General features: G+C 44.0%; 4 protein-coding genes across 7 annotated transcripts in view; 2 read left to right on the top strand and 2 right to left on the bottom strand.

Annotated features, from left to right (window-relative positions):
- AMOTL1 (angiomotin like 1) overlaps positions 1-21414 on the top strand; it is a 54669-nt gene extending 33255 nt beyond the window's left edge. Inside the window, exons 7-13 of the mRNA XM_071432754.1 lie at positions 3905-4050; positions 9870-10019; positions 13463-13653; positions 14961-15086; positions 16343-16569; positions 17270-17539; positions 18468-21414. Of these exons, the coding sequence (XP_071288855.1) occupies positions 3905-4050; positions 9870-10019; positions 13463-13653; positions 14961-15086; positions 16343-16569; positions 17270-17539; positions 18468-18571 (1214 nt within the window). The 3' untranslated portion in view covers positions 18572-21414. The remainder of the gene's footprint in view (positions 1-3904; positions 4051-9869; positions 10020-13462; positions 13654-14960; positions 15087-16342; positions 16570-17269; positions 17540-18467) is intronic.
- Positions 21415-33967: 12553 nt separating this feature from the next.
- On the bottom strand, positions 33968-48966 carry CWC15 (CWC15 spliceosome associated protein homolog). 3 transcript variants are annotated; one of them, XM_071432750.1, is made up of 7 exons: positions 48828-48966; positions 46834-46972; positions 44730-44842; positions 43685-43773; positions 42819-42929; positions 34701-34819; positions 33968-34415 (listed from the first exon to the last, which is right to left on the bottom strand). In XM_071432750.1, the coding sequence occupies exons 2-7, from the start codon at positions 46962-46964 to the stop codon at positions 34286-34288; spliced, it is 693 nt and encodes a 230-aa protein (XP_071288851.1). In that variant the 5' UTR covers positions 46965-46972; positions 48828-48966; the 3' UTR covers positions 33968-34285. The 3 variants fall into 3 exon arrangements, with proteins under 3 accessions (XP_071288851.1, XP_071288852.1, XP_071288854.1); XM_071432751.1 differs by having other exon boundaries at positions 48809-48938; XM_071432753.1 differs by lacking the exon at positions 48828-48966 and adding an exon at positions 48781-48799.
- Positions 48967-63072: 14106 nt separating this feature from the next.
- Positions 63073-72535, top strand: ENDOD1 (endonuclease domain containing 1). Its single transcript, XM_071432749.1, has 2 exons — positions 63073-64081; positions 69866-72535. Exons 1-2 carry the CDS (start codon positions 63392-63394, stop codon positions 70997-70999), a joined length of 1824 nt encoding a protein of 607 aa, XP_071288850.1. The 5' UTR covers positions 63073-63391; the 3' UTR covers positions 71000-72535.
- Positions 72536-80493: 7958 nt separating this feature from the next.
- SESN3 (sestrin 3) lies at positions 80494-126019 on the bottom strand. Of its 2 annotated transcripts, none has more exons than XM_071432740.1 (10): positions 125754-126019; positions 101950-102015; positions 99425-99622; positions 98564-98746; positions 97918-98154; positions 96225-96372; positions 93868-93983; positions 91304-91494; positions 89855-89999; positions 80494-89039 (listed from the first exon to the last, which is right to left on the bottom strand). In XM_071432740.1, the coding sequence occupies exons 1-10, from the start codon at positions 125898-125900 to the stop codon at positions 88953-88955; spliced, it is 1518 nt and encodes a 505-aa protein (XP_071288841.1). In that variant the 5' UTR covers positions 125901-126019; the 3' UTR covers positions 80494-88952. The 2 variants fall into 2 exon arrangements, with proteins under 2 accessions (XP_071288841.1, XP_071288842.1); XM_071432741.1 differs by having other exon boundaries at positions 125799-126019.
- Positions 126020-143620: the final 17601 nt, after the last annotated feature.

Genomic DNA, 143620 nt, shown 5'->3' with positions numbered 1-143620 from the left:
GCTCCACATCTGTTAGTGGGGATACATGGACAGTTTTAGCAGTGTGTTGATAAAGCCTTTTGCTTTGTGGGAATGTTCAGTTCATGTGCCATGAATCTGTGCATATAGCTCTGTCCCAAATATCCCAGGCAAAGAAATGTTCCCATTTCCAGACCGGAAATAATCAGGAAATAATCAGCATTGCTGCTCCAGGCCTCCTTTGGCCCAGCTTTGTCAGCATCAAACCAGAGCTGCAGAGGACTGAGTGAGGCTTGGGCAGATGGACAGATGGACAGTAGTTCTGCTGCTCTTCTGCAGGGACATGTCTGGGCCTGGCAACCTGAGTCTATTTAATTTGTAGAGAATGTAGTAAAGCTGTGGAAAACCTTCTCCTGTTTGGCTGCTTGGTATAAATACTGATTGATTTCTTTTACTTATTATTATGGGGTGGATACCAGCTGCTGAGAGGTCTTTGGAGAGGCAACAAAGTCCTGTCCTCATTTCAGGTTCCTTCTGACAGTCAGTCTGGGGAGGCTGTTGGAGCATGAGGGCCCATCCTCCTCTTGATCCCCTGTCTCACAGCCATGGCTGTTTGGGAAGGTTGGGCCACTGGGGTTGGCTGGGACACAGCTTGATCTAGGTGAGCAGGAGAGGTGACTCTTGTGCCCCATCCTGGTACATCAGCTGGTCCAAGGGTGACTGGCAGCAGCTGCCATGGTGTACACCTGTGACCAGGGATGGCAGATGACAGAGCCCCTCCACACACTTGCCATGTCAGGAGCTGCAAGAGTGACGAGAGGCTAAAGAAATCCCTCAGGTTTCACTGAGGAAAGGCATGGTCACTGGAAGGCATCTGTGGAATTAACAGCTGTGAGTGAAGAGCCACCACTGGGAAATGAAAACCTGCATAAGAGAAATTATTGGGAGCGCTGCAAGGGTTATGCTATGGGAACCACTTTTGTTTGCAGGAAGTCTTCTGCAGCCAAATTAGTCTCCAGCTGCTGTAACTTGATATATTTTCTTCTGCCAGCAGTGGTCATTTTGTAGTAGCAAGGACTGTTGCCACTCTGCAGCATCAGAGTAAGGCAAAAATCAGCTTGGGATGTATTGAGATGGTCAAATAAGTTGATACTCAGATGTAATGTGTGCTAAGGTGGGAGTCACATCTGAGTTACACTGAGTCTGTGTCATCTCATGATACCTGCCTGTATCTTTTGTCTAAAGTTTCCATTTCAAAGCAGATTCAAGACTTGTCTACTTTTGATGCACTTGCCCAGCCTGACAAGTGAGAAAGCCTGTTTGAGAAGTACTGAAGCAGCCTTCTTGCTTCATCCTCTTTCCTCTACCCAGCTGAAATACAAGTGTAATATCCATGGTGTGTGGAGGTACAACAGTCAGAGGCAGTCTGTAGAAAACTGTGAGATTACAACTGTGAGCTGCAACAGTGAAGCCTTTTGGGAGCTGTTCTGTAATGGGGTATGGCAGTGACATAGCAGAACACAGAAATAGTTATTAATTAGAGTCCTTTAGTTGAAAAGGTGTATGCAAGGGTAGTGTAGTAAAACAGTGTTTTTAGACCTTAAGGATACTTTGTTTGCACTTGAAGAGAATTTAAGGTATGTTCAACTAAGTCCTTCATCACTAAAAATTAATGCAAGTAAAGAACTTATAAAATGTGTGTCTAGAATTTTACAGGATGAAGCTGACACGGAGAAATGTTGAGAGCTGTTCAGGAAATTGTTCTTGCCAGCTTTCTAGTGGTGATTATTTTGTGTATTTGTGTATAATTAGTCCTCTTGGCAGTATAGAAAGCACAATGCAACAGGGTAGGCTGAGGACTTCAACTTCCATGAATGGAAATTGAAAATGAAGATCCCAAGTCCTGTTTTGCTATGTTATCCCCATGTGTAATGTGAAACACGGGTTTCAAATCCAGAGCAGAGCATGTGTGGTCCCAGCATGAGGTGGTGGAGTGGAGGGCTGAAATAGCATTTGTCTTCCAGCTTCCTCACCCTCTAATGACATTAGCTCACTGATAATTTGCCCAGATTTACACTTTTCTACAATAGATACTAATGTTCCTACTGGCTAATCTGATTGAAGTAAATATTTTTGCATTGAAGGAAGAGATCTGCATGTCTGATATAAAATCCCATGCCAACAAGGGAAGAGGAAGGCCACCATCATCCCAAGATGGCTCATGGTGGCAGTCAGTGGTGCAGTGTCCACAGCACTCACTGGGCTTTGCCTGTGGGCTTTGCAGTGACCAGCATGATGCTATTGCTGCCAGCAGTTTTTATGAGGTGCTGAGTTCCTCCTGGTAGGATAAATGAGAAGACAGGTGGGTGGGTTTGGGCTCACCTCGTCCACTTTTGCCTTGTACACATGGCTCAGCTTGTGTCCATCTCACCTCACTGCAGGCACCTGCTGATGGTGTGTGAATTAAACTTGTTCTCATCCCACCTCACACTAAGGAAGAATGTGGCCCTGCTGGGGGTAGTTCAGGTCTAAAATGGAATGGCTTTGGCCATGAGAAGTTTTCTGACCCTGCTTGGGGGAAGGTGGATGGTTGGGCTTCCAGCTTGAGTGGCCACATTTGGGTGGCGTGGGCTGGGTGTTTGGGGCAGGTTTCCCATGTTTCAGTGTTTTTGAAACAACTTTTCACTTCAGTTAAAAAATAATAAATTATGTAATGCTATGTTTTAAAAATCAGAAATCAAAACAACATTTAATTGGTGCCAAATAAATTTTTGGAGGAAAATTGCCTTCCTGAAGGTTTTCCAAGTATCTATTTTTGTTGTCATTCAGAACAAAGGCCAAATTTTGAAATTTCAGATGTCACTGAAAGAAACCTTGATCCCCTGCTCACTTCAGTCATTAACTGTTTGTGTTCTGACATCAGGATCCAGTGATTGGCCTGTGACTCTTGTGTTCCCAGAAATGGCTTCTCAGCACTGTCAGGGCAGAAGCAGATGGAGCCAAGCATTTCCCCACACAGCTTGCCAGCAAAGTCAATGGTGGGCCTGCAATTTGTTGCTGAAGACAAAGACGTGAGCAGAGCAGACTGAATTTAGCCAGTTGTTTATTTTTTTAATGTTGTTTTAAATCTTACCCAAAAAGGGATGATTTTTCAGCAGAGAGGTTATCTGCATGCTTTAGTCTCATAATGCTTAACAGAAGGGGAGCACTGGTCACTGGATCCTTAAATCCTACAGGTCTGGAAGGTCACCCAGGGCCCCCATAGGCCTGAAATGGCTCCCACAGCCTCTCTTTTCTTTGCATGGGCAGAGGAAGTGGGTACAGAGGCCTCCTATCATATTCTTTGTTACTTTTTCCCCTCTTTCAATTTTCAGGCTGTCCAGCACAGATTTGTGTTTACTATTTGGCTTCTTCAATTTTCTGTGTGTCATGATCTCCATCTTTGCAAATAAAAAGCTTGAGGCACAGCACAGCCCACATCCATGGAGCTGAGGTTTCTTGCCCATTACAGAAGGCAGCAGAATTGAAGCTGGCAGCTCTCAGCAGCTCTTGATGTAGGGTGTTGTGTAAAAAAGGGGTACCTGGTGCAAACCAACATGTTTCTGGGGGATGTTCTAGCAGTTCAGCAGAATGGAATGTTCTGGGGGATGTTCTAGCAGTTCAGCAGTTCAGTGAGGCAGTCCTGGGGGCCACAAGCTCTGCTGGTGCAGGTGCAGCCCAAGCTGCCCCTGGTCTCTGCTGCTGGTGTAAGGCTGGGCACTGAGGGGCTGAGCCCTGGCAGTAGAAGCTCCTTGCCCGCTGTGTCTCAGCACTGTGTTGTAAAGGCCCTGCTCACTGCTCTTTTCATAATTTCTGTTCTAGGGAGGTGACAGCTTTCCTCTAGTGTGTGGTCTGGGGCCTGTGAGCTGTCCTCATGGCGTGGCTCTTGTTCTTGTCTTTCTTTCAGACAAAGAGAACTTGAAGGAGAAGGAAAAGTTGGAGATGGAGCTGGCAGCTGTGCGTTCAGCCAATGAGGACCAGCGGAGGCACATTGAAATCCTTGACCAGGCCCTAAACAATGCACAAGCCAAGGTTATTAAGCTGGAAGAGGAGGTGAGGCATGGACAATATTTCTGTGCTCTGAGGATACACATGGCTCATGGTTAGACCTTTCTCCATCCAAATCCTGATTCTCTTCTACCCACAGAGTGCTAGGTCTTCCTGTTTCTCTTGCACTTGCCCTTTTATAGAGAAAATGTGTAGTTACACAATACTGAGCCAAACAAGCAAGCAAAGGAGACCATAGTTGTGTCTAGAGCAAAGCCTTCAACATCCAACCAGGAACAAGATTAAATTCAACTAGCTGGTGGCTGAGGTAATGGTAGGATTTAACAGAAAAATTGAATAAAAAACTGACTACTCACTGGCCTGGGACTGTGATAGAGACATATGGTGTTAGTGCATCCCATTTCTCACCAAAGAGTACCAGGAAGCTTTTGAGATGCACACAGCAGTGCAGGACTTGGTGACTTCACATCTTAAAATATCTGGCTGATCTGGCTGGAAGCAGACTGACTGACCAGGATTTAGAGCTGCAGGTTTTATTTGAGAGCTGAAGAGAACCTATCATACTGTGAGACCCAAGAAGTGCAAAAATCCCAATAAGTAATCATATAAGCCTGATAGTGAAAATAGGTATTCAGAGAGGAAGCGAAATCCTAGGCACAGGCGCTCTTTAAACTGACAGACAGAGCAGTACCTAGTAGTTGGAAGCTGAAACTAGACAAATTCATAGTGGAAATAATGTTCAGTTTTAACTATATCTAAGAATGACATTGTCAGTTCTCCATTACTGGTGAAGAAAATCTCAATTTATTGAATTCCTTAAGGACCTTCAAATCAGGAGGTGTGGATCTAGTAACTGGTTGAAAGTCAATGCATGGTAGCAGATTGGGTAAAACTGTCAAAACAGGCCCTTTTGACCTTTCAGACCCCTAAAATGTCTGTCCCTGGGACCAACAGAGGGAGAATGTTTTATGGGAAGTAAAAGGAACCTGATCTTTACTGCCTAAGTGGCCAGGTCGTTGGTGACAGGAAGGCTTGATGACCCTCTGCCCTAGCAGATTAGGTAGAGGTTCAGACTCTGGCACAGACTGTTGGCAGGATCTTGGGCAGCTCTGCTCCACTTCACAGCCTCATTTTCCACCTCCTCCCTCCCCAGGGCTGGCCAGGGGAGCGGGGATGCAAGGGGTCTTGTGGGGAGCAGAGAAAGCCTTTCTCAAATACTTGCAATTAACTTAAGTGCCATTCATTGTCTTGGAAAGATGAAGGGAGAATTGACCTCTGTGATTTTTGAATGTTTTTTATTGACAGTAAAATGACAATGACAGACTCCCTGTCAGGCTAAAGCAATGGGTACTTTGAGTCTGGCAGATTTGAAGTGCTATATGTGAGTGCTGAAGACATTGCTGGTTTGTACCTGACCAAAATAGCCTATTCAGACTCCCTGTTTAGAAATATTTTAAAAACTCCATTTCCTTGGATGGATGCACTCAGCAGCAAGAAGAGGATCACATTAAGTTAACTGCTCCTTTGTTAGTTAGACTAAAGCCTGCTCACCATCTGGGTGTATTTGGGGCAGTCCCTTTGGGGTAGCTGCAGGAGCCAGCATATCTTTAATCTGTACATAATTCACTTGACACTCTTTGGCTGAAAGGCAACCTGAGGTTTTCTATTTGCATTTCATTACAAAAGGCTGAATAAAGGAATGGTTCAGGTGCCTGCTTCTACACTCATGGCATCATGCAGGGGATGGGAAGAAGTAGTGTTTACCTTGTGTCTGGTCCACAGACTGTCAATGTGGTACTGGCAGGTAACATTGACTTGCTGAGTAGAGACTAGTGAAGGCAGAAGCATTTATACAGTGATCTCCAGGCAGGTGGTTCAAGAACCTACCTTGTGCCTGCTGTGTTGTATGTTTGCAGCCTTAGGGCTCTAAGAGCTTGGCAGTAGTCAGGTTTTAGTCTAGTCATTCAACAGAAATGTAAATGTGCCTCTGCTGGATCCTGGATTGTGGACTGGTAGAGCTGAGCAGAGGTTAGATATTCCCTTCTAGGGAGCTCCTCACCTGCCTAGGGCATGGCAGGAGTTATGGGGGTGGTAAATTCCTGCCTGGGGCACAGTAGGTGTTACAGAGGTGGTAAACTCCTGCCCTGGGCATGGTAGGTCTTAGAGGTGACATATGAAAGTGATGCCTTGGTATTTGCCAGAGTATATCAGAGTCCTTAGCCTGACAAACCCATGTTGATCTGGTACCTTTTAACTTCTTTGTTCTGTCTAGGGGCAGTTCAAATGAATTTTAGTCCAGCTGTGTGTTTTAATAGTTCAAGGCAGTGTCAGGCAGCTTGGGTGAAGTGCAGTTAATCTGAGGCTGCCAGCACGTGCCCAAGCTCCAGCACTCACTTTCCCTTTTGTCCTCTTTTCATGGCTGAATCCGAGCACCTTTTCAACAGTCTCCAGTGTTTCTGGATCTTATTTAGACACATGCAGAAGATAAGCTGCCATGTTTAACCTTCATTTTAAGCCAGGGATTTTTACTATAGTTTGGAATATATTGAGGAAAACACAAATTCAGTCAAATCAAAATGACTGTTATTATTGTTAACAGAGCTCTAGCTCATACACTGCTTTGTAAATCTGCCCAGATTTCTTCTACCAGCAGCATGTAATTAACAGCATTTTAAATCAAGCCTTGAGAAATAAGCAGTAGCGAGTAAGTTGAATTAACATAAGATAGTGTTCTATATAAATCTGCATTATCCTTGAGTGCCTGCTAGTAGAAGGATTTAATTCAAAATGTGTAGGTGGTATTATTACCACATGTCATTTAGCAGACTGCTACTGGAATCATGTGTCTGTTCCATGCTTTGAATAGAAAACTGAATAATTGGAGAGGGCTCAGAAAGCAGCTGTACAATTTATTTGGGGTCCAGAAGCTGTTCTTTGCTGGGAAGAATTAAAGGGAAAAGTTGTTTGAGCTTCAGTCTGTGCACATGAACATGAATCACTGAATGGTTATGATTAGAAGGGACTACAGTGGGTCTTCTGGTCCACCCTCCCTGCTCAAGCAGTGCCATCCCTAGAGCACATTGCACAGAATTGTGTCCAGATGGTTCTTGATTATCTGCAGTGAGGGAGGTTCCACAGCCTCTCTAGTCAATCTGTTCCAGTGCTCGGTCACCCACATAGTAAAGAACCCTCAGGTCCTTCTCTGCAGAGCTGGTTTCCAGCAGGTCAGCCCCCATCCTGTACTGGAGTATGGGCTTATTTCTCCCCAGGTGCAGGGCTCTGCATTTTCCCTTGTTGAATTTCAGAAGGTTCCTCTGTGCCCATCTCTCCAGCCTGTTGAGGTCCTTCTGGAGGGCTGCACAGTCCTCTGGGCTATCAGCAGCTCCTCCCAGCTTTGTGTCTGCAGGCAACTTGCTGAGGAGGCACCTGTGCCTTCACTCAAATCATTGATTCATAGGTCTACAAAGCTGGGCCCAGTACTGAACCTTGGGGGACACCACTAGTGCCAAACCTCCAACCAGACTGTGTGCCACCTGGGATCTGCTGTTCAGCCAGTTCTTAATCCTCCTCACTGTCCACTCATCCATGGTTCCTGAGTTTACCCATGAGGATGTTGTGAGAGACAGTATGGTGAGCCCTGCTGAAGTCAAAGTAGACAATATCCACTGCTCTCCCTTTATCCATCCAGGGATGGATGAAGAAGTGATTGCTGAAGAGAGATTAAACATTTCTATTTAACATAAGAGGAAATAATGAGATGCAGTGTTTGGAGGCTGAAACTGAGCAAATCAAGCTGAATATAAAGAGTTAAGACTAATTAACACTGAAACAATCTACTTAGAGTGATAGTGGATTCTCCATCCCTTACAGTCTTTCATTCAAATCTCATATCTGTAGAATGCAATTGTTCAAACTGGAGTTACATTTCTAGCACAGATATTTTTCCAAGACCCACTCATCTTTACTCAGATTTATTTGCTTGGATGATCTCCTTTTAGCCTTAGCTCTTCTTCATCTTTATTTTCCTAATCCCCGGGACAAGGGCAGTGTTCAGGCAAGTTTGCTGATCTGGTGAAGAAGTGAATTGTTTAATTAAATGCTTATTGCTCTGGTAGATCACAGTTTGGAAACAGAACAAGAAGTAATTTGCTTAAATTGCATAAGAGAAAGCCAGATTAGGCATTAGGGTAAAAGTTTTCTGGCAGTAAAGGAAAATAAACTGTGAAGTAGTTTGCAGGGATAGGTCGTGTAATTCCTACCCCTGAGTGATTTTGTAAACAGCTTATAGAGATATGTGCCAGGTTTTATGTACAGTTGATCCTACCATGTAGCAGGAGGATGGATTGGTACCTCTCCAGTTGCCATCCAGTTTTGGGGTTTTTTTGAGTCTGTGTGTCTGTAAGGTGTTGGAACTTAGCATCACATGTCTCTGATTTTAGCCATCCTTCCCTTATGGATCCATGCTTCACTGGCAACCCAAATTAATTTGGATTACAACATTTTATACTTTGTGTTTTAAATGCATTGGTGATTTTTTTTTTTTTTTTTGTTTATCAATCTACATGCAGACTAGAAAAGTCAGAATTGGCTTGAGAACCTCCCTATAAACTTATGAATGTTTATGAGAACTGTCTTGTTGCATATCTCATGCAAAATTGTTTTTGAAGGCAGTGGTGGGCACGTGAGCATTGCCTCAGCCACAAGGGCAGAGGTGTGTGAGTGTGAACCCTGGGGTCTAGAGGGTGCTCCAAAGCCAAGTTGTGGCTGCTGTGATACAGATGGACCCTGCAGCATTTGGCAGGACATGGGAGAGCAAAGGAGGTCTGCTGCCAAAGAGAGACCCTGGGGGAGCTCCCTATCCCTCTCTGGGATGCTGGTGTGGCTGGAGGTGACACAAACACCTTCCTACTGCCAAAATAGCACTTTCAGCAAGAAGCCTCTGCTGTGTGGATCTTGCCAAGTTGTGAGCTCCTAAGGAATGCAGTCTTCATACTGCTGCCAGAGACTAGTGGGGTTTATAATCTCATTAATTTTCAGGGAAAGCCCAGGGAGCTGTAAGCATTACCCTAGATTGCAGCAGGGCTAAGGAGGTCACTCTGCCAGTTGTTGGTGCCAGGCATAAGGGAGGTTTGTTTAGACCAAACTATGCTTTTACTGTGAGCAAGCCTGTATTTCACTTCCCCTGTGACATGGATGGATTTAGGGTGACAGAAGAGGAATTTTTACCCCTTTTGGGGTATGCTGCTTGAGCAATCTCTGGCTGTAAAACTCTGCATTGCAAAACCCTTGTGTCATGTTTAGCCCTTCAGTAATTGCATTATAAATGTAAAGAGGGCCTGGCTTTAGCTGCCAGGACATCCCATCTACAGATCACCATGGACAAGCCTGTGAGCACAATAGAGTAGGTGGGAGTGCTTCTGGCTGCTGGCACGCTACTTGTTCCACCTGTGCTGAGCAAATATGCAGGAGTGAAGAAAGAACCTCTCTGTCTGGGTGCGGGCAGTGTGCTGAGTGTCAGCAGTCAATAAAACCCACGGGGACTCCTCTTAACTGGGTTTGTCCTGCGTATTTGCCCAAAGAGTGTCCACCAACATCAGAGCTCTTGCTTAGAAATGGCCTGGGGGGTTCATGGTTAGCAGATCCCCAGTGGGTGGAAGATCTGGGGCAGCATTCCTTCCAAAAAGGGTAGCTGTGTCCCAGCAATGCCTGCTGTGCATATTCCCTGCCCATCAAAGACACCATCCTTTCCCTAGAGGAACTCTTGGAAGCAAATGACCAAAGCCATGCTCAAGCTGAGTGTGTGCCTGAAGAGGCCCGGGGTGGGGTACAGTGCCCTGCAGCCTGCTGACCCCTGTGCCCCACAGCTGCGCAGGAAGCAGGCCTACGTGGAGAAGGTGGAGAAGCTGCAGCAGGCGCTGACACAGCTGCAGGCAGCCTGTGAGAAGAGGGAGCAGATGGAGCGGCGCCTGCGCACACGCCTGGAGAGAGAGCTGGACTCGCTGAGGATGCAGCAGGTGAGCACAGGGTGATATGGGCAGGACCTCAGCACTTTGGTGTTGATTTGAACTGAGGCGGTCACTTGCAGCCCTGCCAGGTGATACCTTGTCTTTGGATTGGGTTGTTGGGCTTTCCTCCTAAACCACTCCTTTGGATCATTGATCACTGGAAGCGTTAAAGATAATGTTGGATGGGCCTTTGAACTCATGAAGTTTTCCCTGCCCATGACAGGAGGGATGGATTTAGATGATATCTGAAGGTCCCTTGCAACCCAAATCATTCTATGATTCTTATTCCTGATCTTCAGCAGAGGGTGGGGCCATTCTGCTATGGGGCTCTGGATACAGTTGAACCCTGCCTGCTGCTGAGCTGAGATGTCCTGGCTCCCTTGCCCAAGGGCAGGCAGGGGAAAATGTCCTTCCATATTTCCCTCTCTAGCAATTGTGCAAAAACCGGCTCCACACAGAAGGAGGAGAGGAAAGGTGCGGTACATGTGAGATTCACCCCAAAAATTTTAGCTGATGTTTCATTGAAAAGGCCAAGTGGGATGATGTGGGATCTGGTAGGAGCAAGATTTAGGCCCGTATTTGTTCTGTGCAAAGCTTGATGTGTGTGGTTCACAGAAACTTCAACCCATGACAGATCTGGAGCCAAGTGATATCATCTTCAGACAATAAATTATTTATATATCAGTCCAGTCCAGAATGGGCTAGGAGTATAGTTTTGAATTTCTGTATGTGTCCCCTTGTTTTTTGGCAGTCTTGTGTCCTTAGAGGGGTATTGCTATGCTTGTATTTTATGCAGTTATAACACCTTTGTTATAACACCTTCATCCCTACGTCACAAAGGCCAGTCATCTTGGAAAGGAAAAAAAAAGAGGAGGTTGCAGGGAGAATTTCCAGGCTGCAGCCTACACCAAATGCCAAATACATGGGCATTGGCCCTGGAGGAGAGTGAGCAGATATGCTACATGTATCAAACTGCGGCCTGGGGAAAAAGCAGCAACATAAGCAAAGCATGATGCTCCTGGAACTCTTGAAACTCTTGAAGCGCTCACCCATATCTGTCATCGCACGCATCTGCTACTATAACCTTTCCTTGTTTATAAGCCATTAGTGGACACCAAAGCAGCTGTTACACAGAGCTTGTGCTGCCAGAAAGCAGAGGGGCTGATCCTGCTGGCAGGATGCCATTGGGAAATAGCTCTACGGTCAGGGTCAGTGTCAGGAGTTTGCAGAGTCATGAAGCAGCCAGACCTGAGAGCATCCCTTTCCTTCTGGCAGTCCCAGGGCAGGGCAGGTCCCCCAGCACCCTGCCCAAGGTATCACTCTGCTGCTGCTCCCTGCAGACCCTTCTCATTCATCTCTACTCTTTCTTGCTGCCATAGAAGTGTTTTAAGTCTTTCTTGCCCAGTCCACCACGGGCTTGGTGTTCAAATCTTCTCAGTTCCCCCTCAGCCAGCTCTCTTCCAGTTTAACAAAGGAATTACATAGAACATAATATGCTAATGCCATTTGAGAAAAGAACATCTGAGAAAAATTAAAATTCAAGTGAATGTAAAACTAGAACCAAGGCTGAGACAGATTGATATATTAAGTAACAGGGATGGACTATTGCTGAAATCCTTGTCTTGAGAGTTCAGGCTATGTCTGTTCGTTTTGGCAGAAAATTCTTCTGTAATTTACAGATTGTTTATTTTTAAATTTTTTTTTGGTACTGTAATTAGCAATTGGTTGTTGGGTTGGCATAATTTTCGAATGCCTGCACCCATTCCATCTAGTCAGTTTTAAGAGGAAAAATACTCTTAACTTCTTGTCTCACCTACAAGCTTTGCGAGAAAGCTTTGGGGTATTTTTACTATTTTTATCTATACTATTTGTTTTTGAGCCACAATGTTGCAGAGACTCACTTTACTTCAAAATACCCCAGCTTTTTGCTTCAGAGCTGTTTTCTCTGAGTAATCAAAGTTATAGCTATTGAAACATTTTCTCATTGCAGAGAAAAAAAGGTGATTTTCTTTTCTCATTTTTACCAGAGTGAGCAGAAGGGACCCAGCACACAAAGAGACAGTGAACCAGAATCTCTTCTGTCCCTGGCTTGCTGGTAGCTGAATCCAAATGGCAAATCTTCCTTATCATTGACACACTAATTGGGAACAATAAACAAGCCCTTCCAGTCAGCACTGCAGGCTCAGTGTGCAGGGCTGGCAGATGTTTTGACTCAGAAGATTACAAGCTCCTGTGATGTCCCAGGATACCATTTGTAAATCAGGACCACACTTCCAAAATACTACCTTCCTGACAGAGGTATGACAATATTTTTGCAGGAGCAGAGTCACAGCCATTGTTCCCAAGGGCTGCTCCATACTGCATTTCCAGAAAGCATCTTCCAAACATGTTGTTACTGCACCAGAGGCAAAGGCTGCAGCCCTTTCCTGGTATCTCTAGTTTCAGTGGTACAGCTGTGCCAGTGGAACCTCAAGGTGCAGCATGAATGAGAAGCCAGTGCTCCTGAGACATAGTTTCCTCTTTAGCACAATACCATTCACCATGGAGTATAACAAATCTCTTGCATTTTTTAAATTAATTTATTTCTACTGTGTTCTCCCAGAGCTTCATGCCTCTCCCCTCATTGTGCACTCATCCCTCTGTTGAGCCAAGGACTGGATCTCCCTCTGCCTCCCTATCAGCAGTGAGAGGAGCTCAGGGTAGCTCCCCATGCTGCTGAGGTGACTTAAATGAAAGTGCTGTAACTGGGTGGAATAAATCCTGCCTGGACAAGCACTTTTCTTGCAGCATAGATGGAAAGAGTTGTGCACCCATTGCTGCTTGTCAGCATCCCATGGGAGCCACCCCACAGGTGCCTGGGAATCTTCTGCCCCTCTAGTTAGAACGTTAGCTGTTACACCATGAAAAGCATCCCCTGAGGGCACAAGAGAACTAATGTGCCAGAAGGAACAAGCTTAAATGCATGGCTGGGATATTTTCCCAGCTGCTGTTTTAAACAGGGTACATGTAACTAGGTCACAAGGTGCTTTTTTTCAGCTTTAATATATAAACCCTCTGGTAATAACTGCCTGTTCATACTTAGCACTGCCCAGCCATGGGCATGAAGTCCCAGCAAGAAGAATGTATTTTAAAGCTTCATTGCTTCTTTTCCTATCAACTTTTTTTTTCTACTTTTTCCCTTGGCTTGGGTTATCCCAGGAAATCTCTACACATCCAGGGTAGCTGCAATATCCCTGCTTCTGTCAGCATGGTCTGGGGAAGTCTGTGCTAGGGTTGCACATATGGTCAATGTGCCAGTTCTCCTGCAAGCTAAGGGATTTAGCCTGGGATTTCCACCTGCCCCTGTCAAAAGACTTGGAGGTGTCTTTGAATGTGCCAGAAAACTGAGGAAAAAAGGGTCAGCATGCCATGCTTGGTGGGGCATGAATATCTGTCACTGTTTCCACTGGCAGAGGCAGGGCAGCTACCAGGCAAGCAGCCTTCCAGAGCATAATGCCCCGGCCCTCATGGAGCTGGTGCGGGAGAAGGAGGAGAGGATCCTGGCCTTGGAAGCTGACATGACCAAGTGGGAGCAGAAGTACCTGGAGGAGAGTACGATCCGACACTTTGCCATGAACGCTGCAGCCACAGCTGCCACAGAGAGGTAAGATGGCCTTGCTGCAAGCAGGCAGCTCTGTTCACATGGACAGCATGGCAAAATAGTACAGAATGGGTGCTCTCTTAAGGCTGGATGTTGCTTGCCTTGCCCTGCTGAGTCACACTGCCTGGGTTAATGCACTTCTTCTGGGTGTCATGCCAGTGAGATAGAATAGTTGCTTGAGACAGGATTTGTCCTTCTGACTGGGTCCAAAGGCTTATCAAATCTAGGCATCAGATGGAAGCAATGGCCTCTGGGAGTCTGAAGGTGCCAAATTACACAGCACAGGTAAGGCAGCTCCTCCCAGTACCCTGGCGGAGGGAGCAGGGACGTGGTATATAGCTGCACCCATCCCATGGCCTGCAACAAGATTGTTTAACCTCGTTTTAAAAACATGTAGTAAGGGAAATTTTATTGCCTAAATAACCCTTTTCACCACTTCACTAATCTTCCAACTAAAATGTTTTTCCTGATAGCTAAGCTAAACTTCTTCACTGCCAATTATCTGCATTGATTCTTGTCCTTCCCAGGCATACAGGATGAACAAATGACCACTGTTGATGTTTAAACAGTCTTGTAAATATAGGAAGACAGATATTCCCTGTTCTATTTTCCCTGGTCTGAACTAGCTTCCTCCTCTCAGCCATTCCTGACATGCCCTCGTGTAAACCCTTTCCCTTTCACATTGTGTATGTCTGGATATCTGTCTCCAGTTTGTCTGTGTCAAAGCTTGGTGGCCAAAAGTACAAAAGGCAGTGACACTTCCCAGTGATCAGGAGGATGGGATACTTAACTTCTCAACCCAGTTTCTTAGGAACCAAATCCCCAGGAAACATCCTAAAGTGAGTTTTCCCTTTGAAATGTGTTTAGATATGTGACTCAGGATGGACGTTCCTTTTGCACTCCAGTCTAGGCAGCAATTACTGCGCTGTTTTTCAACTTCCAAAGCGTAGAGCTTTGTTACTGGTTCATGATGTAGTCTTGTTGACTGGGAACCTTGGTGCGTGGGTCCCTCTGATGTCTGACCCTGTCCTTCTGGGTGGCTGTTATCCCTGTGTGGGTCACCCATGATTCCAGCATGCTCTCTGTTCCTTTAACCCAGTTAAATAAATGGCATTAATGACCCAGCCCAAGCTGAGAGTAGCCTGCTCCAGGATGTCCCGATGCCAGGTAGCCATCTGCTTGATGGACAGCATTCCTGGCTTGCTCTTTGAACATGGGTTTGGGGTTTTCTTTGCAAGTTTCAATGTCACTTGCAAAAGGCAGCTTCACAGTGTCAGGAGCCTGACTGACCGTGGTGAATCCTTTGCCAGGGATGCCTCGGCCCCGAGCCACTCGCACAACGGCAGCTACGGCGAGACGGCGCTGGAGGTGCGGGGCTGGCAGGAGGAGGAGGAGATCGTGCAAGCCAACCGCCGCTGCCAGGACATGGAGTACACGTAAGGGATATGCCTTGCCATTCCTGCTTCTTGGGGGGTTGGGGCTGGGTGCAGATAAACCAGGATGCCCTTCTGTTCCTTCCGACATGCCTGGAAAGGATGGGCTTGGCTTCACTTTGACTTAGTTTTGCTCTTCAGCATTCAAACAGGGATTAAAGAATTGTTGTCATAACTTCCTCCCTACCTTCCTGTTAAGCCTTCTGTGGCAAACCCAACATTTTTACAAAGCAGAGGCTGTTCCACTATTAAAAGTAGTCTGGCATGCAAGGACACAAATTTGCAGACACTTTTATAAAAAAGGTGTATTTGTTGCTGTGGAAAATACCAGTGATTGTTTTTACTGGGTTTGGGTTTTGTTTTTCACTCACAGATGTAAGCTAATCCTGCTTCCAAGGAAGTAGTGGAGTTTTGCCACTGCCTTCATTAATATAAATTAACATCTTGTGTTTAAATTGCTCATTAAACGTGTGATGATGAAAACTAATGCTTTCACTGCTTCACAAAATGCACGTGCATTGTATTATATATTGTATGGCACAGTCAGGCTAGTAGTTTGACTGTCAAAGTGTACATGTGTACAGTACACAAAGTGTACAAAGATTTTTGAAAAACATAGTTTTGTAGTTGTTCAGTATGATTTGGTGCTAATCATTCCTGGAGAAGAGTTCAGATAATCTCATTTTTTTAGTGATTTGAGAGTCTTTAGGGTCTGTAGTAAGCTTTACCCAGCTCTGAACACCATTGTGCTGATTGTTTTTGCAGCAGTGAGGGAGAAGGAAGAGCCCAGACCACCTCTTAGAGAAACCAAAAGGAACTCACTTCAGCAGGTCTTTTTACTCCAGCTGACAACAGACCTGAATCCTGCGGTTAACCCAGTCTGCCAAAGCATAGTTTCCAGATTTGGCCCCAGTGCATTACAGGGGTGAAAATTGCCTATGTGTTTGTATTGTAAATGTAGCAATGTGCAGCCTGGTCAGGATACTGCTCCTGCTGGGTTAGTCAAACCATAGCATAGATGGGTGCAGTTAACCTTGCAGAAAGGTTTTGGCTTAATAGCTAGAAATGCTGTCTGTTTTGAAGTGCATGGTTGTTCTTGGAGGAACTGCCGGGAGCTGTCTTGCCCAAGTATCCAAAAGCAGAGAGGACAGAGCAGCAGGGCATCTGCCTGGGGACCTTCCTGCTGCCTCTAGGTGTAGAGACCTGCCTATATGAATGTTTTTTCCATTCCTGTAAGCAGAGCATTCATATTTTGGCAGAATAAAGAATCTCCACGCCAAAATAATTGAGAAGGATGCCATGATCAAGGTCCTTCAGCAGCGGTCGCGGAAGGACCCTGGCAAAGCTGACAGCGCCAGCCTGCGGCCGGCTCGCTCCGTGCCCTCCATCGCCGCCGCTGCTGGTGCGCACTCGCGCCAGACCTCGCTCACCAGCAACCAGATAGCTGAGGAGAGGAAGGAGGAAAAGCTCTGGAAGGGAAGCATAGGTGAGTTCTGCTTTTGCTTTAGTTCATCCATCACTTCATGCTAATCCTTCTGCTTGAGCTTAGCCAAAGTGCCTTGGCACACATTGCCCTGACAGCTCATTTCCAGAGCACTTTCTGTGGGCAGGATGTGTGTCATTGTGCTTGAGTAAAAAAAAACAGTAATTCTTTAACCTTGCACTGTATCTTAATTACATTTTAAATCATATTAAATCATTCTGCACTGATTATAGAAAGCTATAGTTGAGGGAAGGCCTCCTAGATACAAGCACAAATGTTTGTAACTTTATGGGAGTAAATAACAAATTTGGGCTAGAAATAAAGCCTGAATAAAGTTAATCAAGAGGGCGAGAATCCCTTTGGATAGGGCAGCATGATGTGATGTGGCAGATAAATGGGAAAATCAGGGCTGGACTGCCTGTTGTTTGGGTCCACATAGGATGGGGGTGTGGAGGTGTGCAAGGCAGTGTTGGGAGGAAGTGCCACTGGGATGGGTGTGGAGGAGGCAGGGAGGGGAAGCTGCTTTCAAAAAGCTGATTTGTAGGAAAGTACCATGTGGATGCCAGAAAAAGCAGCATCAAGGGGAAAAGCTAAGCCAAACAAAATGACTGGAGCCATACCCAGCATCTTGTAGCTCTGGGGTGGGATGGGGGACAGCACATGCATTTGAGCCAGGATGTGACTGACCTCTCTGTGTTTTCAGGGCTGCTCTTGGGAAAGGAGCACCATGACCACCCATCAGGCCCCTCTCTGCCTCCTCCTTTGCCCTCCTTGTCCTGCATGCCCGTCCCAGTGCCCGCAGCCTCCCACGCAAAGACGGGCAGCAAAGACAGCAGCACCCAGACGGACAAAACCGCGGAGCTCTTCTGGCCCGCCACTGCCTCCTTCCCCGGCCGGGGACGCCTGGGTGCCACCCCGTCACACAGCCCAGCCCCACGGCCCCTGGGGACACGAGTGGCCAGCGAGAAACTGGGTGAGCTCTGCCAGATCCCTGTCAGTGCAAAATGTCAGCATCCCCCCCCCCCCGGGAGTATCAGCAATCCCCAGAGACACATCAGTATTAATGGGGGCAAGGTGTGGGTATGTAATGCTGCCACAGTTTGTAAGGTATGGTGGAGGTTTCTTCAGGGAAACTAAAATTATAGAGAGAGAACTTTCTAGGGCTGCTAGGGTGGCTTTGCAGAGCTTTGTGCTCAGCAGCTTCTGTAAAGCTCCGTTCGTCTGTGGCAGGCTAGATATTTATGCTGCTAGATATAAAATTTAGAATTTCACACCTTGAAAACTCTCCCCACCTGCTCAAAATCTCCTCTTTTTTTTCAACTGAAACCATGGTTGGTTAAACCACCATTTTCTCCCTAATTTTTAAAGAAAAGCTGGGGGCAATAGTAAGGAGAAAGTGGAGATCTTTTTTATTTAGGAGCGGTGAAGAAGTACAATTTTAGTTATTTTTGAAGGGTGGAAACTGCTGGTTTGCAGTCCTAGCAGAGGAGACATTTATTTTATGCATGTTATTTTGAAAGAGTCTGTTTCTTATACATTCATCTCCTCTCAAAAGCATCTCCTCTCAGAAACATGCTATGTATCATTAAAAGGGCTGACTATCACAGACCTATATGGTCTTTAGCATCCCTTCCAACCCAGACTATTCTATGGTTTTAGCTAAAGAGATTCTTTGATGTGTATCTCTTAAATACCACCTCGGGGTCTGTGCACACCGACACACCTGCTGTCGTTGTGTGGGGAATTCAGCATCACACGTTCTTAGTGTCCTAAACAAATATGGCTTTCAGTATGTAGGGTGTACAGGTAATACATGCCCCACCCTCAAGGAATGGGTTGGTATTTGCTTTGAACAACTTGAATTTGGACTGAAGACCAACTTCCCCTTCTTTCCATTGCAGAGAACTCCAGCCACGGGAAGCTGCCTGACAGCAAAGGCAGAGTGAGCAGCCTGCTCCACAAGCCTGAGTTTCCAGACACAGACATGATGGAAGTCCTCATCTGAGCAGAGGACAGCATCTCTGGGGTTTTGTGTGTGTACAGCCAGGCCCAAGATGGTCCTCGGTGTGCCAACCTTGAAAACTAACCCTGAGAGTGTGAAAAAAGACAAAGTTTATTCCCAAATTGAAGCTAGAGTCTGACACGTTGAGACTTTTCACCAGGCGAGAAGTCAAGAGCACTGAAGAGGAGTGATGAAATGAACGTCTGACGTTTTCTGAACAGAAGGGGTCATTGAAAATGGAAAGTGGTGTGAGAAGGGGAGTGTTGAGGAAAAAGTAAACTGTGTTTTCTGGCATAAAGAGAAAGTAGTGAAGTTACAGACTGGTTGCACGCTGCTGCTCTGTTTTCCTGCCTCAGCAACCAGGACAGGGAGTGAAATCCTGTCTCTTTGGAGGCCAGAGAAAGTTTCTGAATAATCCAGGAAAAACTTGCATCTTCTCCATATCAATGCATTTCTCAAAGGTTTCAGTCTCAAAAATTTCACTTCTTAATTTTTGTGAATAATTGGTCTGTAGATGTACACGGCAGGTTCTTGTAAGTATTTGTTTGAAGTAGCATTGGTGTGGCTTTCCTGGGCAGGCAGGTCAGGTGCCTCTTTCCTGGCTGGACAAGTGTTTCTCTTGGAGCTGAATTTACAGTACAAATATTCATGTCTTGCAACCTCAGAGCTTGCTGAGACTTCTTTTTTTGATAGGAGCAGTTGTTGGCTGGAATTCTCCTGGTGGATGAATGCAGAAGGGGGAGGGGGGACCCTGCTGAAGCAAACCCTGTTGTAACCATAGGAAAGTTTCAGGAGGGAAAGTTAGGGGAGGATCCCAGCAGCTCCCTAAAGGCCTGTGAGTTATAGAGTTCCCTCAGAGGGGAGCTGCATGGGTTTGTTTTTAGAGGAGTTAAGCTGGGTTGCCATGTGAGATCAGAAGATACCTTTTTCTGGGCACTGGTTCATCGTATTTGAAGAATCAGTGTATTTGTGGTAAGAACAAGATTTTTCCTTACTTTCAATTCTTATAGCCAAATCCTAGCTTCTTTGAGCATACCAACCTGCTGTTTAAGCTGTTGTGGGACTAGACATTAAGGAGTGCAGGAGCAGGCGGGGAAGGGTTTAACTGCAAAGCAGTACGTGAGCATCATGGGTTTTCTGTGCTGAGCTGCGGTTTCTTTTCACCTTATTTTACCCAGGGTGGAACATTTCTTATTTTCAGCCTTGAATTCAGTCCCTGAATTCAGTAGGAGGCAGCCAGCTCACCCACTGTGTTACTCGTGGCTTCGTGCGCTGCACATGCCGATGGGGAAATTTTCCTCTGCGAGGCATTTCTGTATTGGCTTTGCAGTTCCTGCTTGTGGTGCACTTTAAGGAGAGCTTGACTTTGGGAAAAGGAGCAATGGGATTTAATGTGAAGCTACCCAGAGTGGAAAAGTGATGGGTGCTAGAAGTAATCGTGCACTCAGGGCTGGCTCGAGGTCACCTCTTCCCGTAGGCGACAAATCAGAGCCCTTGACTGTTGAGAACACCAGACATTTTAAACTCTGCTTTTGCCAAAAACTGAAGCCCTTGTGAACTCAAAGCCTTCACAGGCCAGAGCCTTGTGCTCAGTACTGCCTGGCTGATACCTATTGTTTTTAAAAAGAACAAAATTGCTATGGTAAAGCTATGCACTTATTTTTGCGTGTACTTAGAATTAGACGTATGTTGTTGTCACCCTCTTTCTGAGTTTCACACTTGTTAAACAAAGTAGTGGTAGGTAGGTTGTGCAGGAAGCAAACTGTGTGTTTCAAGTATTAGCAGCTTTGCATTGTGAAACCAAAGGTGTAAAACCCTTGGAAGATGTTATGCAGCTTAATATATGCCTTGTAAGATAATTTTTTCCCCTCTAAAGTTAATTTAAACGTTGTAATTGTTTGCATAAAAGCCGGGACCGTGTGTGACATCACCACTGACCCACTTTCGTGGCTCTTCCTCAAGCATCTGGAGTAGGAATGGGGCAAGAGAAAGACAAATCAAGGGAATACAAGTAAAATGTTGGTGCATTTTTAATGGCATCACTTTTTATCCAAGAAATAAGGATACCCAGGTGCTTGGAAGTCCCTAAACATTTTGTTACCAGCTGTAATATTTCTTTTGCTGAAACTCTTCAGTAAATTGTGTGCAGGCAGACAGTGAGGTGTCCAGGAGAAACAGTGCTGGATCAGCATGGATCAGCTCTCAGTTATGTTTGGTAGTGGTTCAGCTCGATTTCTCCAAGTCAGCTAGAGTACAGCACTCCTCCTTGGGGAGACCACAGTCTCTCCAGGTGCTGCTATCCAAAGCTGGCTTTACAGTTGATGCTGCCCCAGATATAGGAAACTGTTAGAGACTGTGTATGCAACAGCTGAAATAAACCAAATTCTCACCAATTCTGTTGAGCTCAAGAGATGTTAGTTTTCCTGGAGGGAAGGTCTGGAGGAGTGGTGTGTCTCCCTCCAGCCCAAGCACTAGCAGGACTTGGATGGAGTACTACTGCCATATGTCAGCCCCGCTGAGCAGAGCGGCCCAGCTCCATTTGTGCTGGCTTTCCCAGCTCTTTGAACTGTTTTGTGTTTTTGGGAAACTGTGCTGTAGCCATTCCAGGTGATGTCAGTGGTAACTAGTTGTAAAATACCGTCATTCTTTATTGCTGTTGGTTGTATAGAGAAGTTTGTGTACAGTGTTTTACAGCTGGAGGGTTATTTGTACATAGGGGGGGAAATGAAGGATGTTATGTGTCACCCCCAGCAAATGTTGATATTGTTGGTCAGCCAAAGATTTCTTATTCTTTGCTGTTTAAATTTGTGCCTTACTATTGTAGATAATAAATGTATAAACATGTTTATTTTCTCACTTTTCCAGTGTGAATACATTCAGTCCTCCAGAAGAAAGAAGTTTAAAAAAATTCTTGAGGCTTTGCAAACAATGTGTTAGGACTAAGAGGGGATGCCTCAGGGACTTTTAAGGTTGCATCTTCTCCATTTTTCATAGGTGTTAATGAAAGGCCCCACAGCAGCTGACACCAGTAGGTGTATGTGGGCATGAAATCTGTGGGTCTCCAAGGCAGAGGATCAAACTGGGAGCTTGCCCAAGCAAGAAGAGCATGATTTTAGAGATGATCAAGAAGAGATATGATTTTAGTGAGATTGTCTTCACTGGAAGGAAATGAGAGGGGAAACTTAATGAGATACTTTGATGAAGATATTAATATTTTTTAGGCCTATGTTCCTGCTAAGCATAGAACTCACACTGATTTTTTTTAAATTTTATTTTTTCTTGAGGATCTGGGGCTTCTTTATTTGACAGATGTTGGATCAGTGTGAGTGAGGTACCTAAATATTTTTTATATCTAGATGTTCTTGAATTATACACTGTGCTCAGTAAGGAATAAGGATCAGATCCCATTTCATGCTGTAGTGCTGGCAAGGGGAATGCTCCAGCCTGGTGGAAATATTGTTCCTATGTTTGTTTATGCAACTGAAATAAATGGGGGGAAGGGAGCAAAAGTGAGCCAAGTGTCTGGCTCTGAGTTAGGGAGGTTTGCTCAGCAGGCTCTCACATGCTCTTGAAAGTGTCTGTTAAAAAATTCCTGAATCAGGTCCCAGCGAGCTGCAGGCATGAAAGGCATGAATGCCACTAAGGGCCTCTCTCTCCTATGAGTTCTCTGCCTGTCCCAACCTTCTCTCCCCAGATCCTTGCACAATTGAAAAGAAACAACCTGTCCAGAGCAGGAGTGTGTTAGCAAAGATCCAGGAGGGTTGCAGAAGCTTGAGGAGAAGTTTGCTTGACCCAGATCCCAGCACCCTGTGCTCCTCATGCAAGCACAGGTCGGCCTGACCCATCTGATCACTCCATCTTCAAGATATGGCAGCTGGCAGTATTTTTTGTGCCAAGAACAAAAGTTTGGTGATTGCTGAGAGTGTGGCTTTTTGACTTCCTTCAAGTCAAGATTTGACAGTTAAATTTCGCATGTATCTTGTTTTTCAAGATACATGCCAAAAAGATGGAAGAAAAGGAAACTAACAGAGGCCAAACCAATATAAGGATGGGAAAAGCCTCATGGCCAGCTGTGTTCAGGTACAACAAGGAGGGGGCTTATTCCATTTTTGGGTTGTGTCTTCACCAGAGATGCTCTGGCCAAAAACCAGAATGTCAGTGTAACACTGTCTGCAAGTTAAATATATTTTGCATATTAATGTCAGGAATAAACATGCAAAGAAGCAAACTTCCAGAGTCAGTTTGATTAAACATTAAAGTTCATTATTCCAAAAGTAAGTAACAGACCTGCATTGTGTAAAGAAAGAGCTCAGAAGAGCTAAAAATATTAGCAAGATTGCCATTAAGAAGCATTCAAAAATCTAGTCCTATCCAAAATGACAGGACCTTTACAGGATTCACTTGGATTCCGTGCACTGTGCAGCTGTGTCATCTCTTCTGTGCTGGTTTGTTACCATTTTCAGGGCTTTTCTCCTCCCAAAGTTTGAGAGGGGCAAACATACAAACAGCAGTGAGGTGCATTCTTGGGAAAAAGCTGTGATTTCACACATCTTTAAATACCCTCTGGGTCTTGACTTATAATACATTGCAGTGAAACATAAAAAGTTCAGATCTCATTCCCTGGCAGGAAGGATGCTGCCACGATCCTGCTTGTCATCAGGATCCCCTGTCTGGGGCCTGGATGCAGTCCAACAAACCGGGCTGGTCTTGAGCACCCCACTGTGTTCCTCGACCACTGTGGGTCAGGTAAGTCAGCCTGAAGGTGGTGACCCCCCTCTCTGCAAACCAAAGCAAGTGGGGAAAGCAGGGCACAGTGTCCACAGCGCAGTCCCACCTGAGGGAGGGGCAAAAACACGAGCAGCTGCCGTCGTGCCGCTGTGATTAATGTTCATCCAGACCTTAAGCTGCAGCCTCGAAGCCTCGTAAAACCAAACACGAGTGCCCAGCATTCCTGAGCTATAAAAGGCCCAGGAATTCATTGACTCGAGGTATGAAGACCACAAGCTATTTTCTTTCATACCGACCACTTCAGCTTTAGATGAACAAAGTATCAGTGTGCATATTTTCCAGAGTAACCCTGCATGGCCCTGCTGCAGTCCAGAACCCAGTCCTGTGCCAGTACCCTCCAGTCTGACACAAAGCAGGGCAGCAACTAAGAGATGAGCCCCAGGTCTGTGTTGGCCCCCATCCTGTGAGAGACTGAAGACCTGCAGCAAAGTTTAGTGCTGAAAGGGAACTTTTTTCCTCAGTACCACATGATGAGGCAGCGATGGAGCTTTTGGCAAGCTAAACAGGATGACAGTGCTACAACCTTTGAGGAAGTCATACTCACACCTGACCTGACCATTGTGGTGGCTTCTCCAGCTGCTTGGTGGACTCTTTGACTCCTTGTTCATGGCTCCCCTGGTGCCTGTGTGCCCTGTGTCTGTGGAGAGCCCGTGACCCTCCAGGCATGTGAAGCTTCCTCCAGGACAGCTGGGCTCAGAATGAGAAGAGGGGATTGTGATGGCAGCTGACATCCCTCTGCTGGTCCCTGGTTTGGGCCTTGAGCAGCCCAGGTAGGGAAATACTGCTGGGAGGAAGCTCCAGAAGGAAGAAAGGTATTGTAAGGTGTGAAGAGGTGGAGGCCCTCTTGCTTGGCCAGTTACTTGGAGCATTTTTAAGATGACCCTTTCTGGTAGGCTTGCTATTAAAACTGCAATGCAATTTGGTGTGCAAAAAAATTGTTTCTTGGTGTAAATCCCATCTGAATTCATAGAAGGAGCCTTAAAAACCACATGTAGTTCCAACACCCCTGCCCTGGGCAGTGACACCTTCTGTGAGACCGAGTTGCTCAAAGCCCCATCCAACCTGGCCTTGAAGGTTTCCAGGAATAGAGCATCCATAACTTCTCTGGGCAGCCTGTGCCACTGTCTCACCATCCTCACAATGCAGAATTTCTTCCTTATGTCCAATCTAAACTTTTCTTCTCTAAAGCCATTACCCCTTGTCCCATCACTACATGCCCTTGTAAAAGCTCCCTTTCTGGCTTTCTTGTAGCATCCCTCTTGTAGCTCTGGCTCTCATCCTCTCAGTGCGCATCCTTCCCTGCTCTGCTGCACCCTTTCACCCTGCTGCCTCCCACATCTTTTTCCAGCTCAACCCTGCCAGAAACAGGCAGTGAAAGCCCAGGCAGTCAGGTTCTCATGTGTCACCAGTTTTACTGTTCAGTTTTAAGACTGAACAGCTTAAGAAGTATGAGCTACCCTCATCTAGGTGCTTGCACAGTGCCTTGCACAGTGGGGCCATGTGTGGTAGCCCCAAATCATACTCTCAAGCTGTAAATAAGGATATTTGTTGATGATCATTATTATCTGCATGCCAGCTCTGTGCACCTCTGCTTTTAAAATGAAATCATTGTACACATTCCTCAAGCCTAAATCTGGTGCACAGGTCAGAGCCCTTTCAGTTAAGGTGTTAAATAATGCCTTATCCCCACCATAGGGCTTTTTTTAGATGGCTGAGCCTTTCTTTTCAGATGCCATGAGTGCCTTATCGTGTTACCCAGATGGCTGTGTGTGCTGGCTCTTCTGCCTGCAGCGCTCTGAAGCCTCACCCGACCCCGAACAGGACTGCAGCACCAGCCTTCATTATCCCTGTCCCCATCCACCACTCCTGTGCCATTCCCCGGAGCCATGGGCCAACTCCTGGGCAAAGCCAGCTGGCACACGGCGTCTGCGTGGGAACCACTCCCTCTGCTGGCTCATCCCGCCTGCTCTTACCTTGGCACTTAAACTGGGAGGGCTCTGGGATGGGGGTTTTGGTCTGCAGGGTGAGTCCAGCATGTGATGATGATGCTAATACCAGTAGTACAATAGTTACAGCAATTATAGTAGCAGCAGTCGTAGATGAAGAGAGAGCAAGAGGGATAAAACTAAGCCAGACTAGGAGGAACCTGATCTAGTTGAAGATGTCCACTGTCATTGCATGGGGGTTGGACTAGATGGCCTTCAAAAATCCATTGCAATCCAAACCATCCTATGATAAAGCTACAAATAAAACATAAGAATAGGAATCAGAAAAACAAAATAAGAAAAACAGGAATAGGAATAAGCACAATAAAAATTTGGTTCATTATAGGGAGCAATAAAATTAAGAAGAGAAGAAGGAGAAGAAGGAGAAAAATAAATCTGATCACCTCTAGTGGCAGAAGAAAGTTTGAATAAAAATAATTTGATTCTAGAGTGAGCAAGACTTTCATGTTAAGGGAAATTTTTCTGTTATCCCCCAGTGACCCCTGGCTGTGACCAGGTCTGTTCAAATGTAGAACTTTCCAGGTAAAAAAGCTTGACCTAAGCACGGTGCTTTGAGCTTGCAGCAAGAAAATGGGATTGTGTGATCGTGGGAACTGGGCCTGCATTTGAACACTAATTTATTTCACAGCCCCTGGGTGTGACAGTTCTCTGTGCATCATCCAGTTGAACTGTTCAGACCCAAAACAGCTACCACAGACCAGGCTTATTTCCGTTTTAGAGAGGAATTTCATACACCCCTTTAGAGCAAACATTTCCTAGCACTCCACAGCCTGCACCCCACCCATGTCAGCTTTCTCCCTGGATCTTTCACCAGCAGCAAGATTTTTCCCATGTGAAAAACATGCTTGAAGTTGGGCTTGAAGTAGAAGAGACTTTTCTCTCAACCCTGTCCCTAACCCTAGGCCTAAGCCTAACCCTAATGGCAGCTTGGCACTGAGGCAGAGGTTCTCACTGCCACAGGTGTACAGATTAAAAAGTGTTGAGCTGGCAATGCAGCACACTGCCCTGATGCCCTTGCACTGCTTTTCCCAGTGCCAGTGTCCCTGGAGCTGCAGGCTCTGCAGCAATCTGAACCCTAACCCAAGCACTAATGGCAGCAAGATTTCAATGAAAATTATTTCATTATTTTAGCTTCACTTTGATGCACTTCCTTTCTTCCAATCCCATTCCATTGTTTTCACTTAATTCCTTCATGAAAATTCTTCATTTATTGAAATTATTTATTTGAAATGTCAAGATTTCATTTCATGAAATAAGTGAAATGAGGAATCAAGAAATGACATGAAATAAAAAGATAGCAAAGGAAATAAAATGCCACAAAATGAAATTGAAAAAAATGTGTTCTGGCCTACTGAATGCTGGATGAAAAAACCTCAAAAAGACCAAGCCCTGGACTCACTCCCCCATTTCCAGAAGCTGGTTTTGCTGAAGACCCACTGCTTGTCCCACTGTGTCCTTCATGCTCCCACTCCACTGTCCCCAGAGTGTCTCCAATCTGTTTCTGCTGCATTGGCCAAGAAAACTTGTGGGGAGTTTTCAGCTTCCTGACAAATCTCTTTTCTTAGGAAGAGCAGCTTCTGGGTTTGTCTGTAATTATGCCATTCAGCATCAAACCACCCCTCCTATGCCCAGCCAACACCTTGGGTTTGGAGATGATTTCTCAGACACTCAGTTATTCACTGTCCCTGCAGCTGCCAGGGGCAGCTTATCCTACCAGACTCTCTGCACTTGGCAGGAAAATACATAGCTGACTCTTAGGATGTCCAGGACATAAAAAAAACTCTTTGGTTTATTGATATTTTCACTCTAGAGATTGTATTTCACTTAAAAAAAAAACAAACCCAAAAAAGAATTCCAGGTATTTAGAAACATCTTGGTCTTGCTCTCCCATTTACAACAGCAAGGACCAAGACTAACTCCACCACAGGCAGCAGTAAAACACTGGGATAAAACCAGAGCCATGCCAGTCATAGGACTGACATGTCAGAGCACTGGTTTTTTGAGCATTCTAGGACAGAAATTAGAGCTTTAAAATCTTCCAGCTCCCTGTCAGAGGGCTCGTAACTGACCACAATCTCAGATGTTGCTCAGCATTTCCCACAGACACCGAGTCCTTTGGAAAGCCTGGCTGAAAGACAGGCCCCTGAACTGGTTCTCTAAGGAGCACCTGTCTGTGCTGACTCTGGAACTCATTCTTTGCAGCTGAAAGAAGTGCTGCTGAGCCCTGGAGAGCACACAAAGAGTCCACCTGGGCCCACTTAGTGAGCTATCACCTCTTTGCCTAAAGCACATTGCAGGAGTGGGAAGAGTTTCTTTCTGTCCTTGTTACTCCCCTCATCTTTCCTGCTTACCCCTCACACTCCTTCTGATCTATTTCCTATAGATCTCAAGATCTATTCCCTTTACTTAATTTCACCATTTTATTATCTTTTTTCTGCATCTGCCAGTTCTGCACTGTGTTTCCCTCCAGCTGAGTGCAGTCCAAACACCCTCCAGGTCTTCTGTGAAATCCTGCCTCACATTCCCTTGTACCAAGGCACTTTGTGGCATCTCTCCATTTTCTTGCAACACACTCACTCCAGTTCTCAGATTTGATACTCTTGGCAAGGAGTAATTACTGGGGGGAAAAAAAGGGATGAAATTAAGGAACAAATCCACTCCAAACCAACAACTGCTGAAGAGGAGCCAGCAAGGCTACAGCGGTAAGGAATGGAGAAACTTTATCCATGCATGCTCCCATTTGCAATCAGCAATTGCCAGTAGCTTTCTATTAAAAGGAAGAGTAAAATCAAAAATATTTCTGATACATATCACTGCTAATTGATGAAAAATACTGACTTTGAAAATGTGGAATTTTAATGAAATCTTCATGCCAAAGGCATTCTCCCTCTGGATCCAGACATGCTCTCATGCTCTGAAGCTACAGCTGAGCTAAGAGACACCTCAGCAGCCAAAGCAATGTCCCAAGCTCCATCCTCCTGCAGGAGTCTGACCTGGCAAGTGTCAACTTCCCCAAGTGACCAATGCTGAGCACTTCTCCTGCTATCCCCTGCCTTGAGCAACATTAACTCTGAGCTTCTGCATCTCTTGTGACCACCTTATGCTCTAAGGAGGGTCCTTGTCTTGCTCCAAGTGGTTCAGCACCACAAGGGTAAACTACACCCACTTCCACCAGGATCAGAGCTGGGATGCCAGCACCCTGTTCTCTCCTAAGATCCAGGATTGAGACTGGAAGAGTTACATGCCTAGGCCACTCCTGTAAATTCACAAAAGCTGAAGTAGAGCCAAAACCTGAACCCTGCTTCCCTCCCATCTCAGAGCAGGGCTAAAATCATTGCCTCATCCCTTTGCTTCATGCCCAACTCCATGAATATAACAAGTTTTGCAACACAAGTCCATCAAGAGCAATAAAATCCAGGCCCACCATCTTGGCTGCAAAGAGACTCCAGAGCCCTGGTTACAATCCCCTGCTCTAAAGCCCACATAACACCAATCTGGCTTTTATTCTATATTGGAACAAATGGTAGAAAGGTATATTACATAAAGAAGGAGTTTTATTTGCTTTTTTTTTTTTAAATTATTTGGCCCCAGAATTTTCTAAAATTATTCATTCTCTCACCTGAAAAGAGGATGCATTGAAAGAGAGAATATACATTTTTAAAAGCATGCAAAAATTAAAATATGAGGTGGGCATAAAACAGCTAGAGATTTCAACATCTATGAATAATTTCTATAGTTCTCAGAAAACATGATTTATTGTTGTTACCATGAGCTTACCTATGCTCCAAATGAAATGAATTCAGCAAAGTTTCAAACTGCAAAGAAGTTCCAATGAAGTACTACCTTCTAAAATAAATCATAATGCTGCACTACCCAAAAAAAATGTTGCAGTGAGAAATGTGATGAATCCATCTATTGCTAGAAGGAGTAATTGGGGAAGTTGGTTTAAGACAGTCCTTTCAGGGGTGCAAGTGATAGTTCTTATCACCAGAAGAAAGAAACCCAATTTCTTGCCAAAGAAACCCAACTTATTCCCAAAAGACTCCAATTTCTTCCACTCTGTGTTTGATGTTGACAACCTTTGTTGCTGCCTGGTTTCACCACCAATCCCAATCACCCATGTGCCACCAACTTCAATTTGGCAGCCCCAAAAAAGATACCAGCCACAAGGGACCCCATCTGAAAGTAAGCAGACTAACTGGCAGATGTATCCTTCACCTCATCCAACTCAAACTCAGCTTGTTCTCCCAGTGCAGGAAAACATAACCATTTTTCACTGGAGAGAGCCCAACTGCTTGAAATCCCATCCACTAAAACAACTCAGAAAAAAACAGAAATAGCCCAATTTCTTAACAGGAGTATTTCTGAGACAAGAGCTGGTTGAAGTAGTAGATTTGTAAGTAACGCAGCACCAAAGGGATAAGAGCTCAATACTCAGCATCCAAATACAGCTTTTTGTGGGACTGAACACCCTGTTTTCATTCTGCCCTTCACCCTGAGTGCTGAGCATTTAAGCTCTTCAGAATACAGCCTGCTTTACAGCCTCCATTTCTACAAAAATTATCATAACAGATACCCATTGTGGTCTTTCAAATGATACTCTCGTATGCAATTTAGAAATAATCTTTTCCTATGCAGCTGATACTGATTTCAACAGAGAGCAATCAGATTTCTCTGTTCCATTCTTTCACTCTTTCATTCTGTACAGCACTTCTTACCTCTACTTCAGAATGTGTTTCTTAGGCTTGGTGGCAAACTGGGATTTGGATTAGGAGACATAATTTTAGATATATATGACCCTTTCTTCTCATTAGAGCTGGACTAGGCACATTAGAATTCCAAGCAATTTTGTGCTTGTTTTTTTTGTCCGGTTTTGTTTTATAATGAAAGTTCCTCACTTGAAATTACAAGTTTTGGTAAAATCAGTGACTTAAAGGTTCTGGTCCTGAGCTACTGGTCAGATGCTACAAAGGGGAAAGAAAACTACTACACAACCTTCGGTATATTCCAACTCTGAACTAAAGCAATTTAAAACTAGACAGTCACTATTTAATTTTTCCCCATCAGACACAGTATTATTGTCATTCTTGAGTTGCATCCCATGATACACCCATCTATGCCAAGAAAACAAAGTCAAGTCTGAGATACAGAAAAGCCAACCTGTCTGACCTCAGTCCAAGGAGGAAAGCAGCACAAAGGTAATATCTATCTGTGATTGAACAACATAAGAATTCAATGTGTTGGGGTTTTTTGTTTGCTTTTTTTTTAAATTTACTTCAAATGAGTGACTGGGGCATGTACAGAAGTATTACTTTTTTTTCTGCTTATCCACAATTCAAACAGAGAGCTCAGAGAAGCCTTTCTTAGGGAATGTGAATTTTCCAGATGTGTCCATTTATGCTCTGCTTGCACTGCAGCTTGGGACATACAGTGTGGTAGCAAGGCTGTATTTGCTTCTATCACTAGATATGATGTTTCAGTCTGCCTTGGTAAGGAAGATACAGCTGAACTCACAACGAAACTCACAACAAGACTTTGTTTCCTTGGAAGAAGCTTCCCAAAATTTTTCTTCCAAACAGGCATGACAAAATCAGACAGGGAGTTTTGGTTTTGAATAACAACTAATTAAACTCCCTTCTAGAAGCTGACAGGAGATGGAATGAGGATGGAATGAAAACATGGATGAAAACATTTCTGCGGGTACTTCCTTTCTCTCCTCCTTAATCTGTATCGAAGAGCACTATGCCATGAGAAAGAAAGAAAATCAAAGAAGCACCTACATGTGATTCTGACTTTCCTTACAAAAACAAAAGAGCTTCACACTCCAACTAGCCCTGGCTGCAGATATGAATAAACACTTGAGTCTGAAGCACTTTCTGAGCATCAGCACATCTCTTCAAGGCTTGAATCCTAGATTTCTTTGAAGTGAAACACTTGAGGGCAACAACCCCCATGCATTAGATGCTTTGACCTTGTGTTCAGATCTCTCCTCCAGCATGAAAGACTTTCAGGTATTTGTATTGTAGAGAGCAATTTCAGCACCTCAGTGGGAATTGACACCTGCCTGGCTGAAAAGAGACACTGGGCTGTCACCACAGCAGGCACCAGCTGGGCTGCCCATGAGACACTCCAAGGGAAACAGAGCAAGTACCAGATCACCCCTGCCCCAGGATTTTACTTCAAACAAAATACAAGTGAACAGAGAAACTGGAACTCACCAAAAAAGGTTTGGATGTTTTTTTTTTTAGAAAAGAACTCCTTCCAAGCATTCATAGGATGCTTACCTGGTACCTGTAACAGTGAGAAATCCTGAAAAATGCAGATGGCAATCCTGCTGGTTGTAGTGGGAAGCTGTAATTTGAAAGACAAGGCTTTGTAAAAAACCTTAGAAGTTTAACTGTTAGCCCCCATGGAAAACAGATCCTAGTTTTCAGTTGCAATGCTATTCCAAAGGTAGCCATAAACAATAGGGAAACTGTTTATAAAGCAGACAGGCTTTGTCTATACCTACCAGTCACATAAATTCAGGTGTTTCTTACAAAAACACAGGATTGAACAATCCTGATTGCTGGGAACTGCAAAATAATCCCTTCCTTGAAATACTGAACATTAACTTTCTTCCACTTCACCTCCTGGAACAAGTTGTCTTTGCCAGGTCCACTGTCCTTGTTGAAAGCTATTTGTCATACTGAACAGGGGCTCCTGGAAAAAAAACTCTGCTGAGAGCAGAGGTGTAGAATGTCAATCTGATTTTTTTTTAAGAACTCACAGTCACACTACAGTTTTACAAAAACAAATGACCTGCTTACTTTTCCTGGATGCATGCAAGAAGGACAGTAGAAAATTAAACATCAATATTGAAATCACTTTCCTGACAAAAAAATCAAAGAGCACTTCAGATTTTCCAGTACTAGTAAAGAAAGTTCCATAATTAATGATACAAAACCCACCAAAAGGTAAGATTTGAGATTCCTTAATTAGCATATTGTGTTGGTGTACTGCTAAGTCCTCAGATTGTGGGTCAGCCTACACTCCAAGAGGCTGAAATACAAAAGCTTTGCGGGAGAACATCACAGGTAGGATCTGCAAATTCTGTGATGGAGCTGAAAAAAAATGCCAACAAAAACCCTCAAATGAAGCTGCAGCCTGGAGCTCTACATTCCCTACAGATCTTTCTCTAGAACCTGTGAGGGAGGGAACTACTGGGAGAAATGACCCAGCACATCTTTGAGTCATGCCTCAATTTAAGGAAGGGATGCTCCTGCAGGTGTGCAGAACAGCTGCCTGCATGCCTGTGGAAGACCTCATTCAACCCCAGCCATCTGACTTCTCTAAAGTTATTTTTTCCAAGAAAAATTACATTACTCCAGGAACACAAATGATGGTCACTTTTGCACATGTGATTTTCCATGAGGGCATTGAACTGGCATTCCATCTGCCTCCCCATCCAATAAGACTGTGCTCACTCACTTTGGCACAGCAATTATATTTCAGAATACTGTGAGACCAATGTATTTTTTTGCTGTTGCCATGACAACTATGTTGCTAGGTTGGACCTGAAGCAGCAGCTGGATTCTCCACCACCAGGCCCTGACAAGTACAGCCCTTAACTTTTTTTCTTCCCACCTTCTAAACATGTTGCCTATCTACCAAGATGTTAGTCACTTTATTTTAAGAGACTTAGAAACTACACCCATTTTTCTGCTTCCCAAGAATAATTTCTACCGTGAGGCAGGCAGCAGAAATAACACAAACACACATTCCTCCAGTAGCTCACATGACCCCAAGCATGCTGAAAACCTCATTTCCAAGTAAAGGCGGGTATGAGCTGCTGGCATTAGTAAGCTATGCATAGCTTAGTGAAAGGGTGGCAAATACAGCTAAAGCTAAGGAAAGCTTTTACAGGACACCAGTCAAACAAAAATCTGGAATGTTGAGCTCTACATTTACTCTCTTAAGAAAATCAGGCTAGTTTTCAAATTAAGAAATTGAAAATAATACTAAGAAACAGCATCTGTGACAATAACTCAACTGAGCATAACACAGGCAAGGAAAAGGGCAAGAATTTTACATAAATACATCTGAGTTCTGCCACTGTGATCTCCTAGGCAGGGAGGTAACTAATCCATTTTGAAAATGTTATGTTCCTATCCAGTGCATTCACTTGGCTAAAATTTCATATGCAACTGAGATGACAGGAGAACAGAAAAAAAATAAACCTTTCACATTTTAGCTTTTTTTGCAGTCATTGCTATTTTTTACCATCCTAAGTGTTACACGGACATTAGAGGAGTAAACAAAGTGAACTATGGGATCTTGGTATCACTTGTTTGATAAAAGCACTTGCAAGTTTCTGACAATTCTATTACCACCATTAAAGGGCACACACACAGACTGAAAAAAGAAACTAAAAAACGATGATTGACTAAGTTCCTAACTAGCTTTTATGAGGAAGTCCAGTTTGCTACAGAAAATATAGTTCTTTTCAGCTCACACTGCTTCCCATACTCAGCTCTTCCTCACCTTTGATTAATACTGACATCTATCTAAGTTGTGTAAGTTACAAACCATCATCACTACAAATACAGGGCATTTTGGAAAGCAATTTAAATGATCAGCAGTATTTATTGCAAATCAGCTTCTCTCTTTTACCATTTACAGGTGGACAGCAAAACTAAACAAACATGAAGAAAAAAAAAAACATCCATGAGACAAAACTGGTTTAATTAAAACTGTAAAGGAAAACAATACGCAGGAATAAAAAACTCCAGATACATAGCACTTATTAATTATGAAGCTGTTGCTGATCTTGGAAAAGCATTTGCAAATCCATGACCAAACATTCAGCCTTAAATTCTGAGGGCAAGGGAGGGAACAGCCATGACCTACCAAGTCCTTCTTCACTACTGCACATAAAACTGTACTACTTGATATATTTTTCCATGAACTTTTTGTGAAACTCTGATCGTAGAGTATCATTGACGAATCTTTTGTCCTTTTTTGTTTCGTCTATCCCCTTGGCACAGTTCTTGAAGACAACATCATCATCCCACCTGAAAACAGAAGTTTTTAATTTCAGTAAGCTTGTATGAAAATTAGGTGAAATATACAAAAACATATAAATGGAGTTTGACCCTCTTACAGAACAATTAGTCTTTAGGATTAGATTTTAGTCTTTCAGAAAAGATGATCTATTTTTCTACCCCAAGCCATCTCCTACACACTTGTGACAAGATCTGAGGAAGGAAACAGAAACCAGCTACAGTGCTAACACTTTCTGACTCTGAACAGTGAGAGTCAGCAAGGGGATGGGTGTCACTGAACAGACTGCACAGTACCTCCTTTTAACTTTGAAGTTTGCCTGAGGCTGTGCTGGCCCAGTGAGGTTCAGCAGTGGGTTACCACTCAGGATGTTCTCCATCCGAATCCTCTCTTCTTCGGCCTTCTGCTCTTGTTCCTGAGAACCAGAAATGGATATATTATTTTTCTAGGCCACTTTTCTCCTCTAGTTGGTAGAGATACACATTATTTAGCTTTGAACATTCACACAGATGGAGCTTTAATTCTTAGCTCAGATTTTTCAGAGTGTTTGGCACTTGCATATGAGGAGATTAAGGACAGAAGCAGAGATACTCTACAGAGCTTGACTTTGCTACTAAACTGTCAAACTAGCAACACTCATATCGGCTCTACTTAGCTCTGATGCGCCATCAAATATTCAGGTAAATTCTAGCTTTACCACATACATATTTATTATATTAAAAACTCTTTATCCTCATGAGAAAAGACAACACATCATAAAATATTCAGCAGGCAGAAGAAAACATACAGCATATTGAAACTTCTTTATTTTCAGCAGCTGTTTGGATTTTACAACTACAACTTCCCTAGAGACCAATTAAAAAGAATATTGAGAGCCTCACCACTGTGAAATGAACAGAGGATGTCATAAGACTATTTAAGAGTTTCAATATTAAGAAGCAGACAAATTTTCTTGTCCTTGTACTGTCAAATGCATATAACTCAAGCCTAAGTGAAGCAATGCACTACAAGTAACACAAAGTAATTTCACTGCCCACACTTTCAAGCTCTATTAGCACATCTAGTGACTTAAATGTTTTCAGACTTCAAAATTAATGTTTAATATTAATTTTACATATTTTTCCACAAGCTTCCACAAATGTTGCAGGGAGTGTTCTTTGATGAAAGAACTAGCAGGGAAAGAAAGTAATTCTATAAATTAGGATGACTAAGTAGGTTTCCTACTCTGAATTATGGTGTGAAGACACTGGTTAAAAAATTAACTGAAACCTCATTAGCACTGCAGGAGAATCAAACCATGGCTTTTAAAAATTATATAAATTAAAAACAAAGAGATTATGAGGTCAGGGTTTTTCCCCAGGCTGGGGAAAAAAAAAAAAAACTGAAGAAAATTAATTGCTGAGAACTTCTACAGGATGTCAAGAGAGGAAGCAGTTTTCCTTGCTGCTGGAATTTACAAGGTTTAAATGCGAAACTTGAAGCTGACGCTAGCCAGAGTTCCCTAGCTTCAAACATTTAATCAATACTAAGTTATTCATTATTACCTTAGATTTACTATATTTTTCCATTAAATTGATCAGATATGTGAAATTTTGGATGCGTGCCCTATCTCTTGAAGCGTTTAGGGCTGGACAGAGTTAGGCTGTTAAGTGTTAGGCTGGACTAAGCTCTGAGCAATCTGGTCTAGTGGAAGGTGTCCATGCCCACAGCAAGCGGGTTGGAAGGAGATGACCTTTAAGGTCCCTTCCAACCCAAATCATTCTGTGATTCTATGAAATTTTCTTTTAAAATACCTCAGCTTTCTTAAGAACGTGGATTTAATGCACACACAAATAGCAGATGATGCAGGATCACTGGTAAAGATTTTACTTTTCAAAATCTACTCAAGTTTTAGTTATGAAAAAACACCTACCATTACACTGCTTCTCACAAAATCTAGAACCAGCTGCAATTAATTGCTAGTGGGATGGGAAAAGCTCCCCAGATGGGAGTAAATCCCATTCACTGCAGTCTGTTGCCATGTGTTCCCACCAGAAGTCCAGCAGCCCTCAGATGGGTACATTGCTCAAAAGCAAAGCACAGCTTCAGGACAAGCCCTGTAATGCCCTTATTAAAATATATGCCTTGGAAAAACTTGCTCTTTCCTGCTACTGTATCCATGGAGCTTTAACACAAACCACAACAATTAGAAGTTATTAACACAAATCAATTGAGGTTTTGAATTTTCAAACAGCTCTAAATCTAACATTTGCAGTCCAACTTCTGTTATTATCACCCCAGTAAGTAAGGAAACATGAAGAACAAAAATATTTGATATGGAACAGCAATTTCCTCCCATGTTAGAAATATAAACTCAAATTATACTTTTCACTGTGGATCAGAGACAAGAAATGTATGCAGCTGCTTAAGCACAGAATGCCAGCCTTTGATTTACCATCTTCTTTCCACATAACATGGAACAGCCAAGAGCCATGAAATCCCATTTACTGCAGTCTGTTGCCATGTGTTCCCACCAGAAGTCCAGCAGCCCTCAGATTGTTGTACAGCACATGCATGCAAAGCACTGCTCTGAAACCAAGCAAAATCCTGGATACTGGAACAAGCAAAAACCCAGTACTGATCTTCAGGTACCTCCCAGGAGGTGATCAGGTACTGCTTATGACCATTAGCAAATTTACAGCTGGATGCAAGCCTGTGAAGTTTTCTCTATGTTGTCCAAAATGAGGTGGGCTCTGCACCACTAACTTTAATCTTCAGTGCTCCATTAAAAGTGAGGCTTTGAAAACACAACAGGCCAGGAAAAAACACTGAGAGCAAATGAAAAGGCTACAAACCAAAAATTCCTAATCAAGAGAAGGCAGCACTACTAAGACCATTGTAAGAAATTAATAGTCCTCTGTTGAAAAATGGCTCTGTGGAGAGAACTTGTTCCAAGCTTCTATATGCAAACAGATGCAGCAGTTTCTCTTTTTGGTGCTGGAGTCCAGGTGAACTCTTCTGAAGGTGGCAGGTACAGCATGGCACAGTCTTATCCTCCAAGACATTAACTTCAGCCACAATCCAAAGTCACTGAACCTGTGCATCATGCATTACCTTATCTGAGGCAGACATTACTAATTTGGTTTGGGTTTTTACGATGCATGAAAATGCATCCACACACCGCTGACATGCAGAGAACTACAATGCATTTCACATACAATGTTTTTAGTGGTCAAAAATCAAGTGGAGTCAGCCAGCACCTCTTCAGGAGGAACTGCAGTTCCTCCTGCCTCCCTTTCCCCATTTCAGATTTAATCTCATCAATTCCTACAAAGTTGACAATTCCAGCACTCTCCACCATGCATGAAGAGAAGCAAAAAGCACTCAGTCATTTGAATGGGAAATATTCAGAATCATGAGAGAAAGATAAAGCCAATTATTAAGAATCATAAAAAATAGGCATACAGTACTCTCATGTACTTCCTACACACAGATGCACATTCTAATTTCCTATATTAAGATTTCAAAAAAGGCATGTTACACATCACCCTAACCTTTATCTGCTTTGACATAACCCAAATGATATCCTTCGGCCTCAATCAGTCTGACATAGTTCAATTTCCAATAACAAAGAAAAGCATTAAGCGACAAAATGTGATAGAAAAAAAAAATCAAAGCTGAAATAACACTTTCAAGAAGTGTTATACTACAAGCACTAGTGTAAGACTAAAAGAGGGATTTAGCTCTGGATTAAGAGACCAACAGCTAGACATGGTCCCATAGCCACCTGAGCTCACATCTTGGCAGATGTGAGTGCACAGGATACAAGAGGGAGCCAAGACTGCTTTTAGAACTCACATTAAATTACTGCTCACACTAAATTATGACACAGGAGACCAACTACACTCTAGGCTCTACTGACTGCATCTCCCCTGCACCACCATGCAGGCTACGAGACACAGCTTTTACATTGGCCCCAACAACTTGGCTTTTTGTGCTCAGCTGAATTCTGTCTACAGCTGATTATTGCTAGCAAAAAACCTGCATTGACTTAAGTCAACTACAGTTGCAGGGGACTGGGAAGTGGCAGATAAAACAAGTGGTAGAGGCAATCTTGGGAATTTCTTTCCTTGGCATATCTGTTTCTGACTGCAAAGGAAAGAAAAACATCGTTACCATGTTTATTTTGAGCATAGTTCCTACCCTTAGCACAGAGCAAGATTGCTTTTACAGAAAGTGCTGAAATTCCCCAAATGACTCCATTGTATAAAAGTTAGTTATCCTACTCGGTTTTTATAGATGTCGAGCAGCTGAAAGAAAACCTGAAATACCCAATCTCACCAAAGGCTGAAAAAAAGTTTAAAAATATAAATTGCATAACCTGATTTAAATGCTAATTTTTGAATAACAAACTATGACAGCACTGCCTTTAGCAGCAGGGAATGAAATTCAAGAATGCATAGACACATCCTGTTATCTGACCCTGTGCAAGTTACTAACTGTGCAACACAGAGATTCAAATAATTAATTGGAACTTCAAAAACAAAGAGCACCAAGTAATCACAATGGCAGTGTCCACACGCAGCTTTATTGTGATTTTGTCCACAAGGAAAGGGATGTTATCACCAGTTCTTGTCAAGGTTTAAGTGCTCCTGGTATGTCTCAAACACTGAATGAAGAAACATACTCTGCCATGTGCTTTTGCCTCTTGACTGAAATTTTCTTAATCACTGATTTGATCTTCTAGTTTTAGTCAGACCCTTGAGATTTAAAGTGAAAATGTTAACAGCTATCAAGACTCATTTTCTGATGTTTTATTTGAAACCCTGTGACATGGCTAAAACAGGGGGCAGAGCTAAGATTTACTCTGACCACCAGTAAAGTAATATATTCAGTTACAGAGAAACTTGGTGAAATAAAACTGTTAGAAAACAAACTGAAAACTTTTTCTGCTCTCAGCTAAGCAAAGAACGACTGGATATTAAAACAGGTTTGCCAGAACTGCACACATACATTCAGCTGCTCACTGGTTTGAAGTTTCTTTTTATTACTTCAACTTACTTTCTAAGGAAGCACTTGAAAACTGAAAAACAAGAGCATTGTAAAGCTTAATTTAGAATATTGAAATGTTTCCTGAAACCTATCCGTGGATGGTTAACACAGACACCAATTTAGTGTTTGTACAGTATTATACAGACCTAGAATAATTCCACAGAAAGGGCATTCAAAACTAGAATTTCCTGGTCAGCTTAGTGTCTACTAGAAAAAATCTGAGATTACAATTGTAGAGGAAACAAGAGGACGCCCATGCTCAAACAATTTTTAAAAAACATTCATCGTATTTATTTAATAATTCTACATAACTTCAGGGAATAAAGCATTTTGAGAAGTTAACAAGCTTTGAGAGGAACTGGTTATTTGACTGACAAGCTATTAGTATCTCTTAATATTAATATTGTCACAGTAGTTTACCCACTTAACCTTGTTAAGACCCTGGGATGTTCCGAGAAGATGACAAGAAGAGACACATTAATCTGTCTGTGTAACAATGGGGTTAGAGAATGATGATCAGTGTGAAGAGAGAACAGGTACTCACTCCACAGTTTCTCTTTGCCTGGCCACTGGCTTATCCACGTTGTCTACTGTGGACAGCAGCATTTCAGCAGGTAAAGCATTTCTGTACATGGATTTCGATTAACAGCAACTGCACAGCTAAGACTTTACATGAGATGCTATCCTGAAGTCATCTGAATTATTAATACAAGGTTACTTACAAAATTAGGTCTAAATTATGGCTTGCAGTATATAGTAACATGAAATAACATGCACCTTAATGGAAAAGGATTTTATGTAAAATAACTCTAAAAAGCTTAGCCAGCAACACCTTATTCCAAAGCTGCAGAAAACAAGGCATAACCTAAACGGATTGCACACTAAAGTGAACAAACAGAAGACTTCTTTCCAAAGATGACCCTTACTCCTAAAGACTCTTTCCAAGGCTGTGGCCCACTCTGGCTTTTACTTTTTCCATCAAAATAGTCTTAGTTTCCTTTTCCCCAAAAAAACCACAAGAAAATAAAATTCCAGGTACCTGTAGAGCACCCTCTATTTATTGAAGATGCCAATTTTAAAGAGAGACTAGCTGGGAACACTGTAGGTCTAGATTCTGACTGTGCAATAGTGGGCACTATTGCAAATAAATAACACAATTTTATTCACTATGCATGCAGCACAGGACATTACAAGCCCTGCTGCTGGGTGAGAGAACATCCATGAAAGTAACATACAATACCTGTAAGAGACAGCAAAACAAAACAAGAGCTATCCCAAATACTTTGTGGCTTTTAGCACCATCTAGTGACAAAATGAGAATTTCAGAGAGATTATGGTATTCCTACTTTCCAGGCATGATAAAAGAAGCAAGCACTTAGTTATCTGAGCTGCAATTTACTATTATTTTCCTAATGCAAGTTTTCTACACTGAAATGCGACAAGTTAAGCTGCCTAATCTTGATGCATAACTCCAACTATCAAGCAAAGTGGAAAATCCACACAGACCTACAATTTCATTTTAAGCACTGTGCAAGGACAAGTGAAGTCAAAATCATTCCTACACATGGCTAAACTTAATTTGTAGTTTAGTACATTTTGCATAGAAATACATGGTCGAATTGTTGACAGTGTTTTTAAGTAATTTTTACCATGCTGTTACTACAAAAGACAAATTCATTGCTTCATGCTGTACCTCAAATGCCTAGATAAAGACACAAGAGATGCTTTCAGACATCCTTTAATGCAGAAAACCTCTCACAGGCCAGATGGGCAATCAAGTAGCAACTCTCTCGTACAGCACAATTTCTGCAATGAAGCAGCATGGTACAGCTTTTAGCCTTGCATACTATTTAAGTGCAAAACTGCAGAGGTCACTTGTTTTACAGGCCTTCTGGATTCTAAAGGTAAATTTTTATATTGTTAGGCAAGAACAGGCTCACAACTACAATGCTGCCAACAGCAGTTACAACATTATCCTCTCCTAGCTGTTCCTAGTGTCTGCTGGAAGTTCAGCCCTGTTCACTGCCAGCTAAGCATTCATGAAAAACACTAACCTATGAATGTGTATGTTAACCTATAGGAAAGCTTACAAGTACAGAGGCACTAAAACATGACATTGTCATAGCAGACCTTGATTAGTCTCCTGATGAGCATCTAATGTGTTTATTTAGCATGTTCTAAAAAAATACCTCAGATAAGTTTATACACAGGTGACAGGTGGGTTGGTTTTCTGACAGACTTTTTGATGGCTTGGGGTATTTGTTTTGTTTTACACTAATGGAGAGTATACTATAAAAACATAAAAAACCACTCCAGGTGAAGGAACCAAAGTTTCACAAAAGCACTAAAATTATTTAAGCCCTACTCAAAAACAGAAAGTGCTTAGTAAAAGAAGATGAGGGAATGCTGCACATACCCACTACTTCTGTTGCACCACCAGAGGAGAGTGTTTCAGCAGTGCAGATGAAATACCTGGACTCTAAACTCTGCTGCAATACAATGTTAGAACCAGTACCCAATACAAACCTAAAACCTGGTAAGTTTGACAACACAAACCACCCCCAGAAACTAGTCCAAACTCCAAAGTCCAATCAATAGTTAGGAATCTTGCTAATGCACTCCACACCAACAATCCCTCTTACACCAAGGACCACTAGCATAGGATTGAGTCTCACTCACAGGAAAACATCTGTAACTACAGGGACTTTCCTCCCCTTTCAAGGGCAGAACATCTTGTAGGGACAGAGATTATAGAGAGGTATGAAAGCTACATGTGAATGGAGTCTCCCAGTTCTGAAAAGACTACTGTAGTTTCTGTTTTGCAGAGACAATTTTCAAATTAATTTGCCTGTGTATAATCACATGAAAAGTGATGGTCTTACAGTTCAAACTGGAGCTCCTTGCAGCACCAAAGCTGTAAAAGGACAACTACTGTATAAAACCTGCAGCCATAAGAAGCAGCACCAAAAAGCACACATTTTTATTTCATAAATTAAAATAGTATTTCTTGTTTCGTAAAAGCTAGTTAACAAACTAAATTACAATGGATTGCATGCAGCTCACTAATGCCACTATATCCTTTGGTATGATAGCTGAGTGCAGAGGACTTACACATGAAACCAAGATTATCTTGACTCGCTGCCTGTACAAAGTGTCGGAAAAGGAAATAAAATGTTTCAGTGAGTAAAACACTCAGTATGTCTTATATAGAAAACAAATTCTTAATAATTATTAGACAGAAGAACAAATCCATCATATCTGAGAGGAGGTTTGAACAGCACTTTGTTTACCAGTTCTCACTCATCCCAACTACTTAAGGCACATCAGTTTTAATAGACATCAGTTCACAAAAAAAAAGCACTTTTAAATATGTGAGATTTTACCTTTCGAGCTTGTTCTTCAGCTCGTTCTTTCTTGATTTTTTCCAGTTCAGCCAGAAGGGCTGCAGTGTCATCATCATCACTGTCTTCCAAGTCCTCATCTTCATCATCTTCCTAATAGTAACGAATGGAAAGCAAGAATCAGCTTGCTCATTTCATTTAATAAAAAATGGCACCGGGCTGCCCAACTAAGGCTACAATTTGCTGCTGGCTGATTTCTGAAATACTTGGGTAGCAACAAATACAACACAAATAGGGTTTTTGCTCTTTTATAGTAAAGTCAAGAGAAAAATATGTTTATGCTTTTGGGATGACTGCAGTTAAAAATGCTATGTAACTGACAGACTCTAGAGACTAGGTGTCCTCAGTCACTCTCCAATCATTGTGATACAAGTCATTATGTGTGCCTGATTAACCTGTCCAGTACTGTTGGGACCAAAACCCACAGGATTAAAAAACCCAGAGCTTATTGTCAAGCCTTTGAGTTAACTCCTAGATGTCAGCAATAAGAAGCACAGTCAAAGGCAAGCACGGGTGCTTCCTGCAGACAGTCATTCGCAGCTATCTGAACAGTTCTACCCTTGGGGAATTCTTACTAACCACTTACAAACCAGTGGTAATTCCCCATACTGTAAGTGGTATTTTCAGTTTCATGGATTTTTTGTGCTTTCCAGGAATACCATTACAGCATGGACCAGAATCCTCTGAACCACTCTGGACTTTCACCACAGTACAGAAGCTGTAAAAGGAAAATACGTTGGAAAATACTGTCTGAAATCTTTAGACAACCTAGAAGTATATATAGTATTAACAGCAAATCCTTGAGGCCGGGTAACAAAAGGAAAGAAGACAGAAAAGAAGATACATACATCAGTAAGAGGATCATCTGCATCAAGATTTGCAGCAGGAATCTGGTCTAGCCGAGGCTTCTTAGACACAGAAGATGATGTTGTATGTTCTATGGTGCAAAAGTAAAAACAAAAAGTGTCTAAGTCATGTCATTTAACAGCATCTAGTGTCAGAAAGCAAAAATCTTCACAATTTGTCTTGCATTAGAGTAAGGGAAACAAGCTTATGCTTACTTTCCCCTCACTTCTCAGTTTTAATGTCCATGTTAATTCCTCCCACTAGGAAGCCTCAAGAGCAGCAATAACATCCCACACTTATAGTTTGGCCTCCAGAAGTTTTTTTAAGTCATTATTATTGACATTATTATTAATCAGAAAAAAAAATCCATAAAAAACAGAAGTGGAGGAATATTCTTATTACATATATCCAGCTGGATATATGTAATATATGGAGGATATGGATATGGATATGGAGGGTTCCCATTTAGGATGATCCCAAAGCATTAGTGTTGGCTAGTTTGGTCCAAACCACATCTACTTTTTTCTGTGAATTCGAAAGCCATGCAATAGCTTCACAGCTAAACCCAAAGTACAAGAGGCTGGACTTAAATACTAAAAATGAGTATTTCTCAAAAGGCTCTTCGATTTTATTATTACTTCACCATATGTGAAAAGAATGGCATACTTTCAAACAGATTTATTATTACACTGGTGCTGTAACAGCAGAAAATGAGTCATTACTCTTTCTCCTTCCTGTCTTGCTTATCCAAGTACAAAAAAAAAGCCCTTTATTAGCTGTACACACTTGTTGCCAATTCATTACAATTAAACTGTATCAGCTGGGCATGCTTTTCTACGGGCTGGCCTAGATTTCTGCTAGCATGAAGCCAGCATGAAAGCCAGTGGACATTCCCTTGCAGGTCAACAGCTCTGAACTATCAGGCCAATACCTTAAATTCTACTCTCATGACATGCTGTCTGCAACTGCAAACTTCTTACAACACCACATTTCATGCAAGAGCAATGTTTCACAAAGGAGTTAAGATTTTTGTTTCTTAGTTTTTACCTCTGGTTGGTCTGTCTCTGTTCTTTTCTCTGGCAGCAACTCGTTCTCTCTCCTCCAGCTCCCTTCGGAAATCACGGTTACGCACCTCTTCAGGAGCATCCTGAGTGGTCTGTCTAAAACAACAAAGAGGAAGAAAGCCTGGAGTTTGACACTCTGCAGCTGGGGACAAGTTTTTTCATGGAGGTCCCTAAATCCTGGGCTGAACAGGTAAGGACAGGAACAAGAACTGGGTTCCATGTACACGTATGTTTATTCTCTCTTCAGCAGAGCCCTCCTGTGTGTGTATGCATTGCACACACAGACCTGCCATGCCACACACCCCTGCTCCTCCTGGTGGCTCTTGAATGGATGAAAAGACCCTGCTTAAACTCCTACAAAACTGGATGGTAACATCTGTCTGTATTTCACTAGGTTGAAATATTCTGTTCTCCAGCAGTCCAATCCCAGTGTCCTAGGAGACATCTACAAACATCATGGTCACCTTTCTTCATTGTTTTACCACCCAAAGTTGCTGCTGGAAACCCAATCTCTAAGGCTTACAGGTAAGACCAAGACTAGAACATCCTTTTCATGAACCTTTTCTTCTCCATGAGCACAGACCATGATCAATAATAAAAAGTTCGGACAACAGGCAAAACACCTTGTAAATACATGTGACCCCTCTTTTATACAACAACACACCAGTGAACTACACATATCTGAGCCAGATTAAATTCCACCTAGAAGCTGCTGAAATTTTTGTGGATATCTTGAAAAGAACTAGTGAATAAAAACAAGCACCTCTCTCTAAACCCAGTGCTGGAAGTAAGAGTGCCTGGAAGAAACCCAGACGTGAGCCATTATAAACGCATTGTGTGCACAGCCTGTCTTTATGATGAAGCCTTTAATTTGCTTTTGTAATTAAAAAACTGAATTTGGAATCCCTGTTAGAGCTGCAAAATCTCCCCAAACTCTGTGTCGTGCAAACAAGCATGAGTGAATTGAAACACTGGACTTTTCCTGCAGTGATGCAGTCCTGGCAATTTAACACAGACAACTTTTTATTACGTATTTGGGAGGAAGAAGAGAAGACACTTGATGCTCCCTCCATCTCTCCCTCTCACATAAAAGGAGGGATTTAAAACATGTATTGTATATTCCTGTCCCCACAGACTACTTCCAAATCTACAGACTGGTGCTCCAAGCCCCACTTTTTTCTACAAAACAAACCACCAGAAATTTTCCCCATAACAACCAAACACATTTGGCAGCACTTTTTGTGTTGTTTGTTTTGGTATTCTCCAAAACACTCAGCTCCCTTATGAATCCATATTCTTGAAAATAAAAGGGGCAGGAGGGAAGAGGTGGCAGGGTAAATATCTATACAAAAAAGAGCAAAAGTAAAACCTTACCAGATATTTCATTGACAAGTGTAACATCGATTAGATAAAATGAGCATTTTTATATTGACACATTTAATTTAAATTCTATCATACTGACTCTAGGTTTTATTTACTCTTTCAAAAAGAAAAAAAAAATTATTATGTATTTCAGATATAGGAAAATATTCCTGAGATCACATTATCTTTCTCACTGTCTTCTCACAGGACCTGCAGCTTAACATCAGCTCTTCCAACACATCCCACTACCTGAGTGCTATTCCATGGCTCCCCTGCCTCCTCTCAATGTCCTTACACATTTGTCAAATACATGATGTGGTTTTCCAGCTTTCAAAATGTGCTCAAATTCATTTCTCTCATCCCAACCTGCTCTGCAAGTGACAGTTACTCCATGTGGCTCAGCCACAATACCAACTTAGTTTCCACTTCACTGCCCAAGAAGTTCAGTCTCCAATGCTCATCTTCCAATAATTCATGTACATAAACAGCAACAAATTATCACTAAAATTAAACCTCCCCAAATCACCTGCAATGCATTTGAACTCCCAGCTCTGCTTTTGAGACTTTCACTTTTAGCCCACTTGTTCAGCACTCCTGCACAATCTCTGGACCTTGCTCAGTGTCAAGCACATCAATACGTATTGAGAAAATTTTAAGACTACCACTCATAACAAAACAGTCATTCCCAGCCTGCTTTGCCCTGACACTCAAAAAATGATACTAACCTGTATTTGATTTTAGTATGAGAAGGAAGATCTCTGCTAGAATATTGTTTGGATAGCTGGCTTAAGTCTCCTTCACCTTTTCCTCTTCCTCCTCTTGCAGGTTCAAACGTCGGCCTGGCTGCTGTCGTCATCTTCACTCCTACAGAATCAAGGGATGAAACAAGTTGTTACTACAATTCACAGGGTAAGACACTCATTAGGACCTACTCTGCTCCTGGAACTGTAGAAGCAGTGACAAGGCCCAGTGGTAATACATAGCTGGTATCCCAGCTGTCACTCAGCTCATGATCCTCAAAGTTTAAGTAGCATTTCATTGAGAGAATCTATTCAGGTTTCGCAACAGAGTCTGGTCCAATATGCTTGGGAAATGATACATGGACTCTAATTCAGTATGAAGCTACATTTGTAAAGTAAGTAACACCAGCCAGGAACTGATCTCCCATCCTCAAAGCAAGCAGTACAGTCTGGTAACTAAACTCCTTCCCCTCCTGAAAAACCACCCTCAAGAAAGACTGCCTACTGGGCTGAGCCCTTCATCACTCCCCAGAGCACTCCTGGCTCAGAGAGACCACAGCATGCCTAGGATGATGCTGATCATTAACCACTCATGAACACCAGGCAACACAAACAAAGTGCAAAGAAAAAAAGCTTGGATAATGGGAAAAATTGTCACCAACTCTCCCCCAGAAACTGCAGGAACCCAGCACATCATAAAAACCAAACCGGCGGATGCCCAAATTTCTACTATCAGCTCTTCTGTGCATGAGAGTGAAACAGGCTCCAACCAGCCACAGGCACCCTGGGAGCACACACTGTGTTCAGCACTGCCTGACAGGACCTGGAGACCCTGCAAGCCCAAACCATGCTTATTTTGTTAGTTTGTCACTCTGAATGAGACCACAAAATACCCAACTTCAGCATCAAAATGATAATATAATGTGTGGCTCAAAGTAACATCCCATCAGCCGGAACAGTTACTGCCACTGAACTACTACTCAAAAAACAAAATTAACAGAGGAAAACATCTTTAAAAAGAAGTAAGATGGTAACTAGCCTTGGCTTGTTTAATCAAGGACAGCTGTCACTTTTCAGTGATGCTGTACCAGTCAGCTGAAGATCAGTGAGCTATTTTAGATCTCTTGGCACACATTCTGCCAGACCCATGATTCAAGAAAGTCACTTGTTCCCATAACTTATCTGTGCTAATTATGTGTAATAGGGGGATCCATGAAATCAGATGAAGAACAAGATCTGGTGTGGCTGAAGTAGTTTCAGGAAGCATCTGGAAAGCATCCCTGCTTCTCTTAGGTTACAGAATTAACCAGGTTGGAAAAGACCTCTGAGTTGAGTTCAACCTGTGACTGAATATAGCCTTGTCAACTAGACCAGGGCACTAAGTGCCAAAATCCAGTCTTTCCTTAAACACCTCGAGGGATAACGGCACCACTACCCTTGGGCAGCTCATTCCAATGTCCAATCACCCCTTCGGTGAAGAAATTCTTCCTAATGCCCAACCTAAACCCCCGCTGGCACAACTTCAGGTCACTTCCTCTTGTCCTGGGACAAGAGGCCAACCAACTGGCTCCAGCCTCCTTCCAGGTACTTGTAGAAAGCGATGAAGTTCCCCTGAGCCTCCTCTTCTCCAGGATAAACAACCGCAGCTGCCCCAGCCACTCCTCACAGGACTAAGTCAGTCTGGATTCAACTTGGCCTTCAAAGACCCAGACTCAACCTTAAACCTCTCGGATTTCAGAAATATCTGAAGAAGCCTCTTTAGCACTACCAGGAGCTGTCGGCCAAGAGGGAATGACCGAGCTCGGCCTACAGCCGGATTGCCTTGGCCTTGACCGGGGGATCCAAATCGCAGCGTCAGGCCCGGCCGCAGCCCGGCCCCTCGCCAAGCCCGCCTCCCCCTCGACCCCCCCTGCCCCAGAGCCGCCTTTGCACCTTCAGACCCCTCCCGCAACCTCCCTGCCGCTTTCCCGGGCACTCACAGCACAGCCTCTTCCACCCTGCACAGCCGAACCCTACACCTCCACCATAACTCCGCCAGGTACCCACAATGCCCCGCGGCGGGCCATAGACGCGGGAGCGCTGACCATAGAGACGGGCATAGAGAGCGCGTCCGCCATGATGGGGCCGGAAGTGCTGGAGCGGCAGCGCCGCCTCGGTGGTCATGGCGGCTGCGCTGCGGGGTCAGGGCCGGGAGGGATGGGGTTAGGAGAAAGGAGGGCTGGTAGCCTTGGGCCGATAACAGGGGAGGATAGAAACGATGGCAGGCGGAGGAGAAGGGAGTACCTTAGGCATTCTCTTTATGCGACGAGGTGTATTAGGAACATCAGCCTAACTCTGACTGTAAGGTAGCAAGTCACGTCTGACTTGTCCCTGCCCTCCTTGCGAAGAAATCCTTTACATGGTGTAGATGTTTATACGATAGATTTAGATTGGCTCAAAGTAACAAGGAGAGACGTCTTTTACTGTGACAGTGTTGAGGCTGTGAAAAACTCCTATCACTTGTTTTTAAAATTTTAAAAGTTTAATAGTAATAAAAATTATTATAAAATAGTAATACAATTAGAGTAATAATAATTTGGACAATTTGAATTAGGACAATATGAGACAATAGAGACAAAGAGTTACGGACGTCTGGGTACCTTTTTCTGGGCAGCACGAGCTGGAAAAAGGACCCACGTTAACAAAGGATTAACCCTTAAAAGCAATAGCCTGTTGCATATTCATACACTTCATACATGATGCATAAATTCCCTTCAAATACAGGATTCTGTCTGGTCATCCTCAACTTCTTCCTCTGAATCCTAACAGTGCCTTCGAGGCAGGAAGAAGTTAGTTTCTTCTGATAAGAGGGCGATAAATTCTTTTTCTCTGAAAGATTTAGGTGTCCTGTGGCTGCTATCTCACTGCGAGTCCTTTCTTTAAAAAAAGTATCCTACATAGCATCGTTTCTATTTTAACATTTTTTATAACCTAAAACTATATTTAACACACTACTTAAGAGAATTAATACAGCATTACTTTCTAACACAGCACATATAATATTCATTTTAATATTTGCAAAAAGCCAATCATAAAATACGCATTTTTCACAAGGTGCTGGAACAGGGTGCACAGGGAAGCCGCGGATGCTCCATCCATGGAAGCATCCAGGGCCAGGCTGGATGGGGCTTTGAGCCATTCAACAGGGGGGTTAGAACCAGATGCTCTTTAAGGTCCCTTTCATCCCAAAGTGTTCTGTGATTCTATAATCATTGCTGTCTGTGTAAAGAAGCCAAAGCACGAATGACGATCACTAAGGAATTAAATTCCCCCTCTTAAAATGCAGCTCCCTCCTTGTGTTTATTGCTCCTTTTAGATGCACTTTATTGTCAAGCTTCTGTGAATCCACACTTAGGCATGTGAAGTAAAAGGCTGTCTGATGTACCTACAGATGGGCACAGAAACATTTTCCCGAGTGCTGGACATCCAAAATGCAATTTAGGAGAGAGCCCACAAGAGGTCCCACAGATATTGCTGTCCAGGGAGTTACAGCAACCATGGCAATTGCACCCTTTGCCTTAACGAGCCGTCAGAGAAAGAACTTGGAAGAACTGGGCCTTTAGTATAGAAAGAAACCAAATATTTTAAGCAAGTTAAGCTTCGCTCTGAAGTTGAATAGTGGCAGTAATTACTGTGTCACGTCCTCAGAGCTACACCTGTTAGTAACCAAGTATCCAGCAATGCATTTTCTCATCTGCAAGCCTCTATCAGCATCCTGTGAAATAGGTTTATGATTTTTTTCCACTACAGGCAGTTTAAACTCAAGATCAAACCTTGCAGAGAAGTCTGGCTTTGGGAAATTTGTGTTGTTGGGCTACAGCTCACAGCAGCCCGAACTGAGTGCATCATTCTGCTCTGGTGGTGTTACCCCTAGATTATGGATCTGTGGATTTTAAATCAAGAGGCACTGACTGTTATGCTGATTTGACTGTCATGGTGCAGCAGATTGTCATGTTTTGCTCAGTAACATGTCCTGAAGGCAGTGCCTACTGTCCAGTTGTAATATCCATCTGGCAGAAGGTATCAAGTCTTGATTAAAGACCTCCAGAACTGAAGGGGCCTCTCCTGCTCTTGGGTTAGAGGAAAAGGCGAGCATTCCATTGTGAGTTAAAAACTGCCACAGTCCCTGCTCTGAACAGATTGGAAGATTCTTCAAACAGTAAAGGAATGGCTTTGTCTCTTTGGCCAAAATTGTTCCCCAGGGAGCTTCCCTTCCCCCAGATTGTGTGTACCAAGATGTGTTTTATGGTGAAGGGCTTGATTTCCTTAGAAGACTTGAGGACTAAAGAAGGATATTGGTGGAGGTGCCTGAGCCCAGACTCCTAAAAATACAAACTCAGTTTTGTTGCAGAAGCACCTAACCTTCACAAGTCCACAACTTCTGGGTTTAAAGATCTCAAATCACACAGAGTTGTTCCCAATCTTGAACTTGTTTGGGTTTAGTTTAGGAGTAAGAAGTTTAGCACCATATTGTCTCCGGGCCTAACAATAATAGCTGGTCTGTTCCCCAGCTCAAGTGCTCAGAGAGCCTTCATCCAGTAATTATTCCCAGAGCATGTCCACACTCATCAATATCACCCTCAGCTTCTCAGTCCCTCTGGGTCACATCACAGAGCTCCTTCCCAAGCAGGGCTCACCCTACACATGGAGAGTTATTGCCCCACCAGGCAGGCTTTGACATTTAGGGACATTCTCTGTGTGTTTTTGACTAGCCGAGCCTAAGGGAAGGGATTAAAGATCCACCAAAGTGCAGGGATGTAGAAGGGGACATCACTCAGGTTCAGTGGTAAAGGTGGCAAGTGTGAATTCCTGTGTTCCTGGATTCTGCATTGAAATGTCATCAGATAATGTAAACAAGTAGACAATAACAAACCCCCAGATCTTCCCCCTTCCCATGGCTGCTCCAGTCTTTGCTGAGCAATTTGGCTGTGGCAATGCTTAGAAAGGTATTGTGTGCTGCATGGAAAACATGAAAAGCAGAAGTCACCACTTCCCTTGATCATTTCCTACAGTGATTAATTATCCTCACAGTTTAAAACTACACCTTATTTTTAATTTCAGTTGTCTTTGTTTCCAACCATGGGTGCCTTTTGTGCCTTTCTCTGGTAATTTTAAAAGCCTGTGTTCTCACTAGGTATTTATACTTTGTAATCTAGTCTTGCTGCTGCCTGGGCTCTTCTAGTCTTGGGATTGTTTTCTTCCTCACACCAATTATTTGAGGGCTTTTTCTTGCTCTCTATCCAATCCATCAACAACAAAAATATAAAAACTGTTTCAGCATCAGCTCCATCAATGTGAACTAGAGACATGTAATCACTTTCCTACCACAGCTTTCTATGTAGTTGTTTATCTGAGGATCATGCTGGCCTTTTTACCCACACCACACTGCACTGGGAGCTTGAATCCAGGTATATGTCCATGGTGACTCTTGAATCCTTCTCAGAGTTGTAATTTTCTGGATTAGAAAATTCCATGTAGTCTTTGAGCTGCAATAAATAAACATATTTGGTTGTGTTACAGGCATCGGTCTTAAAAATATATCCTCTGCTGGTGTCACTGGCATAGCCTCTTAGTGTCCCAAATCCTTTATGGTACCTTACACATTCTCAGTACATTTTTGTATTTGCTTGTGGATCACACCAGGAGACCAACATTCTTTGGCTATCCCAGTGCTTTAGGATGTAGGTCTCACCAAAGTGCTGGTCCTTCTCTGAGATCATGGCAAGACTGAAAAAGCCATTGTGTCCTGACAGAGAACAAAAACATTTCTAAAAACCTTGTGCCTGTCTGGAGCCTTGTTAATGTTTTTCTCATCTACTTCTTGGCATGTAGTGTTATGAAGATTGTTTATGTCTCTAATGGACTTTAAAAACTCCCTTTTAGCCTTGCCAGTGTAGGGATTTTTTCCTGTTTCCTGTGTAATTTTTCTGTTCTTGAAATCTTTCAATGTATATTCTTTGGGTTTTGGTTCCCCTTTCTTACATCTCTAGCATTCCTCTTACTTACTGATTTTCACAGATTTTTTTTTCTGAATCCAGAATGGCATTTAGTTGAAGCAATTGTAATTCCTGAGTTTTCATGTCTCCCACTGTAGGCTGTCTTCTTCCCACCCTTAAAGTACAGCAGAACAATGTGCAATCTCCTCTTTCAAAGCAGTGCTCTGAAGGTGAGCATTTTCCCCAGCAGGGCAGAGGTTCAGTGCTGGAATGGAAATCTCCCAGCTTGAATTTTTCCCTTGCCTCCCCTTTCTTGAGAGAGCCTGTTTTTGGCCATCTGAGGCACAGCTTGCATGGCTGATCAGCAGTAAATTGTAAATCCTGTTTCTGCTTTGGAGTGGCCACAGCACCACAGCACCGCTTCCTCCCTCAGGACGCTGTGTGCTGTGAAGGTTTGTGTCTCCTGCTAGGAAACAGATATAGAAGGGCACAGGGGATTGTCAAGAGTGGAAATTTGGTGTAGGAATGCTCAGCATCCAAACCAGCCTTAAAAGAAGTTCGTGGGAAGTTGCTGTTTCCTTGATTGGGAAAAGAATAGAAGCTGGGCAAGGCTGTGACTCAGCCAGTGAGTCAGCAGGGGCTGCTTTGCGATGTTGTGTTCTTTTGCTCTCCGCCACACCTTCCCTGCTGCCTGCCGTGGGACAGTAAAGGCCATTTACTGCTGCTTCTCTTTGCTCACAAAGTCATTCCAGCCTGTAACCTCTGCCCTGACTCCTCCCACTGCACCATCTCTCCAACTCTCTCCTTCTTTGCTCCATTCCATTCCATTCCCTGGGCTTCTGGGATTTTTGTGCCTTCAGTACTCCAGTCATGGGTGCATTTAGCAGCTGCAGACTCTTGCTTTGCAGCAACAGAGACGTGACGTAGATTGTGACCTATTCACCACAGAGGGAAAATCCCAGGAATGAACAGGAATTCCCTGGAAGAAAAGACACAGGATGAGGAGCTGATCTGGATCCTCCCGGGGCAGTGATGACCTGCATCAGACACCACAGACTGTGGTTCCTCAGCCAGCCATTAAACGAGCCAGACCAGTGCTGCAGGTCCAACACACTGGGTTTTGAATACATCTTCTGTCAATTGTTTCTCCTCTGTCTGCTTCCCCACAGCACGGCTCTCCGCTGAGATCCCAGTGATTTTCCAACGTGAGACGTGATGTCAGCCAAAAGGCACTCAGGGACTTGGGGAAGGGAGGGCGCTGCAGGAAGGAGTGGCGCCCCAAGACACACACAGCTAATGCTTCCTGGACTCACGGTCTTGGATGCATGCTCAGCTCCATGGAAGCTCTCTTGTTTCTACTGAAGGGATTTTTTTTTAGCTTGGACAAAGCAAATAATTTTAGCCATGCACTATTTACACCCAGGCAAGCAGCCAGGACATACCTCTGTCTATGGTGGCATCCACTGTTAAGCAAAAGTGCCCTACTGTTTTATTTATTAACCAAACATTTCTAATAGCCAAGCTAATTTTATCCTTTCCTTAATGCTGGCTGACAATGACTCAGTGTGACTGGGAGGAGTCTCAGGACCACGGTGCCCAGATTTTGAATACTGGTGTTATAGGAAGGAGGGGCTGGCTGTCCATGTACCACAGTGGCTCTGGCTTTGAACCTGCTCATTTTACCTCTCCCTTTGTGTAGGTGTGGAATAAAGCAACCAGTGAAGTAATTCACAAGTGAGTTTGTTAGGCAGGGTGGATGGAGATGACCTTGTCTCTGTAAGAGTCAGCTGCAGCTATAACTTTTAGCAATAACATCAGGAGCTGGTACACATACTTCTCTGGAAGTTTTTTAATGTTTTAATGCTTTATCTATATTTTCTGTCTGAATCAGTCCTCAGTTTATGCCCTTAGCTTTAGGCTTACTCTCATACCACTCCAGGTAAGTGAGATATCTAGTCTAGGCAAATCTTTAGGGCCATTTATCTGTTCAGTGGACAGTGACAGGTTCCTCACCTCAAGAGAGGTGATTCACTCCCTTGCTTGAGCAATTCCAGAAAATCCTGCTCTATATTTCATTAGTTATTTACAAAGCAACCAGAAGATGTGGAGTTTACAATGTAAAACTATCTAAAAAGATGAGGTTAAGTTAAATGAGATCCTTCTGGATTCAAAATTTCAGTTACTGAAAGCTTCAAGATGCAGGTAAGTACTTCTTGTAAACAGGGCTCTAAGGAATAGAGAGCCCAGTGTGGAAACACAGAATCTTTTAATTTATCTCCAGTCTCCATACCAGGAATACAAGGAAGAGTCTATAAGAAAAGTGAAACAACTCTATGTCATCCTGACCAAGTTAAAACACAATTCAGGTTCCTTTCCAGCAACATCTCAGTAGTGCAGTCCTCAAACCAATTGAAAGAAGGTCAGCCATAGGATCAATTTCTACTACCTGCAAAGATGCCACACAAATATAATATGTGTTCCTACCTAAGAGGATTCTAGCTGGTATCAGCCAGCAGTGAGTTCTCTTAACCACTGTGATAACCTTTAGTTATTCTTAGTTATCCTTTATTTACTGAACTAGCACACTGAGTAAAGGGTTTGGCCAGTAATGAGGCCTCTCGGGCTTTGAAAGAGTTTTAATCAGCCACATTGTTTCTTTCAGACATGGGCAGAAGTGAGTTTATTCTGATTCAGATGGAAACAAAGAACAAGAGCTTGAAAAACAATAATCCCCACAAGTGGGATCAAGCAAGTTGTTTTTCTTTTAGTTCTTGATTGCAAATTCACAGTATTTTAGCTGCTGGGGCTTCAAGGGAGCCTTTTGCTTTTGTGGAACTAAGTCAGTGCAGAGGGCTGGCACTCAGGAAACTCTTATTTTCTTCCTAGCACTGCCACTAGCCAGGGGACCTTGATAAAGTCACCCCCTCTCCCCAAGTCTTGTGCATTTCCCTTTTTTTTTAATCACAAATAATGGACCAAGGGCTTTTGCTCTGCAATTTGTAGATGTAATGTCCCATTTAAATGCAGGCTCTGAAATTTTATTTCCCATATTGCAAAGCCCACAGGGCTTTGACATTTAATTTTACCAACCGAACCATCACCTCTATTTGAGCAAGACTTGTGAAGTGGGTCCTGTTGTGGGACTCAGACTAAGGATAAAGCAGGCTTCTCTTACAAGATCAGTAACCCTGACTTAAGCCACTTACAGATTACACCAGCCTGGCAAAACTTGTTCCCTTCCTGGGTTTTAATCTCTGTTTTGTGATTTGTGCAGAAAGACAGGAGGGATTCACTTGAAGTTTAAGCGGTTAATACTGGTTAGGAGTATGAAAACACAATTAGCAGAGTTGGTTGGTTCAGGATTTCTGGTGGCCAGTTGCTTCAGCTGAACATGGAGCTCCACCATGGGTGTAAGCAGGAGGCCTTTTGAATGGGGCATTGCATGCTCCCCTGAAGACTTGGGGCACACCAAGAAGGTGTGTATGCTGCAAATGCCTCTGCAGACGTGCCTCATCTTGGCAAACACTGCCTGTTTCTGTATCATTGCTATTGAGGATTAGTAATTGCATCCAAGCTTTGCATTTCTCTCCCTTTTCCTGATCTTCTTGTCCAGTTGCCTGTCATGAGCATGGTGAAAGCAGCCACATCTCTGTCCCTGTAAAAACATGCACAGTGAGCAGCTTGACCTCATTGCTCCTATCCAGAACTATCTTACTGTGCCCCTAATGACTTGGCTTTGCTATCCTTGGAGGTAAAAATTTAGGCAGGAATAGAGGGAGGAGTCCTGGTCCTGTGCAAGGTGCTGCATCCCACTGGTGGGGAGTCCCACCCACCAGAGCACAGCAGCTTGTGAGCAGCTGTGGAGGGAAGACCGATAGAGCTGGTGCCTGTGGGGGTAGGGCTTGCACAGGAATGTTTGGCGTGTGATGAATGTGCCTCACTGTTTACATCTCTCCCCCCTTCAAGTTTTCTTTGCGCTGGACCCTGCCTACTCCAGCAACTCCAGCTCCTGCAGTGTTTACCAGCTATGAGCTTGGTAGTCCATGCTTCAAAGCACTTCCCATCAGGTGTAAGGATGCTCAGTTAGGAACACGTGGAGCAGTTACACAGGCCTTGTGCTGGAGGGAGGTTAGAAGGCTGTGGTGCTCTCAAGGGAGTTCTGGCTCCTTTGGCTGCTGCACACAGGAGATTGAGAGCACCATGTCCTGGCACAGGCACAGGGGCTGCTGCTCAGAGGCACTGTAAGCAGAGTGGTCCAGGCTGCACTGTGAGACTCTTGCTCTTGTGCTTTCACTACAGAACTAAAGGGCAGAAGGTGATTCTCCTTGTGACTCTTTGTGCAAAGTTCGCCTGGCAAGCAGCCTAGGGCAGCAGAACAGTGATTCCTGTCACTGGCTCTTGCAGGGGTCAGACACTTGAGGCCAAACCTCTTCTGCCTCCTGATGGAAATAAGATCTAAACCTCAATTTCCTAGATGCTGAACTAGCTTGAGAGAGGCAGACAAAGTTACCTTGAGCTTGAGAGAGACAGACAAAGTTACCTTTCCTCAGGGGCTATGGGTTTTGCACTTGTAATTTAACCTGCAATCCCAACAGCCACCTGTTTGTTTAGAGGTCTAATTTGAGGCCAGTACTTCCTTCCACCCTGCTGTCAGCATGACTAAAAGCACTGCTGCTTTTTATTTTAGAGGAAATACCCTGTCCTGGCTGTCATGCACCGATGCTATTCTGTGAACTCTCAGGGCAGGATCTGAGCCCTATATTCATGGTAGTGACAGGATCCTGGTACTGGTGATTGTGTTTTTCACATCTGAATTTTTCCCTAGGCAGTACTGGCCAAGAAGCAACATATGTGGAAAATATGATATTACATTTGTGCCTAGAGCAGTTGCTATATATATTTCAGCAGCAAGCCAAGGCCTGAAACGAGAATGGAGAAAGAGCTGCTCACTCTTCTCTCATACAGCCAACGCACTTAATTTTTCATGAACTAAGTCTCTGTGGTGGCAGGAGTACATTAGATCCTGCCTGAGGTTTGTCTGACCAGCTGGCTGTGGAGATCCTGGGTTCACTTTAAAGCTGGTGCAGAGACAGAGGCACATCTGGCCATGTAGAGTGATGCAAGTCAGAGCCTTGTGGTGCCTGCCTCTCTGCTTTGGCTGTTGGGATGAGTGGCTCCATAGGGGCATCTCCACTGCCAATCTGAGTGGCACAGAGGGTGCTGGAGCTGGGGGGCAGCTGAAACCTCAGAGCCATCGATCAGGTCTGGCCAAATCTTTAATGCAGAACATCTCACTCCTCCTACCACTCCTTGGTTCCAAAACACAGTGCTGTTTCTGGAGACAGGCAGTCCTGGGTGTGGTTACTATCTTGCCTCTTGATTAGAGGTTCTGGATCCCGCCAGCAGGTTTAGCTTTCTCAAGGGCTATGGCTTTCTCCTTCCCTCTTCTGAAGATGATGCAAGCCTAACAAGCCTGTACTTCTAATTTTCTTCCCACTCACCAGTCTTTTGTCAATGCAGACTGTCAGGAGCTCTCTCACGCCTTGTTTTGGGCAGCATGCAGCACAGCAAGCTCTCAGCGTTGACTGAATCACACCGCACTTTTGAAAATATAAAATAAAACAAATAATAAAAAAATCAATATTAATACCTAGAAGAAAAGCATGTAAGTGGATAACTTCCCTGTCCAAAACAGATTTAAAGTGTGGAAGAACTGTTGTGGCTCTGACTAATTGACAATCTGTAAAACAAAGGCCATTACAGTTGAAACATCATCTCTTTTTTTTTCAGCTGTTATCATGTTAAAAAGCACCTCCTAATTTAAAGAATGGACATACTGGAGCTTTCAGCACATCTCTAAATAGCTCATTTTGACAGATAATCATTTGCACTATTAAAAACATTGCCTTATACTGCTAATCTACATCCATCCTGCTTTTGCTGTCTAGCATGGGATTGTCATTGTGCTTCTTTTAGACAGTCTGAAGATTAACAGAGATCTCTTGGGTATGAAGACTGTGATAAAATGCCAAAGGAAGCAGCATTTGGATTTTATTAATTTTATTCAGTATTTCTGCAATGCACTTATACTTCATGATGCATGGTTCATTTATACTTTACAAGGTGCCTGTCAGACTTCCACTGTGCAAGTTTTTGTACAAAATGAGAATACGTCTCTGTCCTAATGGTGTTACCATCCATAGAGCAATGTGGCTTCACTCTTCCCAGTTGTCACCTTTTCCTCTGATTGTACACTGTGGACAAGCTCCTCTATAATGTTTTGTTTAAAACTTCACGCACTTTTTCTCTTCTGAATTCAACTGCGACACCACTTCAGGGCATCCACTGTCTGCTGTGAGTGGACACTGAGTCTGGACAGGAGAAAATGCAAGTAAAGAAGCAGAGGAGCCAGATCAGCATCCTTGGCAGTCTGAGGCAGTTCATGGCCTCTCCCAGGCCACCCTTGCTGGTGAGCATCATGGCAGAGCTGAGCAACAAAGCAGCACTGCCAGTGGAGGGCCATTCCTCACCAGCACCAGGGACACCGTGGGGAAGGTGTGAAGACAAAAGGCAGCAGAGATTGGCATTAAAACCTAATTTTAGGTGGGACTCAAAATCCCAAAAATGTGTTTTTAAAGCTCGTCCCCTAGAGTTCGTTGTCCTTCTGCCCACCCCCTCCCCTTGCCCTTCAATCTCTTAGTTACAATAGGAAAATTGTTTCCCTCTTGCTTTTCCCTGTAGCTCAGCACTGGGCTCCCTTCCCAGAGCAAGTTTTTAAACTGATTTTAAAAAGAGACTGTTTCCCCATGAGACAGTGAGGAGGCAGATGTGCTCTCTGACATGCCATGGCATGTCTGCTGGCACTGCTGTGCTCCAAGTCCAAGCTTGGTATGCCTACTGAAACAAATGGTGTCTCTCTGATGAGACTGCTTGCCCTTGGAGACACTGTCTTCTTCCTCTTCTTCTCAGGAGAAAGAGACAGTCATATACAACACTTGAGTCTCACAGAGGCCATGATAGGAGACTGGAGATCCAGCCTGGAAAAATATTTGGAGTCAAGAATGTTTTGAAAAGCTAGGGTAGAGGGATCAAGCATGTAAGGGGACAGATTTTCTATTTGTAGCAAATCCAGTGTCAGTCATGTGAAGAGAGACAGGGCTGGAGAAGCAGTGTGGGAAAGCAGACAGACAAGCCTGGCAGCTTCTTAATGGCTAGAGAGTTTGGATGCTGACATGCTTTTCAGGTTTGTTTTTGTTTGTTTGTTATTCTTCCTTTTGAGACATTGTTCTTGATGCTTGTTCTTGGTCCTGCTCTTGACCCTTGGAGAACAGAAACACTGCTCATCTATGGCAGGTCAATGAAGATGGATGTAAACTTTTCATTTTCCTTTCCCCCTGTTCCTCCTCATATTTTCTCTTCATTTTCTTATCACAAGAGACTTTCCTCAGATTTCTCTCATCATCTCACTTGACCCGTCACAACCTGCCTCCTGGGCTTCCTCACACCTATTTCCATTTGTTTTCCTTCTTCACCTTTTCTTAGCACCCTAGATTTTCAGGAATGCAGATCCTCCTCCACTCTATTTTTTGCCCAATATCTTCCTTTTCCTGCTGGTCAATGCCATTTTTTGGATCCTTACCTCTTTTCTTCCCTTCTCCCCTCCAGCCTCTCTTAATTTTCCCCAACACACTTTACCTCTGTCATGCCTTGCAAGCTCTGTGTCTATACAGTTTGTTGTCTACAGTCTGTCTTCTCTCCCACAACCTCTGCCTGCCACTGAGTGATCAGCTTCCTCATGAGGGGAAGAGGAGGGGCAGACACTGACCTTTTCTCTGTGGTGACCAATGACAAGACCCAAGGGATTGGCCTGAAGCTGTGTCAGGGGAGGTTTAGGTTGGATATCAGGAAAAGGTTCTTCACCCAGAGGGTGGTTGGGCACTGGAACAGGCTCCCCAGGGCAGTGGTCACAGCCCCAAGCCTGACAGAGTTCAAGAAGGGTTTGGACAATGCTCTCAGGCACATGGTGTGACTCTTGGGGCATCCTGTGCAGGGCCAGGAGTTGCACTTGATGATCCTGTGTGTCCCTTCCAACTGGAGATACTCTGTGATTCTATGATCACTTTTCTCACGTATCCCTTCGGCCACATCACTCTGCATCCTCCCTGGGTTCCCTCTGCTCCATCACATGAAACATCAGGTTCTTGCCTGCACTGTTGACACTGCTCAGCTTATTGCACTGTCACTCCTTGATGGGTTTGGAGAAGGCATTCCCAGGTCCCAGGGCCACACTGCTGACACCACCAGCTCACACTGCCCATTGCCAACCCAGTGTGTAGTTTGCCAAAGCTCTTCTGCTCACATCAACAGCCTCAGGGCTGTTTTGAATCTGATCTTAATAGCCCTTTTGGCATTGGCTCCTATAGGCATCGCTCGCTATCACAGCCTATAGGTATCACTCCCTGTAATGCCTATCAAAGTGTCTGATAGCGGATAAGCTACTGCAGCACCAGGTCATCAAAACCTCTGGCCAACTCCATCTCACTGTGTTTGAGCCCTCTGTCTATGGTCCCTTGGCTGAGAATGTAACCTTCCTGGGGCAGGGCAGTCCTTTTGTCTTTATCTTTTCAGCATGATGAGTGCCACAGCACAATGATGGCACGAGTCTCTGTAGTAATAGTGATGTTAGCAAGAGAAAAAAATACACAGCTCTGTGTTCAAGGGTCACAACAGCTATCTTAAATGAGATAGAAACTGGACAGGCACCTTGTTTGGACAGAAAATCGAACTGGGAGCAGAGGAGTGGAACTCCATGCTGGCTTTCAACTGATGCTCCTCATGGGAGGTGAGAACCTGAAGCTCCTGCTCTTCAGGATGAGTCAGGTTTATCTGTTTGCTGGTAAATGCAGATCTGAATTGGCAGACAGACCCCAGCCTCACACCCTGAAAGGAAAGAACTCCTCAGAGTTTCTCAAAAGCCCATAAAAGCCCTTCAGGCTCAGAAGACAACGTGGGGCTGTACATCTGATGAGTCAGAGTTGCTGCTTTGAGGCAAGGGGTTGATTCACAGCTGTAGGACAGAGGCAGGATGTTTCCTGGTGGAAATCATTGATCTGTTCAGTGTGCTAGTGCCTGCTGTCATGCACATCTTCAGGCACCTCATGCTTCTTTTTCATTGGATTGGGACCATGCCCATCCTGAGGTAATGCATGTCAGCCTTGAAGTGGGGTGTTCAAATTCATTGTCTGACCTAGCTTTGCCTGGTAGTAGAGCTTACCAGGCTTATGAAAATATTTTCTTCTGCTGCCCAGGTGATTGCAAGTCTGGGATCAGAAAAGCACCTAACAGCAAAGGTTCAGCTTCAGTTCTTGATTTTCCAGGAGCCTTTTTACATCCAGGAAAATGAAATTTTATGTCTGTTCTTTCCTTTCCATCACCTTTCCTGAACATGACTAACTCTTTCTGGCAGGGCTGGGTGACCAGTCATCTGCCTGGACCAAACCCAAGCCCATTTACTACATTTCCTGTTGTTCCCCAGCCTGTCCAGCCTGCCTCTGTCTCCCCTAGCTGATATCACCACACCAAGAAGCGTTGACGTATTTCCTTGTCTTGATACTTCCAGAAGTCATCCCTGAGTAGAGGAATGAGAGTCATACAGTGTGGTCTATTTTTAGCCTTTCACAGACTCCTTCTCTGCCCTTGGCCAGGCTCACCACCTTTAACCACTCACTGTTCCACTTCATCATTTTCAGTATGGACATAATCCTACCTTGTCTGCAAAGTACTTGTGGGATGATAGCACCTGGGAGGTTTTTTTGCTTGGAAATTGTATTATAAAAGGGACTTGTGCCCTACTGGCATCAAGGATTTTTAAAAATTGTTGGCAACACAGCTTATGACATCTCACTTCTTGGGTGGGAAAATGCTACCTTTTCTTGACTCCAAGGTACTGCTCTGTAATCTCCTTTCCATCTCCACTATTTTGAAAACATTAGTTTTCCCAGTCACTGAAGGAATACTGCTTTTACCCAGCAGTAGCCAATGTATCATAGGCAGCTGTTTATTGGGTGGATGGTGACTCTGCTGAACATAAACTCAGGGGAGCAGCTTCATTTCCTTTTTTTTGCCAGTTCCATAGGTTTGGCCAAAACGTTCTGTGGTGGATGCTGATTGGGGGTACGTGATCTGAGGGTCCTCAGCCTTCTGCCTGTTCTTAATCTCTTCTGAGAGAGGGTCTCCCAAGATGAGGTGATGCTGGAGGGTTTTGAATTCCCCATACAGAGCCAGGAGAGATGGGAGCTGAATGCCTTTCCCAAGCATCTAAGCAGCATTTGGCTTGGCAGCAATAGTGACGACAGACACCCCAAAAAGGGACAAAGGGGGCTCCCAGCAGCTCCAGTGTTGCCACCTCTCTTCTATCTCTCCCTCTCCTTTGGCCAGGCTCACAGCCGGAGAGAGGACAGCTAATACCTTCTTTGGGGTGGTGGAATCTGACTTTGCAGCATCCCCTCTGACAGCCTCAGGAACATTTCTGGCTGTGTCAGCCAAAATTCCTGCCGGGGACTGCTGCAATGCAGCACACCACACCCCCAGCCTGGACAGCCGGTGCCGCTGCTCAGCTCCAGCCCTGCCGCCGCCACGGGCGTCCCTCCTGCTGCTGGCGTTGCCCGAGAGCCCCGATGATTGCGGGTTGCCGGGCATCCCCTCCCGCGGGCAGCCGCCGTCCGTCCGTCCGTCCGCAGCGTGTGTCAGAGCACCTCGCGCACGTTCCGTGCCCCAACGCGCCGCCTGCAGAACGCGCTGCCGCCCGCAGGGACCGGCCGCGGTTTCGGATTTCATTCGCCTCGCACGCTACACCCCGATTCCAGACGCCTTCTGGCCTGGCTGCTGCATGGACTCTGAGCGCAGGTCCCCTGCCGTACCCAGCGGAGGCACACGGCGCTTCCCCCGGCTCCAGGGAGTGCACCATGAAGACGTCAATTGTATTCTTGCTTTGCATCTCGGTTTTCCCAGGCTTTTCCCAGGGCAGAGTTGTTAGAAAGGATGAAACTGGTTTTGCCGAGTGTAACGTGTTCTTCTCTGGACAAGTCCCACCCGAAGGATTTACGGAGCCGTTCCACGTGAAAATCTGTCAGCAGTACAACAAAGAGCCACGCTTTGCAACCCTCTACAGTACTAAGGACAAAATCCCTCTTTATTCAGCTTTTAAGTTTACAAAGCCGGCTCAAAGTGAGGAGGAGAACTGGCTGGTTGAACCGCAGGTAAGGCAGCTTTTCCTTTGCTGAAAAGCGACTCTTCCTGGAGAACGTTTCCTCTGGGGTGAAGCTGGGGCTAGAATTTGGCAGAGGAGGCAGGAGCTCTGCTTGTTGAACTTCTGTTGGTATGAATTTAGCATGAGCAGAACTTATTTTTGTGCTTGGAACTGAGCAAACAAATAGTTTCTTGTCCCAGGGAGCTTGTAATGAAAACGGAGAGGCTGCTGCATGAAAGTGCAGTGCCAGGGGAGAGGAAAGCCCTCTCTGACACCAGTGATGTGTTTGTCCTGCCCAGCCAGCTCTTGTGGGCAGGGAGAGCTGCTGGTGGGTTAAGCATCGCAGTGTCAAGTTCAAGTTTGTTCTGATGCCAGTATGATCACGGTGTTGATAGGGACTCTTTAGCTTCACTGAGCAGAGATAAAGCATCCATTTGTGGTTCACCAAGTTGATGCTGCAGCTTTTCAGTGTGTCCCAGTGTTGCAGACTGAGGTAGGAAAATGAGCTGCTGTGTTGTGAGGCGTGCAGGTTTCAGTCGGGTCAGAAATATGCAGTATAAAATGAACTTTTCCAGAGCCTCAATTATTTTTGTCTTCCCTGTCACTAGGCATGTTTAAGCAAGGCCTTCCGGCTGTTCGATTTAATGGAAATCCTTTAAAAACTGGTGGTGCTGTAAGAAAACTTTAACTCTTCTCCCTCCCCCCCCTCATGTTTTAGATTTTTCAGCAGTGATAATGACGAATATTGTAGCAACATCAGGCTACCCCATCTGTTGAGCTCAGGAGAGATTATCAGTGTGCAATGTGCTTTGTTAGGGCAGGAATGGCTGCAGTGTCAGAGCAGTGTGTTGGGAGTGTGGCCCTCAGCTACTGGATGTTGCCACAATCCAGTGGGGTGAAGCTCACCCCTCTGCCAGGAGAATGCTGTGCTTATTTCTCTCATGTGTGGTGATGAGATACTAAGGCCACAAGGCCACAGGCATTGAAGACAGGAGATATTAAGTGGTTCTCTTAGCCTGGACTGTCTTCTGGCTCTCTGGGCTGGGTTTTGAGTTGCAGGAGTTTCTAAAGGCCTTTTGATCTGAGCTCCTTCCGCTTCACAGGTAAGCTGTGGGAGCTTGCCCTTTTAAAACAGAGGAAACTTTTTGCAGAATCTGTCATTACTGACTTGTGGAAGGGTGGCAAATTTTTAAAGTACAAAGGGGACCTAGGCTGGCAGAATCTTTGGTCAGTGCCATGGAGGCAGCAAGGTAAAGCAGCAGAGATGAGATCCTTTCCCATTTGCCTTGGCCAGTGACACCCTTCATCACCTCTAGCCCCCATATCTCCTCCTGCTTCTTGTGGTCCAGCTCTCCCAACCTTCCTAGGTAGGCTCAGGAGCTGTTCCTGCCATGGAACAGTGGCCAGCTCCCCCCCATCACCCTGTAACTGTTGTTCCTCTGGACCTCCCTTGAGCTGGCTTCTCTGCCCTCCCTGCTCCATCCTTTTGACCCCTCATCTTGTCTTGGTTTCTGCCAGCACACCAGAGTCCCAAACGGTGTGTGTCCTGTCACCAAAACCTTCTGTGGCCTCAGAAATAATAGGGCAGGTGCTGCATTTGATCTGGCTTCTCCAGAGCAGCCTCACAGGTTGACAGTAGCTCTTAGTTGACACTAATGGGTCTACTTCATCCAGAAGTGAAATGCAGATGTCTCAGAGGCAGGAGTTAGGAACTCTGCATTTCCCTGGAGTAACCTGTGACTGAGACAGAAAAGTACTAGGACAAAAAAAAAAAAAAAACCAACAAAAAAAAAACAAACCAAAAAAACCCCAAAACCCCCCAAAAAAACCCCCAACAAATCTGCAGAAGAATATGTAAGGGGAAGAAATCAAGAATATGAAAAATTCCTATAACTCAAGAAATAAGTGCATACAGCCCTCTCAGACAGTGCCACTTGGAGGAGAGAGTGGGGAAGAGCTTTCACACCCATTGTGTGTGTTCTACCAAGGCTAGGTCAGCTGGCTGCTGAAGGGAGCCCTTAGCAGCACCTGCTCTGCAGCACAGCCCAGTGAGCTCATATCACCGATTTTCTGGGTAATCTCCTTGCCAAGACAGGCATAGCTGGGTAGGGGCTGGCTCAGCTGCACAGTGCCATGTGCTTGCTCATGGGGATGCAGACACACAGCAAACGGAAAGAAATCACTATACAAACACTCTCAGCACTCCAGTGAGGGCCTCAAAGTTGTCATATGCTTTTTTTTTTGGGATAATGATGTAAGCGGTGAGGGCACCATCTCACTCCCTCCTCAGGAATGTCTGCCAGAGAAACAAATGCCAAATGTAGCACAGAGGCAGTAATTGGGTGAGAAGTGTGAGGAATGTCAGTGCCACCCACCGCAGATTGGCAGCTGGAAACAATGAATTAATTCAGCAATTAGTGAAAAATTAAAGAGCAGGAAGGGTAGGCTGATGAGCAGGGTACTGATGGGACTCCCCCAGGCACAGGTCTGAAAACCTGCTCTGCCACAGATTTCCTAGGGGTTGTGAGCAAGTCACTCAGGTGTCTTTTACCTCACTCCATTTTGGTTGTCTGGAAATCTCTGTTTGATTCTTTCTGTAGCTTAGAGAGAGACGGAAAACTCCGGAGTTGCTTTTTCCATCCTAATTTATGAGGGGCTGGATGAATTACCTTGTGTTTTCATTTGGTTAATGGCTACTGCCAGGCAGACAACCAAGGTGGGATTCTTGCCCAGCTATAGTGCAGTTACCTCTGAGCTGCTCCTGCAATCTCTCTTGGTAGAGAGTCAAGAGAACAGCCACTTCTGGAGCCACTGGTGAACATCCTACTGCAGAAACTTCAGTGTAAGGCTCAGTGTGCCTCTTCCCTGAGGTATGAATCACAGCTAAGGTTGGATCAAACATTTCCACTTCAATCAAAGGTGCAAAGGTGCCTGAGGAAGTAGTGGTGGGACAGGGAAGCTGAAGTTCAGGGATCCTACATAGCAGGGTGGGGAAGGTGGGGGGTGGCAGTGTCCTGCCTTGTAAAATGACCAAACTCAATGGAAGCTGCCTGCCCTAATAACTGTGTGTTGCCATACTTTTAATCCCCCTCTGCCTCCCTCCCTTCTGTCAAACTGCACCCTCCACTTAGTGACACCCATCAATATTGTTATGTGCTAACATCCATATAGGCTGCAGGCACATTAGTTATTTTTAAACCCCCATTCTATGATAGGGAGTTTACCTGTCTGCTTAGATTTTGCCCTGAGCTCTTCCAGGTTGTTTGGACAGGTGGCTTCATGGCTGACTCCATGAACACAGGTATGTTTTGGGGTGACACAAGCCAGAAGCTTTTTGAAGCAGGGAGGAGAGGTATCTTGCAATGCAGATTAGATGCAGTGCTGAGACAGCCTGCCTTTGGGATTGAGCTGGAGGAGGCATGGAAACCTCAGGTACACATTAGTTATGACAAACCATAATAGGAATTATTATAAGCATAATTAGGTGATGTCAGAGCCTGACACATGAGCAGCATACAGTTGCATTTTTGTCATATTCTTTTTTAATTGCACCCAAACAATCTTGATGGTAAGTGCAAAGGCCTGCAACTGGACAGGTAACCAGGGACATATTTTCTTGATAGGATCCTCAAGGTTTGCATGCAGCAACTCATAGGGAGAATTTGTTTTGCTTTGTGTAGGTTGGTAATTCCTGCCAGGAGGCAGAGCTGATCCATTTTAGGTCTGTGTCCTTGTAGATTGGCAGCACGCACCATGGGAGTGAGATGGGATGAGTGTCTCTGAGAGGGTGTCAAACTCCAAAGGGTCATGGCACTGAGGACAGTTCCTGGACACAGCCTCACATCTATGCCCAATCCCCCTCACCTCTTCCATGCTATTAAACACACTGGGTGCATCCCTTGTCCCATGGCACACCATCACCTCATCAGAAGGGGAGAATGGCAAGGGAAGGGGGGCAGGAAGAGACAGTGATTTTGTGGAATGCAAAATGTCTGGCCTCATCAGCCAGCTGCAGCCTGTTGTTTGGGGTCACTGAGCCAGAGGAGCAGAATAAGGCAGCAAAAGTGCAGAATAAGTCTTTTTAAGTGGTGCATTTGGAAAAAGCTGTGACTTGTGCATCAGCACACGGGACTCACCATGATCCTCCCTCCTGGAGCAATAAGCACCAGATACTTCAAAAAAAAAAGCAAGAAACCTCCTTAGCAGGAGGCGGGGTAATGCAGCCCTCTGCAATGGCCAGGCTTGGCACTGTGACCAGGCTTGGTGCAGAAGGAGCCCTGCGCCTTGACTGCAGGGGTTTGGCTGGTGCAGGAGGCCAGCCAGAGCTCAGCTCCCAGGCAAGGGTGATGGACAGTTGCTGACACTGGCCCTTTCGCCCTGACAGGCTTGTGCAGAGCTCTGAGGAGGTGATGTGCCATTAAGAGGATGCAAACTCTATGTAAGGTTGCAAGGACATAGTTGGGTATCTGTCCAAGTGCACTGCAGGGTGGTCAGGAGACAAGGATGGATGACCTGGCAGTGATTCAAGGTAGACTATGAGCTGTCTGTCATAGGTGTCTCCAAAGTGCATATTATATAGTGCAGTAAACAATTTATGGGCCAGGGGCAAAGGCAGAAGGTTTAATTGGGCCAGCACAGTGCGGGGACCTGAGGGCCGCACCCTCTGAAACAGAGACTACAGAAGGCAGTGACTGCCAGAGATCATCTGCTACCCCTGAACTTCTAGCAACATGTTCACCCTCTAATTTGAGGGACAAAATGACAATTTGGCACAGCCCTCTGGAGCGGCTGCAGGCAGTGTCAATAGGAATGACTATGGATCAGACAGAGCTGTGGTCACCTGAGAAGGACCTGAACACACCCTGACATTTAGTGCTTCTCCTCCCACTGCTCTTTACCTCCCCTGCCCGCTCCCTTCCCTCGTGTGTGGCTCCAGGACAAATTCCCACTGCAGTAATTGCTACCTCTGGCTCCACTGCATGGGAGCCACAGACACAAGCAGGTAGCACAGATTCCATCGAGGGCCTTGGGTGATGGCACCCTCACCCATGTTATGCCAGGTGGTCATTAAGGATGAGGTTCAGACTGTTAATGATGTGAGGATCAGGTTACTGATGACCAGCCCTGCAACAGCCCTAGGAGCTCACTGCTGTGTCTCCTGTTCAAGGTGGGGTAGCTCAGGTCATCTGACATGATGTCTGGTTTCATTCTTGCTTCTTAGACAATAAGCAGTGAAAGGTAAATGCCTTCTCTAGACATCTTATACACCATGGCTTGCTTGGTTTTTGGTTTTTTTTTTTTTTTTTTTTTTTTTGGTTTTTTTTTTTTTTTTTTTTTCTTTCCCCATGACTTGGATTTGATAGTTCAGAGGGGCTTAAGTTAAACCATGGTTAAGTTCTTAAGTGAACTGCAGGTACCACCAAAGTAGGAGGTGAAAAAATGACCCTAAATCTAGCCATCTATTGGTGTTAAAAATCTCTTCTAGGACAAATTACAAGTCAGAGGCTTGGTATGTGGTGCCTGGTGAGACTTTTAAGTCTGTGCTGTGCTGTATACCAGGCTGAGAGCTGCAAATATCCTTTGGAGCCTAACCCAATGTGTTTGTCAGAGAAGCTGAGTAGAGAATACACTCCTCTGAAGCACTTCAAGGAAGGTAATGAGAGGATGCAGGATATAATCCAAGGCACAGCATGAACTAATAGTGCTAATGAAAAGTACATGTGAGGGCTCATTTTACACATTGTTTTCTAGGAAGGTGAATTGCATGCAGTAATGTTTCTCTCTACTCTTTCAGATAGATGATCCAGAAAATGACTTGCATGAAATGGTGCATGAAGCTGATATTGGTGGCACTGTGGCCAACCTTGGTACAAATCAAGCCCTGACCTCAGACTACGTGGGCTCTGGCTATGAGAGAGGCCTTCTCAATCCCAGTTTTCTCAATGAGAAGGATTTCCAGATGGCCACTTACACACTCACGAATGCTGTCCCTCTGAGCCCGGCTCTGAGCAAAAGCTGGCACAGAGACATTGGGAAGGTAGTAGAGCAAGCTCTGATCCCTCACTGTTCCAAGATGGATCATCTATATCTCCTTGCAGGTGCAGTTCCTTCCCGTGTCCAAGTTAAAGGCAAGGTGTCGGTGCCAGAGAGCCTCTGGCTGGCAGCCTGCTGTGATGCTTCAGAGGGATGGTCCTTGGGACTAGTGAAAAAAACCAATGATGAAAACAGCTTGGCAGACCTCACAGTTAGAGAGCTGGAGAAGCAGCTTCTACCAGGAGTTCACTTGTTCAAGGGCAACTGTGGGAAAGACAAACAAAGCCAGAAGAAAAGAGAAGCAGTATTGCAAGCTGTCAGTCAGATCCGCTCTGAAGAGCAAGTAGGAACAAATAACGACCAGGAGACCAAAGAGAATGGCTTGGTGAGAAGAGTGGCTGGCATCATTGCTACCCCTTTCATCAAACTTCTGGAACTCCTCATCTACATCTTTGTGGAACTGGTGAAATTTGTGTTTTATTTTCTGTGGCTTGTTGTAAAGCGAGTTGTTGGCACAATTCTGGGTGGAGTCTGCAGCCTGTGGAATGGGATGGTGTCCTACCTTAAAGCCATCAGCATGGTGCTCATCAGCATCCCCTATGATGTTGGGAGGGTCATCGTCAACATCTTCCTGGGCTTCCTGCAAATTGTTCAAGATGTGATGTCCCTCACCTACAGGATCCTGAGCATCCCCGTGGGATTCGTCCTTCACCTTGCTGCTTTCCCTTACCACTCCATCTGTGCCATTCCCTCTGTCCTTCAGGACATGGCCACTGGGATCGTGGGCACCTTCTCGCTGGTCATCGATGCCACGGCCGCGGTTCTGCATGGCTTTCATTACCTGGCTTGGCACATCCTCAAACGGTTTGTGCCTAAAGGCTCTTCTGGGGACTGAGAGGAACAGAAACCAAGGCTGCAGATACATGGAATAAAGGAGGAGTGGGGCAATGCTTTAAGATACGTGGCCAAACGCTGTCAATTTCATTCTGGTATTTATTGTAGTGACATTAATAATAATGAACTGACTGGGGAATAACAAGGAGGGCCAAGGCGATGTCACTCGGGGCCGCCACCACTGTAACTCGAGTTCTGTCTGCTGTAAAATGTTCGGGTTTTATCGGTGCAGGCCACAAAGTTTCTGTGATTTGCAGGTGTCAAGAGGCTTCCTCTGGGAAATGCACACTAAATGTGGTATGAGGTAATTTCTTTCTGGCTATGATGACACTGAGACTTATGCAGTGGCAGTAAGCTCTGCAGAAGCCCAGCCCTTCCAAGGAGCAGGTGGTGGTGGTTAGGGGAGGACATGAGTTACAGAGGGTTACTGGGACTTGATGAAAGGAGAGGGAGGCAAGAGTGCAAGGACTTGGGGTGGGAAACAGCAGGGAGCAGAATGGCATGGGGCAAGGTCCTGCTATTGACTGCATTGCTCATTTCTCTGGTGTCCCACTGGTGGAGGGGATGCAGCTGGGTATATCGCATAGTCTTCAGGCCTTTCCAATCTGAAATTGCATGGATCTTGCTGCAAGGAAGGACTTACTTCCCATTTTTTTTGCATGGTGGGAAAGCATTTTTCCTTAGCCATACCAAGGTTGTTTTCCCCCAACCCTTCCTTGCTGTCTGGTGACCACTGAAGGTCTGAGCCCTGAATCTTCAAGATGTGGTGTTCTCTGAAGGTCTAAACCCACTAATACCTTAGCCCTGAAGCCCTCGTGTCTGCTTCAATTCCCAGCAGATCTGGGAGCCACACTTTTGGATTCAAATCTGTTGCAAACTGCCTTGTCTCCCTTGAGAGCTGACTGCTCCTGAAGCACACAGGGGACTATGGACTATCAGGTGGGAGGAGAGGCAGGAGGGATCCTGGGCTGCAGCACTTGTTTTGCTGGGTGAAGATCCACACACAAAGTGATACTTTAATGTCAGAGGCAGAACCAACTCCTCTTCTGCTCTGCACATCCTCTCTGCTCACTCTTTACCCCTTCCCTCTGCCAGCATGAGTCATGTCCCCCAACATCTGTGAAATTGGAGCTGGGGCACATGTCAGGGCTTTGCAGGGGACCAGCAAGTGTTTGCAGCCAGATGAAGGGCATAGAGATATCTGCCACTGCTGGAGAAGGGCACAGGAGTGCTGCCCTTCCCTGGGGCTCAGCAAGGGGCTTTGGATCTCTTGGTGCAGTTGCCTGCAGGAGGAAGGCTTCCTGTCTCAGCAGCATTTACTTTGTTGGGACTCCACAAGGTGTTTGGGAGTCCTACATACATGGTTCCTTCCTTTCACACCCATCTGTGTCTCTCCCTCCAGCGCCAGCTTGGTGGGGACCCCTGACCTACTGTAGCATCCCATAATGAGTCCCAGGAGTGAGCAAGCTGGTGCTGCCATCCCTGACCTACTGTAGCATCCCATAATGAGTCCCAGGAGTGAGCAAGCTGGTGCTGCCATCCCTGACCTACTGTAGCATCCCATAATGAGTCCCAGGAGTGAGCAAGCTGGTGCTGCCATCCCAGTAGTGCTGTGTTGGTGGTGGCCTGTCCTGGGTTGAAGAGAACTCAGTTACTAACATGACAGCTTTGCCTCTCTGCATCATGCAGCAAGGCTGAGCTGGCATGGATGGATTCAGAGGGAAAAGGAGATTTGGCTGGTTCATGATGGGACAGAGTTGTTTCTTTAGCTCAGGGGCTGTGTTCAATGCAACCAGATGTGTGTGCACATCCCAGGCCAGCACACCCTGGCCAGGTGGCACCCTGTTCAGCAGTGATGCAAATGGCAAAGCTGGGGATGCCAACAATGGTGATGAAGTGGGGAAACAGTGGCATGAGTGGAAAGAGAGGATGACTCCTTGCCTCGCCCTTCATGGGCCACTGCTGTTTCATGGAGAAAGAGAGGCTGCAAGCAGAGCTGGCTTTGTTCAAAAGGAAAAACAGCTTTTGGATGCCAGTATGGGTTGCAGTTGGGTAAAGTCAGTGACATTTTGCTATAGGAATGTTGGGTGTGAGGGGCAAAGTCACAGCTCCTAACGGGCAGAGAGCAGCCAGTGGATGCTCTCCAAACTGAACTTTGCATGTCTGCCCACTCAACATGCCTGGTCTGCTGTCAAGACAGATGTGGAGCTGATTTCCCACTCCTTCATGAGACCCTGTCTTAATCCTGGTACTCCTCAAGGGCTACGTGGCAGCTGTGAAGGCAGGAAAGAAGCCAGCTCAAGCCCCAGGGGATGCTAGGGTGGGGTGACAGGATCCCCAGCAGCCTCTGAAGGCAGGTGTGATGGTGGCAGCTCTCAACTGCAGCCCAAGCATTGGGGAGAAGGGGTAGCTGCCCCCCACAGCTGTCTTGCACCTTCTGTGTGACCTTGTTTCTGGCCCATTTTAGCTGCATGGCACTGCACAGCAGCCAGCCATGCACTTCCTGGGGCTCTTCCCTGCACCTGAGCCCAGCAGCCCCTGTATCCCAGGTCCACCAGCATCTCCAGGGCAGCTCTGCAGTCACAGTGACATGGGGCTCGTGTGCTGATTAGCAGCAGAGCTGAGGCACCTCAGGAGGCCTGCACTGTCAGTTTGCCACCATCACTGGTACCCCACCTAGCTCAGGCCAGCATGTCTCTGCTGCAGCCATGACTTCTGGCAGCAAGTGGATAGTCCTTGAAATCCAGGGCGCTGCAGCTCTATAGGATTTGGGCAGAGGTGCAACAGTATTATTAAAATTGTCTTAACATGCTCAGATTTCAAATGCTAAGAACAGTAACTGGCATGGGGCATTTCTCTTCTGTGCTGCATGTCTGAGCAGGCAGTGGGAAGTCTGCCTTGAACATCAAGCAATTATCACAGAACAAGCAACATCCTGCAAAAAACCACTGTTTGAGATTCTTCTTATCTAGGCATGATTTATGGCTCCTGAGCTTTACTCTATCCTTGGAAACGTATGGCTTCAACAAAATAAAATTACTTTTCCTAAGAGGGGCTGGTATAATTTTTTGTCACAGAAATGCAAATGAGATAACAACCTAGGGTGTCCTGACTAATCAAGAAAACAGCAGCAACACAGTTTTTCCTTGTAACAGCTTGACATCTGATATTAATGGCTCTTTTGTGCTTTTTAAACACCTTTCCTATCTCAAAGCGCTCTAAGATTCAATTAATTAAGCTACAGAATAAGTAGGTAAAAGATGAGGTGTTGCAGGCAGTATGACTGTGTGTGTGCCAGGAGAGGGGATTGTTTTATTCTTGTGAGATGCAGTGAGATGCACCTGGAGTGCAGCATGATAGCCAGTTTCATACAGAAATCACAGCACAGCAGCACAGTTCTTAGCTCACAGGGAGAAACTCCCTCTTGTGTAGTGCTGGTCCCTGGGCTGGCTTTATCACAACTTCCTTACCTTCTCTAACAGGGGCAATTATGTTCCACTGAAGGTATGGAGGTCCTGTGATGAGTAAACCAGATGCTGGCACCTCCGTATTGCAGGTACCTCTCTTTGGGCAGATGAACCCCTGCAGCTGAGTGTATCTGTCTCAAGTCTGCAGGGACTGGTGAGGCACTGGTACAGGTTGCCTGGAGAAGCTGTGGATGCCCCATCACTGGAAATGGTCAAGTTCAGGTTGGCAGGTTGGATGGGGCTTTGATCAACATGGTCTAGTGGAAGGTGTCCCTGCCTTAACCAGATCACCCTGAGCTTTGACACAGGGGTCTCTGCACCTCGAGATGCCCCTTGTCTCTGCTGTATCCACCTTGGGGCTGGGCACCCATAAAGGCAGAGGGACTCAGTAGCCCTGCAGGACAGCCCCTCAGGCCCTCTGGGTCACACCTCTGCTACCAGTGCACGTTTTGAATCTGCTCACCTTGCATGGAGCTCCATCAGCAGCTCTGTCCCTCCCTCTGGTCAGGGAGCTGCTCCTGTTCAGCAGGGAACTGAGCCATGCTTGCTCACAGGTTATCTCTCCAGTGTAGCCAGTGCCAGAAAATGGAACAGGTATTGGATAATAAATACCAGTGTAACTCGTTTGGCCAGGAGGGATTGTCTGGGAGCAAGGAGTGTGAGGTGTGTCCAGGGTGTGTGTGTGTATTAGTGAGGTTGCAATACTGTGGGTTTGGCATGGGATGATTTCTCTTTGCTGCACAGACTCCTGGACTCTTGGACTCACTTTGGTGGATCTCACACTGGGTAACATCTGCTATTGATTTCCACACAACTGGTGTTTCCAGCCAGGCAGAAACGCCTAAAGACTTTCCAATGGTGTTAGTGTTACAGCTGGTTGGAAAATCTCCAAGGAATTATATTCTGTCAGAATGGGGTGATTTATCATACAGGGTTCTTTTCATGGCAATTTACCATTTTTAGTGGAAAATAGTTTTCAAGTCCAGGTTGGAACAAGGACAGGAAACATCCAAGAGCAGCCCAGGGTCTGGATTAGCAGTTTGGATGTTGACATTCAGCACCCACTCCTGCCTAACGGCAGGTTTGGCATGTGAACGTGGCTCTTTCTGTCTCAGAGGCATATCCTTCAGCCATGGCCCCTCTTAGCACTTGTGTGATTTTATTCCATTTGTAAGGGTGAAAAAACCCTGTCTCCTTTCCAAAAATGCTGAAATTGTGACAGTGTTCCTGGGAGGTAGAAGCCATTTTCTACTAAGCCAGCAGCAAAGTTGCCTGCAAAACTGAAGCACAGGCTTCAAATTCTTCTGCAGTATCATCTTCATTAATAAGTTGATGTTTTAATCTATTTTAACATGATGAAGAATGGACATCTGGAGCAGATGTCACTGTGTGACTTTTCCAAATCCCCAGTACCTGCTGGTAGGAGATGGTTATGGACCAATGCCAGGAGCTGCAGCAGGTGGGCAGGACTGTGCTGGTGAGCAGGGGAGGATATATGGGAGAAGAACATCAGGCTAAATAAAAGGAAGAAAATTCCTTTTAAATGAAGGTAATTACAATGCGTAAAACCCTGGTACAGGTTGTCCAGAAAGGTAGTATGTGCCACAGCCCTGGAAACATTCAAGATTAGGCTGGATGGGACTCTGAGCAACCTGATGTGGTTGAAGACATCCCAGTGAGCTATGTGGCCCTTAAAGGTCCCTTCCAACCCAAGCATTCCATGACTGTGAAAGCAAAAGGCCAGCAGCTAAACAGTGAACAGTAAGGGCTGAGAAATGGTCTCTGCTTGATCCGACGCCGACCAGCTGCTGATGTGAGTGAAGCAGCTCCAGAGGGATGATACAATAGACTCATGGATACATCACTTTCTGGATTTAGGCCATCTAAATGTAGCCATTTAAAATTTCTTCTCTGCAGGTACAGGGGTCCCTGTGTTCAGTATAAATGTGTCACATGGCTTTCACTTGGGCCCCTCAGCTGGATGCCTGAAGCTGGGACCAGTGAAGCTTGGCTGGGATTGGGGGCTGATGGGGCTTGTTCCATCACCCTTGAAGACCTTGGAGGTGTCCATTGACATGGTTCACCCAGATGATGGTATGGGTGGGATGGTGTTTCCCACAGCCCCTTGGAAGGGGTTAATAAATCCTTCCATGCAGGTAGGACTAATATCAGGGCCTGATGCCTCCTGAGTGCTGCTGGACATGACCTGCAGTGCTTGCAGCCACATTTGGGTGGTGGTTGGGGGGATTATGTGTGGCCCTGTTGAAACAGATGGGATTAACCACAGTGTTCACCTCAACCACACAGCTTGGCCTGACCTGTGTGGAATGAAACCAGCTCCCAAAGAACTTGGCCCAATTTTTTTGAGTTCATGGAAAACATGTGCATTTGTGGGTTGGATGAGTTCATCCCTCACCCTCAGGCATCTGCAGGAAGTACACCTTTGCACTGGATGTAACAGCCTGCATTTGAAAACACCCCTTCACCTACAAAAATGAGATTAGTGTCTGATGTAGGGCAAGGGGCTGCCTTCCCAGGGATCTGTGAGGGCACAGAGCCCATGGCTGCAGAAGAGGCTTGAATGGTAACAGTGGCTGTCCTGGTGTCAGAGGGGTGCAAATCTGAGGCTCATCACCACAGCAGCTGAGGATGACTCCTCAGACAGAATCATTAAGGTTGGAAGAGACCTCTAATATCATCGAGTCCTACACAGCACTACCAAATGCACCCCTAAACTGTGTCTCCAAGTGCCACATCCACATGTTCCTTGAACTCTTCCAAGGTGGTGATTCACAATTCCCTAAGCAGTCTGCTCCAATGCCTCACCATTCTTTTATTAAACAAATTTTTCCTAATCTCCAAATTAAACTTCCCGTGATGCAACCTGGGGCCATTTCTCTTGTCCTGTCACTTGCTACCTGGGAGAAGGGACCGATCTGCTCCTGGCTACAATCAACTTTCATGTGGGATCAAAGACAAGTGAACAGGCTCAGGCTCCAGTGATGAAGGATAATTTTGTTCATTCCCAGATCCTGTAATACTTCAGATCATGCCCCCATTCCCAACCCAAGGGAGGCTCGGTGGTGTAGGATCTATCTGGGAACCTGGTCCCTGTTCTTTATTTCTCTGAGGGGTTTATTCAGAATCTCATTCTTTCTCCATCTCCATCGCCCATTTCCAGCTGTGAACAGATGCAGGTGTTCAACACTGAGCACATTCCCACAACGTGTCCTGCTGGCACTGCTGGGGTCTCTGTGGACACAGCACTGAGGCTTTGGACCTCTGTGGTTGTGGGGATTTGCCCTCAGGTCCACTAATTAGAGCTGGTAATGAAGCCTCCAATGGAACCATTCCTGTTCCTGTTTTTCACAAAAACTGTATTTTTGTTGTTTTGTTTTTTCATCACCAAAAAAAAAAAAAAGAAAGAAAAAGCCTAGGGGTTAGCTTAAATCTAATACCATGTTTTCAGCTGATATTTTCAGCATCACTACTGTATTGCAGATGTGAGCTGCAGTTTCACCTTCTGCGAGCTGAACTCTGCATCCCAAGCGCGTTTTCCCTGACATGGAGGGTGGAGGAGGATCAGAGTCCCCCAGGAGACGATTCAGGGCAGATGTCACCCTCTGGTGGAGTCTCTGCCTCTCTCCATGCATTGCAGAGGGAGCCAAGAGAGAGTGGCTAGGTAATTTTGCTAAGCAAATTAAACGCCTGTGTTCAGGCAGCACCACCTCCCCAGCCCAGCCCTGCTGGTGCTTTCAGGTTCATAAGTCAGCAGGGCAGAGGTGGTCTGGGCTGAAGCTAAGCCCCCCCCACGGGGCTGCACATTGTGGCAGCAAACTGCTGGGGAACTCCTTCCTGAGCAAGTCAGCACTGAATGCTGCAGGTCACTGCTGAAACACTTCTGTTTTGACTGCAATCACATTTTGTTGCATTTGCTGTATGTAGTTTTTGGCTATGTTTTATTGCTGGGATATACAGATACTCTGAACACCAGCCCCAGGCAGGAGAAGGAGGAGAAGAAGGGCTTCCCTTCTGCAAAAGCACTTTCCTGCAGTCAGAAAGGTTCCAGTTTTGCTCCAAGGGAAAAAACATGGAAGATGAGGAGGGTTTTAATTTAGCAGGGAATACAAATGCAGTGATCATCTTCCTTATATATTGAAAAGCTTACAAAAAATCAATGATATTTACGTGAGCTCATTGGCAAGATGAATGATGTTATTTAAAATCTATGTAATTCCAGCTTGGGTTTGTAGAGCCTCTGGTCCTCTGCCCAGGTGCCTCACCAGATAACTCCATCATGATCCAACTAAAAGCTTCTGGGGGGAGTTTTCATGACCCCACATTGCATAAAATTTGGTCTAATTAAGGGTGTAGTGCAGAAATGAAGTGGTGCAGGTGGGTGCACTTCAGTTAATGTACACTTGGGAGAGCAGATCCACTGATGGCTCTGTGCAGGGGTCTGGGGCTGGTCACCATTTCTCCCCCATGCTATGGCATGAGGAGATGGGAAGAAGCAAAGGAGACCCCAGCAGAAGTGGAAATCCAGCCCTACAGCTGTGGGCTTGCTTGGGCCATGAGTGGGCAGCCAGTCTCCATGGGCAGTGGCACACCACTCTGCCGGCTACCCTGGAATGCTCGTGGCTTCTTGGCTCCAGCCGGGAGCTGGGGGTGCCCACACTCCAGACTGATGGCCTTGGGGCACACCAGGGTGTCCCCCTGTGCTCCGTGAGGAGGGAGGAACCTGCTGAGGCTTGGGGTCAGCCCAGCCAGGTGTCTCCCCAGGGATGTGCTGCCCGTGCAGGGCTGCCTACCTTTATCTCAGCCACGGTCCTTTGCCAGGTCCCAGGGACATCCCACAGCTGTCACCATGGGCTGCAGGGAGATTGTCCCACAGCCACTCAGTGTGGGCATATGAGCATCCCTGTGACACGGTCCCTGGTCTGCCACCACCCTGTGGTGTCCAGAGTGGGCACAGGGGGCAGGGGATAGATGGCAGCAGAGTGGTGGCCTGGGAGGATGGGCAAGGAGGTCTTGGGGAATCGCCAACACACAAATGTTTTTAGCTCTGAATTTCCAGTGGGAAACCAGCTGGAGAGGTGAGGATGGGGTGTGGGGGAGCAGGCCTGTTCTCTCCTGTGCTGGGTACCCCATCTGAGCACTCACACCCCACACAGGGTGTGAGCAGGGACCAGAATCAGGGCAGGCTCACTTGAGGGTGGCACTGCCCTGCCCTGCTGATCATCCATGTTCTGGGACTTCTAAGGGCTAAAGCAGGAATTCCACAGCAGCCCTTGGCTTTGAGGAATGCTACAAGATTTTTATCTTTTTCACCATGTGCTGGTGACATGGTGCCCCTCCCAGTCCCGAGCTGCTCTGGTGACTGGAGGTGACAGCCACACCACCTGTACCAGGGACCTGGACCTAAGACAAAAGATATTTTCAGAGTTTTGGAACTTCCACTGAAGGCAAATAAATAAGCACTTTGTATATGTGCAGATATTTATATACATACATGTATTTATCTTACTGTGATCTGTGCATCCTGCAGCTGGAGGCAAAGTTACACCCGAAATATCCCAGGTCTGCAGCTTGTGTTAACTAGTTTAGTCTTTCTGAGGGAAGTGATCATCTCCCCCAGGACAAACTTCCCTGGTGATCCCTCAGCACTAAGTCACCCTTCTCTGGGGATAGATGGGGCAGGGGGCAGGGTTGGGGGACTTGGGGACAATTTGACTGCCAGGTAAGCTTGGCACTGCCCTGAGCCAGCACCCTCAGCACACATTTCCTCTCACCTTTGCTTGTCCTTCCTGTTTTTATGGCTCTCACCCACTTCTGCCCTGGGGTTTGCCCAGGTCTCCCTGGAAGAGGGATTAAATAATCTCTGTACTGAATGATACATAAATTAAAACCCACTACAAAGGCATGGAGAGGAAGGACACTTTGAGGCCTGGATTTGTCCCAAAACACAGGATGTTCTGCTCTAGAGATGTGTTCCCCAGCATGTGGCAAATGATGGCTCAAGCAGGAGTCAGGTTTTATCCATTTTATTTAACCAATGAAATTCCTACTGATAACAATGAAAGTAATTTCAGCAAGTATAAATGTGATACAGTTTTAAACAAACCCCATTGTTCCGTACCTATAAATAGATTTTTCAAAACCTCATAAAAAGTGCAGATTTATGAATTGCTGTTAAAATGTTAATACATGATTCCTTTGTTTAAAAATGCATTTTTGTCTCTTAACTCACAAAAAAAGAAAGTTCCTTCTGCATCTGTTCAGATAAATTCAAGTCGGGTAACTTAAAAACTAACAAAAGTCACACACAAAAAATTCCATCCCACTAGGTCAGTCTGTCCTTTCAAAAAAAAAAAAAAAAAAGCAAAAAAACCAACAAACCCAACCAGCAACAACAGGAAAGAAATGACAAAAGCTGCTGTGGGAACCCACAGTGAGCTCCTAGCAGCTGCCTCACCTTGCAGGCAAGCCTGCCATGAAAGCGTGGAGCCCGTGGCCTATCCCGGGGGCTCAGGACAGGTGGTGACCTGGGAGGCCACTGCCCACAGGATGCTGTAGGGACTGTGGGACCCACAGAGCTACTGCACTTCCTCCCTTCCTGGTGGTGGCAGGGAGCTACAGTATCAGAGCTCTGTCCCTAACCCTCCGTCCCGAACGCCCGCACGGCCGTAGCACAGGGAGGCAGGAGCTGACAGCAGCTGGGTTGGGCTGGGTACAATTCACCCCCTGTCCAGAGGGTCAGAGGTGGGAGATGCAATGAAATGCCCCTCTCTGGGCACGGTGCTGCCCTGCCTGCTGCCCCAGCCAAGGGGGCTCAGACCCACGGCTGCCAACAGGGAGCCAGTGCTGCTTCTTACCCCCATGTGCCAGGCTCTGCAGTCAGCAAATCAGGGGCTAATTTTTGCACTCGAGAGAGGCTTGGAAGCTTTTTGGCTGCAGAAGTGCCACGACCATGCTTGTGGTCCAGCAGCTGGCCTGTCCATCCCTCTCATGCAGCAAGCTCGTGCGTGCCCCGTGCACTGGTGAGCAGAGTGTGGGAGGCAGCCTGCAGCAGCCTTAGGGGCACAGGGGGCTGGAACAGACACCAGGCCCCAGCCTTGGCTGTGTTTGGGTCTACGTGTGGTCACACACAGGTGGCTGTGTGGCTCGTGCTTTGTGCAGAGAGGGGCTTGGCTCCCACAGTCAAGAGAGGTCGGCTGGTGCTTCTCCCTGTATCTACAGTGGTATTTTATCTACAGCAGGGTCTGTTTAGCAAGAGCAGTTTAAAGTGGCTATGTTTATCAAGTTTGCTACTTTATGAATTAAAAAAAAAAAAACAAAACAAAACAACAAAACAAAAAAAACCAAACCCCAACAACTATAAATACAAAGACTCTCACACACCAGACACTTGCAGCCTGCGTGACTCATCAATAACCGCATCAATATTCTGTTAAAAAGCTTATTCTACTTAGAACTATACATAGTACAAGAGAAGTGGCAGTCGTGTACGGGCACGCTACCTGCCCCAGGGTGGCCCACAGTCAGGTGCTTCCTAAAAAATCAAGGAGTTACAGTAACATGGCACAGGACTGCAAAGCCGATCACAGCTTCTGCTTACACTGCATACGAAGTACCAAGGGGAACACAAAAAAGAACTGGTGTTAATACTGATGGATTAAAGAGTAACTAGAAAGATCAAAACAGACGTTCACAGCATGCTACATATATTGCTCACAAACTTTCCTTTTTTTTTTTTAAAAAAAAGGCTAATACAAAACAAGGAGTCGGCAGTCTGATTTTCAGTTATGTCGGATAGAAAGGTAAAGCATATACATTCATCATGTGGCTTTCCAGCAAAAGGAGAAAAGGGTAAAATCCAGAGATTTCAAGTTTGCAAAATTCCTATTTTTTTAAGCTACAGTTCATATCCAGTTCTGGTCACAGTCGTGAAAAGACCTCTGACTGCACTGCCTAACAGAGTCCAAGGGTTGTAGCCTACATATTTCTATTTTCCCCCTAAAAGTGGCCATATCACCCACCACCATGAGCAGGCTGCTTCTGCAGCCACCTGGGCACATGGCAGCTGGGCTGGAGGGAAGAGGTTTGGGTCTGGTGGCACGACATGAGCATGAAGTGAGGAATGAGACACAGTTTTTGACTGTCAGTGTTTGGAGCTGCTGCTGTTGCTACCCCCCAGACTCCTCAGCTGGAGACACAATGCTTAGTGATTGACCCATTTTGCCTCAAAACTCCCTTCAAAGGGCTCATGGGGATGTGAAAATGCAATTCAACAGCAGCAAGATTTTCTTGGGCAGAATGGTTCCCTTCCCCTACTCCATCTCTGGAGGAAGGTAAGGGTCCTAGCTCTGCTCCCAAAAAAGCCTTCTGGACACCGTGGAAGGAGGCATCCTCCACCACCTCCCCTATGCACAGGCACACAAAAGAACATCTCAGTCACATCAGGGAAGTTTCTTCAGCTGACCAATCCCTCAATTCCTCCTGCGCCGGCCGTGTCCCCTTGGGAGCATCTGTGGTCTGTGTCTCCCAATGCCGACAGACTGGCTTGCTCCCCACAGTTACTGTAACAATTGGCATCTCCAGTACCTCTAACTACTGTCAGGAACAAGGTTTCTATTTTCCACAAGCCTGATGATACTCAGTACCCTAGGAACACCCAACTCTGTCTCCAGCAGCTGCTCCACAACATGCATTTGGATTTTTTCCTATAGATAAATGAAAAACCCAAACCCACTTGTTCCAGAGGCTGGATGGGGTCTGCCTGGCTGCAAAGCACCCAAGGGACTGCCAGCCAGGTGGCCCTGTAAGCCTGCCTGGCAGAAAGGGACCTCAAATTTCCTGTTCGATGTCCCTCTGAGAAACCTGCACAACTGATAGCTCAAGCATGGGGCGTTTCACCAAAGAATTTCCTTAGTGAATCCACTGCATTTTTACTGTAACTCCAGACACACTCTTTGACTCTGTAACTCTTTGACACACTACTAAGCAAATACTGAGTTTCATCCTTTTGAACCACATTTAGCATTTTCCTGTCCAGAAACAATCTACTATGGCAATTAAGTGTTTCTAAATGTGAGAAAGGGCCTCTGCCCTTACCAACAGGCAGTGACAGAGGAACCTTGTTTTCAAGGTTAAGGCTGGGAAGTTGTCCCTGCAGCTGGGAGGCTGCCTGGGATTGGGAATTGGGAAGACAGGAAGCACTTGATGCAGGACAGGGGTGGTGGCAGGTTGGAAAATGACAATTTTTCCCCTGATGAGCAGCAAAGGATTAAATATCTGCAAGAGAGACCTGATGCAGACTGGGGGAGCAGCAGCATGACCACCTGCCAGGAAATGTGCTCTAAGGAATAAATTAACACTGATCAAGATGCTCCTGAAGTTTCCTCATACTACTGTGCTCTCTCCATCTCTCACACCTGTAATCTATGCAGTAGGTATGAAATACTATATTAATTTTCATTTGGAGATAAAATGTTTTGCTTACAATTCCCAAATACAGGACAGCTGGTGGATGCATCTTTTCAGACAAACATAGTGCTGGAGGACATGAGGAACAGTAAACCTGAAGTTCTGGTAATGAAAACTGACATTTTGTCCAGCTCTTGGAATGACTGCTAACAGCAACTAAATCTTACAGCTTTATAGTCAGATCTGCTCTGGCAAAGTTCATTTACAACAAATCCGCTCCCTCTTCCTTTGTTTTGTGCAACATCACCCCTTATTTATGGGAGAAGGATCCAAACATCTACAGAAAGTAACTGAAAGAACATCACTTGAGATCAAGATTTGGGGTATTTCTTTTGATCCAAAAATTTTTGGTTCAGGCACATGCTATCCACTTACTACCACCAATGAATGTTTTCTGCAACTAGAGCCTAAACAACCCAGCTCTTCTAAAGGGAGTCCAAATTCTGGATCATGAGCCTGAAATGTATGCCTATGTTCATGGAAAACACACATGCATGAGAAACATTGAGAACCTGTCCTGCAAGAGCAGTGGCTTACAGTTTAACTGCTTTAGGAGAGATTTCTCTAAGTCTACATTAGGTCCCCAAAACAACTCATTTCTTTAACAATCACTGTGAATCACATGGATCTGGTGCATATTATTCCTTTAGTCTCTATGGAAATTAATTTTATTCTATTTTATTTAGGTGATTCAGTTTCTTTAAAAATCTGACTCAAACATTCAAGTGGGCATCTTCTAGGATTTTGCTGAATTGCCTGTGTGCTTAAATCCCCATTGAAATTTAGGCAGCTAGCTGGTTTTTTCAAATGCCATGAAAATATCAGTAGCACTACAAACAAAAATACACTTGAAGAATCTGGTGCTTTGACTTTCTGCACTCATGTAATAGAGCAACAAAATGTTTTCCTTTTTGTTCTCTTCTGATCTGTTCTAAATTTATACTTACATTTGTAATTGTTTACAAGCACTGACTTTTCTGTCCTTAAAGCTTTTTTTTAATACATAGGAAGAGCTGATAGTGGCAATTCTTTAACTCTTACAGCTGAAGTAAATCCTTTCCAAGGATCAAGGTGTCGGACAAGGGAGGGCATTGTCCCACTGTGCTCTGCACTGGGGCAGCCTCACCTCGAGTCCTGTGTGCTGCTTGGGGTGCCACAATATGCAAGATATGAAATTATTAGGGAGCATCCAAAGAAGGGCAAGAAGGATGTGAAGGGCTTTGAGGGGAAGCCACATGAGGAGTGGCTGAGGGCACTTGGTCTGCTCAGCCTGGAGGAGACTGAGGGGAGACCTCACTGCATTTACAACTTCTTTGAGAGGGAAGAGGAGGGGCTGGCACTGATCTCTTTGGTGACCAGCGACAGGACTGGAGAGAATGGCCTGAAGCTGTGTCAGGGGAGGTTCAGGTTGGATATCAGGAAAAGTTTCTTCCCCCAGAGGGTGGTTGGGCACTGGAACAGGCTCCCCAGAGAAGCCTGACAGAGTTCAAGAAGTGTTTGGACAATGCTGTCAAGCATATGGTGTGACTCTTGGGCCTGTCCTGCACAGGGCCAGGAGCTGGGCCTCTTGTGGGCCTCTTCCAACTCCAGATTTTATGATTCTGTGATTTTCATTTTAATGAAGGCTTTAGGACAAAAGATATATTTTGAGGAAAATAAATCCATCCACAGCTCACCAAAATTCTCACAGGACACCACAGCACTGGCTGTAGCAGCTATCTGCACAAACTGCACCCAAATTTAAAATTATTTTTTCTGTTTTAACAATTATTTCTGTTCTTGTTTAATGATGCTCTCATGAAATTCAGCTGTGGGTAGAGTGTTCTGGGAAATGCAAATGCTTTCTCCAGTTGGCACCTTTTTCACTTCTCTTCATTACCAAAAAAAATAGAGCAAGGACATACTCTACAGCAACACACATTTTAAGTGACTCTGCAATGATAAGAAGCTGTTCATGCTCAAAAGCTCTGTTCCCTACTCACAGTGTTCCCTGTGCTAGCTGGTTAATTTGTACCTATCAGGCTTTCTCTTCAGCAGACAGGAGACTGTACACTTTGTTTTTATGTTGGTCACTGCTGGGATTTTGTGGACTAACACAAATGCTGGTAATTACCAATTCCAATGAAGGAACACAGAGGGAGAGGATCTACACTTCCAATCATTATGGTACCCTTAAGAAAAATACTAATGAACAAAGTGTGAAGATTCACATTCATGCATGCTTTAAAAATGCAAAAAAAATTCCAAGAACACTTGCACATTAAAAGCTGGCACAGTGTGAACATAAAGCACGCATAAAGTGTATGGCAGCGTTGTCTGACTTTAAACACCTATTCTGAGCAAACATCTATTAAAAATCCCAAATTTGTGTATAAAAACTAGGTTATAAATTGTTGCACTGTAAATGCAATACTTTCAAAAAAATGCCATGTGGAAAACATTTCCAGATGTTTCAAGTTTGCATGTAATATTAAAGAAAAAAAAAAAAAGAAATAGCAAACTAGTTGTACAATGACATTTCCTGTGATGGAATGTCTTGCAGGCCATATGGGACTTGATATGGCACTTAGAAAAACCAAAACAAAACACTGGTTTACTACAAGTTTTATGAAGCAATCCATTTATGGTTTCTGTATTTCAAATCTGCTCATGTACTTTGCTCATGAAGGCATTTGAGCTGGCAAGTATATTTCATAAGGAAAGAAGTAAAGGCACTCATGTTTCCAAATGTAAAACTCAACCTACTCCAGAAGTCTTTGCATTTCTGAGGGGAAAAGAAGCCATCATATTAGTTACCCCAATCTAGTTTCACCTCCTTTCCAGAGCTCAACTGTGCTTCTTGAGGACTACTTGACTTTTCAATGCAAAGAAATTTAAAGTAGTACTGAACAGTTCCCATCACTTGAAAAAAAACCAGAAGTATTGCATGAAAACTTCTCTCAGCAGAAGCCATTAGGTATGGCCACTAAAATCACAAGAGGGGGGAAAAGGATCATAACAATTTAGAAAGCAAATCTAAGTTCACACATAGGAGCATCTCAGTATTTCTGAGAAATCTTTGCCATTAGCTATACAAGATAAATAAATCTGATGTTCTACCCAATGCTCTCTAGCAGACAGACCAGTGCTGTCTGTTGGGTAGTTTTCTAAATAGCCAACAAGACACTTTAAAAAAAAAAATTACTGATTTTTTTTCTTCAAAAGGTTTTCACATGCAGAGTCTGCAGTCTGAAAGTGCAGAAAAGTGTACAATCATTGGGCTTTCCAATCTGGAACGGACAGATAAAGCAGAAAAAACAACATGCAAAGTCAAAGCAAGGATCAGGAAAAGGAAGAAAAGAGAAAACTAACTTTAGTAGAGTACTGGTCCATGGTTTTGCAAATGGAAAGTGTCAAAATATGACTGGTAGTATTTTTTTTTCTAACTATTCTGCAATCACCAATGAAAAAAAAAGTCCTGCATTAGTCCTACAATCCAACAGAACATTAAAAATAAACCTGTCCAGTTAGTTTTGAATGTATACCACAGAAATAAAGGTCACCCTCCTCAAAAGAAATATGAAAACGTCCAAACCAACAGACAAATTTGAAGCAGTTAACTTGTGTTCTACTGGGTAAGTTTAAGCATCTCTTTAGGCACTTCACTGGTTCATTAAATGCAATACAAAATAAAGCTATAAATATCAACATTTTGTGCTCTCAAGAAATTAGTCAAAAGCAACAGAAAACAGCACAAAAGTGTGACATTTTTGGCAGCTTATTTCTTCCCTTCCCCAATCTTACTGGTTGTCCAAAAATGCTTTGTTTTGGGGATGCTTTGGCATCTCGGTATCAGGTTGTCTTAAGCCGTAAAAGCTAAAACAAAACTGCTAGGCCTTAGACAATAAAGAAATTTGGTTTTAAAATTTCTTTATGGCTATATAAGAAGGACACTTTAGCAGTGGCATGTCAGGGAAAAACGCTTGCTTTCTTTTTAAATATTGCACTTTGCTTTTGTTCACTCACACTAATGCATAGAAACTTTTAAAACTTTGAATATTACAATTTCATGCTATGAAAAAGTTATGGGAAATAATTTCTATACATCCAATATGAAAGAATAGATATACTAGCCTTCCTTTACTTTCCTTAGTTAAAACATTGATAAAGAAGAGAGTGCAAAAAACCCCACAACCCTATTTTTGGTCAGCCTGTGTATTAATTTTATAGGTGCCAACTAAACAAATTGCAACACGTGATGAGCATGGATATTGTCAGGACAACTGAGGGTGACTGTCAGTAAAACAAGACTATGCATGATTGAAACTCAGTAAGTGTGGCTGAAATGGCAAATCGTGAGGCCTCTTCTCCTTGCGAAGGGGCGTGACAAAGCATGAATGAATTTTGCACTTCAGTAGCATGCTGTAGGATTTATCAAGATTAATTTCACATTAAAGTGTGCTCGATGTTTGCATCCACATCTTGCATCACCTCCAATTGCTGTAGTAAGACAGTGACTGGCAGCAGTCTCCGGGACACACAGGAGAATCCAGTGGGCAATTCGATGCAGCACAGCCCGCGCGTCTCTGTCGCGAGTCACGACGTGGTGGGACGTTCTCAGGACAGGCAGAACTGATCTTCTGCTGGACTCCACTCATCTGAAAAATGATTGCTTGGAAAAAGAAGTCTCTAAGCACTTCACTTCAGTGCCTAAAGAACAAAGCGCTAGGATTGGATACAATAAAACCAGTTCCAGGATCCTGACCGCTGTGCAGAAATCCAGCCGGAAACAATGCAGAGTAGCGCTCCTCAGTGTTACTTTTGTTATCATTAGTAATGTTAAGCATCAAGAAAATAAAACACATCATTGCACATTACAGCCGCCAAGAAGCACGGCTAAACTTTGACACTAGAGAATTGAATAACCTGATGCTACATCACAAACAGCTTCTGGTGTGTAGATATTTTGAAAGGTCTTTACATACTCAGTAAAAGCCCCTGTACTCCTGGCCAGCGAGTGCTTCAGGTTAAGTGACGAGTTATGGCACGAAGGGCATACAGAAGTTCGGCTTGCATCCGAGCTTCCATCAGAAGTAGATTGACATGAACCTGTAAAAAATTACATCAGCCAGTTAGCTGACCTCTGAATGCAACATGGTTTATTCATTCAGGCTGAAAATTCTATTCTTTAGTAAAGTATCGCTGCAAGAAAACTTTGTCATTTCTCTCTGTGCCCTGCTGCAGGACTACAGTTCCTCTAGAGACAGCTGTGTAGTGATGCCAATATGGACAACATCCCAGGACTGGTGCTTCAAGCAATCTTCCATCTAAGAAGCCACCCTTAAACCTTTTTTTGTATCCTAATGGAATTAGTTCTTTCTAAATTATATTTGGTTATCTTTACTACTACCTGTGACCGTTATACAGAAGAACAGAATAGGGAACAGTTTCCATACCAGATAGGCTAGCAGGGACTCATGGGACTCATGCACTGAACCCTTCTCAGGAAGCATTTAATATGATATCTGAAAGCATGTTGACATTTTTAGTGCTGAAAAACACCATAAAGTATGCATATATATATATTTAGGTATTTCTTGATCTCCAAATCCCAAGTATTGACATAGTTGACCACTTCTGCATTCTCAAGTTTATCTTTAAAACTTTCTAAAAGTGAAGCATCTTTTCTTTTACAGTTGTCCATTTAATTTTATGGAGAAGTGACTCAAAATAATAACAATAAAAATTATCTCCAGCACACTAAGAAGTATTTTTGTCAAACTGGTATCTAACACTCAAGGAATGATTCTCATTTGTTTTTCTCTGATTTCAAACAGTTCATGTGACAGATGCTGCCGTTTTAGGTGTCCTCATATTTTAATTTTCAAACAGCACAGGGGTCTCTTTGGCTTTGGAGCACATACCTTCTCTGAGTGCTTGAACTGGCGCCAGTAGCTGTCGTACATGCGCTTGGTGGTTCTCTCTGGGTAGCAGGTCACTGTCTTTATGTAAACCTTCAGGCTGCGTTCAAGTAGCTGATTCACTTCTCCATAATCGTAGTCATCATACCTACGCAACACAAGCAATCGTTCTGCTTGAGGTAACTTTCTAAAAGCACTGTCTTTTGCAGCATCGTGTTCTTAAGGAACTGGAACATTTATCATACATGACCAAAACCCATGTGTTAAGAGAGGATCTTAAAGGCTTAGTAGGATCATGGAATTTTAAGGCTGGAAAAGACCTTTAACATCATCAAATCCAATGGTTAACCCACCATGTTCACCATTAAACCACATGCCGTATCCACCATTTTATGAACACTTCCAGGGATATTTTTTCTCCCACTTCTGTGGGCTGTTCAAATGATTTTCAAATCTTTCTTTGAAAAAATTTTCCCTAATATCCAAACTAAACCTCGCCATGAGCTACTTGAAGCCATTTGTTCTCATCCTGTCACTTGTTACTTGGGAGAAGAGCTGACTCCCACCTGGCTACAGTCTCCTCTCACGTTGTTGTAGACAGTGATAAGGTGCCCCCTGAGCCTCCAGACTAAAGACCTCCAGCTCCCTCCGCTGTTCCTCTTAGGACTTGTGCTCCAGACCCTTCCCCAGCACCACTGCCCTCTCTGGACACGCTCCAGCTCCTCAATGTCCTTCCTGTATTGAGGGACCCAAAGCTGAGCACAGGATTGGAGCTGTGGCCTCACCAGTGCTGAGTACAGGGGAACAATCCCTGCCCTCATCCTGCTGGCCACACCCTGGCTGATCCAGGCCACGATGCCACTGGCCTTCTTGGCCACCTGGGCACACCCTGGATCATGTTCAGCTGCTGTTGCCCAGCACCCCCAGCAGCACTGAGCAGTTTCCCAGCCACTGCCCCCAGCTGTAGTGCTGCCTGGGGTTGTTGTGACCCACGTGCAGGACTCAGCACTTGGCATCACTGAACCTCATACAATTGCCCTTGGCTCACTGATCCAGCCTATCCAGAGCCCTCTGTAGGGCCTTTATCCAGAACCCTCTGTAGGGCCTTTATCCAGGGCCCTCTGTAGGGCCTTCCTAGCTCCTTCCAGCAAAGCAACACTCCTCCCCAACTGGGTGTTGTCTGTGAACTTGCTTAGGGATGTTGTTTTTCCTAAATGAAGGATACAGGCTGGCTTCAGAGAAGACATTTCTGTAAAAATTTCCATCCTGACTAATTTTCTGCACTGGAAGGAGAAATTATACTGATATGTCAGCAAAACCACTCTAACTTCCAGACAGAGGTACCATTTCCACTTTAAACACCCAACCTAAAATGATGCTTTACACATGGTTTATTTTTCTGTTTACATAGTTTTACCATGTATTCCTAAGCCAGGGAATTTTTGTCCATACCTGATTCCATACATACAGTGGACATAGTTAAATAAAGCTCTTCTTAGTGTAGTTGTATCAACATCTTCATGTGTTGCCATAGTGTTATATGTGAGGTTATACACCATCCGAAACTTTTCATCCAGGAGATGCCCAATATCAGAATAAAGCCTGTTTACAAGGGAAAAGCCATGATTTTCCCAAGTATAGTCCTGCAGGAAGAGAAGAAAATATATAAAGGCACAAATGAAGTTAATTCCTTATGTCATCTTCTCTACAACTCAACAGTTTTTGTTGTCTGATAGTTATGACTTTATTCTCTTCCAAAAGTTTGCATTTTGAATCCTTCATCCACATCACCTGCTCCATTTACCCAGAATTCTTGGCAATGAATATCACATTGTGACTCCCCAATCCTGGATATCATTAGCCTACAGGTGAAAAAATCCCAAGCTTCTCCTGAAGTGCTTAGGGAATCTTCTTCTGCTTTTTCACTCTGACCAGTATCATTCCATGTGGGATTGGCTTTTAAGTTTAAAAACTTGCTCCTCTTGGAGGCTTTGGTGCTTAGCTCCAAACAGAGATGGAGCCTACTTCCAGTGAGGATGCACAATCATTGGGTAAAGTACTGAACCATCCCTAAAAAACTGATAAAATCCAGGCTGCTTTGGTCTTAGACAACCACCTGGATTGCAAGATAAAAGCCTGCCTGCTTATATGAGGAATGGGGAATCTTTGCAGAGTGGTGGCACAGCAGGAAGAACCATCCTGCTCCAGAGCAGGGAGCAAGGGCGCTCCGCACAGCCGTCACACGGGAAGTGAGAGTGTGCCCACATCCTTGTCGAGTGCTCTATCATCCCATCACTGATGGCGTCTTTACAACTGAGGGCATCATCTCCATGTCCTTCCTGTTGCTGGCTGTTTTCCAAAGGTACTGCCAGGCCAGGGTCCTCACCTGGACCTTGAAGCATGTCCACTGTCCTGTCCCCAGAGTAGGACAGCAGGGAAGAGCAGAATAGTGCTCCGTTGTCTCCTGGAGGCATCAATAAAACATCTAAAACATGTCACACTATCACATTTGGCCTCTGGCTGCCAGCACAAAAGACTATAAGGCTTGTGAGAAATATGCCATACCCATACAGCCCTGGAGAGGTGTCCAGGACATCACAAAAGCCTCTGAGAGTCAGAAGGCCCAGAGAGGAGAAAGTGCTGTTGACTAATAGCAATTGATCCCTATTATCAGTGAAACCTCCCACCCAAAAACAAGCTTAAAGACATTCTGCTGTGTTTAGAATAACTTTTGTCTGTTAATAAATTAAAAACCATAGAGACAAAGACAATTTTGGTTTTTCAGAGTAAGGATAGGACTTATTGCAGGTGTCTGGGATGCTTAAAATTTAAAATTTAAGATATCATTAATAGCAGAAAATTTGGGAGGCTGTGGGTATATACATCCAGCTGCTAAGAGTAGGACATAATAAAGTTAAATTGTCAAGGTGACTCCTTTGAATGTAAGCCAGAAGCTGTCCTGTTTATTTAAGAGCAGAAATGTTTCAGTTCCAATTTCAGCTTCTTTGGAGCTTTTTTCCAAGGGAGCCTGCTGCTTCTTAAGTAGTTAGGCAGATTGTCTGATATATAGGCACTGACTATGCCTTATTCTTTTTGGCAGTAATAACCTACTTCAGGCTCATATAAAGACCACAGAATAAATTATCCAGTTCAGCAGAGACTGCTATAAAGCTAAATACATTTCCTGAGAGTGATCGTGGATTCTTTATTTTAAAGTCTCAGATACATCTTCTGACCATGGAGTTTTCCTGCACCCACTGTCATTTTAATTGAAGTTCTCTGATTTGGTTGAAGATTCCTTCCATTGGTTTCCAATTACTTCTAGACTGCTTATGAATGTGCTTTGTAAGATAGAACAGAACCAAGAATGTCCCTCCTGTTATATATAATATGAACCTCATGATTCTGGTCATGGCAAAGGATGTCAGTATATAAGACAATCTACACATAAAATGTATATTCTGTTCTTCCAACAGCACTGAGAAATACGTATTAAAATACTGTAAAAACTTCAGTAATCATATTTCAGAATTCCTTTTCTTTCATAGCATTCCAAGTCCAGAGATTTGGTGCACATATGAGAACAATACTCCCCAAATCACTCTCACAGACCTGTGTGTATCCAGGTATTGAAAGCCACTGGAAAGAGAGTACTTGGTAAAGTGACAGGAATAAAGAGTTGCTCCAGTGGATTTTTTTCTAAAACATCTGAAGGGATGGGAGAGAAATTCTTGCTTTTCTACCTTTCCCTTTTATTTCAGATATGTTTTACAGTTTTCAAACAATAATACTGGTAATAACTGAAGTAAGGTGGAAAGCCAAGTACTGCCTTGCTAGAGATTGACAAATAGTGAAAGACTCCATCTCAGGGAGATTTATGCAAGGTTGTGAGTTACTTAATGAACCAGGACAAGAAAAGGAGCATGCAACCAACATACACCACTATAATCACTTTATGCTCTGTAGGGAGATATATAAACATTCTTTGAGTTGAATGTGCTTTTAAGAGATAGTACCTGAGCTCTGAATGTAGGCAGATGGTCTTCTCCTCGCCTTGCAAAGTCTTTGTACCCAAACCCAGGATCTTCAACATAACGGGAGACATCTGTAGAAACTATTTCATCATCAAATGCTGGGAATAAAACAGCAAAATGCTTTGCTTTAGGCAAGAACATGAGTTAATGCTGACTTCCAACTACCACTCTACTACAGGACTAGAGGACAGCTTTAGAAGTTATGCAAAGGAGAAGAGTGATACAAAGGAAAGAAACATTTCAATCCTCATATGCTTATATTGGATACATTACTTTCATTGAGCCCATTAAATGTCAGCCTATACCAGACATTTAATGTACTTCTACAAAAAGAGAAGAGATGGGCTATACTTCTGTCTGGAGGTTTCCTTTTCTCTCTGTTGACTTCTGAGGGAGGCTAATTATCTTAAGTCAGGAAGATGAACATCATTAGCAAAGTCACTATGTTAGCATAAGAAACAAAACAATGGATCCTTGACAGCAGGATTGTTGTACTGATTAGCCTTTGTGTCAGGAATCACACTGGCTCTGTCTGTAAGCTGGAGTATGAGCACCAGACAGCAACACAACACTCCACTGGTAAATATCAGCTGAAGACTATATGAAAGCAAAGAGCTCTACAGCACATCAGGGTGAAATTCTGCCAGAAGCTGTAGTAACTAAGCATATTCAAAGAGCTCCAAAACATATCACTAAGCACACGCAGGTTCTCTATCAGGAGTCAGTCTTTCCCTCCCGAATAAACAGGTGGCTTGATTATGTAACTACCTCTGCAGAAGTTGACTACTGCATAGCTGACTGCATTTGACCCTGATGTTAAAATCATGGCTTGCTTCCACATGCATTGGTAGAACAGTTGCCATATGTCCACTGTTAGCACCTTGAAAAGTCTGTTAATCTAAGAATTGCAGAAGTGCTTTATCTCCTCTTTGCCTCATTAAACAATCAAAACATAACCGTGTAGGAAGAAGCTTGGACAACATCTGCTACAGTAAATTCTCAGCAAAGAATAAAAAAACCTGTACACATACACTCCTCTGCCCTGACAAGAACTGGATTTCATGAAAGGGTAAAGGTCCAACACACACAGACTCCTCCTGAAATCAGCAAATGGTAAAGAGGAAAGAAATCAGCAATCCTACTCAAAACCCACTTCTGTCTTGAATGACCCCTTTTCCTTAAACACCTGAAGTTGCACAGACTCATGGAAGTCCTGATTTGATAATGAAACTGCAATGAGTGTCCATTTAACTGCACTGCTAATACTACCTGACCAAAGGAAACTACAGCAAGAATTTACTATGTCCATTTCAAAAAATCCAGCTTGATGTTGCTGGATGTATCTTCTTTCACAGACTTTTCCATGTTCCTGGAGAGCCACAGAACAATCTCTCTGCTGATCCTCAGTACATTCTTCCTCCCTTTCAGCTCTTTGCACAAACCCATTGATTCTTTCAAACACGTTTGGTCTGAAGCTGTGGAGACCTAAATTCACTAAGAACAGTGCAGTAAAATGAAGCATTTTAGTGGTCACTTTTTAAAAAGACAAAAGCAATCATCTTCAAGTAGCTTCTACTATGAGGAAATAGCTAGAGATTCTGATTGTCTTAATAATCTTTCTTCCAACACTTTCTTGGGGGGAAAAAACACCTTTCTGTCTGTATGAAGCAGCCTGCATTCAGTAGTTTGTTAGAGATGAAGGCCTCCAGAGCATATGAAGAATATGGGAAAAGAAGGTTTCAGCTCAAAATTTGGAAAATCATTTGAGAATAAAAAAATGCTATCAATCTCTATCACAAGATAGGCGGTGGAACAGCACAGCAGTATGATCACTCAGAGCAGCAAATTGGTAATGTCCTTTCCAGGTGGGCAGTAAATGGTAAAGTAGTTGAGTCTCATTGTCTAATTCCTAAACTTAATGCCATATCTGAAAGCTACTTATGAGTGCCATTGAAGTTCTAAGCTCCACAGAACCTACACTATGAAACATTACTGAATATTTATTACTAATTTATTAATTATAATTAGTAAATGAATTATTTTTATTATACGGAACATAAAAAGAAAGAAAAAAGTACACCCTGCTTTTTAAGGAAGCCTACAGGCCTTTTTTCCCCTTAATATACAAAAGCTAAATTCAAGTAGTAAAAAGGATGATATTTGCCAATCAAGAAATCCTAAGATGATGAAGCAAAAGGTAAGACCACCCTTACTACACACCTCCTACATGAAGAGCCAGAATAAAGAAATGGACAGAAAAATTTTCAGTCACTGAACTAGCCTCAAGCATTTATTTCTGAAAAAGCAGACATGAAATTGAATTGGAAAAGCCCAAATACCTCCACTAATTACTAGCAGACTCTCCTTCTTCTCCTTCTCAAAGCGAGTTGCCATTTCCTCCTGAGAGGCTTCTTCATCCTCTTTATCTTCCTGTAGTCTCTTCATCCTTTCCATCAGGGCCTCCAGCTCACTTAAAGAATCTGCAATCTGTAAAAAACACCATGACATTCTGCAAAATTAGAAGATAGACAACCTGTGTCATCTTCGAATTTCATGCTTGACAGTAAACGTTCTCAAAACCAGCCAGCAGCAGCAAACACAAAAACTCAAGCCAGAATGCATTTTGCCACATAGATCATAGACAAACAGCTTTCACACAGCAGGGAGACAGGAGCTGGGAAGTGTTAATGTGGCCTGCTGCAGTAATTTACTGCAGTGGGATTAACAGTGAAGAGGTGGTGTTTGAGTGTGGAAACCACAGTCACTCATATTCCACCACATAGCTCAGGAAAATCCATCCGCGTGCCCTACGTCTCCCATAAACAACTTTTCATACTAAGGAAACTATATTCAGTCCATTGGCAATGGAAAATATGCTTCTGAAGAGATGCAGTGCAACACTGCCTTACAGAAACACAACCTGAGATGGCAAATCAGTATTTTTCTTTCATTTTGTGTAACCAAACCAGCCACTTTTCCTTCCTTTTGTGAGAAAAAAAGACCTCTTTTTAATAGAAATGCATCAAAATTTTGGGTGCCCTGTACCTATCATTCAGAATTTTTATAAGATAAATGATTTTGTTTTTCTTTTCCATCTTTTTGAGTCTGTTCTTTTGCCCATAGTTACAATTCTAGCAGACTCCTCACTGCTTAGCAATAAGCACAGTCAGCAGCAACGCTCTGCTCACTAAAATGGGGAATAAGGGACCTCCACGGCATGAGCTGGCATGTTTTACAGCCCAGAAATTTAATACACAGTGATTGAACTGAGTGATGACATGCTTACATTCTACTGGTAATTGTAAAAATTGTATCTAGCAACTCTACTCATAATCCTGATTTTCCATCAAAGGCAATGAGGCTAATTCATCTGTCGGCATTAATTCAAGGGCATGTCTTCAAAAGCATTCTAGAGCACTTTCCAGGAAAAAATGTCCAGTTAATTAACTGGTAATCAAATTAATCAAGTTAATTAACTTAGTAATCAAAGTTCTCTGTTGATTCAGGACTGGAACGCCAGCATGAAGAATTAAGTAATTTTATTTCAGACATTTCCTCCCATCTACATGGAAGTGTTTCAAACTGTTTCGTGACTGTAGGCCTTGAAGTAAAAATAATAATTATTATTATTATTACTACTACTACCACTACTACAACTTGTATTTTTTTCCATCTTTCTTTTCACTCCCTATGTTAGGAACATGGATGGAACAATGCTCCAGTCAATGTCCCACTGTCTAAAGAAACTGGGACTTTGAGTTTTCTGCTGAAAGCAAAGTTTTAGTCTTGCCCGACAGGTGGTGAGATTAACTATCAAAATCACACTGCTCTGACTGCCATCCACTGTTACAGGGTGGTTTTCAACAGATTACACTGGAAATTGCCAGAGTGTATCTAAGAATTACTGGACTCAAGCATTCCTGTAAAGTAGACAAAAAGAAATTTCAAACTAAAATTTAAACAGGACAGAATGGAAGTAAGTTTTCTAATGCGAAACAGAGGCAAGAAAAAGAATTTTCTTGCAACACTAACCCCAAAGTTGCTACTTGTGAGGGATGCATTTTCTATGTTGTTGTCATTGGCAAGATCACAAACACAGAAGTTGTTGACTGCTATAAGTCTGACTCCATTGGATGTATCCGGATCTCTCTCTGGATTAATGCCACTACCAAACACAAAACTTGCCAAGGCGTGATAATGGGCCAACAGGACAACAGCATGAACCAGTTCAGGAAGAGACCAATTATTTTCCCCAGTCTTGACAAGTTTCTGAAATGAGAATAAAAAAAGTGTAAATATAAAATTTCTTTTGGCCCCCAGATTTTCTATAAAACACTACACATTTCAAAAAGGGATCAATTCTTTCTTCCAATAATACCATATTCCCCTTGCACACAAACTCTCATGGGATAAAAAAAGAGACATCTAATATATTACTTCTTTTCTTTGGGCTATTTTAGCCAATGCTATTCCTCAAAAGAAAACCTGACTGGTTTTGTCACACAGGAGAATCAGCTTGTTTGGTGCACTAGTACTTCCCTGAACTTTTTAACTCAGGGTAATGAAGCCTAACTAGGCAGAGTTCTGCCTGTAGTTCCAAGCCTACCTTGCACAGTTTCTAGGCAGTTCTTTTCACCAGACATTTACCGGTATTTACAGGGCATGACTGAAAAGGTACCTGGATGTGCTCTTTTGTGATCAGCCAGGGCCGGTGTGCAAGAAGTTTGTTTATTTCGTTCAGGTTTTTCAGTCTTTGGGGAATGTATTCTAAACCATTCAACCACTCTGCAATCCCACCAGTCTTCAGAAACTCATCAACGTGCATATTTATTAGGTAGGAACACTGATGTCTGGCAGCAGCCTGGAATAATTAAACACAGAGGGAACAGTGCAGCACATTAGTGTCTGATCTGGTTTTGCTGTGGGTGAGAGACAGGTTAATAACACAAAACAAAAGTACAATGTCATTCCAAAAGGCCCAGTGCAAATGCATTTCAATGCACTTCTATACAGTATGGAGGATTCTCCAACAAAAATATATTTGATTACTCTGGATTGCAAAATATAATTTTGGTTGGAAGTGATCACTAGAAGAGAACTCTCACAGAGCTGACTTAGAACTTGTTGCTTGGAACCTTATCCAGACAAGATCTTCACCCTTGGAGATCACAGAACCTTTCTTGGTTCCTGCTGCAATGTCTCAACATCCTCAGAGAGAGAATTGTTTTCCTAGTGTCCCTCTGGAATTTCTTGTGACTTGAGTCCACTGCATCTCATCCTACTGCTGCACAGTGATGTGGGCATGTGAGAGGAGTATCACTGTGGGAAACAGGGCATGATGTGGGTTGCCAATTCTCCCCTCTCACTGAAAACCTTCTGGCTAGGCATGCTTTATTGTGATTAAAATCTACAACAAAGATTCAGCTTCTGTCAAAATACCACCCTAATTTCTCCTTTCTAAATTCTTCCTGCTTTTGTTCTTCTTTGAAATACAGAAGTGAGAGTTGCAGGAGAGGAGGCACAGCCTGCTGGTACGTACCATGATAGCAATGTAGTGCCTGTAGGGCAAAGGAAGGGGCCCATCCATGCGCAGCATGTAGAACTGGCTGCGGAGGAAAGACTCCAGGTACTGAGTGTGGATGCTCATCACCTGGGTGATGTTATCCAGGCGACCAGACGTAGAATATTCTTCCACAAGAAGATTAGTACGTTCATCCAAACCATTTGCTTGCATAACCTTCAAAATAAGATGGAGAAATGTTAACAGAGGGAGAGATTTTCTCGAGCTTTAGCCTTTGGGAGAAACACACTGCGGTATGAAAGGTTTATCTGTGTCCAGACTTAAAGACAATGATGGAGTTCTGGATGTATATTTGCAAACATACATGCCTGCATGAATGCAAATACACACACACAGATCCTGCTTGTATACTGAGAACTGAAGAGCACTTTACACTGAACCTCTGTTATTTTTTATAAGTTCCTAAAAACCCAAAGCCATTTTTCTACACATCTTGAAACAGAGGAAGTCACAGATGCTGAAATCAAACCTGTACAGGGAGCTGAAAGTAAGTAAGAGCTAAATGGAAAGTAAATTCTTTATGGAAGACAACCTGTTTAGACACACACCACCTGAGTGCTCAGCCCTAAAATCAATTTCAAAATTAATGGAGAGGAACTGGATTATGTAACCAAATTATAGAAACAGCCTGGCAATCTACTCCTTCTGTGCTTGTATAATTGAAGAGGAGATCAAATGCTAATTTGTCCATAACATTCAGGTATTATTTAGAATAGGAATTTAATGCTTTCTTTAAACAAAAGCTGTTCTTTAGTTATTCCAACCAATCCAAACCTTGGGCACAAGATGAAATGAAACAGCATAAGAGTAAGTAGCTCTTGCATTGCAAGCCCTGACACAGTATGAGTGCTATTACTCAGTGTTTATCACTAGGAACAGCCATTCTCAACATGTTCACCACTAAAGTTACAAGCACAAGACTAGAAAACCCAGTATTTATTCTGACACTGTGCAGTAATAAACCAGCCAGCTTACTATTGCAAACACCATTAAATGAGAATATATTTTAGTTGTTTTACTGCACATGAAGGTAGAAAGTGCCTAAAACCAAGAAGCACAATGCTTTTGCTGAAATATTCTATTTAAAATATGTTTTCTTCTTTATGATGGGCTGATGAGTGGGCCATGTCTCAAATATTTTTCTACCAGATCTTATATAGAAGTCACATGCAAAGAAACAAAACAACATATTACATCTTCACTTCTCACCACTGTACTTTCCTGGCTTAATTTGTGGGCCCAGAAAGAAAGGGAAGAAGCAGCTACACAGTTAGGCAGCTCCATCTTTTTTACATGTGTATCTTCACTATGGCAGCTTTTCTGTGTCTTATACCCAAACTGATGCCTTCTCAGTGGTCCTTAATAATGTTTTTACCATCAGAATTTTATTCACACATTAGAGATCATTTATCTTCCTGTATATACCTCACTCCACTCCTAGGAGTCCCCCTTATTCTTCAGCAAGTGTATCTCCCATGTACTTAAGAGATTCTTGTCTCATTTAGTGGTTTCTTGGGGAAATAATATTTCTTGTGTCTCTAGTAAGGTTTCTAATCTTCTCCAGCTTGTCAGGAATTTTTCTTGTAACAGTGCGAGTTATAGAAAGAAATTCTGCTGACAGAATCAAAATATAATCCCGTAGGACTGTGCTGTTGCTATGTTAGGCATAGCAATATGCCATATGATTATTTCTAAGCTTTATCTCCATCTCTATTACTATCCTCTTCATACTGTGCATGTACTTCCTCCTGATTTATTTCCATCCACAGACATTTTTTTTTAAATTCTGCTTTCAAAGCCTTGTGGCATGTTATTAGGAACCTTTACAATTAAGTCATTATTCTCTGTCCATATTCTTTCCATTGCAACAATAAAGCAGCCTTTAACACCAGTAGTGTTATTATCACTTCAGTGTGTTACTATGCTGTCACTAAACCCTCTCTATTCACTGTACTATTTCATGACAAGGAATGAGGGAGAAAGGCAGTCGTTTGTTCAACAAACCACAGTCGGCATTTGGCATGGTAGAAATCTCCAGTCTGAAATCCACTCCTTCCTTTCAACCATAAATTCTCTCAAGAGCCACAGCTATAGTCTAAGGAGTGAAGTCATATTTGCAGGTTCTCTCAAACTGAAGGTCAGGGACTGCTCTGAGAGCTACATAATCACGCTGCTACAATACTGGACAGGCCTCCCTTCAGGTCTGGCATTAGAAATAATGTGTTCACACCCACCCGAGAGGAGCAGAGCTGTCACTCATGGCTGTCTCTGGGAAAGCTGGTAACAGAAAAGATGTCAAACAGTACCACTTGTGTGGAAGGATGGGGTGGGTCTTACCCACTGGAACCTGCTCCAGAGACACCATTGCTTTTGCTTTCAAGGGAGCTCATCCAGGTACCATGGAACAAGCAGGGTCATAGAACCATCCTTCAGTGTCATTATTTTCAGAACTATCACCCAAGCCCAGCTAACTGCAAACTTACTTCATTCTCTGGTATAAAGGCACTTGGTCCTCTTGTCAACGGCGGGGAGACCTGTACTCTCTTTTCCTGCAAAACAGTCACATAGTTCAGTCACTGTCAGGAATTACATATTCACCTCACAAGATGAGATCTTCAGGGTCTGGATTCTATTCTCTTCTCAATGCCCCCAGGTGTTCACTGAGAATGCATGGAACCACACCACATTAGATCAGCTTTGCATCCCCTGTACTTTGCATGAAGGAATGGCATTCATTTTGGCAAGGATCAGCAACAATTTTGGGCAGGGGTAAGGCCGAAACAAACCCCAAAAATCTAATTCCAGTTGGTTGACAGACCAGTTCGAAGATACACAGACAATAGCAACAAAACATGTGGCATGATGCTAAAATTAGCCAATTTACTGGATTGAATGGAAATTTGAAAACAGAGGGGGAAAGAAAAAACCAAAAAACCACACTCAGGAAATTATAAGCAAGATGCTGTTTTTCTTCAACATCAGCATCTGATGAGATCCTTGGTGTTGTGAAGAGTGTAAGAACTTTTTGTGCCAAATATTGGCATGAAAAGCAAACCAGCTGTTGCAGTGTGATGCAATATCCTGTTTTAGCTATCCCAGTCCTTTCCCAGGTGGGCCAATACCTTCTCCCTTCCCCTCCCCTTGCCTCCTGCTGAGAGCTGTCCATCAATCTTGGCAATCCAGCAAGGGCGTCACCTGATTGGCAGAAGTTCAAAAGATGCTTCTCAGCCCTGGGGTCATTGGGCTACCTAGGTGCCACTTCTGTCCTGAGCCTTACCCCTCCTACCTGGTTGGTGGCATACCTACCCCCTCCCTCCCCCTGTCCCCAGGGCTTAAAAGGACACTGGGACCATGCGGTCGGCATTCTGTTGGAGCTCTTACAAGATTCAGAGATCTGTGACCCTGGAATAAAGCTCTGGATTCAACACTCCGGCAGAATCCGTCTCCTTTTTCCCTTCACCATCGCCTAAAGCTTTTCCACCAGAGGTAAACCTGAGTTCCTGCTTGCCTGGACTTGTTCCAAGTGCCAGCTGCAGCATCCAGCCAGCCAAAGGTGTCTCTGAGGTGAAAGCCATCTCAGTTGCTGCCACTGGTCAAGCAGCAAGGGCCAGATGAGCCCAGGCACGTTCCATCTGGTAATATTGGGATCATATTCCAATATTTTGGTGCCCAGCCAGCAAGACCCAGTTAGATGCATTTTCAAGAAACCTGATGAAAAGGCCACCTGGCTCACTGCTGAGCCTGGAGCACACTGCAAGCAGCACAGCCTCGGTGTGCAAACCCCAGCTACAAGGCAGGAGGATATATTTAGTACAGAACAAGCTGATAGTGTAACAAGAGCCAGAGGACTTTTCTGATTTATTAGGGATAAGAAACTGGATTAAGATAAAATGTGCTGCCAGCCAGAGGAGTGAAGGGGACCTGGGGAGGCTGTCTGCTCCTCCAACTCATCAAGGGCAGGACCAACGCTGTCCACATGATTCCTGAACAGTGTTGGTCCAATTCTCCTGGAGGTTCCTTCCTCTCCACGGGTGATTTATTTCAGTGACTAACTCCTCAAACTGTTAAAGTTTTCCTAATGTCTAATCTGAATTTCCCTTGAAATAATTTAAAGCAGTTGCTTCTTGTCTTTTCTTCTTTTCCTCTTTATGGTTATTTTCCACCTATCTGGCTGGTTGCACACTTGTCTCAAGTCCCTAATTGCAACCACAGTGTTGGTGATTCTTAATATGTTATCCATAAACAGCAGTATTGGATTTGCATACTAAGTATTTCGTGCCCCTAACATAAAAGGCTGAAGTTTTCCATAACAAATGACTCTTAAATACCTCTACCAGGGGGGCTTTAAGCTTAACTGCCAGTGTGCACAAGCAGCAGTGCCAGTCGCATAATGAATGTGCCACTGATTTCCACCCAGGAAAATTAAGCCACTGGAGCTGCGTAACTATTGTCCTGATCCTTAAAAACATCCTGTCCTTTCTAAATTAGATTAAAGAATAACATGCAAAAATCAGCAATGATTATTCAGGAAAGATGTTCCAAAGCAAACTCTCACAGGACAATTGAATTTGTGACTTTGGAACAATTAGCTGCTAAAAGATGCAGAAATAAGCTGGATCAACCACATGAAGCCCAGCAGCCAGGAGACAACTTCCTGCATCTGCTGCCTACTGTCACAGCCCCAAAAATCCTGTAAGACATTTCTCATGTACAAAAAGTACTCAATCTAAAGTATGAAGAAACGGTGAAGAGAGTCCTGGTAGCTGCACATGCAACCCCTTCCTCACAGTTACACAAGGCACAGGAAGACATCTTCTGCCCTCAAATACACCCTCTTGCCAGCAGCCAGTCATTTCCACCGACATTAAAAAACAGAAATGCTTTCCAAGATTGGATCCAAGCTTGGATTTTACTTGGTTTGTGAAGGTTATCTGGAAATTAAAGTTTAAAACCATTATTTCACACTACATAATCTGGAGGAAGCAGCTTGAGTGAGTGATGCAACTTGGATACCTGTACACTGTCAGCTTTTGCTGGAGCATACTAGAGCCCAACCTTCTCCATCCTGCTCTCTGATCTGTACCTTCTTCAGGCTCTGCAAAGCTGGTCCTTAAGGCCAGACCATGGCAAAAAAATCCCTTTGTTGCTTCTGGCAGGACGTGGGCTCCATTCCCCTGTTCTCCCATTCAGTGTGACTGCTATTACTCCTTTGTGCCTGCAGATAAGCTACTGCTGAGGAAAGGAGGAAACAGTACTTGGGTGGATGAATATAGGCAAGTATCAACAGTTAATTCCTGTGAATGATGACAGAAAGTTCAGGAGATAGTCAGACATGAAAAATGTGTGCAAATCTACTACAAAAAGAACAAAATCCAACTCCTTCTGGGTGGTGGCAATTCTAAAAAAAACAAGCCTGGGGAAAAAAAAAAAAAAAGACAAACAACCAAAACAAGAACAAAACCCCAAAAGCCTGAACATGATCATTCAAGCTGATGAGTCTTATCACTAGACACTTACAGGGAGCTGGGCTTTTTTGATATTAGAAATGAAATTCTTCTCTTCCACCAACAAGACAGATTATTTTGCCTTCTTGCCAAAGCTTTTATTTTATTAAAACTGGTTAAAACAAGATTGTGAGGAGAAAAGGAGCAAACATCATCTGGTTGCCCAAGTTCTCAGGATGCTATAAATAAAACCACGTGAAGTTTACAAGCATTGAGAAAGATAATGTTGGCTTTGTTGAGCTGTAGATAAGAACCACTCCTTCTGGGCATGCTTTATCTAGAACAATGACTTAAGGTCTACCCGAGAACCCAAACATAAAAAACAGTTAATGGGAATTAGAAAGCAACAGTGCAGACTTATGGTCCTTTATTGTGAAAATTCTTGCAAAGCTTCTTGTTTTCCAAGAAAGCCATTTTGTTTTCCTGTCCAAGTGGTCTTTGCAGATTACACTATCACTAAGTCAGCCAGGGTCCCAAATATCTTATTTGAAATTGGATTCTTTTGCTAAGAGGCTGAAGCAAGAAACAGGTTGCTCAGCAACTAAAATGCTGCACGCACAACTAGCAGTCATTCTCTGCTTCATGATCCTCCAGAAACAAAATTACTTGAGTAAGAACAATTTCCATTTACATCAACACTAATACCTTTTTGAGGGCTGTTTCCTCAGAAGGAATGAGATATGAAGGGCTTCAAAGCAGAAACAAGTGTGCCTGAGCACGTTCCTGAGAGAGGGGCTGCTGCAAGCCAGAGCCTCAGAGCAGGTCACTGTCACACTGTGGTGTCAGACAGCAGAACAAGACCCCTGCAGAGCACGGGAGAGCTGATGCAGGAATTCATGAAAAATCTGACGTAAGCTCAACCTGTGACTTCCTCCTGTCCTTAAACTGCACTTGCAATGGTGTTAGGACCTTCATCAGGAATCTGAATGGTGACAAAGTAGCAGCATTTCCCCTTTGCTGTAAGAACTGTAAGAAATACCTTCGTCCTTGGGCGAGCTCTGCAAAAACCCAGACACAAATCTGCAACTTGCCATCTCATGGGTTTATTTTCAGTTGTGGCAGTGACTGCACACCCTTCCCTCCAGAGCCAAGATGGGCACTGGAATGCAGCACCTGCATCCCAAATAGCTGCCAAGTGGCAGAGCAAGGAATGCCAGAATGACTGGGGCTGGTGATGCGGCCATGAAGGCCAAGGGGGAGCAAGCACGAGCCCAGCTGGCACCGGGACAGCACAGCGGCTTTCCTCCCAAAGCCCAAAGCAAAAGAAATAACCTTTCTTCCTCTTCACCACCACATGAATCACCGTGTCCTCAGGCTTTAAAGAAATGGCTATTTTTAGCAAGCTGTAAAAGGAGGCTGTTATGCTTGAGAATGGAAGTGCTGGCTGGTGGGGCTGATCAAACAGCTGCTTTAGCAAGCACTTCTGAATATCTATGGATTCAGAAAACATGGGTGAGAAGCAAGTGCTTGCACTGCTATGGCTGCAGGGAGGATTCTTACACACATGGCACGTAAAATCTAATTCATCCTGTGCTTGACATCAAGGTGGCCATGCTTCAACAGGATGGGGGGAGGGGGATCACAGGGAAGAAACATTCAAGAGGGAATTTTGTGAGCCATGAGAGTGCTGCCACTTGTGTCCCTGCAAACTCTCAGAGCAGTGCAAATGTCTGGGAAACACTCACGAAGGGGCTCAGAACCTCCACTCTCACAACACCTGCCACCACTGCCAAGACATCAGGATAATACACAACACCAGATCAAATATAAATCCTAACGGCATCCCAAAATTAGCTTTTCCTGAGGAACAAATTATTTTTCTTAAACAAGCAGAAATGTTTTGGGGGAAGGTAATGAGTAACTTATTATTTATTAAACCTTTTCTTATAATCTACAAGCCATTTTGCTACCATCTAGGATTTGTAAGGATCTTTGTTATTTAAATTCAGTGGTCCATCTCTTTAAAATACTCATTATCATCTGCAGCAATAATCTGAGTCAAGTGTGTCACTGGATGGGAGTGGAGAACTAGGTTTAGGATTCCCTGTCTGGGGCTGAATCTTACCAAAGGAATAGCTTTTATTCCGCAGTCTCAGTTTTATCTTACAGTTCTTCAAACTCAAAATACACCAGCTCAATCTCACAGACTTAATGTAATGGAGCACATATTTGCTTTTCAGCTGACACACACAAATGCCTTGAATTTTAGTTCACATTACAAGCAGCATTATTTGCTGCTGCTGCTGGTTAAAATCCCACCTATAAACTGCTTTCTCCTACTCCCACTGTTGTTACTGAACATATTTTCATTTTTTGTTCTTGGATCCTGGAACAGGGTCTACCTCGACTGGCTCTAATTACAGTCAAATGCTCTGATTTTCGGTAAATTGTAACACAATTTTAGTCATACAGTCATACTGGACCATCTGCTTATTCCATCCTCACTGAAAACAGAAGAAAGCATTAAAAAAAGTTATCTGAATACCAGTTGTGTCTTAGCATCTACTTTTATTCAAACTCTTCCCTAGGATGCAGGAGGGATTTTGTTTATTTCTGCACATGCCAAGTTGCCTTTTGATTTAGCTCCCCAACCTTGGCAGAGGAACAGTAGTTTAGAAATGTGGCAGAAGTTTAGGATGTATCTAATTCATTTTAGGTGGTAACTTTATTGTTGTAAATTTGCAGAGGATTAACATAATAGTTAAAACTACACATAGTTTTGCTGACTAAAATGAAAACCTCAATAGTCACAGTTTACCTGTCTTCACAAGTCAGTTCTCCTGGGAGAGAATGATCAACAAGAACAAAGAAGTATATTCAGCAAAGCTGAGAAATTTTGACATTTATTGACAACAATTTATTGATGTATCATTGTTTAAAGAAAAAAAAACTGTTTATGGCATCTAATGTAATAAAACTGGGAGCTTTATAGCTTCAGAATGTATCTACAATTCATCTCCCATGAAGTTTCCATTGCAACTTCAAAATTTTAGATATACATTTAAAGGGTAAACCTTGGTGTCCTGTTATTCAGAACAAATTATGTAGAAAAAGAAAAGCCAAAAGACAAAAATGTGAACAGCAATGATTTGAATGATGCATAACACTTTATTTGCTGGCAGTGCAGAACTCCTCCTTACAGCTGACCTATTCCTATAACTAAACCCAGGATATAACTCCAGAAGCAATAAAAGAAATGTTCAGAACAAACAATGTCAAAATGTTGAGAGTTCACAAAGCAAAAGTCCTTGCCTAGGGTCATTTGTTAGGGGTATTTCAAGTGATTTTGCAACAGTTTCTTCCTCTTAACAGACTGTCCAACTCCAAAAATGCAAACTAAGCCATAAAGATGAAAATTAGCAGAGGAAGTCAAACAGCAGGAAATCTTTTTTTTTTTAAATGAAACAGCATTTCAAAATACTTAAACCAGTAACTTTTAACATTAAGAATTTGGCATCTTTGTGCCTCACAGCTGATGAAGTGGTGCAAAGAGCTGGGAAAAGAGCCAATGTAGTACAATTGATGGAGAGCTTTTGCTCTGGTAACAGGTTACAGCCCTTTTGGATTTCACACAATAAAAGGAAGCCTATCCCAAGTTCCCGTCCCTCTACCACCTATTAAGAACACAATCCACACTAATTAGAAACCAAAGGTCAGCAATTTCTACCCAGCCCAAGATGGATGGTCAGGCAGGAGAAGTGCCACAATGGCTCCTTGCTCTTTGAAAGGTATCCGATACACACGGCCCACGGGACAAAAACTCAGCAGTGAACACAAAGTTATGGCAGAAATGCCTATCACCTTTTCCATAAAGGAAACCTACATCTGCATCCTTACTGCTCCTACTGCTGTGTCTCTCTCCTTGTGCTGGAGATCATTCCTATGAACCAAAACCAGCCTCCAAGTGCACCTTGGAGCCTCCAACTGCACCAAGGACCACAAGTCACATGGCAGAGTAACAAGTATGCTGAAATACACTTCTTTATTTAAGAAACCTCAACGGTATTTCACTTTTTTTTTTGGTCAGAATAGATCAAAATGTATCAAGTTAAAGACACACCTGCAACTTAATATTGACTGAAGTTCAGGGTACATCTGGTTGTGTACCTAAGTCTGAGGCTCCTCAACAGAAAAATGGAAAGACCTTCACAACAAAATTCGCTCAACTAACGGTGCCAAGTCAAACCTAAACATTGATTATTAACACCTGAAAAGGATGAGAGACTAACAACAACCTTTTCTACTTCCTTGTTGCTTGAGAATCACTTCTATTTAATATAAGCCAAACCTCAAAGTCTGACTTTTTACTCATGCCCCAGTTGTTCTCAGATACCAAGGATGAAACTCAACTGACCAAACCCAGGCACTCAAATCAGAGTTAGCCAGCTGCCTGCTGGTTCAAATGAAAAAAGGAAGGTGATGTCTAACTCAGGATGAGAACAACTGTGTCATGGAAAAGCCTGAATTTTCACCATAAACTAAAAGGACTTCATGGCTAACCAGGTATTGGTCTGAAGACCAGCAAAACGTATCACCAGCAGACAACAAATGGTCTTCTGGTCTATTTCAGCCTTCAAAAAACTGCTCAAAAAACCAAACAAAAAAAAAATCAAAATCAAAATTATGGGGAGAATAGAAAAAAGGAGAAACAATGCTTCTCTCATCCATCCATGGAAAACTTCCTCCTTCCCTCCCTGCACACCCAGCAGTAAGACTGGAGTTTGTGTGCTCCTCAAAAACTGCCCTCAGGACAGAAGATCTTGTGAGTGAATGTCTAGATGACTCAATACACTACAAGCACAGCAGAAAAGCATTTTCTATGTTTCAACAGCACCAGATATTAAGAGCAAAAGTTAGAAAACTTCGGTGGTTTTAGCTGGGACTTGTTTCATCTGTACCTTGGCTCCCTTCCACCGTCAGGTTTAGTCCACATCTGACATAATGAGACAGACCAGCATTATCTAGTTTGGAGAACATAGCCTTTAGCCATTAAGTTGGCAAAACTGCAGAACTGCACTGAGTTAATCTGGCTGCTCATCAGCCAGGACAGGAGAGCTGCGTGTTGAGAAAGGCTCTCTGAGGCAGCACAGCATATCCTTTAATCCCCTGCCTCCTTGCAGAGGGCTGCCTTGTCCTGCCTGAGCACAGCCCATCTAACCAAGCCTGGTTTTGCTCTGCCAGAAGGGTCCCATCAGCTCAGGAGGCTGCAGGCTCAGCGTGAGCAAGGGCAGTGACTGTGGTCACACGTGTGGCCTCCATCCTCTTAGGGAGAGACCGGATTGACCTCCCAATTGGATCCATGCAGCAGAACACTGCCAACAGGTACAGCAAACATTTGCCAGAAAGTGCAGACAGCTGCTTTGACAGGCCTGAATTAATACCTAAATTATTGACTGAGAGCACAGCCTCTTTACAATGCAGTAATTGAATGGTTAAATACTTCAATTCATAAACACACACACATTTGATTTATTGGGCATACTGCCAATTGGAGATTAAAAAACAAAAAGAGAGAAAGACCCCTGGGGTATGCAAATCCATCATGTATCTCTGGCAGAACTGTCTCCCAAGAATGCTCTACCGAATTTTTAATAGAAGTATTGTCTAAAAGGCATGCCTTGTAAGCAAGCAAAATAGAATGGTATTCATCCATACTGTAAATGCATAATGGCATCCTCCCACTGTTAAGAAAGTGGCCCAGTGTTTGGTGGTTTTTTGTTGTTTGGTTTTGATTTTTCCAAGTATTTCAAAGATACCAAATGATTGAAACACTAAATTAATGTAACGGCAGTACACTGGACAACACTCTGACAATTTTTAAAAGAAAGTCTTGAAAGGACTCCACTGCAATTCATACTAGAAAAACTTCAAATGCTGCAGTATTTCAGCAGAGACATCATCGCCAAGGGTTTATAGAAAGAAGATGCATTTAACAGCATGTTACTATAAAAACAAACTGGTTGAATTTTTAACTAGGGACCATCATCAAGGCTGCATTCTCTCATCTCTCCTCTTTGTTACTGGTGTTGCATTCATTATGACAAACAGCAGAGAGAGAAAGAGATTTGAGGCACAGTGTGCCCTAAAACACTAGGATTTGGATTTTTACCAAGGTAAGACTCTTGAGGTTATGCCTACATTGCAGTCACTAGCACAACTGCTGCTCTTCTACAAGTCAGCTTTAAAAAAGTTCTTGAGATTCACTGGTTTTGAAAAGTCCTTGGTTCACAGTTCCTAAGTCAGGCAGGCACATGAAACTCTGCTGCACAACAGGCTTGAGAAACCAGACAAATGTTGAGTCAGCCACTGCTGAGTTTCCAGTTAAAAGGATGAAGCTTGACAGCTCAGAGTGAATATAAAGAGATCTGCTCACAGCAAGTATGGAGTCCTACCTTTGCACTTTAATGGAAAAAATAATAACAATATCCTCCTCTGATTAGCATCTCAGTCCCCCACAGCTGCAGGGGAGGAAGCTGGCCTCTGACCTCTGCACTAGCTCACTAAAATGGTTTTCCTTCCCAGCTTCAATTTACCTGCATGACAGACTACCAAAAGCAACAAGGTCTCCTGCACTGGTCTCCTGGCCACAGAAAGTATTTTGCTGCCTGAGATGTTATTCAAGCAATGTTTGTGACTAATGTCAAACACTTCATGTTTACAGACTACCAAAAACTGAAAAATCTTCACAAGCTGAGTGTGGTGGAAATCCACCACAGAATTTAACTCAAGCAGGCAAATGTTGAGGACCTCTTCCATGTGAAAACCTGTTTGACCTGGAAACATGAGATTTTAGATCACACAATCCAGCTTCCCAGGCATTTCCACTACTTTTCACCCTGCAATGTCACTGTACAGCTTACTCTTCTTGTAGTTGTTCTTTAAAATTCAGTAGGAGGTGCACTCTGCCAGCTCCCCTGATTGGCCATTGAACCAGGACACATAAGTGGGAAGTCTGAATTTTATCAGAAGAGCAGCAAATCCGCTGCAGAGACACATTTTGCTACCTGGAGGATATCACAGGTGCGTCTCTGTTGCATTTCAGGGAATAGGTACATGAGCAGAAGCCCCACACTCCAGAAATAAACTTAGCATGTGTCCCTGCCAACACTCCTTGCTGATAAGTCTGCGTCCTTGTAGTGTTTTCAGCTCAATAAAAATTTCTAGGACACCATCTCTTTGCTGAGTAGTAAATGCTGCTGCAGACATACACTCCCAAGCACCTTTCACTAACCAAGTACTACATAAAACCAAATTCTCTTCAGAGACATAAGAAAGTCAAACAAATGGCACAAGCATGGGCTTTCAACCTGCCTTTCCCATACCTTTAATGTACCAAATGATCATAGCAGTTATTTTGAATGTCTGTGTATGAACTATCTTAAGTGACATGGAAGTAACTCGCCAAGATTTAGAAAACAAAATCCTCTCACACAGATTAAAGAGGGAAATGTGCTCTGCTCAGTACTGGAGCTCCTTTAGCTAGTTTTCTGCCATCTTCTTCATACAGGATTGTGAATCACAGTAGCTTGAGTCTTAGAAACAGCAACTCTGAACTGAAGATGTTGCTGTCACAAGCATGTCAAATAATTTTAATTGATTGCCTCCTTGCTGTCACAGTCCATGCATAGTGTGCTTGTGCCACCTTCAATAAAAAATTATCAACCAACCAGCAGGCGACAAGCTCAAGCAGAGATACTTAGCTTTCTCCACAATGTGCAACTAAGCTGTGGAAATCCTTGCTGTAAGATGCTAAGGACAAAAAGCCAGAGGGTGTTTAAAAGTGAAGTGTTCAAGTTCATGGAAGAGAAATAGAAGAACAGTTATTTAATATGGAAAATTCACCTCCAGCTCAGGAAGATTTCAAATGGCAAATACTTGGATCCTGGGAGGTAGTGCTGTGGGAGTGCATAACAAACTGTTCCATTTTGTTTGTCTCTCCTTTCTTCAATATCTTTCCTTGGCCACTGTCAGGGACAGTGAGTGACAACTCAGGGAATCTGAGTTGCAATCTGACCCACTGTATCTGCCCTAATGCTCTCATATATCTGCAATAGATTGGTGCAAAGAAAATACTTATTCTTTATGTCCTATTAAAATGGAACTTATTTTCTAATAGAGACAGGAATTGACATCCCCCAAGCAAGGAAGCATTTTAGCTAAACTGAACCATTTCAGAAATAAGCATTGTGCTAATCCAGGGTAGATGATGCAAGCCATGTTATGGAGCTCCTTAGTGCCTGGGTGAGCACATTCCTGCACTGCCTGTTCACACAGCTGGTATCATATAATTTACTTCAGAATCTGAAGTACATTACACTTCAATTCTTTACTGATATGGTTTTAGGAAGCCGGTGTTATTATTCCCATTTTCTAAATGCACCTCATCAGAAATTTCCTCAATTTAGATTTGAAAAAGGTGAAGGAAAAAAATGCCTATTGTCTATATGTTTTAATGCCTTAAAACATGAAGACAATATACTTATGATTCTCACTACTCACCTAATGGGCAGGGGATGGTACTGGAAGAAAAGCACATATTGGCTATGCTACCTCACCATGGAGAACTTTAGGCCATTTGCATTCACATTCAAGACAACATCAATCATGAAAACATGAGCCAGAAACATAAGGTTTCTAATTTATAGCAAAATTTGTAGCTGATGTTCCTTAAAATTTTAAGTTAATCCTTTGAAAAGCTTTTAAAAGAAAATGAGAAGCCCCCTTGGCACAAGTTTCTTGGGCAAATGCTTATGTACAACTGATGATCACTGACATCTTTGCGACAGTTCAAGTAACATAAGGCACGCGGATGCTGTTCTCCTCGCTCTGCCTGGGAAGGGACAGCCCTCCTGAACGTCCAAAAGGAGCAATATCCTCCTGCTTTAAGAGAAGCACCTTTTTTCCTCCATCTTTCTTTGGCTGATGACTCAGAGAGAATGTGCCAGACGAAAATAAAATCTCCCTGACTAACATGCTTTATGTCTAGCCTAAAGGTACAATTTCCAAGAGTGAGCGCCTTGCTGTCTAAGCCAGGAGTTTAAGCCTCTTTTGATTAGTTGACTTGTAAGCATTTTTCAGAAGGAGGTGGCATCCACACCATGCCTCTGAGTTTACTGAAGTGAGTCTTCTTACACAGTTTTCCTGAAGGAAGCCCAGAAAAATCCTATAGGTGCTAGGGCCACAGATGGAAAACCATGGGTGAGCCCTTTTGATTTTTCACCTGATAGGAAATCCTGAAATAGTCACCAATTAGAACAAATTATTTCTCCAAGGAGTCTTGTTTGCAAAGGCAGGAGACTGTTTTACAATGAGCAGGGAGCTGACACACTGTTTTACATTTGATTAGTCTGGGAAAGTCTGGCTAAGAGACAGACAGGGGAAAAGCTTCATCTCAGTAGCACATTCGCAAGCCACTGACTTGTTGGAATGACCATAAGAATTCTTGCAGTCAGGCTGTTTCTTCCTTTTTTTTTTTAAAGAACATTTTGCATCTTAAGTTACATCTTACCAAAGTGAGTCATTAGTGAGATACAATCTCCAAAACACACTGACTTAATGTAGCTGAGCTGGTGGCAGCAAAGACCTAAGATACAAATGTATTTTCATGACGGAGCTTAAAAGATATGCTGATTTTCAAAAATGAAGACTCCTAACTGTTAGAGAAGATTTATTGCATGTAAATACAAGAATTGTGTAGAGACAGATCAGCTACTCCTGCTCTGTCCAGCCACCCAGGCCAGCAGATTGACAGAACTTCAGATTTACCCCCAGCCTCTGCTGGCAGGTGCTACCATTTTCTCAGAGTACTGCCTATACTTTTACTAAGAGAGCTTTTGCTACAATTTGGTGACTTAATGACTCTACCAAAAAAAAAAAAAAAAAGCACCAGCAATAAATAAATAAATTAAAAAAAGAAATAACAAACTCACTTATTTTATACTCTGTTTGAATAATGATTTCTGTAGCTATGGAAGAGTGATTTACATGCACTGCCTACTAAGGTTCTTCATTGCCCTCCAGTCGACTTGCCCTTTTTCTTAATGAAGTCACCAAACCCAAACTGAGACCTTTTCAACAGAGTAAGCCCAGCTCCAAAGAGACATATTCACAGCCTTTACTTGCCCCAGCCCTACCTCTATACAGACAGAGGTGCAATTTTTTGTCCAGCTTTTCTGGGAAACAAGAACTGATGCCATAGACCTACCTTCTCAAACAAGACAAATTAATCATTTTGGATGGCTGGATGCTGCCTCTATGCATTCATGAGGCACAGCTTAACTCCAAGGAGTGTCCCATACAAAACAGCAACAGCACTGGATAGTCAAACTGCTTTTGCTTGTATGGCAAGTTTCTGTTGGATAAATAGGTCAAGTAACTACACCTTTATCTAATACCTTTTGCATTAGTGGCCTAAAGAGCAGGGGCACGGAGGGAGACCCTCCTTCCCCCTCCGTTCCCCTCCTGCTTTTCTCAGCCATGTGTGAAAGATGTTTGCAGCAAACCCTCCATGGCTGCAGCCTGCTTTCCTTCCACTTGGACTCGGCCCTGCTGGAAGAGGCACCAAGCTCCATCTCTCCTGAAGAACTACAATGCTGGCTGCAGACTCCTTCAGCCTTTAATTACGTTAAGTTGACCTTTTCAACCAACACACCTTTCCTCCTAACTACTTGTCAAACACCAGCACAGAAGCAAGACAAGTTTTAAATTGCTGGAATAGAAGTCACTAATTTCAAAGCAGATTCTACTTGAATGACCCCAATGTTAGTGCCTCATCCAGTCTTTTCCCAGTAACACAAAACTTCAAATAATAATGTCATTGAACAATTTGTTTGTGGTTTTTTTGGAGGGGAAAGAAGATGAAAATATTCTGTGAGCCATTAATATGGCATAAACTAGTCAGGAGTTTTTCTGGTTCAACCTTTCCACTGCATTTGTTTAAATGTGGCATCTGCAAAATGTAAAAATATTAAATATAGTGGAGAAACAGAACTGAAAAAAAAAACCCCAAAAAACAAAAGAAAAGAAAGAACACAAAAGGCCATGTCTGATTCTAGTGAGATGCATTAGAGCCTGTCTTCTGGATTTCACAGGGAGAAGGCAACCAATCAAAATGAACTGTTGACTAATGAACACCAAGCACCTCAAGTGTTCCTAAAGTATTTTGATATGTCTCCTACCGCTGGGGACTGGAAGTTTCCACCACAGGATATTAACAGAGCCCTAGTTTAGAGTTTTTCTAGTCATAGTGGTCTAGAGTGAAATTGGCTGCCACTGAATTAAAGAGGACTTATAAAACATGGGTGCTCAAACAGCTGCCACTGCACATAATGGGTACTGCAATCAGCTTCTGGAGGGAACTGAAGGAGCCAGCTGATAATGGGGAGAGAAATGTGGTGCTTCAACTTTAAATTCTTATTTGTAGTGTGTTGTTGTCACCTTATTACTGGACAACAACAGGGACAAACTGGGAACTTCAGCATGTTTCTACCTCATATACAGATCAAGCTGTGTATAATGTATGTGCACAACCACCCAAGTCCAGCTTACAGAGTTGGTTCTATGGGTGCTTCTCTATTAACAGTTGCCTTAGTTTTCTAACTCTAAGCCAGATATTGCAGTCAGGCAATCATTGCTCACTGGAATAATCACATCCTGATGCTGATTTCCAGGGAGGCACAAGGCTTGCTCTGCCTGCTGAATAGCCAGTGGGTATTTGCATGCAGGCAGCATGTTGACTTCAAGACACAGAACATATTGTAGTAAAGCAACATTTCAAGTGTTCTTCCACACTGGATGAGATCCAGCTGGTGTCAGGTAGAATATTTAGACAGCATGTAGGCGCTCCATTTCATTAGAGGTCTAATCAAATTTCTAAATGCTAGAACAAATTACTATTTCCACACCTCTAATCAGCAATGAGGGTGCTTTACTGAGAGGAATGTCAATCAACTCAGAGGGGAATATTTTTTTTTTTTTAGTTAATAGGCATAATTACATTAAAACAGATTTAGAACCATATGGCCAAAACCCCTCCAGATACATTTAGACAATAATGTAACTATATTCCCTTTACCACATGCTACAGCAGGAGATATTAAACATATTTACAAGCACGTGCTATTAAATTAGGTTCAACATTGTTAAGACACTGTCTTATTAAACAGTTTTTAACTGCAGAATTCATATGGAGGAGAGAACATATGCTAGCTTTCAATTGTTCTGTTAGTATCAGCCAGAGCAAATCCAATGCAATAACAAACTGCCCAGAGACAAATAAATGATGATTTTGAATAAGCAGCTGTGTACTGCTCTAGAATGGTTTACACCAAGACAGCTTGTGTTCCTTCACTGTCATGAGCATAACTTTGTTTACTGAGGTTATGTGCAATTGCTCAGAAGCATGAATTTTTATTTGAAAATGTTAAGTGAGGAGTCATTCTTGCAACCATTCCTCCTTTCTAAGGAACAATTTTAATCCATCCTATAAAGTGTCAAATGACTCTGAAGGAATTTACATTTCTCTCCAGTTTCATGACAAAACTAATTTGAAATTTAATATGCTTTAAAACAGATACACAATTACACATTTTGATTCCAAACTGCAGCAATTGAGACATATTGACTGTATTTATGACTTTACTGCTCATTCTGAATAGATGAAAACCTGATTTTCAAGTTACCTTTTACTTTTCTTCTAAATGTTTTTTGCACTTGCAGAGGTAACAGAGATCTGTGACTCCAAAGAATTCTCATGAATGCGATTCCTCCTGGCCTTCCTACATGTTAACCTAAATTAGTGTATGTTGGAAGACTTAAACCTCATGCCAAAGGGTGGTCCACACACTGACCACACCATATTCCCTTGTGATAAAGACTTATTATTTCTGTTCCAGCCTATTCTCAACACATGGAGCCAAGAATACTTCATATCCCACTCCATTATTGCTTTTTACCACCTGATCCCCTGAGGAAGGGGACTACAGGTAGCCTCACACTATTACCAAGTTCAAAAGGTTGGAGGCTGAGCTCAGAATCCATGAGAAATCCATTGCTAGTCTAACAAAACAAGGTGCTTATCTTAGGAGTAACATGAGAGTCATTAACAACAACAAAAGGTGTTTAATCAGGAGGTTGTATCTGTTTATTTATCTTACCTTAATTCAGGTAACCAGGGACATTCAGGAAAGAATTAATATATCCTGCTCAATTAAGAGCACCGACTTCTGTCTCTTACCCTGAGCACCATCACCTTCATCAGCCTCTCCCTAACTTAAATCCATGACTGCCACAAAGATTATGCCCATAAGAAAAGAGCCCATGCTTCAAAACACCTTCCTCTCAATTTAAGAAAGATGTGAGAATGAAGATATCTGAATAAATAAGTGGTTGATATGGTCTGTAACAGGAACAAAATAGTTATTCAGCTTCATAAACACATAATATTGTTTACCATCTCTACCAGTATTTTGGCCCAAGTGATAGTTATCTAATGTCTGATATGCAAGAAGCATCCTGTAATAAAAATTTGAAACTAGTAATTAAGAGAGACATTTAAAATTAATACCCCTTGATCATGCCTCCTCTGTTATCAGTAACACTGGTCTGCCCAGGATGGCATACCAAGAACTGCACAGAATTTCTTGAACTATCTGTAATGTATTTCATGGACTGACTGATAGGCAAACAATCAGAAAAAAATTGTTTGTGGAGAGTATCCCTACCTCCCTCTAATGGCATTTCACAATTTGATTCATCTGCATTACATTCCCTATAGCTTCTACTCAAAGCACAAAGACTACCAGGCTGGGCTGCAGAGACAACAATGGGGAGCACCTCTGCATACAAACAGGAGCACCTGCGAAGAACAGAGAAATTAAACAGCATAAATTATTTCCATACAGGTTTTTCCAAAGATGATGAGGTGCAATTTCTCATTAACTGAGGTCTCCCTCCTGAGAATTCAAATTTCTTTTCTACTTAAAATGCCCCATTTCCCCCTGGTCCATCCTGACCCACTTAGACAAAAGCCAATATTCAGCCTGAACATGCAAACTATGCTGGAGATCCCCCATTATTCTCCAGCCCTGTAAATGGAAATCTGATAATAAAATCTCCAGACCCCAGCTAAGCACAGCTAGAAGAAAATTTTACCACTATCTTCTCTCTCTCAAATCTCCCTAGCCAGAAAAAAACCAGTTCAAATCAAGAACTAAATGAGTATTAGCAGCTCCCTCACCAATGTGGGAGAGAGGAAAAACCAAGGATGCTTAATGAACCATAGTATTTTTTTCAGATTTCAAAACACTGCCATTTAAAGAGATGTGATATTTGAAGCCCTAATTAAGTAATATGCATAAATTTAAAGCAAATGTTCACAGAGTCCACATCTCCAAACCACAGCCTGTGATTTGGCTAATGCAATGCTCCACTCCCTGAAGTAAGTCTAGCAGAAGACAACCTCCACACTTGGCTAATGCACTCGCAACACTAAACCTCAAAGTTTCTTTTGAAGAAAATCCTCCTGCCCACTTTCTTTCCTTTCTCACCTCCATTCCCTCCCTGTAATTCAGGAAAGATTGTGCTTTTGCTTTTGTTCTTTTTTTTTTTTTTTTAATAGAATGACTATTCTAAATGAACATGGTTGCTATGAGGCCACCTCTTACAGCTTTTCATTGCAAAACAGCGTCGTTCACCAGAGGTTCATTTCACTCATGCCACTCTCATTACAGGTCTAATGAAAATTTAATAGTTCTGCCATCTCATTTTCAGCCAGTAAAACTAGGAAAACACAAGGAAGTTTCTTTACAGTAGTTTTTAAGGTAAAAGTAGGAGAACCCAGGCAGCCTTAGGACCAGCATACATGTGCAAAGAGCAACATGGCCCTTTGATTTCAGGACACAAGGACTCTACACAGGGGATGGGAGAACAACCAGTTAAATGGATCACATTCTGAAAAGATACAAATTACTGAAACACTCATGAGGATGGGGAAGGAGAGAAACCAGTCAACTCTGGATTTTCACTGCATTTATTTCACAGGAAAGAACCTTGTTCTTAGTTGTTCATTTGTTGGGAGTTTTTTAAAATCAAATCTTTCAATAAAAAAATGAGAGTGAATTATGAGAGTGAGAGGCCTGTTGCTGTCAACTTTAACTGCCCTAAAAAGTTTGGTTTGCTGCTCTTGGTTTACACCTTTACATTTTTGGATCCTAAAAATTCCATCTTGTCCCCCAGCTGTGCATGGGGAGGACAGGATTAGTTGGAGGATTAGTTGGAGGAGTGACCTGAGCTGGTTTCACCAGTGCTCCAGGGGACTGGAAGACACAAACACTGAAGGCAGACACAATGTTTTACACAACAGAATGTTGCTAAAATTAGAACCAATGAAAACAGAGTTGATTTTTCATGACACAGTTTGCAAATCATTTTGAGAACTCCTTTAAGAAGAAGCACATTGGAGATTTAAAGCCATCTAGGCAGCTTCTCACACCCCCTACAGTGTGAAGAGAGATTATTATTATGAGGCATCAAACTGTAAAAGATATAATTTGATTTTACAAATTAAGATTCTCTGTGACAGCCGATGTTTGTTGATGAGATTTCCAAAGCCAACTAGAAAAAGTGCTGCATTGTGGAAAATCCAGGGTATTTTCCAAGCAAAGGCACAGCAACTTTGATTTGCCTATGCTCAGAATAGACTGAACCAGGTTGACTTCCCTCAAAATAGCTGAGATATCCTTGAAAGGCCTCTGGATTTTTACAGTGCAGGTAACAGCATCTCCATGCATCTTCATGACTCATGGTGACACATATTTTAGCTTACACAGGCTTATGAGACCTGACATTAAACTATTTTTGGTTCACTTTTGGGCTACTTTCTTATTCACCCACACAGAAGAATAATGTGAATGAAAGTGTGTCTTTTCTTCTTTTTTGGATATGACCTCAACTCCCTGAGCCCAGGTTAGTGCTATTGTAAGCACGGCATCATTTAATGATGTTCACACATTTTTCTATCTTAAAAGCAGGTGCTTTTTTTGGCAGCATCAGACCTAGAACAAACTCTTCCAGATCCTCGTACCTGTGGACACTTCAATTTTCCAGCCTAAATGATTTATGACCATATTACATCCATCTACTCTTGAGCTAATTTCTCCTCACTTGCTCTTACCATGAGATGTATTTATAGACACTGATCATATCCCTCTTAGTCTTTGTTTCTGCTGGATTAAAAAACCAAACTTTTTTAGTTTCCTTCTGCAAAATCAGTACACCCTTCCTCCCAGCACCCAGCCAGCTCCCCTCTGTGCCTCTTTAATTAGGATCCATCCTTCCCAGCTTCTCTTCTCTTCAACACCACAGCCCTGCAGGGTGACAGGAAGGTGCTGGTCCTCCTGCATAAAGATCCTCCCCCCTGCTCCTTCCAAGGAGCTGCTCTTATTCAAAGTGATCAGCAGCAAACAGCCAAGCCTGTAACTCTCACATTTCACACCACTGGATTTCACACCACTTCAGCTATGCCTGTGCTCAAGATCTCCCAGCTCTCCATGAAATGTCCCTGTCTCCCTGGAACATCAACATTTATCACTTGTATTGTCCTCTCAGCACAGTGACTTCTCCTTCCAGCATGGCCCCCCATAATTCCCATTCTCATCACTTCCCAATCCCTGTAATTAACAGTAACAGAAAAACAGACAAACTAGGCAGATCAAAGGTCCCTCCTGCCCAGTAACCTGTCAGTGCCAGGGGACAATAGGATACATGTCACAGCCAGGAAAGCATACAGAAACTATACTGAGAGGTGTTGCTATTTCATATTTACATGTGTTGTTTAATTTTTGTTATGAATTTGTGCAAATAGTTTTCAAATCCAGTTAAACTTTTTGATATATAGAACATTTGATGTAAGTAAATACAAACATTTAATTAGCATTGACTTGCAGTGTCAAGTTAAACCTTTGATGTTACTTCAGATGTTTAATGACTACAGTGCAGTTTTAGTCCATTCAAAGGTTTTTGAAGAGGACACTCTAGCAGCTGTCTTATCAATAGAAGACCACAACATTAGTCTAGGATGCCTGCTTTTGGTGGTATCATGTAATATATATTTTTTTCATATTTGCTTTGTAACTTTGTACAGTATTGAGAGTTGTACTAAAGGAGGAGACATGCATGGGAGGATGAGGAGCAAATTATGTCCATCATTTTTATGGGTACTTCCCCTCTCACAGGATCACCCTGATCAGGTAGGTCTATAAATACCAGGAAAGCCCTGGATTTAATATGCCTTTATGCTGCACTCCAGCACAGACACTGGCTCAAGCCAGGAGGGTCAGCTAAGTCAGCTCCACTTCCACCTTGCCAACACGAAGGTTGCTTTTAAACCACCTTCCCCTGTCACCTACCTGGCCACTGCTCTTCTATCTCCCCCAGTGAAATCTAACACAAACCAAATATTTAATCCTGGAACCATGTTTATACTTTTCTGTCCTACCAACTTGTATGTACATGTAAAAGAACCTTTTACTTCACACGCTTTGCAATTTGCAACCAAGCTTGAACAGTTGGCAAATCCTCCCTGTTCCTACATTTCCTGACATATCAGGATTTTTCCAGCCCCTGAAGACTTCTTGCTCATTCCTAAAAGCCTTCCTGAAGCAGTGATTTATCCAAAGAAATACTGAGCTCTTCCTATATAATATTCTTTCTTGCTTGGGATATTGATTTTGTTTAGGCAGGAGAACCTTGGGTTTCCATCAGGCTCCAGGATAACCCCCTGGAGCTTCCCTGCCCAGGGACTCCCCTACATGTTGCATTTTCCAAGGGGAGAGCTGGAGCTGTCCTGGTTACTGAACTGGCAGCAACTCTCACCCACCTCTAGGAAAGACTTGGCAAAAGCACCCCTACGCCCTGCTAAGCACTTTCTCCTCCTGGTATGCCACAATTTTGTTACAAAGTCTGACCATCCGTCCCATGAACCAGAGCTACTCCACTTGTTTTGGACATTCTTCCAAGTATTTAAAACTGATTTTTAAAAGCATTAGCCTTGGTTGTGTGTTCAACAAGCTCACTCACCAAACCCAAGACAGTATCACCTATAATCACCCATTACTGGCTGTCCTTTTCTTTTTCCTCCTAAACCAAATAATGATGCAGTTGTTGTACCTCTGACTGTCTAAGCCCTTCTGATTAGCAACAATTCTTCTGCAAGCAGATCTGATTATCTATAGAGTGCCATAACAATAAACCCAGCTGGAATATGTATCCTTTTAATATGAGAAACCTTCTTCATAGGCAAATTCAACCCATTAATCCTTAGCAAGATTCTCAGCGCTGCCCTCTTAGAACTTTCCATTATAAATGTAACTTTGATTAATCTGAAATTGGACGAAGCATAAAGTGCAGCATCTAGCTTTTCCTGTTTCCCAGCTGAAAGAGAAACTTACCTTCACCCATGAGAAACCAAAACCTGCTAGACTGTTTCAAATTTCATTATATGCCACTGAGTTGAAAGCTTGCTTTGCCCCTTATGATTTTGACAACAGCTCTACCTAAACTGTGAGCATTCAAATGATTTCAAATAAAGACTTAAAACGGAGGAGGGCAGAAGAGATTCAACATGTTCCAAGGCCAATCATTCTTTCCAGTATATTATCACATGAACATTAAGAAAAAAAAAACCCAACACCATCAAAAGAACAGATGAGGCAGCATTTATCTGAAGATTATTACTCCTCGAGATTCAGGTCAAATTTACATCTCACTTCTGTCAAGCGTTTTGTTTTGGGTTTTTCCTCATGTCTTCTACTTGCATGCTTGCCAAGGAGGTGCAAAAGGTTAAAATTTACAGTGATTTTTATTACACCAGCTCTTAAATAATGACAGATGTAGTCAGAAGCTTTGCACTTATGTTTTTATTGTCCAGCCTACAACAGAGATGGAACCATGTCCCAGTGCCACCACTGAAAGCACAGAACACCTTTCAAGAGGCTTTCATGACTCAGTTTCTTTATTCTTCCCCAATTTTGTATGGTTGAAATGACCACAGCAGAGCAGCACTAAATTGCTTTCCTCAATAGACCCAACTGGGTTCTTATGTTTCACCATCATCCCTAAACTACTTTAAAATAAAATTAAAATCCAACAATAAATCAAATCCAGCAAGTTTCCCGTTACCAGAAAAGGACTATCTAACCTTGCCACCACCTCCTACCTCCCACTGATATTAAAGAGGTATACAAAAAAAGTCCTACCCAGCAGGATAGGAATACGACTTCAAAAAATTCACTAACTTAAATTTAATTTTAGATCTACAAGTGCTGCCAAGCACCACTTTATTTGTCAACAAAACATTTTGATTATTTGGCAGAACAAAGCAAGCTGCCTCCCTGCTTGCTCTACAGACATATTTGGCAATGGTTAATTTGTATGTCTTCAGACATATGTCAAGTCTGAAGCTGTTTCTGGCTTTAACCCTGCAGAACTTCTCTGTTTTTCTTTAAGTGGGAACAGCAGCAAGCTAAAGCCAAGAAGGGATTTGGTCCTGCAACGAAATGGTTAAAAATCAGACTCTGCTGATGTGTGCTTCTCTGATCCATTACATTTCTCGCAAGCTGAGCTAAGAGCTGAGCACCAAGTATCAACTGTAATATGATCCAAGAGTTTATGGAAAAAATAACTGCACATACCAAGCATGCACATTTAATAAGATTTTGTTTCCATTAAAATATTCAAGAAACACGATTTTTAAGATCTGCTTCTCTCTCTGACCGATTTTTAACGTTTCTCCTCCCCCTCCCCTAAATACACACCTCCTTTCCAAAAACCAAACCCTTAAAAAAAAAAAAAAAAAAAGGGAAGAAAGAAAAAAGCAGTCCTACTGCAGGGAAGAGAGGCTTGAAAAACAACTTTGATTGGCACTTGGCCTGACCCACAGAGGAAGAAAAACAGTTTTCGGACAAAGAGCGCAAATATTTGAGCTCACTGACTTACAGGCTTTCTTAGCATTTGCAAGAATCAACCTGGAGCAAAATGTGTTGGGAGAGACTGAATTAAAATAAAACCAAAACCGGCATCGCGTTCATCTTGGGCGCTCGGAGACTCGGCGCATTTGAACAGCTCAGCAATTTTAATTCATTTGCGCTGGACAAACAAAAAGCACCTCCACTAATGCTCCCCGAGAGGCAGATGTCGGCACCGGGGGGTGCAGCCGCCGCACCCCCGGGGGATCCGCGGGAAGCGGCCGGGGCTGCTGCGGGGATGCGCTCTGCGGGCCGGGGGGCGGGGGGCTGCCCATTCCTGCTGCTTTTCTTACATCTTTAAAGCTCTGATCCCAATTCCGCCCGCCCTCCCCCCCCGCACAAAGACTTGACGGAGATCGCGGGGGTGAATTTCGCCGCTGGAATACGTGGATAATAAACTTTACGAGCGCGGCGGGGCCCCAGGCCAAGCCCCGCAATGCCGAGCGCTCCCCAAAACCTCGGGATGCAGGGGGGGCAGCCTGGGACAAGCCTGGGCAAGTGACAGCCGTCCCAAGGGGGACAGGGGCGAAGGGGGCGCGGCACTTGGCACCCCTCGGCGCCCCCCGGGTTCCCCTCGCCCTGCTCCCCCCTGCTCCCCCCACCCCACACTCCCCGGCACTCTCCTCCTGAGAAGCCCCCATCCCACCGCCTCCTCCATTCCCCCGCCCCATTGCCCACTTCCCCTCTGGCCACTGCCGCCGTACGCGTCCCACCCGCCAAGTCTGTCCCACTGCCCCTCGCTCCCCGAATCCCCCCACAAACCTCTCCCGCAGCTCCCGCCGCCTCCGTGCGGGCGCCCCCCGATACCTGTCTCGGCACCTTCCGGCAATTGCCGCACACCCGGTACTGCCCGGCGGCGGCGGCAGCGGCGGCGGCGCTGCCCACGGGTCCGGAGCCGAGGCGGTTCATGGTGGCGGGGACGGCGGCGACGGCCGGGCGGGACGGGAGGCCCAGGACGCTCCGCGCCGCTCAGCTGCCCGCGCCGCCGGCCGCCCCCATCCCCGGCCGCGGCCCCAGCGCCCGCTCCGCGCCACCGCCCCCCGCGCACACCCCCGCGGGCCCCGCCAATCCGCGCCGTCCGCCCCGCCCACCGCCGCCGCCGCCGGCCAATCGCGATGGGCCGCCCGCCGCCGGCCAATGGGCAGCGCCCGCTCCGGCTCCCATCTCCGGGCAGCCTGCAAGAGGGGGCGGGGCGAGGGGCGTGACCGGCGCAGAGGAGGGGCGTGGCCGGTGGCGTCTCTGGGCAGCCTTGGGCAGAGAGGGGCGGAGCCCGCGCCTCGGCGCGTGCTTCCCGCTGGCCAATAGGGTGGGCGCCATGCACAGCAGGCCCGGAGACCACGCCCACAGGGCCGGGGTCCCGGTGGCCGCGGCTTCCCCGGGGCCGCTCCGGCTCCCCTGAGGCGTCCCCGGAGTCCCGGTGCGGGCACCGCAGGCATGAGGGGCCGGCCCCGCTCCCAGCCCGCCCGGCTGCCTGCTGGGGCCAGAGCCAGTCCCCGGCCATCGCCGTGCTCCTCGTCTCGAGATACCGCGGCTCCCGGGGTGGGGAGTGAGCTGCTCTCGCTGCCAGGGCGGCGGGCTGCACATGCAGGGAAACGGCTGCGCTGGAGCAGGATGAGCTGCTTGCTCTGGGGGAAACTGGGAGCAGCATGCGAGACTCTGTGTGTCTGTGTGTGTGTGTGTGCGCGTGTGCATGTGTGTCTGTGTGTCTGTGTGTGCGTCTGTCTGTGTGTGTGTGTCTCTGTGTCTCTGTGTGTTTGTGTGTGTGTGTGTCTGTGTGTGTTTGTGTGCGTGTGTGTGTGTCTGTGTGTGTCTGTGTGTGTGTGCGTGTGTGTGTCTCTGTGTCTCTGTGTGTGTTTGTGTGCGTGTGTGTGTCTCTGTGTGTGTCTGTGTGTGCGTGTGTCTGTGTGTGTGTGTGTGCGTGTGTGTGTCTCTGTGTCTCTGTGTGTGTTTGTGTGCGTGTGTGTGTGTCTGTGTGTGTCTGTGTGTGTGTGTGTGCGTGTGTGTGTCTCTGTGTCTCTGTGTGTGTTTGTGTGCGTGTGTGTGTGTCTGTGTGTGTGCGTGTCTGTGTGTGTGTGTGTGCGTGTGTGTCTCTGTGTCTCTGTGTGTGTTTGTGTGCGTGTGTCTCTGTGTGTCTGTGTGTGTGTGTGTGTGCGTGTGTCTCTGTGCGTCTGTGAATGTGAGTGTGAGCGTGTGTGTTTGTGTGTGTGTTTGCCTCAGGTCGCCGGGATTGTTAGGGATGATGAGTCAGGTTTTCTAGGCTCCATGCTAATGCACGGAGATGGAGTGTATAATTAGGACAGAGGCAAATCTATTATCTGCAGCCTCGGAGAGCTGGAGTATGAACCTCTTTTTTTTTTTTTTTTTTTTTGCATCGTGGCATCACTGCTGCTTCCCTTGCCTGTGTGCTCCTTAGCTTTCAAGTTTGCACAGAGGAGCTTCAGCATAAGTAGTCCCACCGACGTCAGTAAAAGTTCATTAAATGTCGAGCATTACATAACTCATATTTTGAAAGATGATGATAGAGAAGGATTTTATTTTTTATTTTTTATTTTTTAATGGGATCAGAATGCTATTACTCTACACAATTTCTAAGCAGATTTGGGATGTTACATTTTTTTCAAGATTTCTCTCGGAGAAAGAATTTTAAATTATCTGCTTTTGCTTTGCCTGGAAATACTTTCTATTTTTGCAAAATGAAGCGTTGTATAATTTGGTCAACTGGCTGGCTAAAAAGGGCACAATGCAATTAATAATTTACATATCTTAAAGGAGACTGATTGAACCTAGATCTGTCTTTGAGAACTACCGAAAAGTTTCTCAGATCAGACTTTGCCAGCTTAAGTAAAACCACATACACAGAAACATTCTCCTCCATGCTTTCCCTTCTATCCATTTGAAAAGGGATCTTTTCCTCAGGCAGAGCAGCCTTCAACAGACGGACACTCTGTGGACTCCACTGTTGGGAATGCATCCAAATGTTACACTCACAGGCAGCCATACAAAATGCTTGGAGAGGAATACATGGAAGGGGGTTGGGTTCTTTTGTTTTGTTGTTTTGGGTTTTTTTCCCCCAAACTGTACTAGAAACGGCATCCCAACATGAGAAAACAGTTTGTTTGCCTGATTGCAGGTACTTGCTGTTGTGCCATGTCTGAATCCCACACACTGCAGCATGGTGCTATTTAAACCAGGGGAGAAGGACAGCCAAACAGTTTAGTTTTCATCATGTAGTCTGAATGTAATGCTAAAATCTAAGTAAACTATGTGAATGATGTAAGCAGCCTTTTATTTCTTGCTGAACTTCATTATAATGTTATCTGAAATAGGAATGTTTAAAAGAAGCAGTAGAGGGTCAGTGTTATTAAGCCACAAGCCAAGGGGAATTTACTCTTCAGCTCAAGTAAGATCACTTTGAGTCATTTGCTGTTAAAGTGTCTCATTCAAAACTCCAACCCATTGACAATGATGGTAGCAGATTCATTTGAAAAAACAGATAAGAGAAAGATTTTGACTGAGTTACTCCTAATATTTAAGGTCAGAACATTTGTAAAATACTCGGATATCGGTAATAGCATCCATTCCTTTTATATCCACAGTGGCAAGTATACATGTCTTAACATTCTTAGAAACCTGGTTGGGTCCCATTCCCCTGCTGAAATTGTTTCTGCCTTGAGTGACAACTTCAGATCTTCAGCATAGTCTATTAAACCCAGGAAAATTTTCCATTAGCCAGGTGTGAAAGTTAGGCTGACTTGTAAGGGAGTTTTTAAAATTAAAGAAATTAATTAAGGGAGTCTTTAAAATTAAAGAAATTTGGTATCTAGCCTCTGTTCTGCCACAAACATCTTGTGAAAGAAAGCAGGACATGCATGCCTAGATGCTCAAGTATTTGGTTGACTAACCCTTAATTAAACAAGAAGCACTTAAGTACCTTTGTGGCTCCCAGTCTTGCCTTTCAGTACTTTAGTATCTGAGAAATGTCAAGAGAAATATAAACTTTGAAAGTGTTTCATTGTTTTTGGAAACAATACAGCAAATAGAATTGCATAAAACCCTTTTTTGCCTTCAACAAAAAATCTATTGGATATCTTTTCTGGAGTTCATTTTTCCTGTCTGCAATTTTTTTTAATAAAGACTTTTAATGCTAATAGAGATCAGACATGTACTTAAAAGGGCCAATGCTTACCCAGCATCAGTCTTAGAAAACTAGTGTATAGACCGGAGACAATAGGACAATTTTCAAAACACCTGAACTCCTTCTAGATGTCGTATTTGGAAATGAACTGCTGGGCTCTGTAAAACACTCCTGTAAGACGCTGGGTTTGTGCTCTGTTAACAGCATCCATGGAGTCCTGCTGCCTGCAAAGGCTTGAGCCTGTGGGCCTGATTTTGAGCTCTTGGATTACTCCATTTGAGTTAAACATGTGCATAAATTCTCCAGAATAAAAGCCTGTCTTTGTACAGGCTGGTTTCTTGGTGAACATATCCACATTCTTGAAAGTTCTCCTTGTAAGCTTAGTGCTCAAACAAAGTATGCAAAAATATCCAATGCTCCCTTCACAATTGTCTGGCTGTTCTTATGATTCAACTGTACCTCACTTGCCATCCACTGCTGTGGATTTCCTTCAGTTTTTGCCCACCTACTGAGTCATAAAGGAAAGCAGAATGCTGAAATTAAGAGTTGAGTTACAAGCAGCATCGCATCTTGACCTGCCTGGGAATTTTACACAGATTATCAGTTCTGTAAACCCAGTCAGTTGTCTCTGCTGAGGTCACCTAGACAGGCTGTGAACTATTGCTGTGTAAGGGTAAGGTGGAGATTTTTTTTTAATCTTGATGATATGGAGCATACTGTCTTGAGACCATCACATCCTTTCACAGAGATTTCTGACTTGCTGGGATAGGTTTGCACAAGTGGTTACTGGTTTAAATAGATTTTTATCATCAATGATCATAACTTTCCTAAAGTTTAAAAAACAAACACTGTGATGAAACAACAAGGCAGGAACAAACTTCCAAAGGAAGTAAGGATTACTCTGCCTCCTGAAATCATCAGATGCATTTTTGGCAGACACATTGCAGCCAGGCGTGGACTGCTGCCCTTGCCATAGGAGTGGCTGAGATGTGATGGCCTTTGCTAGAAGGTCAAATCTCTCCTAATGCCTTATGCAGCCTTCAAGTTAATGTTGTTCAAACAGATTGGCTGAGGGACACAGGTGCATCCAAACACTGAGCTGCCTTCATCCCCCAGAACACATACTCGTGTTTCAGCAGTGTGATACCAGCTTTGGACCCCTGCTGAGGCTGCAATATTTCCACCTGGAATTTGGACAAAATGCATCTCCACTGTCTTCCAGAGAGCATCACACCCAAGAAGCATCTGCTGCACAACCATTCTGTAAGGGAGCACAGAGTTATAAAAATAAACTTTTTTCAAGAGCAGTAACGAGCTGATCTGTAGATTGACTGCACTGATCATCTTGTCTGTCCCAGAACAGTCAGCCTGGTGGCAATGTGCTGTGCAGGTGCTATGGGATACTCAAAAAATCTACATGATCTCTCCCTAAATTATGCACCTATTCTACAAGTGTGCAGTGCTTTTGTTGTTCATACATTATTGAACAGCTTGATGCTTCCTGAAAAGGCTAGATTGACAAGATCAAGTGCTGTAAAATTGCACTCGTTATGCAGTGGGAACGTTTGTTATTCATAGACACCCAGCAGCTTGGAGAGAGAGGACAGGAGGGGGCAGCTGCCATGCAATAGCTCTGACTGGATTGCTGCAAGACTAGAAATCCCATATGAAATTAGAAGATCCTCAAGTTTTGCCCAGAAGCAGGAAGAGAGAGCATACCTGAGCACCCAGCTCTGGAGCCTTACCCAGCTCCCTGACTGCCACAGTAAAGTGCTGTGATTAAATGAGCTGATTGACATATGTCACATGCCTTACATTTCATGAGTCATTCAGTAAAGCCATACTGAACATGTATACACAGGCAAAGAGTTGTCGTTTCTTCAGGCCAAAAATCCAGCCCATTGACATGATGTCAAATGAGTGATAGCCCTGCCTTCATTATCATAATTTATGTTCCACTGTCCTGATATAATTTGCCCAGCATTTATATTATGTTGTTGGGGAAAAGAAGAGCAACAGGTAAAGTCTGTGCCCTGAGTGATGTTATGCACACTCTGACACTATAAAATGACTTCCCATCCTTAGTATTACACATCCTAATAATTGTGTGAGACAGAGAGATGTGATAGTTTGTGGAATTCTTCCTTGAGGGTGATGGTACACGCCTTTTCATTTGCAGGGTTTAAACCCTAACTAGATAAAGCACTTGAAATTATGTTTATCATAAGAAACAATTGTGGCCTGGCTCAGGAAAGCTGAGCTCAGTGACCTAATAGGCCTTTTTAATATCTGATTTCTTTGACAGAAAACATTAAATCACTATCCAACCAAGAAAACTCTTCTCTCTCTCTTCATGTTCTTCTGTGGTTTGCATGATAATTCACTAAATGTATTTCAACCTGTTGTTTACTTCAATTCAGCCTTCTGAGACCACACTGGCCAGTGCTGCAAGCCCATAAATAGGGATCATCTGGAAAAAAAATACTTTATGCTTCAAGTTAAAGTTGGAAATGTTTCAACCTGTACAATTTCTGGGAGCGATACAGAGGGGAAAAGTATTAAATGGAAAAAATCATATCTGAAAATCAGGACAAAGGCAGCCTGGTCAAACGCCCTGCAAAAGGAGAATTTTGTAATCCCTTATAATGTATTCCTGTTAATATTGATAGTCGTCCTACAAAACAGATTTTATGACAGCAGCAAGGCTACCTGTGGGGTCAGAAATGCTCTCCCTTGAGGACTGGAGGTGGAGTTCACGGGGCAGACAGGGATGCCTGGGGACAGGCAGGATGCAGAGCAGGGACGAGTCTGGGTGTCAGCACTGGCTGCACAGCCACAAGGAAAGGCACCAGTTCCAGCCCTGGTAAGGATGTGCCTGAGGTTTTGTCCCTCTCCTAAATATGTGTACCTGCATCAAAGCTGCAGTTGTGACATCTCTGTCAGATGTACGTGTCCTCTGGCACTGTGGACCGGTGGCAAGATTTCCTCAAGAAGACAAAAATGCTGCTGGCCTTTGGGTGAGAAGTGGGAGCTCCTGCCTTGGCTCCCAGCTACAATGTACACTGAAGAAGAGCACAGCCTAACCACACCTGTGTAGCTCAGGCTGGGCAAAACACCTCCAGCTTTCCTTTTGCAGCCTGGATGTCATGAGGCCAAGAGTTCAAAAGCCAAGGAGCCAGAAGAGGGCAAGCAGGAGGCAGCTGGCTGGGGAAGAGAACTGGAACCTGGGGGTTTGCTGCCTGTTTCCTCCCACTGCTTTGGCTCAGTTTTGTGCCTGGCCAATGCAAAGCACACAAATGTCTTTGTCTGACTGAAAAACTGTAATGTTTTTCAAGCAGCAGAACTTGTCTGTTTGTATTTTGCAAATGAAACACTTGGTACAGCATGATGCCACATTAAGGATGGAGCTGATAAGTGAAATTAGCTTCCTGTATTCACTGGCAAAAATATGGTTTTCATTATTTTCAAATACAAAACACAAATACAAAAAACCTAAAAACAGAACTTAGCAGCTTGTGGGATATGGCACATAGTTTAGTTCAATTTCTCATTGAAACCCATGAGATATGAGCATAAATATGTTGGAAGATCAGGCTAAATTATGGCAGAGTTTTATTCCTCGTTTTTGGACAAAGAAGATCTAAAGTGCTGAAAAATATGAATCTGTTAGGGACTTGGCTTATTTTTATTTTAAAAATGTTTTTACCCTATTTCATTATTTTTTCAGTGGTTACACCCTGAAAAACCAGAGTGTCAGTGCAAGTGGGATTTTCTGAGAAAGTACCATACTTAGAAGCAATTAGGCGTGTGAGTGGAGGCAGTTAGCACATGGGATCTTCCCCAGCAAAATCAGCAAAGTGCTGAAGGCTTGTTTGCATGGTGTGTTTTCTTCTTTCATTCATCTCTGTCTGGATGCTGGGGATGTTCTTGGACAGGAGAGGCGTTGAGATTCAGCCTTAAAGAAAGCCCCCTGCAGGGGAGTTGGCTGACTGAATCAGCAGCACAATTTGCCTGTGCAGAGCCTCACAGCCTGCTAACCTTGGCACTTGCACCTCCCTCCCTCCTGCACAGCTAGGCGTGCCTGCTGTGATACACCGAAATGCAGCGAGCGGGATGGACCGGCCATCTGGCACTGCAGAGCAGAGCAAAGGAGCAGCAGTTTCCCTGGACCAGCACCAGCCAACTCCTTTCTGCTTCTGCCTCTTCGAGCCTGCTGGTTGTCTGCTGCCGGATGGAAATTCATGACTCCGGCATGTAGATTTTTCTTTGAAGGCTCCCTGACCTATTTCAGCTCAGTGTTGCAGCAGACGTGAGCTCTATTTGTAATGTCAGGAGAGGAGACAGGGAGGGTCAGTCTTGAAAGCAAAAAAGGTGTAATCAGTGCACCTTGCTCTGCTGGTGAAACCCTGGCAGTCACTGCTGCAGTGCTGGGTCTCCTGAGCTGGAAATGGCAGAACCCAACTCCTGTTTGGGTAAATAAAGTAATAATAACATGGGTCATTGCATCTTGCTCTGCTAACTTCCAGATCTGTCTGGTATAACTGAACCTCAGGCACACAGACCAGACTATTTGCTAAGGCCACTGAAGCATTTATATTGATGAAGATTCGTGAGAATACTGGACAGTAGAAGCAGAGACTGCTTTATAGGTGAAGTGATGTCTTTGTACAGCACAGGGTCTGAGATGGAAAACATAAAAGGATTCTATTTCCACAGCAAGGTCATGTCTTAAGAATTTTATTTGTCCTTATTTCTATTAAAAGATCATTTTACAGGGAGAAATAACTTATTTTAATCAAGTTGTATTGCTCTTGAACTTAACCTTCCTCTAGCTGGACTCTAAATCATGGATTTTCTTGTAAACAGACTTCAGAGCAGCTTTCTTTTTTGCATTATTTGGCTCCCTTGTTTCAGAAAGAGTATGGACCAAATTCCTCCCTGGCATAACTCCAGTCCCAGTCCTAGTACTCCTGTTCTGAGAATGTTGGGCCAAATTCCCACTCCTTGTTTTGTCAATATATGTTTGGATCAACTCTGCTATAACCACTGGAGTCATATATCATTAGCACTAATCTACTGCTGAGCAGAATGCAGCCCCCTCTATAAATATCACTTTGGTGAAGGGAAGTAAGGAAAATAATGCTGAATGTGGCCTTAAATGTATTACTTACTCTGTTGAAAGATCATTCACTCTTGGCTTAACTTATTTCAGGCATGACAGTCCTGGAAAAAATGTATATCTGTGAGTGGCATAGGACTCAATAAGAGCCAATAAAGGCCTGGTGTTATGTGGTATTAATAAATGTATATTTGTGCTGAAGCATGCTAAACCTCAAGGGCTGGGTATAAATATCAATGTCTATTGAATTTCAGGAAGAGATGGCTGGCGGTAACTACGCTCGATGTCATTCTGCAATATGCAATCTGTGTTTACACAGTGCTATTCATAGGCACATTCCTGATGGTAGGCAGAGAATTTGCCTCTTTCTAGTCAGTTTATGAGAAGTGAATTTCTTCCCTTACATCCCTGGCAGGATTGTTAGATTTCCTTTGAGTAAAGTAGCAGTGATGTGCTATCGAGGAAGTAACGTGTGAGCCGAAAGCGCTGGATAAAGAGTGCCAAGCAGTCCATATCGGATGAGGACAGCACTTGGCTAAAGGCAAAGGGGGTCCTGGTGCCTGAAACAAGTTTCTGCAGCTGGTGGGCAAAGCAGGCAAAGCTGGTGGGCAGACTGGGGATCCTCTGAGCATCTGCAGCGACTTCTCTCTGCGATGAAACATGGCATTCATGCATTTAACCAGAAAGTGTGTTGTTAGCAGTGGCGACAAGTCATTCTGCAACAGAAGGATGTGGTTTCCAAGCGCTGTCTGCAACATGATTAAGCTTGGAGAGCAGAAGAAAGTGGTTGGTAACTGTTTGTCAGTGTGGTGAACAACTTGCAACTGTGCCAGGTAATTTTCTTGGTTGTGTTCTGAGCTGCCACGTGCAGCTGTTGTTAAAGCATCGCCAATATGTTTGGCCGTGGGTGGGAGAGAGGGTCACAAGTGAATAAATCGCGTCTTTGTGTTTGCATACCTGTAGCTAGCTGTCCCAAAGCAGAGAAGCTGGCATTTAATATGAAAAAGGCTGGAAAAAATATTGTTTGATTAATAAAAAAAATCAAGGCATGTCCTATCTGTAGCATGTTTTCCTTTTCCTCACTGGGATGATGTTCATGAGAGATTATTCAGAAACAAAAAGGGAGGCTGCTCAGCTGCTTTGGAGGCACCTGTCTGGGGTAGGCACCTGGGCACTGTGGCAGCAGTGAAAATCCTAAATGCTAAAAAATCTGTCATCTTCCCTGGCCACCTGGTACCTGAGGCTGAGTCTCCACTACCTCCTTGCATGAGACTCATGGTTAAAACAGGGCACAAGGCACTGCTGCCTTCTGGGACTGCTACAGACTTCTTGTGTCTTCTGTGTGTGAATTATTTTCTAGAGACACAATGCCCACCAGCATACAACTTCATCATGAAAAGCAGACAGGATTTGTAATTCTGTGAAATTGGATTCTGCTTTCCCACACCTCAAATTGCTTTGCAGGTCTTTCAGCTTTATGTTATTACGAAGGGCAGCATGAGGTACTGGAGAATCAGACATCTGCCTCCAGATATTCTTTTCCAGAGCTTCCTGAAGTATATGGAGATCCACTCCTGTAAGATGATTGATAAACAGTGAAAATAAAAGTCCAGAAAGAGCAGTTATTTGTAGGGTTGTCATAGAACAGTGTCTGTACTTGATAAGATGCAGAGAAAGTAAAACAGGAAAATACTCATACTGAAGACAAAGCTGATGTGGCTGCTGAACTCTTGATAATAGCATAAGGGGAAGAACCCAACAGATCCTGCACAGCGTATCTGACGTTATCTGAGTGATAGACGGAAGTTTTATTCTCCTCACCAAGAAAGGCAGTGTGATGGTTTTAATGTGAGACAATTTTCTTCTACTATCCAGAATTTTCTCACAGTTTATGCTAAAATGATTAGATAGGTTGGGGTTTCTTAGGATAGCCACAAGGCATGGGGGAACATTTGCCATATAATTAGCTGCCACTGGTTAGTGCAGGGAAAAAGCTGAGCAGCAGCTTCTCTCTCCTTCTCAGTACCATGGTTGCATCCAACCCTGAAAGCTGGGATGCTGTCAGAAGAGCAGAATACTTCTGATCTTGAGGAAGCCAAGGCATGGTCGTAGGCTGTGCTGGAGCATGGTGCCCAGACTGACAATCTTGTGTATCCTAGGATTTGTAGTGACACACAGGACAGTAGTGTGCTGGGGGTGATTCATGAGCAGAGCCCGTTAGCTTCCCCAGCTCTGGGTTGAATGCCTATTCCTCTCGCAGCCCTTGAGCAGAGCCAGTGAGCAGCACCATGAGCCTTAATCCCATCACATCCTGTTCCTTGAGAGGACAAATACCTATCTGAGAAGAGCCCATAGGAAGGCAGGTGGGTCCTGGGCCTCTGAGTTTTCCTGCATGCCTTGCCTAACTGCTGCAAAATTTCTCGGGGACTTGGAGTTAAGGTGATCTATTCCAATGCCATGCTTCCCAAGAGAGCTGCAATGGCCGCCATTTTTTTGCATGTTTTACTGATCTGCAAAATTTACATTTGGACCTGAACACACCTGCAGCACAGTAATGGTGTGACAGGGGGTTTCCAGCCCCAGGTCCCATGCACTGCAGCTGAAATCAGAAATGGACCTACTCTGTGCAGCAGCACTATGGGTATGTGGTGGGCTTGCTGTTTTCCCACACAATCTGTTGTATTACCATGCCTCGCTTTCCATCTCCTAAGAAGAGGTGCATGCTGTGGGCTTCTCACACCACTGAAGGTATTGGCAAAGGTTTGGGGTTTGCTGAAGAGCTACTAAAAACTGCTGGCTGAAGTCAGTTGCTCGTGGTATAATGAAAACCGAAGCTAATGTGCATCTAGGAGAATATCCTAAGCAGGCCCAGAAGATTTGCATAAAGTTCTTGCACAAATATGCTTTGAAAGGAAGAAATCCTCAAATATTTGTGTTTAAGGCTCTCTTTTGCATTTCTCTACATGAAGACCCATGGCAGACTTGCAGCCTGGGGTGGTTAGCAACTTTCCTCTTTGATTAAGAAGCTAAAAAGTAGAAAATGGGAAGACCCTCCAGAGGTCAGGACAGGCACTCTGCCATCACAGGCAGCATTCAAATGACTCTGTAATCAAAACTGTACTTCACAGCAAGCAAGGTCACAGCAGTGAATTTGAAAGAAACTGAAGGAAGAACCGGACATTTTAAGCGAACTTTGCTGTTTCTAGGTCTCCTGTGGCTTATCCAAATGGCCCCAGCTCCAAAGGTTCCTCATGGCCAGAGGCTGCAGCGCTGTGAAGCAAGAGTCCTGACGGTAATTGCAGAGGTCAGGCAAGTGCAATGCTTTTGGCTTTTGGCTGGTGAAAATGGGACTCTGGAACCGCAGATGAGAAACAGTGATACTGAAACTTTATCTGAGACAATCGCTACCAGGAAGATGAAACCAGCAGTTAAGGGTGTCGGTGTGAAATGAGGCAGCCACTCAAAGGGGCGCGTTGGCTTCAGGCACCTAGGAACAAAAGGCTGTTTCATGAAGACGATGCCCTGGGAACAGTGCTGGTGGGGGGAGGAGGGCAGAAATCAAAGAGTGGGCAAAAAATAAGGTGACTGGATATCAGTGGACAGAGTGACTCCAAAGACTGCCAGTCCTCCCTGAGATGAATGGTTTCTTTCTATTTACGTAGATCTGTATGCAGAAAAACATTATGACTATGATCTAAGCAGAGTCACAGACATTTTGGCGCCTGGGCTGGTTCCCTCCTCCCACTCCAAGGAGCAGGGCTTGACCCGAGTGGCGAAACGCATCCCGCGAGCCCTGTGCGTGTCACCCCGCCATGCCGAGCCCTCTGCCCGCCACTGCACCCTTGGCCTCCTCTGGAGGGACTGGGGAGACCACATCACTTGGGGGAGGTTATGTAGGCAACACATTCCCCCTGCCCGCCAGTGCTGCAGAGCTCTGCCATGTCTCACACCTTTACATTGCATCTCTGCGAGCGTTTCATTTTGAATCCACCCAGCCAACAGCGCCTCAGTCGCCATCCCAAGCTGAGCATGTGCTGGAGTGCTCTGGGAGCAGCCAGCTGAGTCATAAGCCGATCCAGCAATTCCTATTCAAAGGCTGCTGTCTCTGCCCTTGTGGAAAATGCATTTATTGTTTTGGTTTTTTGCTTCTTTGTGCTAAGGTTCAAGCAGTGCTTTACTTGTTATTGCACATAATGGTTTGTACGCAGCACACAGCCCAGTGAGGCTGATGCCAGGTTGCAGCAGCACTGGGACTGAGCAGGTGCCCTTTGTGGAGCACAGCACAGCTGTGGCTGGCACGGTGGAGCTGCACTGGGCACCCCCTCAGCATCAGATAAAATGGGAAACTCAGGAACTACCAAGCTAAGAAGGGTCTGAGCACAAAGCTACCAAAGTGAGCCTTTGACTTGCTTGCCTCAAGACTGAATTTATTGAACTGCTTACTTACCTCAAGATCAAGCTTATAAAATTATTTGTAAGTTAATTTTTTTTTTTCTCTCTGCAGTCTCAAGGTGTAATATGTAAATGGATAAGATCTGAGGAAGGTCTCATATCCTCTCTTCCTTCACAAATCTGCCTGCAGGCTGGACTTTGCCACAGGTTCCAGGACCCTACGGGAAATAATTTCACCTCTCACTTTGGGAGGGGTGATTCCAGAAACCCGCTTTTGCATTTTATTCATGCAAATGAACAAATGGGAGGCATCTGGCTGTGGACTGGAGCTCTGCCCCTGGGCTTCCCACCTCTCCCCAGTGCCTTGCACTGTGCTCAGCCCTTGGGGTGGGGATTCCCTCCCCAAAACCTCTCCAAAAGGTCCGTGTGTGAGGTGGCCTTTGGGTGCTGTCACCTTGCTGGCATGGTGTATGTGCACCCTCCAAGGGCCCCCAGCACTGACCCCAGCTGCTTGGTGGTCACTCCTTGTCACCCACCCTGGGCAATCTGCATCACCTGCTGGCAACCAGGGTTCTAGGACGAGAATTAAATAAAGATGCACATTGTTATAGGCAGAATAATGACCCATTATCCCCATTTTAGCAGTAGGCTACTAGGACACCGCACTCCATAAGAAGCTAGCCATGGAATCAACAATAAAATAGAAAGCCTATGTTTCCTCCTTGCCAGCCCCTTTTCTTACTCCCTGGAGGGCTGCCCTGAGCAGCACATAGGGAGCAGGCAGATTTTGGCTCAGCAGTGCTGTTTGGAGGAGGGGAGGAGTGCTGGGCCGCCAGCATCATGTGCGGCAGAGTGCAGAGAAACGTGGGGCCGGCCTGATGGAAAGGGTGAAAAAGCCCCACTGACAACCCCACAGCCTTTGAATGGCAGCATCCTCCTTTGTAAACAGAATATGCAGATATATTATGTAACTCCTGGTAAATTAACTGTTTTTCCATACTCTTGAAACATAGTAATTAAATGTTTGCTTGTCTAGTGCCTTTGCAACAGCAACATTTTGACTCTCCACTGCTTTTACTGTTGTGGCTGTGTCATTTGTGCCCTTTCTGTGTTACTGCCATTCTGCTAACACCAAATGTTAAAAATAACACCACGTCACCTCTGCATATATTCTCAAGTATGAATAACTAGTGTATGCATTTTCAAGCTTGACCGAAAATCTACTTTTCTTTTAAATTAAAAATTAATTTAGTGCAACATCCCAAGAAAGGATATTTCATGACAGCCTCCAAACATGCAGACCTTCAGTAAATCCCCAAGAACTGGTAACACTGGCAGTGCCAAGAGGCACAAATCAGGCTGACAGCTCTGGTTTACTATGCATTGTACAAACACAATGAAACTCATCTGCCCAGCTCACAAGCTGTAGAGATAAATGCAAAAAGGTTGGAATGGAAAAGGAAGCATGAGAAGATGAAGTGACTGGCACAGGTCATGGGCACAGCTGAGAACTGAACTTTTGAATCTGTCTTTCTAAAGTGGTGCACTCTAGAAACAACTTGATTTGACTGTACTCTTACTTAGGTTGTACTGTGATCTCTCTCCCACCAGCAGACAAATCAATTGCCAGCAGAGACTCTTTTTAGTTGAGTGTATCACACAGGATATACCAGTGATACTGCAAAATCATCATCTACAGGGATGGTATCCACAAGTGAGATGGAGATTTTGAACTGCAGTACTTTTGTAACAACCACTGCTATGAGAAGCCCTTCATGTTTCTGCTTAGCTGTTGCAAATAAAGCAGGTCCCTGGATGTAAACCTTATTTGTAAATTCCACAATGGAATAAGGTGTTCAAATGTCTGCTTTTATTGAATGTATGCAACAGTAGCACTTTGCTGCTCTGGTTGGTGTCTGGTCACTTCTGCTGTAGCTGTTGATACACAGAGGGTGGTGAGGGACAAAATGCTTCACAAAGTACTTAGAGATTGCTGCAGTTCCCCTGCTTACTCTCTGCACTTGTCCATCACACAAGAATGAGGTAGGATTAAAAAAATGGTGCTTAGGCAACTTCAAAACTGAATTTATATTAAAAAATAATGCCTCAGGCTTTCTTTCAAACCAAACTGCATCTTCCTTTTTGGTTCATACCCTTCTTTTGCCACCTATTTCAAAATGCTACTGCATCAAAAACCCCTGTTTGGCACACAAAGCTGATCTCCTTCCCTTGCCCATCACTATTCTTGAGCCAAATTCCTTGGCCTGTTCTAACAGTGCCCCAGATAAGGGGTCAAGGAATGAACAAACATTTTCCTCTCAGGAGTTCAGCGTGTGTTTGCACAGGCTCATAGAAAACTCTTGGGCATTATTCAGCACACCTAAGCTCAGCAGACACTTGAGGTCACCCTGGGTAGCCGTGCTCCAGCCATGGGTCCCGGCCAGGAAGGCAACCCAGGTCTTGGTGTTGGTGAGTCTTGTCTTGGCATAGGCAGGAGAAATCAGGAGCCACAGTGCAGTGCAGACTGTGTTGGCTGTCACTTACTGGCCTGAGCCTTGGTGGCCTTACTTCAGTAGGAGGTCACACAGGCTGGTGAAGGGCAGGTAGGTGGTGTGGGTTTTAACAGATATACAGCACACTAATATGGGATGACCAGCAGTGGGTCCCAAGCACTGGTCTACCCAAAGGGGGCTGAACAGCTGAAATCCTCCATCCATTTAATAAATGGAAGATCTTCAGCCAAGTCCCTGCACCTGGCCTGACTGCCCCAGCCCTGCAGGAAGTGGTAAGCATTCAGGGTGCTGCAGGAGCTTAAGGGGGCCCCCAGACAGCCAACCTGACTGCTGTCTCAAGTCTGTCCTCCCATTTCCAGCTCTGAGCTCTAGTTCCTGTCCTTTTTGAGATCCCAGAATAGCCCTTTGTCAACTGCAGTAGTTATTTATAAAGACAAATGATATTAGGAAAGAGCTTGATTTCTTTTAAATTGCATCTGATGAAATCTGCTTGCAATGACCACATGTGTGAGAAAATCCTTTTGGCTCCCTTGGAGCCTTTAAGCTCTCAGTGCTGGGCCCATACATCACAGCCTCTCCATTGTCCCTAGCTTAGGGCCCTCATCTTCAAGTGGAGAAGTCCCTGCCCTCTCAGCATTCATGAACCCTGTATCCAGTTTGTCCCATGTCCACCACAAAGCTGGTGCTTTGGCCACTGCAACTGGCAGTGACTAACTCATGGGCCAAGGCCAAAGCTGGAAGGCTCAGAATTTTGTTTCTTACATGTAAGAAGTATCCAGCATTTTTCTAAAGTCAGTAAGAAACTTTCAAGTGACTTTACCTTTCCTTGGTTCAGACCTTAGATTTGAAATTAATTTTTGAGCCAGTCCCATTAGCATCCAATGAGAGATGTGCTTTGTACAAGCTGACCGTCCTCACCTCAAACACATACACAGACCTGGGAGGAGAGAGAGGTAGAAAAATAATAAAGTGAATGTAACAGAAGTAAATCAATATGAAAAAATAAGTGTTCCATCTTAATTTCAAACATTATTAGAAATGACATAACATGAAGAGGTGAAACTGTTTCCCTCACAGGCAACCTACAGACAACCCAAAGATGACCATGCTGTTAAATCTGTTCATGTTCTAATAATGCCAAAGAAGCTCAAATGGAAATGGAGCCCTATTTTCCTATGTGCTTTCCAAAGCCAAGGTTTTTCCTGCACTGCCTCCTTGCCCCATGTTTCTAGGGTGGTGAGCTTTAAAACAAGGTGCTTGTGTTGCTTGGTGGATGTTCCTGTGCGCCCTTGGTGCCAGGATGGGCAGTGGCTGCACCCATGATGACCTGAGCCAGCAGGAGACAAATCTCTCTCCTAGACTTCCTTATTACTGCATGTCAGTTAATGTGAGTGAAATTAATGTGTATTATTGCACTTAATCCCCTAGTTGCTCCAACCTGCAAAAATTCCTGTGAAACTTGAGGCATGGCTCAGAGTTAGCTTTCCAAAGTGGCAGGTACCAGCGAGTTTCATTGCTGCTTGGTGGATTTGGGAATGCAAGATGATTGGGGAATTATGGGCGCAGATGCTCTGTATAAATAGAAGATAGGATCCATGGCATCCAGTTTTGGTAATCTGTAAGCCAAGTGATGCATTTGGGTGGCCCATCTCCTCCGGTCACCTGCAGAAGCAGGAGTGCTCAGCAGATGGTTTATCCTTTCTGTTTCAGAGGCTCAGGACCATGTGAGTCACCATTTCTCTCTGTGGATTTGGAGGGCTGATGGCAGGTTACTTGTTCTGCAGCACCATCACTGCCCCCAGTCACAGAGGGGCACGAGGTGATTCTCAGAACAGCTGCTTAAATTTGTGCCAGACCACACCAGGGGAAAGAGTAACAAAACAGAGCTGTGCTGGCCAGACCTAGGAAGCTGGGCTGGTTTTCTGCTGATGTGGAAACAGAATCTGCTCTATTGTTCCTATCCAGGGCTGTGAGCAAGGGCACACGCTGTGCTCTGCCTTTGCCGAGCAGGCTCAAGGTCTCCATTTCCTGCTCACCTTACAGGAGTTCTATAGATAAACATCTGCACTTTTCTAGGCTGAGAGTGCTAAAAGCAAACGCCACCCCTGCTCAGCTTTTCAGATGGTTGGCAAAGCACTGTAAAGGTCCAAGTTTTATTTGGAAATGAAAAGATCTTTGTACCAAACAGAATATAGCTTGTGCGCTGCTGAGACCGACAGTCACTAAAAGCGAGCACATCTGCTGATGCAACCTAATTGCTGTTTTGATTGCCCAGCCATGACGGGGCATAAAAATATTGTCTGTCTACAAAAAAAGAATGAAACCTCACTTGACCGTTTTGTGCCCAAATACCTTGGCACCCAGCCCTGCCGAGCTAGAGTTGGGCAATCTGAATTCAAAAATTTCCCAGTGGAACCAGCTCCTAACAATACAAAGCTGTGCCTGTCTGACTGGATGGGCTATTTTCATG

The sequence above is a fragment of the Agelaius tricolor genome, unplaced genomic scaffold (assembly GCF_023055355.1).
Source record: "Agelaius tricolor isolate 1412-34295 unplaced genomic scaffold, bAgeTri1.0.p SCAF_9, whole genome shotgun sequence".
NCBI classification, from domain to species: Eukaryota; Metazoa; Chordata; class Aves; order Passeriformes; family Icteridae; genus Agelaius; species Agelaius tricolor.
The sequence above is the reverse complement of the archived record's forward strand: the minus strand, read 5'-3'. Positions and strand labels throughout refer to the sequence as shown.

Bases quoted from the DNA above. Each gene is read 5' to 3' on its own strand.
- CWC15 (XM_071432750.1), bottom strand. From the start codon at position 46,964: ATGACGACAGCAGCCAGGCCGACGTTTGAACCTGCAAGAGGAGGAAGA. The intron at 42,930-43,684 runs GTATGTATCTTC...CGTTACTATTAG, and splicing joins CAGATGATCCTCTTACTGAT to GAAGATGATGAAGATGAGGA. The intron at 34,416-34,700 runs GTACTGTGCAGT...TTCTGTTTTCAG, and splicing joins AACTTCAAAGTTAAAAGGAG to GTGGGATGATGATGTTGTCT.
- ENDOD1 (XM_071432749.1), top strand. From the start codon at position 63,392: ATGCAGCACACCACACCCCCAGCCTGGACAGCCGGTGCCGCTGCTCAG. The intron at 64,082-69,865 runs GTAAGGCAGCTT...CTACTCTTTCAG, and splicing joins ACTGGCTGGTTGAACCGCAG to ATAGATGATCCAGAAAATGA.
- SESN3 (XM_071432740.1), bottom strand. From the start codon at position 125,900: ATGAACCGCCTCGGCTCCGGACCCGTGGGCAGCGCCGCCGCCGCTGCC. The intron at 93,984-96,224 runs GTATTTGGGCTT...TTTTATTCCCAG, and splicing joins TCTGCTAGTAATTAGTGGAG to CATTTGATGATGAAATAGTT. The intron at 89,040-89,854 runs GTATGTGCTCCA...AATTTTTTACAG, and splicing joins AGTTCAAGCACTCAGAGAAG to GTTCATGTCAATCTACTTCT.